Raw genomic sequence first — 144,179 nt, forward strand, 5'->3', positions numbered from 1 at the left:
CAGAAAACTGCACTAAAAACACAAGACGGTGATTTTTACATCATTTTATACATCCATGAAAATATTGACGAAACAGTTTTGCCATTTGCTATCTAAAAAGTAAAACATTTTGCAAATAACACAAACAGAACTCTTTAGACGATCTGTTGGAAGCACAGAGTGCAACCGAACAAAACATCAGTAGACTCGGTTTAACTGAGACGATTAATAAGAGGTTGTGAAATGTGTAACAGATTGCACGTCAACTAGTACCAGGTCAAGCGGGCTCCACTTCAAGCCAAAGCTTGTAGTGTTAAAATTGATTTATTTACTTGTTTACATGTAGTCATACGTAAACCGAAATATTTGTTTTCCTGTAATAACTGCGCAACAATATGACAGTTAAACAAAGCGTAGATTGTTTTAACCGTACAAAAATGCAAAATTGTATATGTAAAGACACAGTTTCAACCTAAACTTCCTCTTTAATATATAAGTTGAAAGCGTAATAGCAAAGTAAGCCTTCTGGTAATTGCATTTGCTTTTAGGATATTTAGTTTCTAGTGATGGATAACAGATTAGTACTATTGCTTGCTGCTGTTGTCACTAATTTTGGTAAGTCATTTCCTTTTGATTCATGCAATAAAATGTATCCTGAATAGTTTTACCTAAAGTAAGCCTGTGTTTAGCAGTACCTAGTTTTTTAAGAGTCCCGATCATAAAGATCTTGTGAAAATATTTGTTCAAAATTAAGAAGCAAATGGGAAACAGCCGTGCTACGTAAAATGTTTTACTTAAGTCTTTGATACTCAAGGATTAAGAGTACGAAAGAAACCATATACGAGAGCCATTGTGCCGAGTCGCGCAATGGTTTTGGTGAAGCTGAACTCAATTTTAGTATGAATTGTAATACATGTACAAGGTAACAGCAGCGGATTTTGATGTAATTTAGCAGTAAAAAACGACAGAAAAAACTGTCCCTTAGAAGATACAAGATTCAGATTCCTGTTTTTCTTTTCATTTTCTGTCAGTCAGTCTGGGATAAATCTTCAATATAATGGAAAGAATTTTACTCTAAAATGGGTCTGTGTGGTTACCCTGTAATAAGAATTCATTTTGTATAGAATATACTATACAGGGAATAATATTTAGGTATAACATCACATAAAAATCTTCTTACAGATTTTATTTATAATGATATGACAATTAAGGAAAAAGCGCCGCAACATGCGCTAATGATTATTATTGCTGATTTGTTTCAGACGTGTTCATCTAATTTGAAAATCTTTATTGAAATCCAGTTACCCATGTTTCACTGTAAAAGAGTCAATATGCTTAGTGACAAAAGTTCAAACTGTGTAACCACATCAATACCATCTGATAGTGTCGCTGTGCTTCAGAAGCAAGACGAACAACACTAATGGTGTAACCCGTCAAGTAAAGAATGCAAGTTAACAAGACACACATAAACATTAAAATCCCTGTTTCTGACACGTTTCTGAACCTTCTCAGGATTTGGCATATAAGTAATTAATGCAATTGATACGTTTGCACTTATATGAATGGCTGTTTTTTTTCCAAATATACCAAAAGATATACATATGTATGACTAATTAGTAAAATGAAATACACACTGAATATTAGTTTCACTTTTTAGGTCATTTATTGGCAAGTCAAAACTTGAATTGCGCTCGAGGGTACTGGGGCGAAGATTGTAAAAGTAGATGTTCCAAAGGATGCACGTACATCGGATGTGACAAAGTAACTGGCTCTTGCTTTGGATGCAACTCAGGATATCACGGGAAACATTGTGACATTTCGTGCCCGGCACATTGCGTATGTAATCGTTTCAATGGAAATTGCACATCCTGTTACAATGGCTGGTATGGTGATTTGTGCAATATGCCATGTCACAACAATTGCTCATCGTGTTCAAAAACTACGGGAGTGTGTTCCACATGTAATTATGGCTGGTATGGCACACACTGTAGCATACCGTGCTCCATGGGATGCAACAGAAATTATTGTACAAAGTCAACTGGATACTGTTCAAGGTGTAAAGTAGGATGGTATGGGTCAAACTGTGAAAAACAATGTCCAACAAACTGTCATGATGGCTGTCATAAAACTTCAGGTGGCTGCACTTACTGCAATTCTGGGTTTTGGGGTTCTAAATGTTCAATTGTTTGCACGACAAATTGTGAAAGTTGTCAAAAATCTGACGGGACATGTTTATTTTGTCCTAATGGTTTTTGGGGAAGTAACTGTTCACAAACGTGCAGTACGAACAATTGCAAAAAATGTGACAAAAATACAGGTAGTTGCAAAACTTGCAACTCTGGTTTTTGGGGACCTAACTGTAAGTACGTATGCAACAAATGCAGAAATGAAAAATGCGACCGTTTCACTGGCGTTTGTGAGACTTGTCCAGTTGGATTTGCAGGAGAACACTGTAATATAACGTGTGATATTTCAAACTGTTCCAGGTGGTCTTGTACTAAAATTCAAGGATTTTCGTGTTCAGATTGCAAGTACGGATTTTGGGGAACACGTTGTGAGAAACAATGTGATACAAATCACAGATGCAGATATTGCAGCAAAAACACTGGTGGTTGTATTTCTTGTTTAAGCGGATATTGGGGGATATCTTGTGAAAAAAACTGTACTAAGTCTTGTAGTTCCTGCAACAAATATACGGGATATTGTTGGAATTGCAAAACTGGGTTGTGGGGAAATTTTTGCGAGAACAATTGCACCGTAAATTGCATTTGCGACAGGACAACCGGAATATGTAGTTCATGCGTACATGGTGATTGGGGAAAAGTTTGTGAGAATAAATGTAATGAAAACTGCTACAGTGGTTGCGATAAAGGTACGGGAAAATGTTCTTCTTGTAAAGCCGGATTCTGGGGAAAGTTTTGTAAGAACAAATGCCTGGCAGGAGACAGATGTCAAGATTGCGACAATTCAAATGGAATATGTAGTAAATGCGTTTTAGGTTTCTGGGGTAGTTCGTGTGAAAAGAATTGCGCAACAAACTGTGCAGAAGGTTGCAATAAAAAGACCGGAACGTGTACATCTTGTGCGCCTGGTTTAAGTGGTTTGAACTGTGATATCAAATGTGAGGATGAAAACTGTGAAACTTGTCATAGGTATCCTGACAGTCATTCCTGTATCATATGCAAAGCCGGGTACTGGGGTCAAAGCTGTGACATTCAGTGTAAATCTGAACGATGCATTGAATGTCATATGAATGAAGGACGATGTACCCTGTGTGATGATGGTTTCTGGGGGACACCCTGCCATTTAAGATGCAACGCAGGCTGTAAATGCTGCAGTGTCACTTCCGGTACTTGTTCTCGACAACATTACTGCTTAGGAACGAATGATATGCGAAACACAACAGGTATCTTGTTTAGCATCGGCTGAATAACAACTTCATCGAAATTACGTATACCAGAATTTCATCAATCTAAATAACATTTTATATATACATATTTCTGATAGAAATTACATTTAAGTAATTAGCACTCACTATGTGTTTATATCGTTATCATTTTTCTTATGTTTACATACATGTATACATGTACTCTATGTTTTTATTTTGATTGTATAGTGGTACTTGAGCAGACAAACAACACCTTGAATACAGTTAGTTTTACATTACTTGGCTGTTCTGTAGCAGTGCTTCTCGTAGCAATTGGGATACCGTGCATGATAAAGCGGTAAGAAAAACGTTTCAATTATTGCATCTAAATATAATGTTAAAAGATAACTAAAACTCTTTTTCGAAAGTAAGACATACCCAACACAAGTATGTGAAAATGATATATTCAGAGTTTTTGTAGATTTGTTAAGTAGATCATAATTTAAAAGTTTGCCTCATGCACTAAATTTCAAACTCTCCCTCGATAGTCTTTTTCATGATTAAACGTACTGGTATAAATTTTTGTACACTTGTAGACAAATATAGATTTACTGATAAGAACATAATAAACATAAAAGCAAATATCTAACATGAACAACTTTACCTTATAATGATGTTGTTTTATGTTCAAAGGACAGATATCATTTGCAAAGAAAACGGAGGTGCAGATACAGGGTCCGTGGTGCCTATATTTTGTGGAGTTCTTGTTTGAGCCAGTCCTCGAAATCAAAAACAAATGAATAAATAAAACTTATTTTGTATTTTCTAAGTTTGTAAGTTACGAATTCATACGCAGTTTCAGGAAAAAACACACAAAATTCGTGCCCAAGAAATGAAGATTTCACAGCATTTTACTGATATGTGGTCCAGATTCAAATAAAATTCTTTTTTCTTCCCCAAAATATAGACAGCTAAATTTCAATTTGTTTCGAAGATATAGAAAGAATTAAACCAAAGTTAGTTTGTTTTTGTCATTATTTCTCCTGAATGGTAACGAAAAATGCTGATTTGTTAATTTTTTAGACATTTCTTGTACTTTTGGCTTTAAAAATTGACTTGAGTTAATAGATTAAATGATGTCGTAACACTACTAGATTGAAAATGTTTCAAGCTGTCAATAATAAATGCGCATTGCACATAGTGTAAATGTATACTTAACAGCAAAAGCAAAAGAAACTATTCAGATGTATAACTGGGATATTTTTAATATAAAAACTTAAATTTATAAGTTTGACTTGTTTTCTTCATACCACATTGTACTTTAAGAATTTAAAAAGTCGAGCAACCCTGAAGTCAGTTGTCCCACAATAGGCGCTTTGCACGAAATTAACGAGGAAACATTGATGACTGACTCACTCGAAAAACAGTCTAAAATTAAAGAAAAATATTGTTGGCTACATGGCACGACTGAATCAAATTCAGCGCAAGCGTGTAATTGGAATGCTACAATGTGACAGACACGTAGAAGATACAGCCAGAATTTCGGGCAATACGGCTATTATGGGACTACTGACTTCACGATTGATCGATTTTTAAAAAAAATAACACGTGAATTTCTTCAAGTGTATTGTTATATATATATTTTTTTAAATACGCAGTTGTACATCTGGATGGTTTCTTCTGCTTTCAGTATATAGTGTTACCAGAAATTGCACTTAAAACATATAATGATGTTCGTAGTTTATTGGCCTTGAGACTGCAAAAGTATTTTTTCTCACGGAATGACACAAACAAAGAAAATATATGTTATTCATTTTTTACGGTCTCAAAGCATCTCTTCGATTTAAAAAAAACAACATCTACTCCCTTTCAAGAAACTACTTTATTGATAATGACTGAAGATTGCATCGTGTTCTTGCATCAATAAGTACTGAATTAATTTTGCTACCCCCATCTAAAAATATGCGTTCTTTTTAACTTCAATTTACATGATAATCTAATAGTAAATCTGGATCTAACATAACACTCATGGTTTTTATTCCATTTAAAACTACGTTCTTTCAAATAAAAGATGACTGCAGATTACATCGTGTTAGTTTTTGTTTTTAACTTGCTATTAAATTACTGAAGTTGTAAAACATAAACACGTAATGTCAACATCCTATTTATTGAATCAATCTTTAAGAAACGGATGTTTTGTTTACTGTTTTTCAAGTTCATAAAAATGGACCACAGGGAAATGGTAAATTTACAGCAAAATCAAACTCTTCAATCATCCCCCAGAAATATCAACATTTCGGCTTGGGTGGTTCCAATACTCCTTATTTTATAGTTTTGATTATTGTTTAAGAAAGCACAATTTCGATACGGTGCTTTCTTTTAATTCAATTTTGTCTGTGGACAATTTGTGCGATGTGCAACTTCAATAACCCAAGAACTCTCTACAAATTCTAATTTGTTTAGTTTTGCCTATCGTTTTCTCGTTTAGGCTTGTCCAGTATTAAAAGTAGGGACAATGCGCCGCTTTCCATGGAATTGAGCGTTGTAAGAATATATCTGCGTTATGTCTGTAAATTTTATTTTTGTATATATAACATGTGTAAATGTTGAGTGCTGCTCAACGCTTGGCTAAAAGGGCGGACAGTAGTAAGTATTTCCACTACCGTCCATGAACAAGCTCAATCAAGCCGACCAAGAAACGGTTTCAATTGTGTTGTGTTGAGCGGCCTGTGGGTGTCCATATTTTCTAATCTCTCTGACGAATATTGAAATAGCTCTTTGGATTAAATCACTTAATATCATAATAAATACTTAAATGTATTTTTCAACGATTCGATAAAGTTATCATGAAACAATTGATTTTTTGTTGTTTTATAGTCGAAGCAAACAAAAGGCTGGTGCAGCTACATCAGAAAATCAAAATGTAGTACAACAGAGTGTTTCATATACAGGTACGGCTAATGACCATTTTTTTTCGCTTCTTTTTAGCTCACCTGAGCACGAAGTGCTCAAGGGTGAGCTTTCCTGGTCAGTGATTGTCCGGCGTCCTTTTTTTGTCGTCCGTCAACACCTCCCTGTCTAAACCACCACTCTAATTTTGATGAAACTTCACAGGAATGTTTTGTGCATGATCCTTATTTAAAATTAGACAAAGAATTGATTTCCATACAGAACTCTGGTTGCCATTGCAACCGAAAGGAAAAACATCAAAAATCTTCTTGACAATGTCCAAAACCACAGGTCCTAGGGCTTTGACATTTTGTATGTGGCATTATCTAATGATCCTCTACCAAGTTTGTTATCCCCCGACGAAAGTCGGAGGGGTATAGTTTTGGCGTTGTTCGTCCATCCGTCCTTCCGTCCGTCTTTCCGTCCGTCCATCCGTCCGTCCGGAGCCATATCTAGGAAATGGTTCGGAATATTTATTTAAAACTTCATATACATGTTCATCACTATGAGTTCTTGCGGCCCGTCAAGTTTCAGTCAGATTGCCCAATTAACACCAGAGTTATGGCCCTTAGAAATTTCTAGTTTTAACTATATAGGGTACTATAAATATGGCAATTTCTTCATCATAATTTTTGATATATTTGACCTAGAACTATGAAACTTAAACAGAATTTAGATCACCATAATGTGGTTGTGTATACACAATTTCGTTCGGATTTATGTGTAAATTAAGAGTTATTGCCCTTTAATTGTATAAAAATCCACATATTTGTACATAACAAACTTACCATTTGGTAGAATTTCATTAAATTTCTTTCATTCTTTTCCATGAAAATTTATTGTAAACATGTGAAGTTGTGTACCAACACCTGGTCACCCCCTTACCTTGATTACATCCCTCCCTATCTCCCGCACCCCCCCCCCCCCCCGCCCTCAAAAAAAAAATTCCTTATTTAAATTTTTTTAAAACTTCAAAAACATGTTCACCACTATGAGGTTATGGGGCCCATCAAGATTCAGACAGATTGCCCAAGTAACGCCAGAGTTATGGCCCTTAGAAGTTTCCAGTGTTAACTATATAGGGTACTATAGATCTATAGATATGGCAATTTCTGCATCATAACTTTTGACATATTTGACCTTGAACTATGAAACTTTAACAGAATTTAGAGCACTATAATAATGTGGTTGTGCACACACAATTTCGAACGGGTTTCTTTTGTAACTTTAGAGTTATTGCCCTTTAATTTTCTAAAAATCCACATATTTGTACATAACAAATTTACCATTTGGCAGAATTTCATTAAATTTCTTTCATTCTTTTCTGTGAACATTTATTATAAACATGTGAAGTTGCGCACCCACACCTGGTCACCAACTAAACGCCTTGAAGGATTTTCATCAAACTTTGGTCAAACGATCAAAAGGTTTACCCTTTCACTATCCATAGCAGTGGCGGATGATTTAACTGTCGTTCAGACTGCCTTGTTCAAAGTATCTCCATAGGGACAAATATGGCCCAACCTTGGGGTCAAATAGTTTACATAGATTTATATAGGGAAATACTTCTTGTCCAAAACCACGTGGCCTAGGGCTTTAATATTTGATATGTAACATCATTTAGTGGTCCTGTATCAAGATTGTTCAAATTAAACCCACAGGGTAAATTATATGTTTTGTATTGACTTGTATAGGAAAAAAAATGAAAACCTTTATGTCAAAAACCACAGGACATAGGGCTTAAGTATGTGACGTGTATAGGAAAAGACTTTAAAAATCTTCTTTTCTTAAACCACTAGATATAGACCTTTGAAATTTGGTATATAGCATTGCATGGTGGTCCTCTATCAAGAGTGTTCAAATTATTACCCTGGGATGAAAGCGGCCCGCCCCGGGAGTCCAATTTTATATAGACTTATATAGAAGAATAAACTTTAAAAATCTTTTTGTCTGAAACCACAAGACCTAGGCCATTGATATTTGGTATGTAGCATTGCTTTATGGTCTTCTACCAAAATTGTTCAAATTAAAACTAAGGGATGAAAAGAGGCCCCATCCCGAGGATCCCAAGTTTCACATAGACTTTTATAGGAAAATCTTTAAAATCTTCTTTTCTGAAACCACAAGACAAAGGCCTTTGATAATTTGTATGTAGCATTGCCTTGTGGTTCTCTGCTAAGTTTGTTCAAATATGTCCCTAGGGTGAAAAGAGGCCTCGCCCTTGGAGACCCAAGCTTTATATACACTAATATAGGAAAAAAACAAGGCCTAAGCTTTTGATATTTGGTATGTTGCATTGCCTAGTGGCCCTTTACCAAGATTATTCAAATAATGCCCCTAAACAATCTTCTTGCCTGAAACTGCAAGGCCTAGGCTTTTCATATGTGGTATGTTACATTGCCTTATAATCTTCTACCATAATTGTTCAAATTAGGCCCCTGGGTGAAAAGAGGCCCTGCCCCGGGGGCTCCAAGTTTTACATAGACTTAAATAGGAAAACAAAAATAAAAGTCTGCTTCTCTGAAAGATCAAGGCTTAAGCCTTTGATATTTGGTGTGTAGCATTGCCTAGTGATTCTCTAACAGGACTGATTAAATTATGGGCTGAAAAGAGGCCACTTCCCTGGGGTCACTTGTTTGTGAATTATAGAGGGAAAAATACTTCAAATATTATTTGATTACATTTCCTATATTGTTTAATTATAATTACCTACTGGCCCCAAGTAATTAGGAGTCACTTGACTGTGACCTTGACCGACTGACCTACTCTTTTGTTTTTTACGATACAGCCTAGAAATTCGGATGACATGTACAGTTTTGCACACCAATCTTAAAACTGACTTTCAGTGACCTTGAGTTTGACTTACTGGCCTACTTTCTTGTTTTTTAAAGATACAGCCTTGAGATTTGGATGACGTGTACAGTTTTACAGACTGATCTTAAAACTGAATTTCAGTGACCATGAATGTGGCCTTCTGACCTACTTTTTGATATTTTAGATACAGTCTTGAAATTTGGATGACATGTACAGTATTGCATACCGATCTTAAAACTGACTTTCAGTGACCTTGAATTTGACTTACTTTTTGTTTTTTTAAAGATACAGCCATGAAATTTGGATGACGTGTACAGTTTTACAGACTGATCTTAAAACTGAATTTCAGTGACCATGAATTTGACCTTCTGACCTACTTTTCGATCTTTCAGATACAGTCTTGAAATTTGGATGACATGTACAGTATTGCATACCGATCTTAAAACTGACTTTCAGTAACCATAAATTTGATCCACTGACCTACTTTCTTAATATTTTAGCATCAGTTTGACCTTTGAAACATATAGCTCACATTACTCATGACATCATGACCCTCTTACTTCATTTGAAAAAGACCAATACTATAATACATTCCATTTTAGATTTTAAGTGTATATTCAACGTCTCTGTATTGACCACAAATACATTTTGATGTCAAGTTTATTTATATTTTAAGCTTGGCTGTATAAGATGGTTATAATATTTATTAAAAAGGATAACTTCAGTATCAATTCTTATCTTAATTTTTAAGTGGATCGTGAGGGAAAGGCTAGAATAGAGATACCATCGTTTCAAGCCGGTGTAGACAATTACACATATGAAACTCCGGAAACAAACAAGGGGTTTGAAGAAGAAGATTATGCTGATCTCCTTGAGGCAGACATGGTTTATGAAAACCGATAGGTTTCTGATGAGGAACTTTTAGCTTCGGTTAATTTCAGGAAATATATTTTGAGAATTCTGTTAAGATAGGCTTTGGCCATATTCCTGCTAGCTAAGAGACTCAAAGTGTACATAATTCATTGTAAATCTATTTACACACATTATAATTTTTCACCTGTTTCTTTCACATAAGCATCTTCGAATATGTTCATTATTTTCGTATTTACAGAAGTGTGCAAAATACATTTGACCAGGGATATTGACATAAATCCAGAGAATATTTACATCCAAAAGTACGAGTCGATGAAACTAAGTACTGCAATCATATATATAATATATTTGATTTTATTAATTAAACTGACACAAAAGACGCTGCACATTTTTATTAATGGCAAGTCAACATCTAAGTGTGTTTTACGGGACATTTTGTTGCTAATTATTTCAAGACCAATCCACAAAAGCAAAGTTTAAATGCTGTCAATAAAATCTAAAATCGCAATATATTTGAAATTGTCGTTTGGTATGGAATACAATTATTTTATTGTCTGTTAAGTACCTCCATAGAAAACGAAGTCAGTAAACACGCCGGTCAGATGTTTTGTTTTGAAATTCACGAAAACGTGTACCCTGTATAATTATTGTAAATATTTTTATGATAAATATATTTCTTTCATCACTTTATAATGTATGATTAATTTTAACATCTGATCTATCACCATTTTCATTGATCTAGTTTTCATTAAACTGTGTATAGTATACATATTTGTGATAACAAAAAATGCTAACCTTTATTGCAGTTATAAATTTATAATATTTTCAATGATTTTTTGTTTGACAAAATAAATGTTTCGGCTCTGGAGTATTGTAATGACCATAGTTTTTGGTTATGTCAGTTTATCTGAAAATGATATAAATATATAAATCGTGTACAATGACTATTGAAATTAATTCATTACCATCTTCTTAAGTGCTAGGAAAAGAAACCAATAAAATGCATAGCCTTTTACTCAGTTAGAGAAAATTGAACACTTGCTAAAATGGCATGATCTTAATTTGATGAAGAAATATCTACAATTTTAAAAACGAATTCTTAATTTTGTACTTTCTTTTTACTGTAGAAAATGTACATATACACAAACATGTATAACACTTTAGCACAGAAAGTCACTGATTTGTTACTGGTTTTATAAGATTGGTCATAATTAATGCTAACTTTTGAGATCTTGTTTATAGTCTGAAATTGTAATATTTTAAGGATTGATGTAATGGCAATATGAGACGCACCATGAGAAAACCAACATAGTGCATGTTCAACCAGCATGGATCCAGACCAGCCTGCGCATCCGCGCCATCTGGTCAGGACCCATGCTGTTCACTTTCAAGGCCAATAGCATTTAGAGAAACCGTTAGCGAACAGCATGGATCCTGACCAGACTGCGCGGCTGCGCAGGCTGGTCTGGATCCATCCTGGTCGCAAATGCACTATCATGTTGATTTTCTAATGGTGCGGCTCATATATTAAGTTACTGTTTATGAATTCGTTTTAAAATTGGCCAAACCTGCTGAGATTAGGCTCCAAATCTCAGTGTTATTGCTTTCCGTCAGTTCAATTTCAACACGCATTTATTTTATGTAAAATTTTTCCCTTCCTTTAATTGTATACTCCAAAACCATGGTCTTCAGGACTACACCACAAACAACAGCAGCGTAAACACGCACATACACACAAGCGCACAGGCACGCAGACGCAGTAACACAGAGGGGCACCACCAACTGACGGGCGATGGCCAAAGATATGATGGGCACCTAATTTCACTCACAGCAAAAGGAGAGGGTCGTTAATTCAAGGGGTGATGGGGGCAGAAAAAAGAAACGCCACCAACAAGCAAGACAATATACAAAACATGAAATACAAAATATAAAAAAAACAAGTTGAAAGCAGGGACACCGCTTAGGAATGGTACATCATCACAGTGATGACATTTATACATTATTAACTTTCCACTCTTAATATGTTTTCGTACATAAAACAGTTCATTTCAAACCATCTATCCACTATCCATCATGCCTCAGTAATCATGTCATGCAATAAGAAAATCATGGCATATCACTTAATGTACAGTAAGTAAGATTTAACTCTAAATGGTACTGGCGACAAAAATACTGTTTGTTTGTTTGTTTTGGGTTTAAAGCCGTTTTTCAACAGTATTTTAGTAAAGTAACGGCGGGCAGTAAACCTAACCAATGTTCCTGGATTTTGTGCCAGTATAAACCTGTTCTCCGTAAGTAACTGCCAACTTCCCCACATAAATCAGAGGTGGAGGACTAATAATTTCAGACACAATGTCGTTTATTAAATAGTCACGGAGAACATATGCCCAGCCCGAGGATCGAACTCACGACCCCGCGATCTGTGGACCGACGCTCTACCTACTGAGCTAAGCGGGCGGGTACAAAGCTACTGAGATTGGTAAATTGTCACGTAGGACAATTGTGCATTGGTTTTATCCCATGTCAGAAACAGAAAATTTACTAGCATCATGGGTAAAACATGTATAATTGTAAATGAAAATTTGTATCTTTTAACCTTATTTGTTATCACTGTTAGAATTAGTGATGTCTAGTCGTATTAAGACAGACTTCCCTCCCTTTGACTATACTTGCTAATGGCCACCAGATTTATTAATTGAAATATGTAATAAGGTATTCAATGATTATTACATACTCGTTTCTGTTCCCCGTTAAGTTACACTGGTACCGGAAACGTCAATATTTTTCCATACACTGACGCCTGAATTTCATATCGGGTGCGTGATGTAAATCAGTGTTTGTTGTTGCACTATTGTTTATTATTTAGTTCACTATTGTTAATCCTATTCAGGCTATTGAACAAATTTATGCTATTTACATTTTATTTATATGTATAGATGCGTATGTAACAAAAAGGTTATTATCTTTGCATCGGGAAATATGCACTCGTTCTTCAGCGGATGAATATTGCGTTCCTAAAATCGCGCAATATTTCCGCTGTAAAACTCGTGCATATTTCCCGATACAAAGCTAATAACCTATAAATATTCTATTGAATCATATTTAATTGTTTTTATTGCTATACATGATATTTATGAAGCCTTTGTATATGTGTTTCTGTTTGAAATTGGTTCAATGATGTGCATTATTACATACTCGTTTCTGTTCCCCGTTAAGTTACACTGGTACCGGAAACGTCAATATTTTTTCATACACTGATGCCTGAATTTCATATCGGGTGCGTGACGTAATTCAGTGTGTGTTGTTGCACTGTATTTTTCTATTTAGTTCGGTATTGTCAATCCTATTCAGGCTGTTGGACATATTTATGATATTTACATAATATTTATACGTGTAGATGCGTATGTAATAAAAAGGTTATTACCTTTGCATCGGGAAATATGCACACGTTCTTCAGCTGAAGAACTCGTGCATGTTTCCTGATACAAAGCTTATAACCTATAATTATGACCTTCTTGACGTTCTACACATAAATAGCTTAGCAAGTAATAAAATATGCGAAACTGCCCTCTGTTTAGTCGTCTATATAAAATGTGTGAACAGTTAACTTTGGGAACACAGAAGTTACCAGATATCACGCCAATATACTCCAGTTACAGAATTATATTGGATGAATGTTGAATAGGCTAGTTAGACGTCTGTAACTTCGTTATGTGTTAACATGAGAAAGACCTTTGCCTATTGAACTTCCCACTGACCTAATTTGGTGAACAGCTATTAAACAATTTCATTAAAAGTTATTTGAAGGTTTTCCTAATTTTTGCTCCTAATACGTAGCAATTGAACAAACTCTAGAAAGGGCCAACCAAATTTGCCACAGACCAGAAAGTGGTTCATGAGAGGAGGATATTGTTTACATTTTCAGCTCTGGTGGTACGTACCTGCAATCAAGCAGAAAAAGGTCGGTCCAAGTATGCTACAAACCAAGTTTAGAAATGGTGTTTCAGTGGGTTAATGATAAGATATTTGTTTAAATATTTGTTTTATGTTTAGCTCTGGGGTCCATAAAAGGGGTTAAGTGAAATCATTTGAATAGAAAAGGATGAGTCCATATTTGGATGCTACAGAACATATTTGGTGAAAATCAATCCAGAAGTTCATGAGAAGAAAATGTTTAAAGATTTTTCCCTAGATTAAGTTCTTTCTTTTGTTTTTGTTGGGTTTAACGTCGCACCGTCACACATTCATAGGTCATATGGCGACTTTCCAGCTTTGATGGTGGTGGAAGATCTCTGGTCCCCCTGCGTACATAATTTCATCACGAGCGGGCACCGACCTTCTGTAAGCCAGCTGGATGGCTTCCTCACATGACGAGGAGGGACACCGCTTAGGAATGGTACATCATCACAGTGATGACATTTATACATTATTAACTTTTCACTCTTAATATGTTTTCGTACATAAAACAGTTCATTTCAAACCATCTATCCACTATCCATCATGCCTCAGTAATCATGTCATGCAATAGGAAAATCATGGCATATCACTTAATGTACAGTAAGTAAGATTTAACTCTAAATGGTACTGGCGACAAAAATACTGTTTGTTTGTTTGTTTTGGGTTTAAAGCCGTTTTTCAACAGTATTTTAGTAAAGTAACGGCGGGCAGTAAACCTAACCAATGTTCCTGGATTTTGTGCCAGTATAAACCTGTTCTCCGTAAGTAACTGCCAACTTCCCCACATAAATCAGAGGTGGAGGACTAATAATTTCAGACACAATGTCGTTTATTAAATAGTCACGGAGAACATATGCCCAGCCCGAGGATCGAACTCACGACCCCGCGATCTGTGGACCGACGCTCTACCTACTGAGCTAAGCGGGCGGGTACAAAGCTACTGAGATTGGTAAATTGTCACGTAGGACAATTGTGCATTGGTTTTATCCCATGTCAGAAACAGAAAATTTACTAGCATCATGGGTAAAACATGTATAATTGTAAATGAAAATTTGTATCTTTTAACCTTATTTGTTATCACTGTTAGAATTAGTGATGTCTAGTCGTATTAAGACAGACTTCCCTCCCTTTGACTATACTTGCTAATGGCCACCAGATTTATTAATTGAAGTATGTAATAAGGTATTCAATGATTATTACATACTCGTTTCTGTTCCCCGTTAAGTTACACTGGTACCGGAAACGTCAATATTTTTCCATACACTGACGCCTGAATTTCATATCGGGTGCGTGATGTAAATCAGTGTTTGTTGTTGCACTATTGTTTATTATTTAGTTCATTATTGTTAGTCCTATTCAGGCTATTGAACAAATTTATGCTATTTACATTTTATTTATATGTATAGATGCGTATGTAATAAAAAGGTTATTATCTTTGCATCGGGAAATATGCACTCGTTCTTCAGTGGATGAATATTGCGTTCCTAAAATCGCGCAATATTTCCGCTGTAAAACTCGTGCATATTTCCCGATACAAAGCTAATAACCTATAAATATTCTATTGAATCATATTTAATTGTTTTTATTGCTATACATGATATTTATGAAGCCTTTGTATATGTGTTTCTGTTTGAAATTGGTTCAATGATGTGCATTATTACATACTCGTTTCTGTTCCCCGTTAAGTTACACTGGTACCGGAAACGTCAATATTTTTTCATACACTGATGCCTGAATTTCATATCGGGTGCGTGACGTAATTCAGTGTGTGTTGTTGCACTCTATTTTTCTATTTAGTTCGGTATTGTCAATCCTATTCAGGCTGTTGAACATATTTATGATATTTACATAATATTTATACGTGTAGATGCGTATGTAATAAAAAGGTTATTACCTTTGCATCGGGAAATATGCACACGTTCTTCAGCTGAAGAACTCGTGCATGTTTCCTGATACAAAGCTTATAACCTATAATTATGACCTTCTTGTCGTTCTACACATAAATGTGTAATAGCTTAGCAAGTAATAAAATATGCGAAACTGTCCTCTGTTTAGTCGTCTATATAAAATGTGTGAACAGTTAACTTTGGGAACACAGAAGTTACCAAATATCACGCCAATATACTCCAGTTACAGAATTATATTGGATGAATGTTGAATAGGCTAGTTAGACGTCTGTAACTTCGTTATGTGTTAACATGAGAAAGACCTTTGCCTATTGAACTTCCCACTGACCTAATTTGGTGAACAGCCATTAAATAATTTCATTAAAAGTTATTTGAAGGTTTTCCTAATTTTTGCTCCTAATACGTAGCAATTGAACAAACTCTAGAAAGGGCCAACCAAATTTGCCACAGACCAGAAAGTGGTTCATGAGAGGAGGATATTGTTTACATTTTCAGCTCTGGTGGTACGTACCTGCAATCAAGCAGAAAAAGGTCGGTCCGAGTATGCTACAAACCAAGTTTAGAAATGGTGTTTCAGTGGGTTAATGATAAGATATTTATTTAAATATTTGTTTTATGTTTAGCTCTGGGGTCCATAAAAGGGGTTAAGTGAAATCATTTGGATAAAAAAGGATGAGTCCATATTTGGATGCTACGGAACATATTTGGTGAAAATCAATCCAGAAGTTCATGAGAAGAAAATGTTTAAAGATTTTTCCCTAGATTAAGTTCTTTCTTTTGTTTTTGTTGGGTTTAACGTCGCACCGTCACACATTCATAGGTCATATGGCGACTTTCCAGCTTTGATGGTGGTGGAAGATCTCAGGTCCCCCTGCGTACATAATTTCATCACGAGCGGGCACCGACCTTCCGTAAGCCAGCTGGATGGCTTCCTCACATGACGAATTCAACGCCCCGAGTGAGACTTGAACCAACATCGATGAGGGGTAAGTGATTTAAAGTCAGACACCATAACCACTCGGCCTGATTAAGTTCCGGTGGTGCAAGAAAGGTTTAAGCGAAACCATGCCAATAACCTAGAGTAAGTTTTGTGAAGGTCCGTCAAGCAGAGCAATGGAGGAAATCGTTTATTTGTTTTTTTATTATTCTTAGCTCTGGATACCCTTAAATAGGAACAAGTTTAGCTTTTAACTTTTAGATTTTACTTTACAAAAACAAACTAAACCATTTTAAACAAATTGAAAGAAGTCCATGCAAGGATGCTACAGGCCAAATTTGGTGGAACTACATAAACTTGATTCAAAGAATAAGTTGTTTAAAGGTGTTATTCTGTTTTTAGCTCTTTTGGCCACATATCAAGTTATATGTAATTCTGACTGATAGCTTCAGAGTAAAAGGTGTTAATAAGTAAAGTTGCTGAGACAGATTGACAGACGATGGTAAAGCTGTTGACGCAGAACGACAGCCGATGGACAGTCGGACTCTGTATCTTCTATCTTTGCTAGGAGTTCGTCCTAAATAAGTTCAGGTGCACTAATATCGGCTATATATTGCAAAAAACACAAGAGTTAACTAACTTGGTTATGTACGGTGCCCCTAAAGTGACATGTTACACACTTTTTTCCACTTAAGTAATGTGAGACTTTTTTTATTTCGTTTAAACGAAATCATTTCGTTTAAACGAAATCATTTCGTTTTAACGAAATAACTACGGAAGCTTATTAGGGCCTCCACTTACCTAAAAGTTTCGCGTCAAGTCAACTTGTGTCTTTTCGTTTAGAACAAAAACATCTGATGGAGGCGTGATAATTAATACTTTATACGTAAATGTTTTTTTATCATTACGCATACTTTTTTATCGAATTGCGTGAAATATTTGTCAATGCGATTAACTTCTACACGTCTAACTAGATCTTTCAGCGAAGTCGTCAAGAAACATAACAAGAAGATAAATGTATTTGGTATTTCAACATAATTTACTCGACTTGTTACATCTTTTTCTCGATAACGTTTACCTTAAGGCGATATAATTATGCATGTCACGTGATATTTAAACACGTCAGGTTCAAAATTGCCTATATTGGTTTTGTCTGCACAGTGATGGTTTCATTATGTCTACACAAGAAATATTCTAGGGAGACATATTGTTTTTCCCCGAGTTGTCTGTCTGTCCGTCTGTCTGTCCCGACGTGCCCACATGTAAATTTGGGGTTAGCGTTTCTGTTGAATTTGACATTCTGAGGTTGTGGTCATTCTGGGGTAAAATTGGTATTGTGGGGTTAAAAAATAGTATTGTGGGGTTAAAAGGATCAAAGGAAGATAATAGGTAATATAAGGGATTACCCCACAAATCCTGTAAGTTCGTCCGTCTGTCCTTCACAAAAAGGATTTTCAAATTACTTGGCACAAATAGTCACAGTAACAAATCATGGAGGCTGGGGGAGACATGTGTTTTTGTTATAAAAACCCTTCTTGTTTGTGAGTTGATTTTAACTAAACATGCACGTAACTTTTACCACCAAAAGATCTTGGTTCCTTTCTTGAACCAGGCATATCCCATGATTGACTCCAGAGTTATATCCCCTAAAAGGGCAAAACTTGTCTAATTTGTGGTCTTGTCTGCACAGAGTTATTGTTTCATTTATGATTTTATTTTTCAGCTATATTTCAATATGAACATGTGAAATTTCATAATAACACAACAACACTTCCCCCTCTTCCACCCCCCCCCCACATCACAACCCCCTCCCCACACTGAGGTGACCCCCTCCCCCCTTAAAAAAATCTATTGTTCAGCTATATTTTCAGTATAAACATGTGAAAATGTGAAATTTCAAAACAACAGTTCCCCGCATCCCGACACCCTGCACCCCCTCCACCAGGGTGACATCCCTCCCTCAGTTATTTTTTGTTTTTATTTTCCAGCCCTATTTCAGTATGAACATGTGAAATTTCAAAAGAGCACTTCCACACGCCCCCGCCCCCTCCCCACCTCCCTCCCATTCAGTTATATATGATTGTCCTTTTAAGCTCGACTAAATATATCAAACACTATCAAAGCTTTGATACTAGCTAGATCAATGTAATTTTGTATGTGAATAGATGGCAATATTGAAATTATGCACAATACTTTGTTAAAATTCATGTTGCTATGGCAACAGAAATAGTCAAAATATAGTTTTCCCATATGGATCATTTGATAACAAAAATTATAGTGGCTAGATTAATGTAATTTGGTATGTGAATACATGGAAATATGGAGATTACTATAGGTTTACCATCCATCTGTCTGTCTGTCCATCCGTCCGTGAGTCAGTTCTTCCGTATCTCCTCTGAAACTACTGAATGAATTTTGATGAAACTTTGCCACAACGATCTCCCAGTGCCTTAGTTGGCCCTAACTGAGAATGAGGTCACTAGGTCAAATGTCATGGTCACGGTGACCTTCAACTTAAATTTTTCTCACAATGTTTTTCTCGAAAATCACGATGTATATTTTTTTCAATTAAATATTTGTCGAAAATAGAAAAACATCGAGCATATTGAGAAAAGTTAAGTCGAAAAGTGAAAAACATCGAGCATATCGAGAAAAGTTAAGTTGAAAAGAGAAAAACATAGAGCATATCGAGAAAGGTTAAGTTGCATTACCTCTATACTTTTAATCTTTGTCAATAAATTTTATTGACATGTGTAAAACATTTTATCTAGGCGAGTAAAGACAAGTCGACTTAGCACAAAACATCTCACCAACTGTAGGCCCTTATAAGCTTCCGTAAATAACTATTTCGTTTAAACGAAATCATTTCGTTAAAACGAAATAACTATTTCGTTTAAACGAAATCATTTCGTTTTAACGAAATAAGTTTAAACGAAATCATTTCGTTTTAACGAAATAGCATTTCGTAAAAACGAAATCATTTCGTTTTAACGAAATAACTATTTCGTTTAAACGAAATCATTTCGAACAGTCGAGCTAAAAAGCTCTGAATTGAAGTTTATGTCTGATATTCATTAAGGTAGTTTTGCAAATTGGGATCAAAATTCTTTTTATAATGTAGAAATTTATTGAACGCAGATTTATCAAAACTTCACAATTTACTTAAAAAAGGTAAAGTTTCTTGTTTAATATGGGAGGTCGACGGAAGTCCTAACCTGGAATGGATGGATCAACGTATTTCCAGGCGTCATATTTACCTCAAAAGCATCTAGTCTAGGTCGACACCGCTAGTAAAAGTATCAATTATGGTAAATCACCCAGCACTGAACACTAGCTGGTTATCGTACTTCTGTGAGATATTATTCCTATAAATATTCTGACCAAGCTTGGTGAATATTGATAAAAAATGTTAGTGTTCGAGAGTGGAAACTCTTCGTGGCTGCCACTCTAATCCAGCCCGCTTTCGATGGCGTATAAAAATACATATAAGATTCCCAATTCATGGACTCTTCCAGTTATCAGCATTTATAATACTGTATGATATTTTATTTCGGGGTGTTTTGTGATTCTTATCATAAATAAAACATTAATAAAATCTGTAAAAATACGACCATGCAAAATAAAAGCACACTCAGTAATAATGAGTCTGTTCATGAGAGTTAATGAAAAGTCCAACACTTTTCGTGCCCCTTGCACCACTTTAAGGATATAGGATCGTTTTCTTCTAACGTTAAGAATCTTTTCTTACTCTGTGAGCCTGGAGAACTAGTTTCTAAGACAAGTAAGAGATTTAGCTTTTAAAAACTATTTTGCAGCTTAAATGAAACGCAAAAAGAAATGCTTCAAAATGGGAAAATATTTGAATCTAAGAGATTTATTTAGAAACAAATGTTAAAAACTGACGATGTTTTTATATTTTCAGTTCTTTTTGTTTTAATTTTTACATTTTCTGGGAAATATAAAATGCTATGTTGAAAACTTTTAGTTCTGTCTTAGCTTATCATTATAAATTATATATATTAGTCAAAAATATATCAGAACCTAACCTGATCCACTTTCAAGTATTTGATAATATAGAGGGACTCGATGTGGGGAAAATCAGATAAGGCGAGCATGAAACATTAACAATGGGGTAAATAGTAACAACTTGATATGGATAAAACCTGACAATTGTACATTAGTTGAGGGACAGCAAAACATCAATATTTGTTCAGTCAATACACGATCAGTGAAAACTAGAATACTCTTCATGAGTGACTTCATTCTTACAAATGAATTCAACATTTGTGCCATAATTGAAACATGCCTCGGTAGGCCCGGTGAGGGAGGACGTTGCGATCATTCACAAGGTAGCCATACAAGTGAATATTGTCACATCAAGCGGAGAAACGAATTTTCCCAGCTTGAATATATAGATTGCAATGTAGTTACAGGCGAACACACCATACGGCTTGCCATTATATACAGCCCACCCCCATCCCATCCAAAGAAAACGGTTTGAACACAAACATTTTCCTAGAGCAAGAATTGCCCTATTTCTTAACTAACTATGCTTCAGTTGACAAGGCCACCACCTTCCGTCTTGATTTACTGCAAAATAGTGACACAAAAATGTTAACAGGCAGTCTAGATGCATGTGGGCATGCGTCAAAATGTACTAGACACATGTTGCTGGGTATACGTTGGATGTAGTGATAACCAGAGATAATGATAACACGATTTCGAACATAGAGGTCATAGATCCTGGACTGAATCTAATGGAAAGGTGTCACGTGATCATTTTGCTGTGATATTCGACGCTAAAGCTCCCAAACCAAACCCAGTACGAAAATATTCCTTTTCATCGATATTGATTCATTCCGAGAAGATATACATGTACGAAGAATGGATTTCTTTAACACTGAATGTATTCCATCTGATTTTGAATAATTTATGGAGGAATATTCAAATCAGTTAATTTCTATAGCAGACAATCTCGTCCATTTGACTACCAAGACTGTTGTGTTAATACCTTCATGTCCTTGGTATACCGAGCAACCCCACGAAGCGATACATCAGAAACGACAATTGGATCGCAAATGGTGTAAAGTAAACTGACAGTCGATCACCAAATTTATCAAACACAGTATGCTGACATGAATAAGGTGCTAAAACAAGCTCGTGTTGAATATTTTCTTATTTTCTTAAGGATATAGTAAGTCTTTTTACGCTGTCGTACTTTGTTTCATGTTTTGATCTGCTTATCTTTAATTTAAAACGCTATGTATCTGATTATCATTATGTAATTTTCATATTACCATTTTTTCTTATTGAACATTATATGAATGTTTTTATGTAAAGCACTTTCGAGCGTATGTTTATATGAAGGGTGCTATATAAATGTGGTATATACAGTACAATCCCTGCAGAGCAACACCCTTAGGGAGATACAAATATTAATCTCTGCTGACAGGTTGTTGCTATATAGCGGTTAAATTGAAAGTAAATTTCAGCTATGGGAAATATTGATCATGTTGTTGTGAAGAGGTTTTTGCTGTAAAGAGGACCGCTCTGGAGAGGTTGCACTGTATTATTATTAATAATAATGATGATAGTAATTATAGTCACTAGATTATATTATGGTATTTGTTATATGTATAAATGTTGAGTTCTGCTCAATCTGGGGCTAGAGGGCATGGGCGGTAGAATGCATTCGCACAACCGTCCACGAACAGGCTCAATCAAATCGAGCCTGCAACATTTTTATTTATGTCGTATTTCTTGACTAACCTATGGTTTCCCAGTTGATCTATTTTATAAGGCATTCCCAATAAATAGTTGTTTTTATGATTTACATAACAAATATCTTTTTATATCTATATCAATCAGTTAAATATATTTTACATTAACAGAGAAAAATATCTATTGAAAAATAATATTCTGACACATCAACAGCTATTACATTTTCCAGTAAGAAATGTAGTTTTTTGTTGATTTTTATTTTCATTATTATATTGTTTGAATAAAACTGATTATGACAAGTCTAAAGCTGTCGTCGCGCGGAATGTCTACCCTTTCATTAATCCGATGACAAGAATACCAAATACAAAGCGAAGTAAAAGTTTTAGATTTAGTACATGTGTTGCAAGTGCATTAGTCTTCATAGATATGTCTTCGCTAAATTATTTTCAAAATTTTAGGCTTTCCTCTATGGTTTGATAGATAAATAGGATTTGGTTATAGAGTACCCTCTGTTGGTTGGTTGGTTGGGTTTAACGTCGCACCGACACATTTTTGGTCATATGGCGACTTTCCAGCTTTGATGGTGGAGGAAGACCCCAGGTGCCCCTCCTTGCATTATTTCATCACGAGCAGGCACCTGGGTAGAACCACCGACCTTCCGTAAGCCAGATGGATGGCTTCCTCACATGAAGAATTCAACGCCCTGAGTGAGGCTCGAACCCACATCGATGAGGGACAAGAAATTTGAAGTCAGCGACCTTAACCACTCGGCCACGGAGGCCTCTACCCTCTGTTGGGATGTCGCCAAGCTTAGCAATATATCTAATATAATTAAATATTTTGATGTTTATATATATTATTTAATATTTTGATGTTTATTCATTAGTGCATGACAAAATAAATATCCTTGTCGAAAAGGTTCATATTTAAAAGGGTTATATTAGCGTAATAAACAGCAAGTTTTCTTCTGTCAGTGACGTGATGAAAATTGAAAACGGATTGATTTTTGTAATTGTTGCTGTTTGCCTGAGCTGTGGTATGTTTTACTTTGTATCTATATTACAATACTCTTAAGAGTGTTCCTTTTGTTTGGTTTTACATCACAATGACACAATTACGTGTCCTATGGCGACTATCCAGCTTTTCATAGTACAATAAGAACCAGCTTTTCATAGTGCAATAAGAACCACATTGCTCCTACAAGCATAATCATAACAGGCATGGGCGGGAATCTGGGCTGAACCACAAACCTTCCACAGTGCAGTTTGATCGATAATTATGCTAGATAAAATATTATTTTATGAAAAGCTATATTGCATCCTAACAAACTGTCTAACACATTAAATTTCTTGAATTGTCGCAGGATGAAATAAATGTGCAGTCAGTAAGGGGCTCGAACTCGGGAACCCAAGTGCTCTAACGACTGAGCTAACCGACTGCCTGTCACCAGCTTTCCCCTAAAATGACCAAGCTCGTACTACTACATTCACCCCACAATGTAGCCCCAAAATGTACAAAGTATCACAAGCATACCACGGACGAACGTTAGGCGCAAAATTTCGCAGGACGACAAAAAGTACAGTCAGTCTGGGGCTCGAAATTAGAAACCTTCGCTTACAAGGCGAGTACTCAACCGACTGAGCTAACCGGCTGCCTGGATCTAATTCTACCATAACGTGAAAAATTCGTATCGCAACATATCAAGCTTACTTGAGTGATTGTAACGGATAATTCCATATAATCGGTAAAAATTGTACAAACGTCAGCAGCTGAAAATGCATGTTCATTTAACGAGTGACTAATACTTTTGAATATTGTAATAACTGCACTAAAATATCACATTTCAAAAAGCGCAGATCGTTTTACCCATGCAAAAACGCAAAATTGTCAGCGTAAGGACAAAGTTGCATACTTTCCTATCCATATTAATAAATTTGTTGAACGCATAAAAAAAACAAACAAAGTAAACATTATGTTAATTGCATATATACCCTAATAATATATAGTTTCTAGTGGTGGATTACATATTAATGCTTTTGCTTGCTGCTGTTGCCAATAATTTGGTAAGTCATTTCCTTTTTGGTGCATATCATAAAAGTATCTTCAATAGTTTTACCTGAAGTATGATTGCGTTTAGCAATGCCGTAGCTTTTTTTAAAAAAAAACACCGATCATAAAGATTTTGTAAAAATATTTGTGGAAACAAATGGAAAATGGCCATGCTACGCAAAATGATTTACCTTAGTCTTTGATACTAAAGGATTTAAGAGCCGTAAAGGAACCATCTGGGTAACCATCGTGTCGAGACGCGTAATGGCATATCTGTAGAAACAAAAATAGACAAAAAGTTGTACTTTATGACGTTAAACTCAATTTTAGTATGTATGAGTGGTAATAGATCTACCAGGTAGCAGCAGTGATAATTATTTTGAGGTAATTATGCAGATAACAAATGTGATAGAAAAAAAACTACCTCTAAGAAGATACAAGACCCTTACTTTTCCTCTTTATTTTATGTCAATTTGGGATAATTGTTCAAAATGACAGAAGGACGTATACTCTGAAATAGGTCTAGCTATGTCTGGAAGCTCCGTGAAAAGTATCCATTTTGTATAGAATATATGGGGAGTAAGATTTAACATGAAGAATTGATTTAGTCAAAAACATAATGTATCACTTAAAATCTAAAAGGCTGAACACACTGAAGTAATTATTGTGTTTGTCAGAAATAATATTTTGAGGATGAGAAGTAGACACATACAGTCGATCCCCGTCCTCGAGGTGGAACACAGCGCCAAGGACGCTTGTACTTTCAGAAACATCTGACGCCATTTCACACTGGGATTTTGCATCTTCAAGTATTACTCCCTCCGCCCCTTTGTTTCTGATTAAATGCACGTAATGTCTAAAGATGCTGTCTAAAGTTTCATCTGTATCATTCGCTTCCGCAATTCTTGTTTTCAATTGTGACGATATGTAATAATGACCAGTCTTTTCTACATATATTGTTCCATCATCTTTTGAATGCCTCAACCCTGAATTTGCATAAGACGGTGGGTCAGTATTCCATAGTAACTTTGATGACATCCCCACTGAAACTGAAAGAAACATTTATCTAATATAGACCTATATTTGAAAAATATAATTGAATAGGAGCCTCCGTGGCCGAGTGGTTAAGTTCGCAAAATGCAGCCCAATGCGCAATAACCCGAATAATATAACAAACCTGATTTAATATGCATTGCATCAATAATGGACAAATGGTAGGCTAAGGTGTGTTGCACATTTCATTTTTTCCTGAACAGAAAGGGGCCTCCGTAGCCGAGTGGTTAAGGTCGCTGACTTCAAATCACTTGCCCCTCATCGATGTGGGTTCGAGCCTCACTCGGGGCGTTGAATTCTTCATGTGAGGAAGGTCGGTGGTTCTACCCAGGTGCCCGCTCGTGATAAAATAATGTACGGAGGGGTACCTGGGGTATTCTTCCAGCATCAAAGCTGAAATGTCACCATATGACCTAAAATTATGTCGGTGCGACGTAAAACCCAGCCAAAAAAAAGAAGACAAGAATAAATAACAATAATATATTGAAGTTTATAAAGCCTACGCGAATAACGTATCTTTGAATGACAAAGAACAGTGCTTTTATTCCGGACAAAATATAATGCAATTATTCATGACAAAGAACAGTGCAGTTATTTATTCCTTGTTATAACATAGCTATCAGCAAATATTTAGAAATATAAGCATATAGAATATGTTAAATAAATAGTAGCATTAACTTAAACAGGCTCTTAAATGTTAGTTATAAAACATGGTGTTAGTCAAGTTGCAGTTATGTGTGATGATGATATACAACGGCCGTTTAGAGATTAAGTAAAATGAAGTACATCACTGAAACCGGTATACACCATTCTTAATGTATGCCCTAAAATTGTTAGTATATATTTACAAGATATGCTTATACTTTGTCCGCAATCAAGAATTTAGAAATCAATCTGCAAATGAAGAAAAACTAAATCATTATAGTGCTCTACATCAGAATCACATAAAAAAGTGACAAGATCTTCTAAGTAACATACCTGGCTTTTTATCTTCTGAAATATCCACAAGATGTGCCTTTGGTTGCTTCTTGTTGGTTGCCTCGCATTTATAATTCGTCAGGTTCAGTGAACTCATTTCTGGCGATAAGGAAAAAAGAAATGTCTATTAGAATTTCCAGTCATATGGTGATTTATGTAATATGTTTGAAGGAGATTTTCGAAAACACCGTGTGATTCTCCTAAAATCATTGTCAGACTTTCACATTACAGCCAGTAATATCATTGGCAATGTATTATCGTGAAGTGGTGCTGGTTGATATTTTTAACTGATTAAGAAAACAATCAGTCATTTACAAATTTCAGAGGGTTTATGATGCATTTGATGTATTTATAGAATACCAGACGGGATCATCAGCATTATTTTCTTTACGCTGATGTTGGTTGTCAACTGGCGATATAATCTTACGTTTTATCTTTTGCCAGAATATGAGTTCAAAGATGAATAGTGTGTTAGTTATATAGCACACAACCGATTAATAAATTACTTGTGATTTAAAGTAGAAAAAAAATAAAGCAATAAAGTATCACACGTCTATACTAATTAGATATCAGACAAATTAAGACATAATTATATAAATCTTTACACTAACCAGGATTTGCGTCACTATTATATTTTTCCATGACAACCTGAAATTAGAAGTGAATACATGTCGTTAATACCTAGAATCTGGATGCATGTAAAGTTCAGCGATTTAAAAGTAACATTTCATCTTAGATCTAGAATCTATAGGCGTAGTGTCAAATTACCTTTGTAGAAAGTTTGTCAAACACATCACTCCAAGTCCCACAGCAAATGTTTGAATTTTTCTTCTTACTGAGCTTCTTTTTAAGTCTACCAGGACATTGTTTGTTTGCCTCTTCATCATCTGCCAAAGTGAATCTGTGCAATGGCAGACACATCTGTTGCTGCCTAGGGCTCATAATGTCCTCTCGTAGCACCCTCCAGTATCCAACTAGTGTCAACAGGGCAACCATTTCGCCGATGGTTGTAGAAATCAATATGAACAGAAAACATCTTTTTACCTGAAATTTACAAATCATACTACTATAATTTTAACATTAATCATATAGAGCGTGGCGCACTTCACCCACCAAACACGTGAGGCACTGTTAGCCATATATAGATGTAGTAATTAGGAATATTTTGTAGTTTTATAAAACAATAACTTTGATATATAAAGCTAGATTCTATTGTACATATAACAAGAGCTGTCTCCATAGGATGACACATGCCCCCGATGGCACTTTGAATTAATAGTTATGGCCGATGTTAGAGTTTAGGACCTTTGACCTACGGACGTGGGTCTTGTGCGCGACACGTCGTCTTACTGTGGTACACATTCATGCCCAATAATTTTAAAATCCATGCATGAATGACAAAGATATGGACCGGACACGCCCATCAATGCACTATCATGAAATATGACCTTTAACGTCTAAGTGTGACCTTGACCTTTGAGCTACGGACCTGGGTCTTGCGCGCGACACGTCGTCTTACTGTGGTACACATTCATGCCCAATAATTTTAAAATCCATGCATGAATGACAAAGATATGGACCGGACACGCCCATCAATGCACTATCATAAAATATGACCTTTAACGTCTAAGTGTGACCTTGACCTTTGAGCTACGGACTGGGTCTTGCGCGCGACACGTCGTCTTACTGTGGTACACATTCATGCTAAGTTATTTGAAAATCCATCCATGGATGACAAAGATATGGACCGGACACGAATGCACTATCATGAAAAATGACCTTTAACGTCTAAGTGTGACCTTGACCTTTGAGCTACGGACCTGGGTCTTGCACGCGACACGTAGTCTTACTGTGGTACACATTCATGCCAAGTTATTTGAAAATCCATCCATCGATGACAAAGATATGGACCGGACACGAATGCACTGTCATGAAAAATGACTTTTAACGTCAAAGTGTGACCTTGACCTTTGAGCTACGGACATGGGTCTTGCGCGCGACACGTCGTCTTACTGTGGTACACATTCATGCCAAGTTATTTGAAAATCCATCCATCGATGACAAAGATATGGACCGGACACGAAAATTGCGGACAGACCGACAGACTGACAGACCGACATACAGACGGTTCAAAAACTAAATGCCTCCCTTCGGGGGCATAAAAATCTGTGTGCTCAAACAGAAGTGAAAAGGGGTTTTAATTAGCGTAAATTGCTATTAGACAAAGTGTTTTTGACTATCATGTTCAAGCATTGTTTAAAGGCAAAATAATAAATAAGTGTATAATAGTAGCAATTATAAGCCCAAATCTTCTCAGATTATTGATAAAAATCTGTGCCCTTTGACTTGAAGGACAATCTACTGACCGCAGACAATCATCATTTGATGTCTGACAACTACAACTTGAAACGTTTTGTCAGCTATTAATAAGGAACTGCTTTAGTGTCAATGTCAAAGCGATCTTAACCTTTGATCTACTCACTACAAAACAATAAGAGGTCATCTGCTGACCACAAGCAATCATTCTGTGAAGTGTGAGTACTTAAGGGGCTATCATATTCAGTTATTGTGCGGTAACAGTGACTTCGACCTTTTGCCTACTGAATCCAAAAACATAGACAAACATCTGCAAAATTTAATAATAGGCCCAAGCCTTACATAGTTTTAAGTCTGGAGGTCACTGGTATCTTGACGTCTGATACATACTGTCCCCAAAAAACCGTAGGGATTGTTTACTGACTAAAGGCATTAATCTGGTGAAGTTTGATAACTGTAAGCTTTAGCCCTAACCACTTACTGAGCGAAGACCTTTTTCAAGTCTTAAAGTCACTGAAACCTTGACCTTTGAACTACTGGCCCTAAACTCAATAAAGGTCTCATCTTTTCTTGTAACAAATCGCTATGACTTTAAAGAAGTAAGTCCAAGGTTACCCAAGTAACACTGCTATAAATTATTTCGAAATCAGATCAACGTTTTCAGAGCTGTTTATTTTTCACAAGTAGCTATAGCTATATAAAGATTCATAGCCGACCTCCATGACCACCACGTCTTTGAAACAAGTCTACATGTCTTGGAGAAATTAGGTAGAGGGTAAATCAAAGTAACTGTTACTGTAAACTTATTTTGAAATTGCAGTTGCTGTTTCTGAGAAGAAGGACCTTTTGGTTGACATGCCAACCAGAATTCTGCATAGATGATCTATATTTGAATCAAGACATAATGGAAAAACCCAAAGAACATTTCTGTATAGTTTCACGGACTTTGGCAAAGTGGTTCAGTAAAAGATTGACGGCGAATGGATGATGGGTGGACGGATAGGCATCTAACGACCATAATACGACCATAAAACACAACAAAAACGACTTTGTGCATAGGTGAGCAAAACTGGCTTTCAATGTAATATGAGTGTGCGTTAGTTTGTGGTTAACACCTGGCCGAACAATAAAGTTCTGTTCTAAAAACGAGAGAAATATAAAAACTGATACAGGAAATCGCTAGATAATAAAGATTTAATTTCAATCAGTCTAAATATTTTAAGAAGATTTTCTCGTTTTCATTTCAGTCATATGTAGATTGGCCACAAGATTAATCGTTAGAGTGAAAGCAACTCTCATGCTTTCAAAACTGTTAATACTATTAAGGGAAGTATTAAACAAAGATATCAGAAGAGGCTTAAGGGCTGTGACCAGTCTATGACATATGCACTAGTATTACGTGTAGGATATAGCTATATGTGAATGATGTGACAATTTGTATGTAGATTTTCACAAGTAACTTAATGCAAAAGAGCACATACTTCTAAAATATATTACCTAAAGTATTACTGGTGTATTTAGTTTTAACTAATGACAGATAAATTTAATTTTCTGACACAATGAAGTCACTGGAAAAAACAATGAGTTTATTATGACATAAACATTTGTCATCTCTGATAAAAAAACCTACTGGTACTAGCCAACAAATTTTGAAAGAGAATACATGACATTGTATATTTTAACTTGAATTAGACAGATAGATAAGTTTATTTCTGTGTATAATGTACATATTCATGGCAAATACGAATACAGTGTTTTAATGCAAAACATTGTAATCTGATAAGATTGTAACGCAAATCAACTTACGTATTATACAAACACTTTTTAAGTAAATGGATGATATATATACAGTGCATTTGTCGCGTACGCTCTTCCTGATTGATAATGTTTTAAATATATATTATGTTCACTTGTTCTTTACCTTAAACACATGTACACACTTTCATCAATATAGGTCCAGGTAGATATATATGATAGCTGGAGTCTGTAACAACTGAAAGATTCATGCTGGCATGCGAATATTTGGCTTGAAAAATGACAGAACATGAAATGAATGTTACCGTGAAAAACTCTGCCGCATTGTTTACCTTCAATTATACCCCTCTTCAGTTTATGTAAAGTGAATGGGTGCTGGATTTACTTTTGGATACTGGACTGTCTATAAATATTTTTTAAGATATAGCATTATCAATGACCAAACAAATGAACCGAATGTCTATAGTTTTGGTGTGTTGGCGCGATTGAAGTGCGACAACACTCCAGAACGCCAAGTAAGGGCGCCGATACGAAAAATAGTGTATTTGGTGTCTCGTTTATTTAAGAAATAATATATCTCATACAGTGATTTGTCGTTGAATAAATCATTGTTTAGAGTTCAGATGCGAAGGAATTATATAATAATAAGCATCTGAACGACAAACAATGATTTATTCAAGAGCAAGTCACGTTACCAAGGATTTTTAAGTACATCCTTGACGACATTAATTAAATATTTGCCCTTTTTCAATCGGTTTCTTTTCCAGCGCGCCGCTTAGCCGTTGTGACGCCATGAAGTAATAACTGTGACGTCAGAACAGTGATTTGTTGTATAATAATTCACTGTTTTCTGCCTTCTTTGTTTAATAGGAAAATGAGTCGGATCGTGTTAGAATATATAACTAATGGCACCCTCCAATGCGTCAACAGCGCCAGAACGAATAATTAGTAAGGTATTTACAGGGGCTCGCTTTGTGAATGGAGAGTGAATGGAGAAAAGTATTTGTTACTGTAGCACGTTAATCTGTGGTATATGTACCTATAAATTATGAATGAACGTTTTATATGACTAATATTTATGTGTATTCTTTATTGAAATATTTAGAGAGAACTCAAAGTTAATAACATTGATTGCAAATAAATTTAAAGCTCTCTTCTTTTTTTATTCTTTCTCTCTGAGGCTAAATCATGTTCAAATATATATGTTTCCATTGTCAATAAATCTTGGGTTTCGTATCTTTTAAGCCTGCCAAATCTGTTTGAACAAAGTCAAATCGTTTCTGTATCTGATATCTTTTTAACATAATGGACGGTATCTTGCAAACTTTAAGCTAATGACGTAAATTAATACATAAGATAATGATTTTGGTCAAGGTCAGTATATAAGTACCTTATGTTGTTCGTTGCGCAGTAACCGAAATAATATGAGCCGCACCATGAGAAAACCGACATAGTGGCTTTGCGACCAGCATAGATCTTGACCAGCCTGCGCATCGGCGCAGTCTGGTCAGGAGCCATGCTGTTCGCTTTCAAAGCGTATTGCAATTAGAGAAACCGTTGGCGAAAAGCATGGATCCTGACCAGACTGCACGGGTGCGCAGGCTGGTCTAGATCCATGCTGGTCGCAAAGCCACTATGTTGGTTTTCTCATGGTGCGGCTCATATTATTTCAGTAACTGCGCAATGAACAGCATAAGCTCATATATTAAACCTGATTATGTGCATCTATAAAAATTAAATAATGACTTCTACTGCATTTCATCGTTATATTATTACAATGTCATTATTTACATTGCTCGTTTGTTTTGCAATGTAAGTGTGCTTCAATATCCTGTCTAAACAATTCAGCTGGTTTGCGGAAAGTATGTCTTTCGATCAAAACCCCCGTTTATAAATAACATTGGTAATCAGTAGTAATGCACAAACAGATAAAGTAAGACTGCACAATCCCATTCAAGTCTTAATTCAAACTTAATATAAGGAAAATAATGATTTTTTACGAATATAACGTATAGATTTAAGCAAGCTTAATTGAGTCAACGTTTGAACAAAATCCTAATTTTAAATAACAAGTATTTTGTGAAATTTGATAATAATGATAACTCATAACAATAGGTCTTTCATCAATATCAATAAACTTAACTTGAACCCTATATAAACAAAACAAAAAGATATCTAAAAGCAGAAATCAGTTACCTTAAATAGTTTGTTGTATTTTTGACCTGATTGAACATTTGAGTTAACGGCTGTAGTATCCATAATTATATTTAAAAATACCTGATGTTTAAAGCTTATCATGTACTGTGCGCTAAATGTTTAACCGTCAAAACGATTTTCAAAATTTATTTAAATCTTGAATTCGACAGGTAATTTTACACTGAAGCGGGAAGTACACTCGGTAATAAAATCTTACACAGGATTAGCTTTCAGCGAATCGTGAAAGATCTGTGAAGTACATAATACTGGTATACCATCGAGCAGTTACATAAAATGGAAACAAATTAAACATTGGGTTTATATATTGCTAAAGTTGGTTCTCGGCTTGCCAAATGCAATATCAATTAATTAATCCCCCGCCGCGGCGGAGGGATTATAGGAATGGTCTGCGTCCGTCCTTCCGTCCTTCCGTCTTTCCGTCCTTCCGTCCGTAACAAAATCGTGTCCGGTCCATATCTCCTAAACCCCTTGAAGGATTTTCATGAAACTTGGGTCAAATGATCACCTCATCAAGACGATGTGCAGAACCCATGAGTCAGCCTTGTCGGTTCAAGGTCAAGGTCACAACTCAAGGTCAAACGTTTGAGCCTGCCATTTTGTGTCCGCTCTATATCTCCTAAACCCCTTGAAGGAATTTTATAAAACTTGGGTCAAATGATCACCTCATCAAGACGATATGCAGAACCCATGAGTCAGTCATGCCGGCTCAAGGTCAAGGTCATAACTTAGGGTCAAAGGTTTGAACCTTCCATTTTGTGTCCGCTCTATATCTCCTAATCCCCTTGAAGGATTTTCATCAAACTTGGGTCAAACGATCACCTCATCAAGGCGATGTGCAGAACCTATGAGTCAGCCATGTCGGCTCAAGGTCAAGGTCACAACTGAAGGTCAAAGGTTTGAGCCTTCCATTTCGTGTCTGCTCTATATCTCCTTAACCCCTTGAAGGAGTTTTATAAAACTTGGGTCAAATGATTACCTCATCAGAACGATGTGCAGAAATTATGAGTCAACAATGCCAGCTCAAGGTCAAGGTCACAACTAAGGGTCGAAGGTTTGAGCCTTCCATTTGGTGCCTACTCTGTATCTCCTTAACCCCTTGAAGGATTTTCATCAAACTTGGGTCAAATGATCACCTCATCAAGAACTCATGAGTCAGCCATGTCAACTCAAGGTCAAGGTCACAACTGAAGGTCAAAGGTTTCAGCTCTGTATCTCCTAAACCCCTTGAAGGATTTTCATGAAACTTTGGTCAAATGATCACCTCATCAAGACGTTGTGCAGAATTCATGAGTCAGCCATGTCAGTTCAAGGTCAAGGTCACAGCTAAAATCAAAGGTTTTACCCTTTCACTATCCATAGCAGTGGCGGGGGATTTAGCTGTCTTTCAGACTGCCTTGTTATTTAGGCAATTTTCATAAAAAACGGCTTATTATTGAGAACTAAACTTGTTCTGCCTTTACGATCAAGTAGATCTCATTTTGTTTCGTCTCCTCTGATTAGCCAACGGGATTATCTAGTTTAAATTTATTGGTCATGACGTATAGGGTTTTGATAACTTTATTTCTGTTATTCCAGTTTAAATCTAGTCAGATTTTCTTTGGTTAGATTGCGTCGTTTTACACCAAACAGGAAGTGACTTCTTGGTGTTACATGTGAAGTTATCAAACAAATTGTTGCAATATGGTATTATCCTTAGGACGGCCAGCACATATTTATGCATATGTATGTTTTTGACAACACAGAAAATGACGTCACTCGACCTTCAGCTTTGTCCGGAAGTAAATAGAATGAAAGTAGAAATGATAAACTTGAAAACGAAAGCCGCATTTTGATTCGTAGATAGTCAGGGGTCACGCGCAGGGGTCATCCCGTCTAAATGTATGCGCGTGGACTGCGGAAAGGTTATGAGGCATATAAGGATGTGGCAGTTTTATTTTTTTGGCTTAGTTTTATTACTTACAGTATTGTAAAAAAAAGATCTGGACCATTTTTATTGTAAATTTGCTGGTTTTAATTTTATTCAATGAGAAAATGTCTACATACGCGTAATTGCTATACAGCAACTTTCATAAGAGCATTATCGAGGGTATTGGGTATTGTTTTTCAGAACCGATTATTTTTCTTATATGCAACATTAAATTTCAATATATGAGGGAATTTTCGGAAACATTTTACACGTTTTCATGACTTAAATTTCCGTATTATTGTACAAACTTTACAATGTCTTCATCAGAAAATAAAAATACCAAGTCAACAGATTGTAAAACATAGTCATAAACGGACTCGGAAGTCGCAAATAGAAGAAAGTCATTTCGGCAGCTCAAAACGATACTGGTCCTAACCGTGCCAAGGTAAACACTAACTCAATGGGATTCGATGGCTTTTGACGTATTCATTGTTTTCAAATAACAATCCTATCGTAAGACGGATTGGAATTAATTCACAATGTTTTAATGTCATTTGTTAGGGACTTCTGGCGAAATTATTTTGCCCAATAATTCGAATACATCATCCGGATTTTTTTGTAAATTTCATTATATTACATGGTCAGATTTTCTTTTATTACGAAAGATAATTTCGTAGGAAGGTAAGTCGTTTTCCAAAAGTTCCAATTTCAAGATATTTGTTATTGGTTGTCCGATTTTAAGAATTACTTCAGTGATATGAATGGTTGCTCATTGCCTGATAATAGTAACTCCTTTTTCGTTACCCATAAACATGTTTCTATAATAAATTAAGCTGATCCGCGCCTTTTAACTAGATTTTATAGTTAAGACGTTTGTCTGTATAAATAGAAATTTATAGAAAAGGGTTACGGCCTAGCTGGCGAGAACATAGAACATGTAGTTCAAAGACTATCATGGTATCATATAATTACGCGTATAAGTGATTTCTAATGTCAACATTTACAAAGTTCAAAAAGCTATTTTTATAGATATGGCTTGAATTATTCCTATAAGAAGCGATTATACATTTTTGCGTAATCGTTAACAAATACGATTGAATGTCTTCATCCAAATTTTGCATAACTTATAAGAAAGAAACTTTAAAATATGTTTGCACATTTTTGCCTTAGTTTACCGTCAATGTCCTTTATTTATCCACCAAGACTCAGTGTTTTTGTTTCTGATCCTTGTGAATTATGGGGCTTATACTTCCCGTGTTTATGGCGTGAGGATGTTGCACGTATCATTACTTCTCATCAATAGACTCAAAATCTCCTTGGTTACCTTCTTTGTTTCATAAGGATCTTCTATAATGCCAGGGGTAGAAATCGATATAAGTAAGTAAAACTCTTTTAATATCGTTTGGCATTTCTTTACAAACAAATCTGTTGACGCTGATATTTCTGACCTCGTTACAAGACGAGGCGTGGATACCAAACATTTAATTATTTCATTGAAGACACAAAACGATCAAATTAATGAACGACAATTTACATTTCTTTCTTTCACTGGGTTAATCGTAGCTTGAAAATGCTTTAGTTACGTGCATTGGCCAATTTCCACCCAAGTGTTAACTTAACTGATCTTCAGCAATGTAGAGCACAGAAGGTTTTGGATAACTGCCCTTAGCTAACTGACTGAGAGGTGGAGACTGAATGACATAAGAAGCAATGTATTCAGTTAATTACCATGAAGAATATATGCATTACCACGGATTTGACCTCAAGATAAAAAAGTTGTGTGCCATACAGATATAGCTTATCCTGCGAACTGGCTTGGCTAAGTTATACTAAATGAACTACGCAATTGTATGCGGAACACACACTAAGAAAGATTTAGGGAGGACATTATCTACGTTATTTAAATATTCTTACCACATATATACAAAAGCAAACAGTCCTCTATTTATATACAAATAAGTTTTTTTTTGCATTCTTTTGAAATCATTTATTTACAAATACATTTTATGCAAATTAAGTTTCTATCAGCATATATCTAATTGATTAATTTCCGAATCTACTTTCGTGATGTTTGATATCCTGGACTGCAAATTAGTGCTAATTCACGGACCAGGAAGTATATTTTGAAACAGAAACTTGTTAATAATGAAAAAAAGTACTGACATACATTTGCTTTCCATCACCATAGTTTATATGTAAATGATACGTGATTAAGACACAGAGACCGTCGTATCTAAGAAAACATAAACATAACCTACATTCAAAATAATTGTGTAAACATAACCTATATTTAAAACTAAATATCGATATAAACTAAAAATAGAAATTGGAATAATTACCTTAAATGTTTGCATATCTGTTGCATATTCGGTTACTTTCATTTTGTTTCACTTTCTCAATGGATATAACTCTGATCATCCTGAATAAAATTCTAAACAAAGCCCACGGCAGGTGTACAACAGTCCTATGTTTCATGACTTGAGGTCAAATAGCTTTTACAATACACACGACACAAATGTTCAGGCTCTTCAAATATATAGTAAGGACCATATCTCTGGTCTAGTTGATTTAAATCAGAAACAAAATTCCAGGTACTAAACTTCACATACTGGAAAACAAATGATTCATGACTTTTGGTCAAATCCCTTTTTAGATGCGACACAAATTCGGACCGACAAATGTTTGACTGACAAGCAGAATACCTCAAGCCTAACTGACTCGAATTCAAAAAACAACCTTAGGAACACAATAGTTGCCTTTAATTTCTACCTATCTCTCTGTCCGTCCACCCACATTTAGCTTGTTCATACAATGAGCATTGTAAATGGGTCCGTCATATTTATGAGAATACATTTCATCAAATTTATAAATATCAAATGATTTTGTTCTTTTTTCATTAAATGCCGATAGTGATCAGATCTTTGTCAGTATTAAGTATCAACATAGTTTCTCAAATTAGCAGAAAGTCACCCTAAAATCATTTCAAAATGTTAAGTTAATTTTATTTATACATTTTTGATATTCGCAAACATCTAGAGCTCGAGACTTTAGAAGGCATTCCCGAATTAAACGGAACCTAACAGTACCTTCATAATGCCCGCTTTTCTTCTTAGGAATATGTTACTTAGGGGACAGGTGTCTGAAATCTAAATGAAAATAGCCTCAATTTAAACAAAAACTATCTTTAAAAAGGTGATCGGCGCATTTAGTGTGTATACTACCATGATAAATACAATCCTTTTGAGCAAAAATAAATCTGAGCGGAGGTCAAAATGGACTTAGATTGCTCACTTGAGTTAGGCTTCTTGCATATTTACAGTTTTAGTAGATGGTAATTCAAGGACAATATCTGTGAAACTATATTGAAGTAGTACCAGTGATTTCTGACAAGAATATTTTAACAGTTTCTTCTCAATGAATATAAGCAGATAGTGCGTGCGTGCGTGCGTGCGCGCGCGTGTGTGTGTGTCTATGATAGGGGCGGGAATAAGCAGAGGACCGTTCCATGTACATTCAACGGTCAACACAAAGTACTTTGCTCTTTTCATGAAATATAGAATTAGTAACTTGCGGAAACGCTTCAAACCTAGATATTTAAAATCATTCAAAGTCTTATAAAATAGACTTAATATCAATAAAAACTCATAAACCATATTTTGATACTAAATAAACTATGTATTATGTGTCAGTAAACTAAATAACTTCCGCTTCTAGATAATGGGGTGTGAGTTGAACTGCATAACCGATATCGCGCGAAAAGTTGCAATTTTGCACTTTAAGGTAAAAAAAACTTGTTTGTAGTGTCAAAATGTAACTTTTTTTTATATATAGTCCAACATCTTCTCGATGGGCTTAAGTATGTGAAAAAGCATTTGTAATTCATTCCTGAGGTCATGCTGTAAAATACTTATTTAACGGTTTGTCGAACAATAGTCAAAACTATTTACCTTCGGACCATGAACAATTGTGTTAACTATTGACAGGCAATAAAATCTGTAAAAAGATCCTATGGAAGCACAGAATGCCACCAAAAAGAATAATAGCAGACACGGTTTAATCGATTCTGTTCATGAGAGGTAATAAAATGTGAAAGACTCCTAACGACCCCTGGCACCGGCTTCTTCGTCTTCTTTTTAATTACTCATTCTTAAGTGGAACTCTATTACAGATCTATTGAATGGACTCCATTATCCCAAAGGACCAGAAAAAATAATAACACTGAATCCAAGTACGGGGGACTTTTACTGGCTGGCTTTTTCATATGAGGGAATTTTGAACCTCAAACTAGGTTTTGAACCCACCCGCAGAGTGAGGAATCCTCCTAGTGTAAATTTAGATTGTCCTTTTTCAATTTCATTTTCAGTTGGGTCGATTTTGGCCAAGGTCATAGGTATTTTATTTTTTTCCATATTTACCTACATTTGTCTCGTCTTCTTTTTAATTACTCATTCTTAAGTGGAACTCTATTACAGATCTATTGAATGGACTCCATTATCCCAAAAGACCAGAAAAAAACAATAACACTGAATCCAAGTACGGGGGGACTTTTACTGTCTCCACAAGGCACTTAAAGATTGCTATATATTGTATATATTGTGTTTTTCTCTTGTAAGAAATGAAAGATAAGACTCCATTATCCCAAAGGACCAGAAAAAAACAATAACACTGAATCCAAGTACGGGGGGACTTTTACCGTCTCCACAAGGCACTTAAAGATTGCTATATATTGTATATATTGTGTTTTTCTCTTGTAAGAAATGAAAGATAAGACAGAAAGTGTAGAAAATATTTATTGTTAACTAAACGTTGACTCCTTTTTAAATTTTAATCAATATATAGCCACACCTGTGATAATTCGGAGTATTCAAAGACATGCTAGGCTCCAAAGGTAAAAGGTGTTTGTTGTGTTGAAGATCGCATCGATACAAAACTATGTTATTTGGCCACGTTTTAGCTTTCCATGGTGGAGAAAACCCACAGATGACCCTCCGGGCATAATTCAAAACAGATGACATGGACATGGATAGAACCGGAGATCTTCCGTAGCCCAACTGGATGGCTGGCTTTTTCATATGAGGGAATTTTGAACCTCAAACTAGGTTCTGAACCCACCCGCACAGGTGAAAGGCAAGTGATTCAAAGTGAGTTACCTTAACTACTGAGTGACGGAATCCTCCTAGTGTAAACTTAGATTGTCCTTTTTCAATTTCATTTTCAGTTGGGTCGATTTTGGCAAAGGTCATATGTATTTATTATATATTTATTTCCATATTTACCTACATTTGTCTCGTCTTCTTCTTACTCATTCAGAGTTGTAAAAAACGAAAAACTTTAAATTAAACGATGAAAACAATTCTGCTACAATGTGGTGGCATATATCTCCTTCACTGCATAGGAGATTGACCGCATCAATTAGGTTATGTGTAACAAAGTATACACATGCAATATTATACGTTGGTAATTTTACACTTTTACAAAAATAAGAAACAAATCAACTAAAATATGATTGTTCAGTTAGTGTCCCTTACTGGAACCCGAGGTGTCCATATAAACAGAGTTTTCTGTTCTAACATCAACAAATAGCAGTGGATGTTACTGTGTAAAATAAAATCAAATAAACAAGCATTCTTGAGATTTACAAAGCATGTAATTGCATCACATAGGAGACCATTCGGACCACAATTAAACTTTAGAGTGCAAATTAAGAATATCAAATGATTCTATTAAATGAAAACCTCGTTTGCATACTTTACAATAAGAAGGCACGTATTTATAGTAGGCGAAAGTTTTTAAGTTTAAGACCGACTCTCTTATTACTCTTGTTTGCTTCTAAAGGATCCTTTACAGATTTTATCTTAGTACTTAAAACTCAAGTGTAAAGACGTTGCACTGACAAATACTATTTTAAATTCATTATTTTCAATTTTTGTTTATCGTTTGAAATGGCTTCTTAACACGTCAACATACTGGTTGGCCTGAGAAAGCCTAGTTGTGCCAAAAATGTAAACATAATTATAATAACTTCCTGAAAGTGCTTGCTAAAATCATGCAAAGTACAAGTGTACATGTATTAACGATTTGAATGCATATGTTGAAATATCACCTATTATTGGCAGACAACGATTTAGTGAACCTTACACAGAAACCATGTTGTGTAAAAACAGTAAAAAATAATAGGTAAGGGAAGATTTCTCGGAAGCACAGAGCACCAAAAACACAACCGAGAGCCACGCAGTTGCAAAGTGGGCCCTCAAAAAAAAGAAGCTGTAATGGAAAAATATTACAGACGGTTTGCTTCAAAAATTTAACACGTAAATATTAATTTATTATATTAACTTGGAGTACTTACCAAATGTACATTGAGACTTTCCGGCTCCAAAACCATTTTAACTTTTAATTAAACATTTAATATGTGAATTTTTATATGTAAATAAAGTCAAATTGTAGATAAAGACCAGTTTTATATCTTCCAAAGACAGTCTTATTGATAATATTGTTTGTAACTTGATGAAATAAGGAATCAATAATAATAGTTAAAACATACTTAGCAATAAGTACATCAAAATATGCATAATAAGTATAAAGTTATCAAAAATGTACGAAAACAATATGTCTACTTAAAGTCGAGACAGAATGCTTCTTTTCTGATAACTAGAAGATATCAGCTGCATGTAGTTCGATACAACGTTAGAATATTTAACAGATTTGTACGCGTGTTATCTGTTCCATGGTGACAATAAGGTTTCTTTGAGGTAATTATTGTGACTGATTTGGTTTTCAAGTCAGTCAACGGCTTGTACAGAAAGCAAGTCCATTATATTAAAATGTTATAGTCGTTTACGTTGCTTTCAAACAAAACTCCTACTGAAATTCGGACAGATAGTGACAGAGCGAAGTCAGTTTGAAGAATTATCAGAAAGGTTGATATACATTAAAATAGAAAATATTTATAGAATAACAAACGAAAATTAAAAACAAATAGTAGAAAATGCACAAATGGAAACTCTAAGAAATCTGATTAAAATTGAAAACCCAACATTTACAAATGACCCTCATTTTAATATACTGAACAGCAAAAGAAACTATCCAGATGTATAACTGGTATATTTTGAAATCAAAAATTAATTTTTCAAATTTGAATTGTTTCTTCATACCAAAATTAAACTTGAAGATCTTCACGTGATAAATTTTTAAAAATCAATCAACCGTGAAGTCAGAAGTCCCACAATAGCCGTTTGAAAGGCTATATCTTCTGCGCATCAGTTGCATTGTAATATCCCAACTGGGCACTCGCGCTAAACTTGATCCAGTCGTGCGGTGCAACCAAAAACATTTTTTAAACTTGATGCTGTTTTCCGAGTTAGCCAAATATCAACGTTTCCAATGACAATAAAATTTCACAAAAAACTATTAATTACAGGTGCACGTGAATTTCGCGCAAAACGGCTATTGCGGAACTACTGACTTCACGGTCGATCGATTGTTTAAAATTTTACACGTGAAGTTCTTTAAATGTATTGTGATATGAAAAACACAAGTGATTTATAAATTACAGTTTTTGAATAAAAAATATCTAAGTTATAAAACTGGATAGTTTCTTTTGCTGTTCAGTATAGTTGTGATTGATGCTTACCTTAAATAGCAAGTATTACTGCTAGGTTAGTGTTTTAATATTGATTTTAATAGGTATATTTTTATACTTTTAGACAGGTAAAGTTGTATTTTCTTTAAAACTTAATGCCAGTTAAAACTTACCTGTTTTGCTATATATCATGGTTATTTCAAACGCTTGTAACGTCAAATCTATCATCTAATATGTGACAGTATGGACATTTTCTGTTGACAAAAGGGGTAGTGTTCCATGTAGCAACTTCAACTTGTAGTCTGTAACAATTTAAAAAGAACAAGAGAAAAATATAACAGCAACTGACTAAAATGTATGACATGTAAACACTCAACAGAAATATTAGTAATCATATATTGTGTATAAACTTTCCCCAGATTTGTTTGACAGAAAAATAACAACTTTAAATCAAAACAAGAAATGTTTTTTTTTCTAATATGAGTGAAATTTCATTGCAGTGTATATCATGGTATATACAGCGAAGACTCTATAGCTTATATTATGCTATAATAAAATGTTGATGCTTAGTTGCAACGTAGGTTCGAGCCTTCGCTTTAATTTTAAAGACAGCACCTACATGTATGTTGTTTGACTGCTCTGACTGTTCGGCAGTCATCTCGCATGCTGATATTGCATTTTCAAGTAAAATGTGTTCTATTCCTTCATTAGCTGCGATGCGATATACCAGATGTTTCACTGTGGTCATTACTGTATGTAGTAGCATTTTTCCCTTCTTGTAGTCAGCTGTGTGGATCTGTAGTATATACCACATTTCTTAGATGTCTTAATCCACCCGCTGAATGTACTATTGTTTTCCAAATTTAAATCCGTTAGCCATGACATCGGGAGTTAAACAGGTTCTAAAGACCTTCTTAGAGCAAGCTTTTTTGGAACTATGTCAAACCTCTTATGAAAGAAATTATAAACTATGACTAGAAGAAAGATATGTCGGGAAACACTAAAACTATCTTGCAATTTAAGGGTATGGGTGACGTAATTTAGTATTTAGAGAAAGAAAATCCGATGACCCCATAGTTGTTGCAATGCTGCCATCGTCATCTTAGTGTTTTCTAATTATGTAGCTTGGGATTTACTTGATACCTGATAAATGGAAATTGTATTTCAAAACTTTAATATTGTCATATTGACATCTAACATCATTTTAACGACAATATCGACTTTTACATTACAATATTCCTAAATATTATACCACATAAATATCATTCATTTGTCGGGAATATGCTGAAATTTACATTGATCTAATTGAAGAAAATGAACCATATGACTATCTTATATGAATACTGAGTCGAAAGGAATTGATCGAGTGTAAACCACAGGGCGTCCAAGTAAAATTCGCCTAAATTAAACTTAAATTGTTCAATATATCAATAATCATTTACATACAAACAAATAAACACAACGAAACACTTTTTCTTGTTTGTAGAATAACTAAAACAAATCAAGAGTTTGTTCAAACCAAATAACGTTTTAGTCAACACATAGCAATATGTCTAATAAAATAAACACATGTCACAAATGCATATTTCTAGCGAACATAGAATTTGATATAAAAGTTTTGTATTGTTCACCTAAAACTTTTGCTACATTGACACGAAAACTACAAAAACCAAAACGCACAAAACATTTTGAAAACATTTGAATAATATATCATAGTATAGTGGACGCAACTTGACCCCGATGGTTGACCTTTGCATTATAATACATAATGAGGCACAACCTATTATTGAAAAGGAGTGTATGTAAAATACGATCTGCATGAGAAAAAGGAAATATACAATTGTGTAAATATAAATTAGTGTATCCGAAAGTTTAAACTGATCAAATGAAAGTATATATACTTTGATACTGCACTGTTTACAAATTAATTCCATATAAATATACACGGATACTATAAGCACCCTTGATTTCTACAATGAAATAGTCGATATGAATAATCAGCCTAAGGTCAACCATCGCGGTCAAGTTGCGACTACTACACACACACATACACACACAAACACACACACACACACACACACTAACGTCAAAACAGATAAGACGAATTCTATCTCTGGATTTTTATTTTAGAATATTTTCTCTTTTTAACTTTACTTTATTGGAATTTATAATTACATCTGTTTGAATGTCCCCCAAAAAATGTCCGCAAAGCTTTACAAAACTTCATCAATTTTATTTACTTTTCATTTTGGTATAATGACTGCCTCACTGAATTTAAAAAGAATTATAAAATTTAAATTATCACGAAATGTCAACTTCACTGTACAAATTCTTTAATATACAGAAACAAGAAGAAATATATCATAATTTATACACTACTGAAAGTCTATTTAAACGCAGCAATGTTAATAAAATACGAACACTAAGACGTGTTCAAAAAAGTGAACATCCGAGTTCGAAACCGACTCCACACGTCAGTTAACTCGAACGTCTGAGGCTGATCACTACCAAATAGAATGTAAGCCTCCGCTGGTGTAGTCACAAGTAGTCCAAATATAAATAGTACTAATCCTTTTTCCTTTCCTAGTGCATTTCCCCGACAGCAACGTGCTTACTTTTACCCTACCGTGTTTCAGTATGTATCACTTTGCATTCTATTGAAATCGGCATGCTCCTATCGCATGCTGGGTAAAAATGGCGGCGTAAGAATTAATGACTCGAAAAGAGAAATTGAAAGAAGCGAAAAGTAGTAAAATTCAGCGGGTTGTATTTACCGAACTGTAGTTTTCTTATATAAAAGTTAACCATACTGAAGAATTGGGTAAAAATCGATTCTATTATCATTCCTTGTTTATCGAGATCAACGCTATACATAGTTGTCTCTCTTAGATCGTCTAGCTAGTTATCGATCACTATCAGATATTTTTAGCGAGTGTTGCAAACCGTTATGGTTCGGCAATCTCCGCTTTTCATATCACGGGAGGTGCCGATCATAAATAACTAGGATCTTAGAGATCTACTGTAAAAACGTGGGAAGGGGGAATTTATTTTACACCAATTTTAAGTACGGGTAAAACAACAACAACAAATATAGTCATCTTTATATTTACAAGGTTGCGCACAATCTAACGATTTGGTTTAATTCTGTTTTTCATTAATGTAAAATACAGAAGGGAAAAATAGAAGACATTACGTTATTTTATTCTTTTATTTTGCATCAAATATTATCATTCACTTTCAGTTATAATAAATAGATGTGAAATACGCTTTTTTTTTGTTACATTCAATGGAATTTTAATTGAAATGAAAATTTAACTAATTAATCAATTATTTGTATTAAATCATAATTAATTTGTCAAAACTAATTTTGCTATGTAATGAACATTTGAAAAACATATTGTCACACACTAATAAACAAGAAATATCTTTAAAAATGATGGTCGGCGAATTGTAATAAGAAAAGAAGTTTATGATTTTTCGCAAAGGTTTCGTAGGGTTGCAATTTTGTTTCGTTTATCCTTAGACGAATAATTACAGCAGTAGTTTGATGAAGCGGTTCATGAGAAGAGGTCATTAAACGTGTTTATATTTTTAGCTAAATTGGTCCCTATCCCCATTTGTAACAAAATAGCAGGAGACCTTATGATATTGTTACACATCGAGTTTGATAAAAATCCATAAAATTTTAGTGGTTAATGCGAAGAAAGGCATATCTACTTTTAGCTATAGTGGTCCTTAATAGGGCCCAAGTTCCTATATAAATAAATTTGGAAGAGGACCTTGTAATGATGCTCCAGTCCAAGTATGACAAAGATCCACCAAGCTGTTCATGAGACGCTGTATAAAGGCATTTCTAGTATTTCTAGCAGCCCCTAAAAGGGGTCAAATGTCCCAGCTGATCAAAGTTGGCTGCGGGCCTAATAAAGATGCTACAAATCAAGTTTGATTAGAACACATGAGAAAAAATCAAAGGATTTTTTTTATTTATTATTTTTATTTATTTCTAAAACAGCTGATCCCGCTTTAACAAATGCATATTCGCTATTCATGAATCTTTGGACAATGACGTCACACCTATAAAAAAGTGAAGGTCAAGCAAAACATACAATTGTAATTATTTTAATATTTCTGTTTCATAAGCAAAGTTTGACCTTAGTCATATCACATAGATAAACTGTATGCAGCGTACCTTCATTACAGTGTAATGAGATTCAGTCATTATATAGCATATATATAATGAAACAGATTTCAACTGAGTTCAATATTTGCATACCATACTAAAGAAAAATATTCATATATAATAAATCAGTTAAATAATTTATAACAAATATATCAAAGCAAACAAGTACTCATTTTAATATGCAATCTGAATAAGTCACAAAAGCAAGAAACCTTTTCTTATACAGACGACAATTGTAACAAGGAAAATCTTTTAAAAAGCACTTCTCTACATAAAAGACTCTTATCACACCCTTATTCATGTGATACGCAGACCGTATTCAGCTCTTTCTTTAATTTGATATATGTTGGTATTTGAACAGGTTTTTATCATATTTATTAAACTTACTTATCATTTTGAGATATATCAATATTCTTGCTAAATATACTGAGTCAAAGTTACCTTTAAAACTGTGAACAGCGTCGTTTAAGATAAACGCTTTGTCTACATTTCACTCAGCGTAGCACAATCAACAGAGTGAAAGAAATTGACACTCCCGTCCAATCAGGCAGAGTGTTGCATAAATCTTCCATTTTGATAAATTATCTATAATGCGTTATCAAGCAGTTTGATTTGCAGTTTGAAGTCACGTGGCATAGGTAACGAAAACGAATTTAGACGGCGTCGCCGAAAAAAATCAGAAAAAAGGTATCTATTTATGACACCAGGACCTGTATAATAGGAAGTGTGACCTATTTGTCCCCGAGCCAGTCATTACGTAATAAAGTATGTGCGAATTGTGACTTCCCAAAGTTTCTCAAAGGTTACTGACTGACTGATTTAATAAATGTCAGATTTTTAAAGTCTTTTAAGAAAGATTTAAGATAATGTGACACTAATGTAGTAGCAAGGTTATTCATAATAATTATCACGTATATTATTACTATATGAACTAGGAATTACATATTTTTCATTTCAAAATTAGCGCGTGCTATATCTGTTTGAGATTATCTGTCCGTACATTCAATTCTATTCAATTTCGATTTATTGCATAAAGCTTATAAATGCAATACCTACAGCAAGTGAAAGCATTATATAAATGGAGCACAAAGAGTACATAATAATTTTCAGAAGAGACAATAAACTTATATATCAATAAACGACAATTTTTCGCAATGCGGTCGGAAAACTTACAATATAATATTTTCACTCTAAAGTTCTATGTTTGTATACTTTAGTATCGAACAATTAACCTGTATTCAGGAAAAAAATACTGTAAATCAAATACAAGTAAATACTAAATCACTGTCACATTATCCTATATATCTTTCATCATTTGTTGTTGATTAGAAAATGATTTTTTTATATATATTTATAGTGTATTAAAGTGTCGTTCATTAAACATGTTACAATTTTTAAAATGCTGTTGAATAGACGCAATCACCCAGAAGATTATTATCTGTGTAATAAAAAGATTTGATCACCACTAGTCCCCTAATAAGAAGGTTTAAAATTATTGACACGCAATAAACTTGCAAAAAGCTGTTAACTGGTAATAAACAACTATCAAATAGTGCGTTAATATGGCTGTTTCAAAGGTTCCGAAAACAATTTACTCAAAATGTTGCATTATATAAAAATTATTTATAACATATATATGGTTAAAACTTAAACTAAGGGGTATAAATATAATTATGCGAATCTTTAAAATACGAGACAGTGGCTATATCCTTTTTAGAAAGAAATATATATAGTTGCAAAGTGCATATTGTCTTATGAATTTTTAGCAAGCAGTAAAATATAGACCATTTATATACTCTAGCTTCTTTTCTAATTGTGTAAATTTCACTCATGAAATTGTTATGACTTTCCTTTCTTCTCTCTCTATATTTCTTTCTTTTTTTTCTTTTATATTGATGCATGCAGTAAGAATTACCAATACAACAATACAATATTTCCTTATTTCGTCAATGGATACATGTCAGTAACTACAGAGTATATTATAAATATAACACCTATCAATAATAATACTCTTTTGTAACCATCAGCTCTCTGCATCATAGACAGCTTAACTTCGGTCGAGTTCGTGAGTTTCCGTGCGCGTTCGGAAATACTACGGACACGAGCAATAAAGAAATTTTACAAAAATCACCAACATTTAAACGTCGAGGGAAGCAAGAAGACATTAAAATAATTTCAAAATAAAAAAATATATAAAAAATTTATTGTTTGTAGAATACTTCAAGAGGATAATAAATATTCTCAATTTATGAATAAAGTGGCTACATGGGAAAGAATAAGATACGTATCACAGGTTTTTGCTTATTTTATTCAGTAACTATATGCCGTAAACTGACGCTGATAGTGGTGTTTTTTAATCGCCAAGGGAAGCTTTAATTCTTCTTTTTAGATATATAATTTTTATATCTTTGTAAAGAGAAAAGAATGAAGAACACTTCAATAGGATAATAAATATTGTGTGTTCATTCGTATAAAAACAATATTTGTTCAAACATTTTTCCTTCTTTGTTTCTATTGGAAAATATCAACCAGATAAAAATCGATATCGACCAGCCAGGTGATTTCAAGGGGGATAATTTTACCGATAAAGCGGCAAATTTTACCGAATTGTTGATCATGATCCCCTTTTCTTTTTGTTTTTGTAAAGTAGCGATCTAGTTCTTTATGTGAATATAAGTCTCTGAAAATCAGATATGCTAGAAAATGTCGAAAAGCCGTTACGAAGTAGGCTAAGTAAATTTTGTATGAAATAAAGAAGAGCTGGATTTAGTGGTGTTCAGCCTATAAAGAAACTAGAGAATTACTGACCAAAACCACATTATTATGGGAAGCGTGAATGATCTGTCTCTCGAACTGAATATATCGCTTCTTTAAACACGTTGAACTTCCACGAAAATAAGTAGTCTTTCTTACCTCATCATGCAGAATGTTGACAAAATCAACAGGAAACGCATGTAATGGAACATACAATGTACTGCGTATTTATTCAATTTATGCATAGTAGCTTCATAAAAACTAAACCTTTGGAAAGCCAAGTAAGTTTACAACCTGCAAGCGTGAAGACTAGTTACTAACAAAAGAACGACCCTCTAATCCAGTAAATAACGGAGTCACCCGCAAAAACTACATGCATTCTAAAAGTATATGAAAGCATGATTACCTGTTTTCTAAAAGCTTGATTGTTATTGTTGCTAAATATAACTACTATATGTTTTAATGAGTAAAACCTGATCATTGATCGCTCTAATGCAATTATCAGTATTAAGAAGTGCAAGTAGACAGGTTCTCTAACAAAAATAATTTATTAGATATTAACGAAGATATGCTTAAAATTTGCATGGGAAATCTAACTAACGTTATGTTTTCATTCCTTGATTTGAACAAATTATAGAAATTTAATTTGAACACATATAGCAGTAATAAAGCGTCATACTAATATATATGGACACGATGGACAAACGTTGCAACTTACAAAAATGTAGATTGACTCTCCGTTCCTTTCGTTACATACGTCGAATGAAATTTTGACATTTTATTTCCACATAATTATGCCATTATGATGCGATGGGGGATGCAGATTTAGGCGTCGGTCTGTCCATCAAAAGAAAATTTGTAATACACATATCGCAATAAGCTTTGAACGACCGTTATTCAGACAGATTTGACAGCGCATTCGAGATTTTAGCATATCAGAGTACAAAGTGCTGAAAGTGGGTTATTGTGGTTGCACTTTTCGCGTCCTCCACCTTCATTCCTCCTCATCCAAAGCTACCAATAACATTGTTACAGTATAGATTACAGCATTAGTTTAGTCCTAATGAAAGTCAGAATGTTGTTTTGCGAAAATCTCGACAGAGTTTTATACAAGGTCATCAATGCTCAAATATTACGTGATAAGGTCACGATTCATTTTCGGTGTTAGAATGTTTGACTTTATAAAATCTAGATCTAGTTTGGAATTTGATTTTCTGGGATTAAAGAAATGAGGGCACGGGGCTGTATCACAGACAAAGAATCAATATATTTCTGCTGGATATAATGAAACCGAGTCAAAAATTTACCATTCCGAAACGTAGGTTAACTTAAACAGGGTGAAAAAGGACTTCGGACACTATCATATGCTTTTAGCCTACATTTTGAATGCAAAATTCTCATTAAGTATTTAAACAATACCTAAATCGTTTCAAGTCATTGATAAACCAATGTGTTAGTTAACTTATTACAGCAGAAACTGGTTTGTATCTGTTCCTATGAAGATGTATTTCTTATTTCAGGGTATATTGTCTTGAAAAAATAAAATGTCTAATTTCCGCAAAAATATAATGTCATCACTTTACGGAAGTTTTAAATATATGAATTCCAGTCGAAAAAAGTGACAAAATCTGTTAATTTAAGGAAAACAAATAACATTTTAAGATTAAAATACTATAAATAAATAAAAAAGAGAACGATATTTTTGCAAACAACCTGTACTTGATTTATCTATACACTGTTCGTAATGTAAAGCTATTGATGCATTACATGTGTGAATAGGTATACATGTATAAGTGACCGGTCAGTTTTATTACAGTGGTTCAGGTAGTTATTTAAGTACATGTACATGTCTGTATAGCTCTGTTATAAGTGATGGATATTTGTGTGCTGTATAACATTAATACTAAGAAAAGGCAGTAATCTTATCAAGGCCGTAGGGTGGGCTCTTGCTTGGGATAAGTACCAGTGGCACAGATAATATCTGAGCCGCGCCATGAGAAAACCAACATAATGCAATTGCGATCAGCATGGATCCAGACCAGCCTGGGCATCTGCGCAGTCTAGTCAGGATCCATGCTGTTCTTTAATGGTTTGCCTAATTCCAATAGGCTTTGAAACCGAACAGCATGGATCCTGACCAGACTGCGCAGATGTGCAGGCTGGTCTGGATCAATGCTGGTCGCAAAGCCACCATTTTGGTTTTCTCATGGCACGGCTCAATTCGCTTAAACATGCAGTAAAAATGTATCCGAAATGATAGTTCTTTGTGGGGCTTGCCTAAGGAAGCTGTATCGGAAAAAGTTAAATCGGGATAAGTCTGACAACAACACATCTATAGATAATGTTGTCTAATCGGGGCGGAAGTTGTGGGCAAAACACATTCGAAATGTTTCATTTGTAGGGCTAAAGTAGAAGCAGGTCGCTGCATAAAAATTCCACCTGAAACTCCGCTTAACCTTTTAGTTCGTTTTCGCATCTAGCCGTATTTGTATATGCCATCTGCATGGAAACCGACTTGACACATCACTTTCGTGGCATCACACTGAATGTGAAACCGTCACAGATATGACCTGCCAAGAAGCTACTGTTCTTTACCTATGCATCACAGGCATATCAATGTCAAGCATTGTTTCTATTGGATAGACTATAGTCAGGATCAGATTAACTGCTGTGCACATATTGCCTCTTTTTTGTGGTGTTTAGGCCTAGTCAGCCGCAAAGAACAATCTTCAATTCAATTTTGACAGAAGGAAGAACATGAAGTAATGAATGCGTGTGACATTTAGTATGTGTCTAAAAGAAATAAATATAAACGCAAAGAAGAAGATGAAGAAATAAAGAAACGAAAAATATATAAAAAAATACAAAAAATAATAAAAACAAAATGGAAAACAAATTGCATCCTCATCGCTAGTGGCGTGCGCGTCGCGAGGAGGGCATGCAGAAGATTACCTGGTGTGTTGCTAGTATTTTACAGCACACATTTGCCAATCTACTGCAACAACCAGGATAAGCCAATGGAAATTTAACCCAACGAATAATAATGAATTCACAGTATTTGCTTCTCTCACTACTATACATGTATAACATGACTATGAGTACCCTTTCAAACATTTGTATAGTATTTGAGTTACAGATGTAAAAATATGTGACTATCAAATTATTAAAAATGAATATAAAAAGTATTGGTTACTTTACATTTGGGAACACCCTGTAGTTATATTTTTTGTTTAAAAGTACTGTTCCACCCCTTGCATCAACACAATAGTCACAGAAAATGTGTATTATTAATATCTACATATGCTGGCCAAATATGGTTTTGATGCACGGGGGGAACAATGTTGTATAAAGCAAAATAGCTTTTATATGTATATAACAGGGTACGCAATTCTATTTAGAGCAAAAATCACCGTTTTATGAAACAAATATTGAAAATTTGACTTTAAGAAATAATCTCAAATATGTATTTTGATGGTATATGTAATTAAATACTTATTTCTTAGTGGTTTATTTTTCACTCTTGGAGTAGGCAAATTCATATAGAAAGTGTCCGAAGTCCTTATGCCACTAAGCCGAATAAAAGAAACGATTTGTGAACACTCTAGAGTCTAAACTGTTTACCTGATCAATATGAAAAATGGTCGTACTGTCGGTCTTGTTCATTTATAGTTAAAAATTAAAACTTGATTAACATCAAAGGTAAAGCAGTAAATTAAATCATAGAAACATTCTCTAAACTCTAGATGCTATATTTTTACATTGTAACATCGTCGTAACATTTCTCTGTAAATTGTAGAACAAAAATTAAAAAGGCCATCTGGTATATAGAACTAAGACACTAGGTCATCATATGAAGGAAATCTTCTTAACACCCCTCAATCGTACTTTCTACCTGAAATGTAGAAGTGTCTGTCGTTTATAATATCGTGTTCAAGCTAAACAGTCGATATATACTGGTTCAATAACTATAGGTCGCAAGGTTAATGACTCAATGGGTAATACCAGTTTTAGCGCTTTGTGGTAATACTACCTGTTAATATACTACCGTTTTTTTTATTATTTGATTAGACTAAGTCAGTACATTGTCTGTATCATTTTTCAACGTTGGGATTACGATAGGCCAACTGCTTTTTTATCTAGTAGCGTAAATATTTAGCTTTTTGTCTGATCTGACATTGATAAAACAAACTGGTATGAAATGTCACCCAATACGGTTATGTGTTGTGTTGTGTAATTTGAACCTAATAGTGAGTTGACAGAATCGAAGCTAAAATACCATTCCTATCTTTACCATCGCTACAAAGATCAACAAAATTCTGAACGATACAAGAATTTTTGGTCATTCTGTAACGGTATCTTTAAGTAAGGAGTTCGTAATTGTCGCTTACCATGTTCGTCTGTGAAACAATTTAATAAACATTTACAATTATATTTCGGAAAAAGTAATTATAGTTACTTTTGATTTTAAACTTGTCTTGATACTGGTATTTTACTTACATCGCTGCGTTTCAATAGACTTTAGAAGAATCAGTATTGGATATGATATATTTCATCTTGTTTTTAGAACTAACTTTATTGAGAGATTACCGCAGAGGCAGCCATACTGAATAAAAAAGGTATTAAAGTAAATCGTTAAATGTTGTAAAGTTTCGCAAACGTTTAAAAAATAGGTAAAGAGAATAATGTTTATAAAGAGACTCCAGATATAGAATATGTCATGTCTGTTTTGACTTAGTCTATATATTATATATTATTCAATTATTTTCAAAATGTAAGGGGGGCGTTTTGACTTTAGAACTACTCGTCTCGATATAGTAAACAGATTAGGTGAACAATAAACATTATTTTCATCACATTATATGAAGTCCGCAAATATGCATTTATGACATGTATGTATTGTATTAGACATATGGCTCTCCCATTTTACGAAACATCCGTCCAGCGAGTTTACATCATTTGTTTTGCACAAAATCAGGAACTTACTGGGGTTATTCTACAAACTAGACAAGGTAAGCCGTTGTGTTTATTTCTTATAAGGATATTGATTTTCAAGTTTAATTCAGCATAGTTACGATTTAATGCATGACCTACATTTTTAATATTTAAGTGGCATGAAACGTGAGGAGACAATTTTAACGTATTAAATGATGACAAAGTTAAAATATGACATTTAGTTTTGAAAACAAAATTGCCATTTATTTTGTCTCATATAAAACACAAACTAGTGCATGTTTTAATTCTTAATGTCATGGCGAACGGATGTGCTACAACGCGACAGGTTTGCATAAAATACATCACTGATCATGCTATTTTATATCGCCATTGAAAGCATTTTTCTGTATAATAATATCTTTTTGCATTTTTATTCAATATAACAATAAACAAGTTTTCCAATGTAAGACACTGCTAATGTATACAGTCAAACCTGTATTAAGTATCCATCCAAGGGAGCATTACTGACTGCTTACGACAAAAAGTCAATATAGGAAGTTAGTTTAGTTTAGAGGCTGTTCCAGGAAAACAGCAGCTTTATGCACGTGTCCGCTATGTTTTTTTTGTACCATAAACGCAAAAACAAGCACGGATAATTTTTTTCAAGATGTCTGAACTAAGTCCGAAATAGATATGTTAATTACTTTTTCTCAATTAGTATTAATCTTTGACAGGAGGATCGGACTAACAAAATTAAAACACACGACCTTAACATTCTTATTGGCTGCGTTCTATATATATGCCGCTTCGAAAAATATGTTTTAATACGAATCTACCTTGTATTACGATATCTGTATCAATAATATTGGAGTGATACATATCTAAACGATTTTCTTGTTTACAGTTACTCTTCTCATCCTTATCCTACTGATCTTCTTTGTGCTTCTTATCACAACGTACAGCGTGATCAGTCGCTTATGGTAGAGGACTTCGATAAAAGTTAGGTATTGGAATCAATCTATAATACGATCATTGCGAGACATGAAAGCGAAACAATGAAGTTTAAAGCAGATTCGGTTTGACTTTAGTGAAATAATGTTATATCTCATCATTTATTCGTACATTCTTTCCGTTGTTTTATCTAGTTGAATTTAAACGTAGCTATTTGAATGTTACATTTTTGGATATATATATATATATATATATATATATAGATAGATAAATTTATTTAAGTAATAAGCTACATGGATACTTAAAACATACCGCCTAAACATTTATGCTGATCTGCAAAATGCTCTATAATATTTTGAAAGAAAATAAAAACATTATTTTCTTGTCTGTAATACCAACTACTGTGTAAAGTAATGTTTTCTGTTTCAACAGATGATGAATGCAAAGAGGGTAGAGCTGTCATCGTGATATGTGTATATGCATGTATGTTTGTCTACCGGCATCGATTGAACAATGACTATCTAGTTTTTTACCAAGTGAAATCGTGTCACCAGTCGAAGATATTTGTCACTGCAAACGAAACAGGGTGTACAATACAATTCCCAGTGAAAACAAAAGAAAATGCAGCGGTTGCCTTCGACACATTAGTATCAAAGGTATTGTTTATTGTTTATTCATCTAGTGCATATTATACTTTATACTTATACCAACTACTGTCAACCAAAGTCATGTAGATTTAATCTGGGTTTGTCGTTAAAGCGTCGTGGTGTCAGCAGTGAGATTTGTAGTAAGTCCTACGTTTGACCTATTAAATCTTGCATGTACTATCGACATCCTACCTCCAACCTGTCATACTAACTCCTACGTGGACCTTATTAACTCATTAAGGTATATAAAATATATTAAATAGTTCGCTAAAATGATAAATGTTCTCAACCACAAAGCGCAAACCTTTTATCTGAAATGCAATTACTTTAAACCTATCTTCATTTGATAAGGAAAGACAAAAAGCAGAGCCTTATAAACATAAACAAAAAAATGTTTCCGGTTTACAGCTATGCATAGCCTTGAAAATAATGGCGCGTGACTATTGATTTACCACACCGACCAATTATAGGGAGATAACGTTACATTTTGTCCTTAGTTTACAATTATTGAACCTAACTAGTTTTGAGGTATGTCCGTTTCGTTTGTTTCTTTTGGATGGGATGGAGTGGAACAAGCATTCTAAACATGCTTCATGTACAAACAGCTGAACAAAAAAACCCATACATTTTTGTATGCTTAGAAGAAAACATTTAACTGTAACGGGACACAGCGCATGGAGCAACGTATAGAAACGAAATAGAATGATATCCTGATATCATTTTTATCAAGAATGAATTTGAGTCCCTCATTCGTCTATTTTTTGCTGTCGTACAAATCAATCACATAAAGTTTTCTTGCTGAAATTAGTGACACAGAGAATAAGTTATGTATACATTGAGAAATCGAGATCTGTTATCCGTCGAAGTTAGTAACCACACTCCTGAATGTTATACCTAGCTTAAAACTTAGACACTAGTGGTAATATATTTTTTACTTCTGCTACTTTTAACCTATTGAATGGCATTTGCTTTAAAGGTTTACATACTTTCCAAACATGCTAAAAATAAACAGACATAAACACATTTTTCGGTCATACTTTTTTCATAAAGTTCTTTTACGTCATCTTAATCTTTTTTCCGCAGGCTCGTCAACGGATATCAACGTTTCCGGGCGGCTTAAAATTTTCCGAAATGATACCATTACATATGCTGCCTGTGGACTTGTGTGTAATTAGAAGAGACTCAGCTGAAGCGATCTTCTGTTATTTTGTATATGAGCTCAGACATGCCAATGGAAATCCAGATTTACTAAAGCAGCTAATAGCAAAAAATGACATAAACACAAAACGAAAACAGTATTGTGGTAACGCTAGCGATGTATTACACAAAATGGTTGCAAAGGTATTTTAATATTTTACAGTTGATCTTTCGTCGCATTCTATTACAAACAGGTATCAAAACAAAGTCTTATGAGAAAAACAACAAAAATGTCACAATTACATTGTATATACATGATAAATAATATTTTTATCATGTGATTTATATGGTTTATATAAAGAACAGTTTTTAAGCTACTACAGTTCTTACTGTTTTGATAATAAATCCATTTTACTGACTATTACATGATCTTATTCTATTTCAGATGGCATCTGAAAAATACAACTGCAATGCTGAAGAAGGTATTTGTCTTTAAAATATTAAGTTTTTTCAAACTTATCCTAATACAGATTTAAACTTAGTTTTTTTAATATACATTTGAATTTGCTATCTCCGAATACCTTTTTGGTGTTTGTATTAGGTTGTTTCTTTCACGTAACTACAAACATGATGCAATTTAAGGTATAAGATCCATCATTAACAATATAAATTAAATAAGAATCTATTTTCATCGACAATAAACGCAATTTTATGAGCATTTTAATACAACGTATATTACAACGAACATATGCTATATGCAGCATATTTAAATAACAAATCTTATGCTTGCCTTTTAAGGAATCCAATCAGACATTGCAATAATGTTCATCCTTTTTCTCCTTTATATGTTCAAAATCCACATCAATTTGTAATACCAAAATTATTAAAGACTTAAATGATTTTCTTTTTATCGTTTATTATGTTATTTTCATTTTTGTTTTACTTTTCAAGCGAAGGTAAAATGGATCCAATGAAAATCGTTGACCGGTAATTTCACGGTCTGCATTTATTATTGTTTTCCTTTGTTTCATTTGTTTAAGAGTATATCATAACTTGCAATTTTGTGTTTGGTATACATTTGTTTTAGCTCCAGGTAAGCTAACAAAAATATTTTGGGGAGTCATCAATTTAGCGGGCGGACTAAGCCGTCTGGAAAAAGAAGTGACTATTTACATACAAAAATCTGATAGATACTACATATACACACAGCTGACTGGAAGAAGGAAAAACGCAATTACCCAAACAGTGAAATATCTGATATATCGTATCTCAGCTAATGTAGGGAGAGAACATATATTACTTGAAAATGCAATATCAGCATGTGAGATGACCGTCGAGAAATCAGAGAAATCAAGCAACATAGGTACGGACTTTGAACTTGAAAAGAAGGATCAAATCTACGTCGTCTCCGGCCGCGGAAAAGATCATTTTAGACTTTACAAGCCGTAAAATATAGTCTATATCTAGACTGCACGGGAAATCATGCATACCAGACAATTATCTTTTCGTGTTTTTGATATTGTCGTAAATATTTTGTTTCGTCAGGCAAATCTGTGATAGATTTTTACACTTTATACAATTGTTAATATTTCTGTTGAGTGTTTCCATGTCGTATACATTAGTCAGTTCTTTTATATTTTCTCTTGTACGTATAATATTCTGCGTTTGCCATCAGTCAATAAGTCATATAATCTCTCTTTTATTACCGTACCAGAGTTTTGTTAGAAGTCTGAAACAAGCGTGTGAAATCATCATGAGTATCAGCATTATTTACTTTTAGGTAAACATCAAGTCAAAACTATTAAATTAAGATCATTTGTAAATGTTGGCGTTTTCGTCTTTACCTACATTTTTATTGTTTCTATTTATGCCTTCTTTAACATTTTTCTTATTTCTTTTATCAAAATTAAGGTCTTTTCATTTTTATCTTTTTGCACCTCTGCTACAAACATAAAGTAGCATTTTAGAATCATCTATACCGATCTCAATCCGTCTCGATGTGTCGGTTGGCAGGAGTGTTTTGAAAATCATAGAAAATAACCGAAGCGTTCTAATTTTGCGGGTACTTCTGTTTAACTTGCTAGCTGTGTAAAACTTAAGACAGGCCTGAAATTACATTAACAATCTCAAGTAGACAAAAGAAATTTACCATTTAGGAACTCGTTAAAGTATCCAGATACATGAAATTCTATTTGAATGTTCTAAAAATTGTATCCAACTAAACTGGTCACTATATCTTTGTCATAAGAAAGAAAACATTAAAATTCTACTTTTTGTCATCACATTTTTTTTTCATCAAATAAATCTGTGATATATATATATTCTATACTATTGTTAAATAAGGCTGTCTAGGAGACTGTCTTTGTGAATTAATAAATCCTGTGTTGATCTAAAGTTGGTCTTTATCTATATCAAAATTCACTAAACGGTATAAATCGAAAAAAAAAAAAAAACCGCCAGGTGGTCTCTTCTCACAGTAGGCACGTAGCACAGATTTAACTGTACATGCAAAATGTGCTTTCTGTTTCAGGTCAGTGCTATCTTTGGTAGCAAATGAACATGTCTTTAAACAGGTGCATTCAATTATTTGTATACATGTAAATTCCTATATTTGTACAAGCATGTATTGCAACACACGTTCTGGACTCCGCAAAATATATCTACCCGCAGCGCACATGCTATGCTGATTAACCGAAACTAAATTCGTCAAATATAAGTAAAGATAAAATAGTTGACCGTTGAAGTTTGCTTCTTCTAACAATGTCACAAATAAAAATTGTAAGAAAGTCCCTTGAAGAAAAAAATGCAACCAAGCAAAATATCAGTTGTTATTAATGACATCATAATTATGAAAAGTGCAAATAAAATATGATAAAACGAAATGAAAGCGGTGTTCTGCATGTCATATGAATATATCAGACATATGCGATAATACTTCAAAAGGGTGAAATAAGCAGAGCAAATACAATTTTTACGAACAAATGCTCTGCGTCAGACGAACGGTCACAAATACAGTTTCTCCCTTCAACACATATAGTGTGAACTTGATACCGATTACTGTAAGAACGCTTTGCCATGTCCAATTATTACATTCTAATATTCTGGACACCTGATATACATATGGTTTGCTCATTCACCCTATAGATATGCAACCATCTTGACATTGTATATTGCTCGACAGTTCAAATGAATCATGCTTGTGAAAATACACGTTAAAACCAAAATAACACTCAACCTTGTTAGAATTATAGAACCAATAAAACAAATTCATAAATTAAAACACAAGGTTTGTTTCCAAGCCTTCATATCAGATTTTTGGTAAATGAGCCTTTTTCTCTTGCTTAACAAGAAAGCCGATGAGAACACTTGGCAGGACGGACTATAACCTTTTACGGGATTACGTTGTGGTAAAAGTGTCAGATAATCAAGATTAGACTTTTAACACTGATATTATAATTTTCAGTTTGTCCTTTCAAAAGAACCAACTTACTTTTTAACATTTTGTGTTGCCTCTCTGTATCGTTCTTTCTATCTAATTATCTTATTGTTTCTATCTAATTAAAGATATCAAATGACTATCTATCAGGAAAAATATTTTTGATTCAAATAATTAAAATCCTGATCAAATGTTTTAACTTTACTTATTATATACTATGATTAATTAGTAAGGAAAACCCTGTTTAAAACGGACATTAAAGCTTTTGTTGACGAGGTCATGATGGCGCAGTGCGCCTAACCTGCGATAATCATAATGGGTATTCATAAACCGAAACATCGGCGCGTTTTGAAGTACTTGGGTACAAGAGTGCTGATTCAGAATCATTTTCAGATCGATTATCAAATATTGAAGCCATTTTGATAAAAAGATAAATAATTTCAAATGATGTTTAGGCCCCTTATGTTGTAGAAAAACATAAAACAAAAGCTTTCAGATGACAGCACGCTCGACTATTCGAAGAATTGATTGAAGAATGGGGTCAAAATATTACCACAGATATGCAGACAAAAGAAAAACATAGATTTGACAAACAATGTTCCTGTATCTGTGGATTTCGATAAGTCTTGCATTAAATGTGTGAACCAATTTCAAAGTCCAAAAAGGGCCATAATTCAACCAAAATAGTTGTCAGAGTTATGTACTCTTGCCTACAGATGGAAATCATGATGATAAACAAGTGTTCAAAGTTTGAAAGCAATATATTAAAAAGTTTTAACAAAACGTAGACTTGTATGAAAACAGAACAAATTTCCAAGACCAAAAAGGGCCATAATTCAGCAATAATAGATGACAGAGTTATGTTCTCTTCCCTACAGATAAGACTATTATACTGAACAAGTGATAAAAGTTTCAAAGCCATATGTAAAATACAACATAAAATACACAAAATATTGACTGTTACGAAAAACGTAACCAAGATTTCTAAGTCAAAAGGGGCCATAATTCAGTCAAAATCCTTGATGAAGTTATGTACTCTTGTCTTTAACTGGACATGGTAATGGTAAACAGGAGTTGAAAGTTTCAAAGCTTTATCTCAAAAGACTTTGTCAAAATATGAACTGGTACGAAATATTTAACCAAGATTTCTAAGTCAAAAAGGCCATAATTCAGCCAAAATCATTGATGATGTTATGTGCTCTTGTCTATAACTGGCCAACATGATGGTTAACAAGTGTTGAAAGTTTCAAAGCTTTATCTCAGAAGACTTTGTCAAAATATGAACTGGTACGAAAAACTTAACCAAGATTTCTAAGTCGAAAGGGGCCATTATCAGTCAAAATCCTGGATGGAGTTATCTACCCTTGTCTATAACTGGACATGGTGATGGTAAACAAGTGTTGAAAGTTTCAAAGCTTTATCTCAAAAGACTTTGTCAAAATGTAGACTCGTACGAAAAACTTCACCAAGATGTGACGCCGACGCCGTGGTGAGTATGATAGCTCTACTTATTCTTCGAATAGTTGAGCTAAAATGAATATGAAGCGAAGGTGTATACGAAGTATCGATGTTTTAACTCCAGACCGCCCGGCAAATTGGACACATTTGCTTAACTAAGTCATATCCAGAGCATAGGTTTCAGGTACAAATTAACCATGTTTTTCGTACGTGATACCATCTAATTCATGACAGCTACAGAATGTCCTTCAGCGTAAATTGCTAATATGAACAGTGGTTTCGTTTGCCTATATTGCATGTACGTTATTTATTACAAATTCAGAGTGCCTTAATCTGGCATGAGAATAAGTAACTGTATGCCTCATCAGCATATGAAATGCATTGTGAATAAATGATTTTTTTGTAGATTTGATCAAGGGCAAACATTTATCAAAACACATTAGTGTACGCTTATGAAAGAATATGCGTGAACAATCTATTAAAGTTCACGTGTTAAAATATACCGCCAATTATTGGCAAACAAAGATTTTATTTAAAAACCCAAACCTATTGGCTCTAAAGCCACTTTAACTTCCGATTTATACATTTAAGTGAATTCTGATATGTGAATAAAGACTAATTGTAAATGAAGATCAGTTTTATTATCCTCAAAAGGAATTCTTATTGACAACATTGTTTGTAGCATAATATAGAATAATAGATATGTAAAAGAACTGGATATATACGATGGTATGTTTAGGACATGCATTTATTCTTTTAGATTTAATAATCTCGTGCGCACGACATCTTATCTCAAACGCTCGACATCTTATCTCAAGTGCACGACAGCTGATCTCAAGCTCTCGAAATCTTAGCTCGAACGCTCAAAATTTTATCTCGTGCACCCGAAGTCACGACATCATATCTAGTGTGCACGACTTCTTATCATCTCGAACGCTCGACCTTCTATTTCGATCGCATGACATCTAATCTCGATAACACAACATCTCATCTTGAGCGCAAGACATCTTATTTCGAGCGCGCGACATTTTATTTCGATCGCTCGACATCTCATCTCGATCGTTTGACATTTTATCTCGAGCGCAGGACATCTTTTCACGAGTGCAAGACATCATATTATTATATATTAAGGCTTTTGTGTGTATTTAGGACACCAGTAAAGTAAAATGATGAATACATTGTGCTGGAACGTACAAACAGGTTATAAGAAATACAAGACACACCAGGTTCGAGAACCTTTCAAATTTTACACATCTTTCAGTATTTAAAAATCAGTGAACACACACTTTTCAAAACAGCTTAAATTCATTTTAGAAACTGCCACAACAAAACCCACACTTCTCAGTATCTCCTAGGATGTAGAAAATATGGCAAAATCATTGATTTTTCTAAATAACTCTCAAACCAATTAATTGATTATATACTAAGTAAACAATTAACGACGGCTAGATATTTTATAGACGTCGGATCTCGACATCGGAATAACGCCGGACTTTAATTGAATTTGTAAACCGTTTATACGTTAAATCTAGACGTTTGCTAGACGTCGGAGACCAAATTTTCAACGTAAAAAACAAACCAAACAAGTAATAACAGATGTATTTCTCATCTTTATTTCATATTGTAGTGATCAAATAATTGACACTTTCGAGTAAGATCACCCTTGCACGATTCTTCAACTCCGCTAAAACATCGACCTGAAATGTATAAAATTCGAGAGTTTCATCCATTTAATCATTTTCTCGAAATCGAAAACTTATACATATAACTTTGCTAGTGCTATTACTAAAGAACATAAGAATTGCGTGCTAAACAATCATGTAACACTTTAAATTCTGTTCAAAATCTTCCATAAGTTTGTTAAACGTAATGAAGTTTTGTTTAAGGCAATTAATTGCTATTTTTTACATTTACAAACATCATGGGTCAATTAGTGAAATAAAAGTATGCAAAGAAAATGTAACATATATTTGGCATAATCATTCAAGTAAATGTAATTTTTAAAATCTGTTACGTTGCGAAATCCTTTGTGTAAAATACTTATAATTTAGCCCAATCTAACCTCCAACTTTAATCAAATAACTTGAAGTTGGTGTTAACCAATGCCTGTCTGTCTGCGAATGTATGACTTATAGGCAAGATGTGTGGAAGAAGGCATTTAAGTGAATCACAGAGTAAATTTACATGTACAGAATTTATTTTTTCCCTGAACAGTTTAGCATTGATGAGATAATATCCGAGTCTGAACACAGAAAATCATATGCATTTTGATATGATGGATCAATTTTTAAGAGGCGAAAGAAATGTTATTTATAAGCTCAAGTTCAGGTCTTTGAGAAAAACAAATAAATATCTTTAGACTATACTAATTTTGCTAAACCATACCAGTAAGTTCTATAACAAAAAGGCTTTCAACAGAATTCATATCCAGCCTAATTTGAACGTCTTCCTGACGTCTAAGTCTGACATCTATTAGACTTTGTGTCATTGACGTCGGTTAGATGTTGTATTTTAGGTCACCGACGTCGAGACCAAAGTCACACCAAGATATAATGTCACGACGTCAGGTGTTTACTATGGAAAATAAAGGTGTTGTAATTGGAAACTGGCTTAGTATAGAAACAAGCATGCTACTCACACCAAAGTAACTAGACTCACTCTTTATTTTCAAAAGTCACAAGAATACATATAAAAATTTTAGTTTCAGAAATAAAGGTTGATTACCACTTTCAAGAATATGATTTTGATTTTACTAGAAAAAGCTAGATATTTTAATAAAAATGTTAAATAATCACCTTTAACAAAGTTATTATATTTTTATTATCACTATTTAAAAGGAGTCGAGGTCTTGAAATGAGTAAGTTTATATACTGTCAAAGTTTCATTTTGTTGATCTTTTTATATCTACAACCAATAGTTCTGAGGATATGCGGAAGTTCATTTTAATGCTTTTAGTAATGATATTGCACATTTATCAAAAGATGGATCAGTTGTTTTGATCGGTATATTATCTGGAGATACAAATAAAGTTTAGAACTGAAATAGAGGGAACCTTCAAACATAGACACACAGTTTGTGAAACTGTTGTTGAGAAAAAAAATGAATTAGTCAAATAATACATCTGAAACAATGAAACAATGAAATACACTTAAACAGAAATATAAAGATTAGTCACGATATATAAAGATTAATTACGATTTTTCTGTCTAAAATACAACGTGAATTTCACAAAGAAGTGCAACAACCTGTATTTAAATCCCAACTGATAATAAAAACGATCGATCGATAGTGTACTTCTAAGTGAATCTTTTCCAGAACTACAATCATTCATATAGAGCAAATTGAATATGATTAAAGTGTCTGTTTTTCTTATGTTTTGACTGAAAGTATTCAGACACATTTCTATAAATAGTAACCGTCTTTGCAGACGTAATCATACATGAATTAAAACAGGTATTTTAAGAGTTTTGATTGCGACTGTGTTTAAATGCAACATCTACAAGCTATAGTTGGCTGGCCCATTTATTTCCATTGCTTACAACTCTGTTCTTTAACAATATGTCTCGAAAACAAGGTTTCTCTCCAATATATAGAAAATATTCTCCACAAGACTGCTGATGTATATAAGTTGTGTGGACTTTGTAGTGTAGAGTCGTTTTTGTAAAAGTTTTCACTTGAATACACATACTGTCGCCTACACATATACATAATACTTATTTAATAGTGTACACTGTGATACACGATGTTTCGGAATCACACGCAAAATGTGAGAAATTCTAGTTTTATAGACATCAGGGGAACCCTTCATTTATGGTAGGAAAACGGTTATAAATAATCTTAAGACACGATTGCCTCGGAGTAGAAAGCAGTCATGATTGCCTCACTATAGAGAGCAGTCTCTTATTCTATACTTTGTGGATACTAAAATGATTACTTCCCGAACCAGAGACAAGATTGTATGGATGTGATGTTTTCACATAAATTCGATCATTTTTCTCAAGGTGAAAAATTGCTCCCACATAACTTGTCATTTCTGCATGTTCATTGGCTATTTCACACACAGATCTGACGTGTTCAAGCAGAAATTTCTCGGTGCCTTCTTTGAATGAAATCATGTGTACAACATGCCTAACTGTTTGGTCATTCTGGTCGAAAGGCATGGTGCTATTTTCAACTCCTATTGTCAGCTGGTATGATATGTAATACTTGCCCGATTTCTGTATATAAATTGAATCGTCTTCATGTACATGTTTAACTATATTTCCTGAGTTGGAAGTTAACTTCCAGAATACTTTTGTTGTCTGTCCTCGAGCTGCGAGAGAAATAAATCTGAATTAGACATAGTATTAATCTCTTACTTTCACAATATGAACTCAGACTGATCAAAGAGTAATACAGCATTCGTATTTCGATGCAGGTTTAATCAAAGTAGGATGGCTCAAGACGTTTGTGGTTCGAGCCAAGAAATGTGAGAGCGACCGATTCAAAAATTAAATCCTCAACGATTCAGAAAGTACTTTTTAAGTTAACTTGCATTTAGCAAATATGCATCACTTAACAGTTTTTTATTAATAGAGGCTATTACATGAATGTCTTTTCATACAGAGTTTATTCAACGAGTTTAATAGATTCAATGTTGTAAGGCACAAATGTAACATTCTTATAATCACATGTTAGCTTTTTCTCCCGAGCAATCAAAATATCATTTTTTTGACCTCTTAATTTGATATGTGATATTTTTTATGAATGCTGTAAATTTACCAGGCTTTGCATAAGATGAAACTTGTTTGAGATGTATCTTATCGTCTTCTCTGCGAGTTTTGCTACAGTTGCACTTTTCAAGACTGAGAGGAATGTATTCTGAAATGTAAAATTTCTAACTTTGATCTTTACAATAAATATATAAATATAAATGTACAAAACAGATACAATTTTAAGTTTTGTTTAGCTTGACACTTGATTCACAACCATACGTTTATTTATTATTTAATTAAATATTTCAAGGACCGACAATTGAATTTCTAAATGATCTCTTTTCAATTAACAAAATACTGCTTTATCCATATATTAATATAACTAACATCACAAACGATTATCACATTTGTAATCGAGTGCAATACGATATCCTTTCGTTATTTAATTGTAAAGAATATGAACTATTTTATCTTTAGAATATAAAATAAAACATTAAGTCTGATATCTAACGATATAAACAAAGATATTCAAAATACTAAATACCTGGAAATGCATTACTATTGTATTTATTGGCAGTTATCTGAAATTAATAGAAACAACCGATTTATAGGAATATGATATGTAAAACATGATTCATACAAGCATACAAAGTAATTCAAGTACATTGTATTTCACAATATAAGTTTACTTCCTTATTATTCCACTGCTACTATTTATAAAACGAAGTCGTAGTGATTTATGAGTTGAACCACTCAACTGAATTGATTGGACCAACAAAAGAATTTCCCTTTATCATTATGCAAATATTTACTTTACAAAATAGTATTAATCTGTGTAAGGTATACCTGAGTTACGAATTTGTTAAGTACGTCACTAAGTTTGCTGCAGTATTTGTTTCGATCTGTGTTCTTGTCGTTCAGTTCAATTAGCTGTTTCAGCAAATCAGGATTGCCGTTAGCTGAGCTCAAATCATCTTCAGAATAACAGAAGGTCGGTTCAACTTTGACTGCCCTGAGGGTACGCCAGTATATGACCAATGCCGGAAGTATTGTTTTATTGATTGTTGTTGAACAAATCAATACGCGAGGTACGTAAATATGTAACTGTAACTAAAAAGAAACGTAAAATATTCATTGAAATGGGCCTTAATGTATGTGTACATCAAATTTATTCCTGATTTTTAATTGGTTCATTATATCTCCACAGCCTAATGGCGAGCTTCTCGCTATTTTAATACACCAGTAAGCTTGTACAATGTAAAAAAAGTCCGTGAACACTAGTTTTAAGTCTAATCTTCTGACAATGTTTTCAGTCAAGTACTGTCAACTTCTTTGTAGTTTAAGGGAACCTCCTTAAATGGAAAGGTTATTTTTGTTTTGTTTTGTTTTGGGTTTAACGCCATTTTTCAACAATATTTCAGTCATGTAACGGCGGGCAGTTAACCTAACCAGTGTTCCTGAATTCTGTACCAGTACAAACCTGTTCTCTGTTAGTAACTGCCAACTTCTCCACATGAATTACCTGAGGTGGAGAACGAATAATGTCAGACACAATGTCTTATACCAAATCGTCACGGAGAACGTACCCCCGCCCATGGTTCATTTATGTGCAATCGGATAGTATTAGAGGTAAATTTGGCAATATACTGATTAATTCAAACCAAAAGGAAAACATTATGCAAATCCAGACCAGCGAAACATCCCTGTCTCAAGAAAGTTCAAAGCGGTAACTGGATAATAATTTTGAATCTATACATCCTTGGAATGCTGCCAGAAAAAAAACATGTAAGAAAAATGTTTTGAATCCCTCCAAATAATTACTGATTAAACAAGAGCCGTCCGTAAGACAGCCAATGCTCGACTTTTCGAAATATTGTCCCAGGAGCAGGAAAATATTACCCTAAATGTTAAGATATCTATAGAGTTTCAATCCAGTATCTGCATTAGTTTTGGAGATAGTAACTTGCAATTAAAACTTTAATCAGAAGTTTTAAGTTCAAAAGGGGACACAATTTGACCAAAATGCATGTCAGAGTTATGGTTGATGCAATCAACTAGTTTTATAACGCCGAAGGCACATGTGAAGTTTTAATTTAATATCTGCATTTGTTATGAAGATAATAGCTTGCGCGCAATACTTTAACAAGAACTTTTAAGTCCAAAAGGGGACATAATTTGCCCAAAATCATGTCAGAGTTATGGAACTTGATCTACTGAGGTTGGTAATTGACCTAGAAATAAAAACAAGTTCCAAAGCTATATGCCTTTAAATGAAAGCCATATGTACTTGCACGCAAAACTTTAACCAAGTTGTGACGCCGACGCCGAAGCCAGGGTGAGTAGAATAGCAAAACTATTCCTCGAATAGTCCAGCTAAAAACTAATACCTTTCATATGATGTAGAGAAAATATATGCTTTTTTTCTAATACGAGACACCCATATACGAGCCTGAGAATACAAATTTACAAGATTATTCCAACTGTTAAACTCTGGAGAGGATGTTATTTCCATTTAAGTAATTACTCCTTTCGGTTCCCCGTCTTGGTGTATCATAAAATTTAAATTTTCAGGTTTTGAACAGGTAGATACTTTTAAGTTAAACTCATGTGTCCTTGCCAACAAGTGTCTTATTATTAATTTCTTATTTAAAAAAGATGCAAGTAACCTCCCATCAAACTTTTCTGAGTTTTTCATCAGCAGAAGATGATGTCTGAACAAAAAGACAGACCGGGTTCGTTTAGATATGTTTATTTTAACCTCAAAATAAGTATAAAATTTCGCAAAGTATTCTGATACTATTTCGAATAATGATTATTATCACATGTCCTTACATGATTATAAAACGACATATCATTAAACTTTTGTATTTGGACCGTCTTTATAGTTTTCCTAAGTAAATAGGCACATGCCTTATTAAATACATAAAAATAAGGACAAAAGTCCATTTGAAAAAAAAACAAAAAAAAAAAAAACAAAAAAAAAAAAAACACACACACACACACACACATTAAAATAACGCAGCCGTACATACAGCAGTCCACATTGTAATATGAGTATGTGAAACTTTATATACATGTACACTGAGCACATGTATGCACTAACACAAAAGAACGCAATAATAATAAAGAAGTTATAGTTTTCTCTTTTAACATGTTAATTTACTTCGAAACTAAAAATAAAAAGTAAATGTAAAAGTTATATCGTCATACTGAGTTTCCACGAAGTGTAGCCCCAGTAGTTCCTGACCAATTAGTTTTTAAACCTAGCTATCTCAAACGTTTATAGCTGAAAGATTTGAATTATTCAAGCGATCACTGGTATGGGTTATTCAGGAGTTGTGTAATTGTCATAATAAGGATTAATGAATAATGTAAGAACATAAGAATAGTATGTAATCATGTTCTGGTCATTAACAATTACATTTGGTACAGGTTTAACACCAGGTTATTGATCTTTTATATAATACTAGTTTGTTTATGAAGAAAACACCCCTAAGGGAAGGTAATATGAATTTTACTTCCTGACATACTACTTTCTCTATATTTAAATACAGCTAAATTTTGTATACAGTGTATGATCGTTACCAAATTAGCCGGAAGTTTACGAATTTTAACGGACATGCAACTCAATTTCTAGATCAAAACATGGATCGAAAGTGGAAGGTGTTCCTTTTGCTAGAGAAAACCTATTAGTAAAAGGAAAAATTAAAATCAACATAAGTTATTGTTCACGGAAACCAGGACTGATATAATATAAAGCCTACAATAATGTACAGTAGTAACATGCCGTCATTATCGCTTGCATGTAGCTTTAGCTGAATAGGTGCGGACTTGTTTTTATTATTGACGAAAATGTATTGCATTTCATATTTCTTTGTACAAGATTGCCTTAGTATTGTACCAATTGTACCGATAAAATGAATACGTTCATTTCTCTTATTGATGAAAATATTAACGCTTTTAAAGTTGTCATAGACGACGGTTGTTAAAAAATAACATACTTCAGACAATAACGTAGAACTCTAATTTAGATGCTTTGTCCACTAACTTTCGTAAAATTCCGGCTAATTTGGTAACGATCATACACGATATTATAGTTTTAATAGTGATTTTAGGAACAATGGTACATTAAGTGCACCCCTGACTCAGATGGTGTATGCACAATATTATATATGTGTATAAGTATACTTAGGTGTAGGAGGGTGGGGGAGACTTCTCGAGGGGGAACCCAATCCTGCAATATTTTTGTATTTTAAACATCCTGCATACTACTCTGTTTTAAAGAAACAGTTCATTTCTGTCATTAACTGAAGTTCACAAGATTATTGTTTCACTGAAGAAAGGTTTGTATTTTAAGTGATTTTTTTTTTATTATAAAGAGTTAACATTATAGATATTGTAATTCACAATTTTAGTCTTTGTGTTTCTGAGATAGGGGCCTCCGTGTCCGAGTGGTTAAGGTCGCTGGCTTCAAATCACTAGCCCTTATCGATATGGGTTCGAGCCTCACTCGGGGCGTTGAATTCTTCATGTGAGAAAGCCATGCAGGTGGCTGACAGAAGGTCGGTGGTTCTACCCAGGTGCCTGTTCGTGATGAAATAATGCACGGAGGGGCACCTGGGGACATACTACACCTTCAAAACTGGGAAGTCGCCAAATGAATTATAATTGTGTCGGTGCGAAGTTAAACCCAACAAAATAAAATAAAAATGTGTTTTTAAGAGCTATTCGTAATAAATTGTTTATTTTTTGAGAAAGGGTTGTATTATTTCTGTATGAGTGGGTACGACGGTCCTACAAACCCCCCGCCCCGAACACACACATACACACGTAAAATTTTGCATGCCAATTTCTGATTTCTAAGGGTATTTCAGTACCGATTATGGTTGTCGATTACTTTTGGTTTACATTTCATACTGTCAACAAAACTTGAAAAACGTGTATGTCTATTTTAAGTAGAACTCTTTATTAGGGTGCTAGATCCATGTAGGAAGTATTACTGCAGACGGTTTTAAATGACCCAAATGAGATTTTAGGATGTACTTATCATTCTAATATGCTTGTTTCTGTTACTGTTAAAACACGCTTACGCTAAAATGACCTCACGTTAACGTGCGATGACGTCAGTCAACATATTATCTCCTGCGTTCGACATCTTATCTCGAGCGCTCGACATCTTATCTCGTGTGCACGGAATCTTATCTGGAACGCTGGACATATTATCTCGTGCGCATGACATCTTATCTCGAGTGCACGACATCTTATCTCGAGCGCTTATCTTATGCGCACGACATCTTATCTATAAATATTACGGCCCATTGTGTAATTCATATCATCAGTAAAAACAGTCGACCGCTACCGTTTTTGCTTTTGTTTCGTTTATACTTATATCCTTTCACAGTAATTTTAAAATACTATCTAACAAAAATATATATTCAATGATGACGCTAAGGAATAAATTTAAGTCCCTGACAAAATAAAGATTTAGTATGTAGCCTTCGTCCATATATCAAAGAATTTCCCAGTTTCCCCTGAATGCATGCATGCATTTTTTCTTTTTCTGACAATGTGCGAATTGATACTATCAGTTGAACTGCGATTTGTTGCTATTCTACCATGCAGTAAGCATCATTTGTCATAATTGTTTAACTTTGAAGATAGGATGACCAGTTATTTGGGTACACTACACGGACACAACAATAATGATAAGAGGCAATACTTCTTCTTCTTCTCGTTCGCGACTACAGATCAGTAGCCTCGATGAAACGTGTGGTTTGCCGCAGATCCTCAATGCATCCATACAGTTTCTGGTGGATTGAGGTATCTTTCGACCAAGTCGCAGCTCGCTCCTGGTCATACCTTTTACATCTCTGAAGTATATGCTCCACAGTCTGACCTTCCTCACCACATGGTCAAGTTTCTGTATTTCTTGTACATGTGAGCATTGAGCTTGTTGTGCCTTGAGCGGAGCCTGACCATCATCACTTGTTCAGAACGATCAAGGAGATGAAAAGCATATTCCTCCATCCTTGGTCTCGTTAGTGCCTTGATGATGGTGACTTTCTCCTTGTAACTTACAGGTTCTGTTGGTTCTTCTGACTGAGCTCCTAGCTTAGCCTGTTTGTCTGCCTCTTCATTGCCTGCACGTCCACAATGGCATGGAATCCACTGAAGTGCTACTTTGCAGGTTATGCTCAGGCTCTGCATTCTCCCGGCTAGCTGCGGAGCTTTATTGTTGATCAGAGCTTCCATGACAGACAGTGCATCTGTGAGAAAGACGACTGAGAAGCTTTCTTCTGCCGAGTCTTCAACCATTGAGACGGCCTTCATGAGTGTTTCAGTCTCTGTCTTGTAATTGCTGCAGTGTTTTCCTGTGGCTGCATGTAGTATTTCTCTCTTTCCAGATGGGTATTGAATGAAAACTCATGCTCCTCCATCTTTGATGGCGCATGTGGCTGATCCGTCTGAATAGACATGAGTCTATGATTCCGGAGGATAGTCTTCATTGATCATAGCAAGTTGAGGCTCTTTTCATCCTCTTGTTTCCCACGGTCAAGACGAGGAACAGCAAGTCTCACAGTCACTGAGGACAGATCATTCGCTAGTGGGTTTATAATGTATTCACTACCTAGGGGAGTCGTTGGTATGTTCAGCTCAAATTTGAACTCTCGGTTGAGTTTTTTTTGCCTCATGAACGAAGCTGCTACGTTTGAGCCGATTTTTTGGTATAGCCGTCTAGCTTGGCTTTCATAGGATGGTCTTGAAAAGACCTAAACTTCTCTGCTTGAAGCAGGACCTTTGCATGTTTCCTGTCTTGTAACGGCTGTGTGCCTGTTAGCTTCTCCTTGAAAGAGATTGGTGTAGACTTTGTAGCACCTGTCATGATTCGCAATGCTTGGTTCTGAACCTTGTCTAGAGCCTGTTGGTTAGTTTTGGCTGTTGTTGACCAGGCAGTTGAGCTATACTCTAAATGGGGTATCACTGTTCCTTGATATACTGTCTTGAGTATTTGCTCATTTGCTCCCAACGTTGTTCCAGCACGTTTGCGCATCATGGCAAGCTTCCTACGGGCCTTCCCTTCTGCTTGACTAATGTGGGGTTTCCAGGTTAGCCGTTTGTCAAAGGTCACTCCAAGGTATTTTGCCTCGTCTGCTTCAATCAGCGAAGTATTTCCCATCTTGATTTTTCCCGCCCTCTGCTTTGGCGACATGTAGAATAGTGTGGTGGACGATTTCTCTTTATTGATCGATACGCACCACACCTTATCCCAAGCTGAAAGCTTGTTGATGGCTTCTTGCCTTGTGAGACACCATGACGCAACAGGAACTACTGCTGGCATGTTCTTAAATGACTCTTGCTCTCCTGCTGTAGAGGTATGATTTAATCCACCTCAGCATGTGAACTCCTACTCCACTCCTCATCAGTTTGACGAGATGTCCATCAGTCCAGACTTTGTCAAACGCTCTCTGCAGATCAATCCACGCTGTAAGCACGACTATCTGCCCTTGGAAGACGTCCTCCATCTCTTGCGATAGATAAGTGGTCTGGTCCTCAGTGGTGCGGAATTGTCTGAAGCCAGCTTGTTGCGTTGCGAATAGGTTGTTAGTCTCCATGTACCACTTCAGGCGTGCATTCACAATCCTCTCCATGGTCTTTCCAACACAGCTGGTTAGGCGGATTGGGCGATAGCTTGCAGCCTTCTTTGGATCCTTCTCTTTCTTGTGGATGGGGATCATGACTGCTTCTTTCCATATCTGTGGAAGCAATACTTGTGTCCAGCTGTAGTTGTAAGTTTCCAGGAGTGTGCAAATTGCTGCAGTGTCTAGATGGGTCAGCATTTCATTTGTGACTCCATCTTGTCCAGGAGACTTCTTTGTCTTCAACTGTCTAAGAGCTGTCTGTAGCTCATGCAGTTTAAGACTCTGCTTCATGCATTCTAGTGTCACTTGGCTTGTCTGCCTTTCCCTTTTTTCTCTTCGGGCTTCTCTTTGCCGTTCCCTGTTGATGGAGATGTTTGAAACATCTTTGTAGTTAGAGGCAAAAGTGTTTGCGGCTTGTTTACCCGTCAACAGTTCACCATTCTCTTCCAAAGTTAATGAGTCTCTTCCTGTGTCTTCATCGTTCAGCTGTCTCGTCAATCTTCACAACTTTTGACCATCTCTCTCTGGGTTGAGCGAGGCTGTTTTGTTTCTCCAGCTCTTCCTCTGTAGTTCCTGTTCGTGCCTAAGGAATTTGGCCTTGGCTCGCTGTAGAGAGAGGTTACTTTCTTGTGAGGGACTGATTCTGCTTCCTCCCTGGCTTCTGATAACCTTGCCTGTAGATTCTCCGCCCGCCCGCTTAGCTCAGTAGGGAGAGCGTTGGTCTACGAATCGCGGGGTCGCGAGTTCGATCCCCGGGCGGGGCGTATGTTCTCCGAGACGATTTGATAAAAGACATTGTGTCTGAAATCATTCTTCTTCCACCTCTGATAATTCATGTGGGGAAGTTGGCAGTTACTTGCGGAGAACAGGTTTGTACTGGTACAGAATCCAGGAACACTGGTTAGGTTAACTGCCTGAAATACTGTTGAAAAACGGCGTTAAACCCAAAACAAACAAACAAACTGTAGATTCTCCAGCTCATCACTCCAGTAGGGCTTATAGTCCTTTCTTGCTTCCCTTGGAATGGCGCTGTAAGCAGCCTTTAGTATCTGGCGTTGAAGTCCACCCGGCTGATGTCTCTACTTTCCACTTTGGTGTCTTTACAGAGCTCATCACTCAGACTTTTGTAAAAGGTCCATCTGGCCTTCTTGTGGTTCCATCTGGGGATGGTAGGTGAAGTAGAGGCTATACGGTCCATAGTAAGATGGACTGGGCGATGGTCGCTACCACCTAGTTGTTCATCGACTTCCCGTTTGACATGTCCATGTATGTCATCAGTACATAAAGCAAGATCAGAGGTTGATGTTGTTCGCCAGCTTCTGGAGTAAAAAGTTAGGGGATCATCTGGCTTGTTGATGAGGTTCAGCTTGTTATCATCTTGCCAGGTCTCCACTTCCTCCCCACGTTTATCCAGGTGGTCATATCCCCAGCTTTGTAAGTGACTGTTAAAGTCTCCTACAATGATGAACCTGATTTCATCAGTTGTAAATTTGTGAAGGGACAGAGCTTTGTCACTTGGAGAGTATATATTCACAAGTTTCAAGTTGAACTAGTTCTTTCTTAGGCTCAGAACTTGGAACTCGGAGCCATCTGTATGCGTGGTGGCCTGGACAGCACTGATGTTGTTCCTGACCAATGTCATGATGCCTCCTTTTCGTCTGCCAATTCTGTCTCAGCGAAAACAGTGGTATCATGGTATCCTCTTGGAAGGATTTCTCTGGCTGTATGTGAATTTCCTAAATGCAACATACATTGATGTCTTTCTCATGGAGAATATGCTCAAGTTCAGCTTTCTTGTTGAAGACACCCTCCGCATTCCAATGCATCAACCTGAAAGGCTGATGCAGAATGGTTCTTCTCCTTGGTATGTTCCTCCTTCTTATCTTTGCATGTTTTGGATTGAAGGAGGGACCCCCGGAGGGACCCCCAATGGCACAGCACCTCTTTCTTCAACTCTCTAGGTTTCTGTCGGAGTTCATACACTACCCTGGGAACACAGGGGCTTTGTCCCATAGCTGGGGATCTGTTCATAGGCATCAGGGCGTGTCCACACACCGGTGGGCCTGGCATGCCACATGTCTGGGGGCAGACCTTCTCCGAGTCCCCTGCAGTTTTGCCTGAGGCCGCAAGGTGCTCTGTTATCGTGTGGCGCCAACTGGTAGGCACTGCAAAAGGGCTTGTCTGCAGAGAGGCTATGTACTGGCAGGGAAGACTTACGCACTCGGTTCCTTGTTCACCAGAAGGCTAGCTCGCGGTGGAGGCTAAAAGCGGAAGGTGACAAGCACACAACACACGGCACACCACGCTTGACGCATCAGCAGACCAATGTACCATATAAGAGGCAATACAAAATAAAGATATGTTCCTTATATTAAAAGCACGTAGATTGGTGCAGTTTAAAGCCGTTTTAGCTTTTATTTGACAATATATTCTGGATAAAATTTTGTCTTCTTTGTTTCACATCAGTACTAATTAATGCCCTGCCTCTCACTATTTTTTTCCATTCTGAAATAAAGGGCTAAGTTTAATATAATATCTATTTTCTTAATTATCCGTATCTCGATTAATACTGTAAGATGTAATCTTTGGAATCCTTTACTCTAATGGCAATACACGCATTGTTTTGAAACACACTGTATAAAACTAACAATAAAATTATTCTAACCTAAAATGTACTAGTAGGAATGTTAGAGTTCATATTTCAGCGTTTCGTTGTTGTCATTAAGAAGGTAAGACGGTTCATATAACAAACTAATACTTAATATAAGATAATATTACATTATCGCTTTGTGTAGGTGTTATATTAAATATATAAATACATTGTAATTGGAAATATATATTGATTAAATATATGTTATTCAAAACACACAATACATTTAAACTACTGCTTATGAGTTTTAGAAAAGGGCCAATGACATGTTTCTGAATAATCATTGATTTCTTTTATGATCTTGACATATCAAATTTAAGCACATATTTTTTAACAATAAACGTTAAGCAATTACTTAAGATTTCGCGATCCATATCTTCACCACACGATTAAATTTAATTTATAAAAGCATTGAAAAACGTCATTTAAGAGAGCATGAAAGGAAATGAGAACGAAGTTTCATATAGCTTTTCTGTTTGGATAACAGGATAGTTGACACGAGAAGACATTGCAGTAAAGTGTAATTAATATAATAAAAGTGAAGTAAAGTGTTTGTTTATTATAGTGACACCCCTACTGAAAGGGCCAGCGAAGTTGGCTGATGAGACACCTACATTAAACAGCATTACTTCCCGATTCCTATTTCTTATGCCAGACACCAGGCAAGTAGGTAGGCAGCTGGTAACCATCATTTTACTAGCTTGCGGCTCAACAACCAACAAGACCCGCCCCTGACAGGGCATGCACGTTCTGCCTCCCGATTTCTGGACAGGTGCCTTATCCATTAGGCCTCCGCAGCTCGGTAATATAACTAGGGATATTAATCAACATTTAAAAAAAAAACAAAAAAAAAACTATGCTTATCTTTCATTAAATTAAATCACAAATTTTTGTTTCCAGGAAAGGCTAACAGAAGCCATTGTTTTCTGGTTTTACTGTGTAGTGCCACATACGAAAATTTGGCTTGCGAAATTTATTATGTTAATGATAAATATTTAGCATATTTCCATTTGCTTTTAAAGGATTAATCTAAAATAATGTTTCTGAAGGTCCTTCTCACTTCGTAAGGGATTAAACAAATTAAAAAAAATTCTTCAGCACCAGATGATTTTGCACAAATCAGCATTAAGCACATACCATTTCAATTTGAGCAATATATGGTGAAAGAAAAAAGAAGATACAATCTTAAATAATACTGTTTAATAATCATAAAAATATAACTATGATTGCATAATAACGGTTACACTGTTTTGCTGTTTTCTGAAACCAGATTAAAGTAGGTTTAGTTTTCTTGCATAAATGTACATGTTTTAAAAAACGATATTTCAAATGTATTTATGCTCCCCACAGAGCAACTTTTTTATGACCATAGGATCTGTATTTTTCCAAGATAATTGCAAACTTCAAATAAAATGTATACATTTTAGTATTACGAAAATATATATACTTTACATAAAAATGGTTATGTTGCTTATTTCTAAATTAACGTAAGTAGATGGTAGAGCAATTATATTTACACAAAAATAAATCAGAAACGTATTTACGGTACATTTTTTCATGCACAAAAATGTTAGTTTCGAACATGGCACATTAATTCTATAGATTAAGCGTGTCTTCTCATAACTATTCCATTATGTGTTCAATTTTTCTAAAGGATCTTCTTGTAGATTGTACAAGGTTGTACTGGTACTTACAATGTATAAACTTAATTAAGATTTTACTATTGAATGTTTCACCTTTTGTTCAGAAATGAAAAGAACGTATTTAAACTAGACTAGGATTCCATTTATACATAATTTTACATTCTTCAGTACTGAAAATCTGACAGTTTATAGCATGTTTTAAGGCGCAGAACGAGAAAATTGGTATCAGTTTTCAAAATTTCCATTTCTGAATCAGCTTTATTTTTTTTCTAAATTCTTGTTCGTAAAGGTAATATTTTTATGGTTTTATTTAACACTTAAATAACTTTGTTGCAATGGAAATAATAATATTAAATCAAAATACCAGAATGGAATGTATATTAGAACTGTTCTAAAGATAAAAGGACTGATCTGAATCAGGAAAGCGTTGCATTAAAGGATGGGAGTTAATAAAAATATTATTAATTACCAGTTCTAAAATAATTTGCATATAAACGACAAATTTAATACAATTAAAGTAATAAAGCGTAAAGAGTTTACTAAACCTTTTAATTATCTATCACAACAGCAATCTTCTAGTTGCGACAGCCAAAAGCAACCCAATAGTTTGTTTCTTTTCTTTTATTTTGATCTAAGTTGATACAATGCTCTTTTTTTTCTCAGTTTTAAACATAGCATTTTTCATAATATGGTGGTTCGATTAAAGATAATTCCAACATCTCAGGTGTCCACTCCTGATGAAATAATGGACGGGGTTAACTTTTGTCTTTCTCCACCATCAAAGATGGAAAGTCATCTTATGGCCTATAATTGTGTTAGTGCGACGTTAAACCAAACATAAAAAATAATATTTTCAAGCCAAGTCAAATAAAACGAAAACGACAAACACATTTTGTTTATTCAAGTCAGATATCACTTAAACTATATTTCTACATTTAAAGTTAACATAAAGTTAATCATAATAAAATATTAGTGAAAGATGTGCATAGGAAATTTTAATATTAAAACATAAACATATACATGTACTGCGTTTCTTAAGTTCTTAAGTCTCAAACTGTTATATTGGCACATACATTCTGCTGTAAATTATGGAAGCCCTAGAGGGACGCTTGACTTCCGTACTTCCAAGTTTTGACGAAGTAAGAAGTCAAGAAGATGGAAGTGAAAAGTGTAAAAAGTTTAAAGGCAAAAGTTGGAAGTACATGGTTTCCAAAAGCAAACCGTTACAATGCTGAAAATCTGCATTCTAACACTTATTTTCACCCACTTTACTTTTTTCCTCGCCATAAGTACATTCTATGCCAAATTTGGTGGAAATTAACATGAAGAAACCATTCACCTTAAATGTTGGCGAGCAGCTATAATGACCTAAAATTTTGTTAAATCGTTGCGTTAAACAAAAATGGAAATCTGCTATGTAAAGTAATGAATTGATTCACATTTTGAACATTTAAATCATTAATTTGTAACCTTTAGTACACGTCCGCTACATAGCAATGTGTGTTTAATTCATACCCTTATATGACTGAGAGGTAAGTGTCAAATAAAATGTGTATTACGCACGCTGCTTAAAAAGTGAGCATCGTTTTCATTTTTCATAATCTGTCAGTTTTATTTACACTCTTGACTTTAACCATTCTTTCAAAAACAGTATGCATTCTTCGCAAAATTACTATTATCCGCAAATAATATGAAGTAGAATGGTCATCTTGTGGTCGGTCAACTATTATAGATGAATATCTCAAAGAATAAATTTAAGCGTTAGGAACTCCGTTTAAAGCAGTTAAATATTGCAAATTTAAATATATACATAGTTCTTGATACAATGCTATTAATTTTTAGATATGTTATAAATAAACATGATATGAGAGCACTTAAAATTTTACACTCTAGATTATTGCGCATGAAGTGTTATATGCAAATCATAAAAAAACTTGTAAAGAGATAAAAATTACTATAAGTACAATGATTACGTAACATTTTAAAAATCCCCCTTAAGTTTCAAAACTAAATTTAGTAACACAATCAAAGCTCCGCAGTTTTTGACTCTTTAAAATTCATACTTCACCTTTATTCAACATTGCGATCAGCATTTCGAATTACATTGTGTAATTCTATATCATAGTATGTAACGCAGATATGTTATTTGATTTAAACAAGCTTGAAAGCCTGTTCGAAATCAATCAGAAAATATTTATACTTCTATCATTGAAAACATACAGAATGACTAGGAAATACATAGAGGGTCGACCAGATCTGAATGTATGTATTGTTATAAGTTTAACGCAATGTTCAGAAATAAAACAAGAGCTGTCGGAGGACAGCAACGCTCGACTATTCAACAGCCTTGTCGACTGAATGAATACGAAAGTCATGTGAAGTTTCAATCCATTCCCACAAGTGGTTGCTGAGATACCAGCTTACATACAAAAACTTAACCAAATCGGGACGCGGACGCGGACGCCGACGCAGACGCGGACGCCTACGCATGGGCGAGTCCAATAGCTCTACTATTCTATGAATAGTCGAGCTAAAAAAATACCTCTGCGAGTTTAATACCATTAATGCTTACATAATAGGTCTTCTTTGCTATGAAAAATTATCAGGATTTAAATGAAATGAATAAAAAATGCATAGTAAACACATTCGGTTAATATTTACATTCACTGTAGCTTAAACTATGTAATGTTCTCTTATCTAGGGCATTTAACTCCGTTGGCTTTAGTTTATAGCTTTTGATATTCGTGATTAAAGTTGTCTTTCTTGTGTTATTTGTACCCGTTATTTGTTCAAACAAAATAATCTTAGACGAACGCTCGAAAAAACTGAGGCATTTGACGAGAAACTGTGTGTGTGTTTTTTTTCAGATTACAATGGAAAATATTTTCCCAACATTTTCATTTAAAAACTCATTATATATTTTTAAACACAAATGCCCCACTTTAATATCTCAGTTACATGTGTTAGGTGGCATAATTCATTTTCAGGTTTATGCATTAAAGAACACACCCGTAATTAATTTCCAACCAGTTTGTGTATTTTAGTGTTGGTTCACATGACATAAAATACATCACGTGCAACATTTGAGTGTACGCAAATGTGATCCTACTAAAAACAAAATGTTTATCATACGGAAATATTGCACGAGGTGTTCTTTATTTGTTCACAAGACGAAAGATTTGTTTTGTGCAAGCGTAAATTTTTCATCCGGATGCAAATCGTGCAAATCTGAAAGGCTCTTAGGAAAATTTCTTTCGTTCATGATAAAGGAGATAACAGCTTAAATAAATTTCTAAAATTAGATTGAATCCTCTATTTTGATATACGTTGAAAAAAAAATTGCTACCATTCTAAAGAAATATGTTCATAACGTTTTTAAAAATTTCGTAATTCATGAACACCTAGTGGACAGAATGAACATTTTACCACTGCCGCATTTCCCTTAAAATATGGAATATGCAACAAACAGTGAAGACTGAGAAACTAAACTTTGAAATTTACACAACATAAGCGTGTAGTCTAGGAAGGAAAATAAAAAATGCCACGAAAAAGAGGACTAGTGTACTTACACATCATATACTTTCTGATCAATGCAAACAATACCGGCTAGTCAACTTTTTAAAGCTGAGAATTTTAAGATAAGTAAGTACTTTATTAATTTATATCTTTTCTTCAACCTAGTAAATTGTAAGGGGAATTTGATACTCTACATGCCACTAAACTGATATTAGGGTTATATAGTATGTTGATGAGAAATAGCCACATAAAGTTTATCACCAAGTCCAAATCTAAACACAGTTCCAATGAAACTTATACTTTCTGAAGCTGCTGGTGTCATTTTCATCATCAAGAAGTATAACTCATGTACCAGTGCTAGATGTTTTAAACAAAATGCTCAATGTTTCTACGTGTGCTGTCTGTGGCATCATTAATTTTGTATTTATTGTCTACCCAGTATTTGTTTTCAGTAGCTAACGGATATAGTAATAGCCAGTATTGTATACATATATATGTTTCCATCATATGTTACGACCTTGCATAACATGTTGCATTATCGTTCCGCAACAATTTTGATGACAATACTATCTTAACTTCAAACCGCACAACATTTAATACTAAGTGATGTCTTAATATTGATGTGATGGAGACTCCATACAACCCATATCGTAATTTGTACAGAATAAATTCAGCCAAGGAAATCATTATTTGGAAAACAATTTTGTACATACAGTGACTTTCACTACAAATGACATACACGGAATTACATATGCTGGTTCTTACTGTGATAACTTTTATCTCTTACTCTGCTAAATTTCTATAATGAGCTAGTCCATCTGTCAATTTTAACAGTACCATTAACTGCTAAAAGGGGTGCTTACCAAAAAGATGCTGACTGAATATTTCAAATACTACTATGAGTAGCATCTTGTTATAAATAAGCATTGTTGGGCACATGTTTTACCTAGAGCAATATTTTCGCCTTGTTTCGTAGGAATTTGCTGAATACTGGCTTTCTCCCATTTCCCTTTTAAGTTCTTTTTAACAACGCTTTTTTATTAGTTTTAACATATTTTATTCCCAGTAATACATGTAAAAATTAAATATATACATCACAGTTTGAAAAAGATAAGTAAGAAAGGAATGAAAGACTCATAGTCTTATAGAATTCCTCTCCTTTGCAGACAAAATAATTTGTGCAAATACTTGAGCTCTTAATTGTATCGGGATAATGAATATAGTCTTTAAAACAATTTAATTGAATATAATTGTAAAGACAAGTCTGATGGATAATTTACACTTCATGTTATTTAACAATAAGACAAAAAGCAGACGAAAGGATAGAAAGAAAGTTGAGCTGTCTTATAAAACTTAAGGAATCTCTTGCTATCGGATATGTAGGTTAGTACGTGTGAAAATATGGTATTCTCCTGATCAGAAAGGTATAAGGGTTACCAAATAAAACCGTTTTCAAGTCAATGTCAAATTTCTGCAGACTATTTAATAGATTGTTACGACTGACAGAAAGAAGTGGACGTTCAAAGAAGTAGCGGAAATTAGATTCGATACTTCCACATCGGCATAATGGGAGTAGGAGAAATGTTTTTTAGGAAAAGGTGGTAATTGAGTGAGCTACATTTAGTGCGAAGTCTTGAATGAAGCACTTGGGGTTTCCTGTCGCCAAAATAATAATATGCCAGAGTGTGTCTTTTGTTTTTATTTAGGTTGGTCATTTTTAAACGATGATAATGTTTTGGAGTTGCGTATTGCAGGTGAAAATAGGTTCCACTCTCGGACAACAGTGGGTAGAAAACAATTGTAGTATAAGGTTGTTCTAGCTGGAACGACATGAATATCTTCAGAATTTCTTAAATTGTAGCATGAATCACCCTGCTCAGGGACAAGAGAAGATAGGTAAGCTAGTGTAAGATTAGACTTCATTTTAAAGAACATAATTAGTCTTTTTTTGTATCGTCTGTCTGAGAGGGTTTCCCAAGCAGCTTTCCGATATAATCCTTCCAAGGAAACAAGTCTGGTAGTACTCGAGGCAATGCGTGCACATTCGTTTTGTATTTTGTGAAGTTGGTCAAATTCGTATTTTGCACAGTTACTCCATACAACGTTAGCATATTCAAGGATGGGTGTTATAAAAGAGGTATATATTGTTTCAAGAGATCTACGATCCAAAAGTTTAGTTTGCGCATGATGTTGACCCTCTTCCATGTTTTTTCTACAATAAAACCGATATGACAGTGCCAACAGCAGTCGCTTGACAGGAAGATGAAAAGGTGTTTATGTTGGAGTACCTCAGGTATATACTGATTGAACATTTGGAGGGGTCGGTGAGGTTAACAGTTCTTTTTTCTTGAGACTAGCAGTGATTCGGATTTGGAGGGATTGAAATTCACTAGCCACTTTTCAGCCCATGAAGAAATTGTTTGAATGTCAGACAGCAGAAGCTCGCCCGCTGTGTCAGGCTGCTCAACATTTACATAAGGACTTGTGTCGTCCGCAAACAGATTAATACAAGATATGATTTCTTCAACGATGTCGGTTACAAAGATAAGAAAGAGTAAGAGGCCAAGGATTGATCCTTGGGGAAATACTGTAATAACACCACCTGTATTAAAACATATTGGTTAATCAAATTTACGACTTTTTTCTATTCTAACACGATGGATTTATGTTCCTATCAAACAAAGAAAACTGAAAATGTGTATTATCATACAATGAAATGACAGTTTGAACGTCAAAAGTCGTGTCTTCAAACGTCGTAGTGACGAGATCACACAAAAAAGACAAACACCTGTGGAAGTTGTCAAAGATGTAGATAATGATCCTAATATCGTGGTACAATCGAAATAATACGATATCTCAAACGTTGATTTTCTCTTGAATAAAATCATTGTTTGTCGTTCAAATGCGTATTATTATATGACTCGGGCTACACACACAAGAAGTAATTCTTTCGTATCTGAAATCCAAACAATGATTTCATTCAGGGACAAATCACTGTTTGGAATATATTATTTCTTAGATATATCTCAAAGTTTGCATTCACTTATTGTTTTACAAAGAAAATAACAAGCGCTACTTTTCGTATAAACAACATTGGTGCAATAATATCTCAGCAAGATTTCACTAGCGACCTTACTTACTAAACTAGCAATGGCGTGGTTTGAAAAATAAACAATAAAAATTGACAACAAAATAAAAAAACAACAACATTAAATTACAGCTAAAACTACTTTTGCTTACGGTAAAGAAAAAAATCAACACGACTATATGATTTTGTCAGGACCTAAGGATATCAAATAAAAATCCACCGAAACTGTTTTTTATCATAGGCGAATTACAATTTAACATTGGCGGATCTTTTTCGACGTTCTATTTGAATATTTAGACGTTGAAAGGATTGATATCCTGATATTTATTTTAATTTTCTGAGAATCAAGAAACCTATATTTTTCAGAACGAGTCTCAAACTAGGATTTTGTTACCATTGTACCTCTGGTTTGTTTATCAAATTATTTCCATGTTGTTCAATTATTTTTAACCTCTACTAAAATGAGAAAATATTGAAGGGCATACTGAATGTATTGAAATGGTAGTTCTATTGAATATCTACAAAGATGAGACCATTATATATTACACTCAATAGGCCCCATTATGATTATTATCAAACCAGCATAAACACTATATACAACGTTGTAATGAGTCCTTTCTCGCGAAAACAGTTCAAATACCGTCACTCTGCTTTCTACCGACACAAGACTCAACTAAGATGTCAGTATGAGAGCTAACGCTAGAATGTTCCGTACACGAAACTGTATTTGTGTTGACATGATTAAGTTCAACAACTTTAAACATACATGTAATTATGTCATAAAAAATTCAATTAACATGTATATTCACACTGGCTCGCAGCATCGACACATCGTTTCTATCACAGGGCCATTATGAAGAGATATAGATACATGCATCTGTCATAATAATCGTGCAACATTTCAAACTAAACACTGTGTATGCTAAAATAATTGTTCTGTGGACCAGAAACAATATTTTGAGGATGAGAAGTGGCCACATACAGTCGATCCCCGTCCTCGAGATGGAACACAGCGCCAAGGACACTTGTACTTTCTGAAGCATCTGACGCCCTTTCACACTGGGAATTTGCACCCTCAAGTATTACGACTCCTTCCGTCCCTTTGCTTGAGATCAAATACACGTAGTGTCTAAATGTGCTGTCTGCAGTTTCGTCTGTATCATTCCTTTTTGCAATTTTTGTTTTTACTTGTGACGATATGTAATAATGATCAGTCTTTTCTACATATATTGTTCCTTCTTCTTTTCAATGCTTCAACCCAGAATTTGCATAAGATGGTGGGTTATTATTCCATAGTAACTTTGATGACATCCCAAAATGAACTAAAATAAGAACATTCATCGATTATAGACCTATGTTTGAAATAACATTTGATCAAATTGAGGTGAGAGTGTTTCCAATACTCTCGCTTGTCGACACTCAAGAAAGAATTAAGAAATGGTGAAGAAAGAAAAACTAAATTATTACAGTAATGTAATGTCTTTAATAAAAAGCGGTATTGATTCTGAAATCTGAATTACAATAAACACTGACAAGATCTTAATATCTGTAATATACCTGGCTTTTTATCATGTGATAAGTCCACAAGATTTGCCTTTGGTTGCTTCTGATCGGATTCCTTGCATTTGTAATCCGTCAGATTCAGCGAACTCATTTCTGTATATTTGAAAAAAATCTATTAGAATTTCTATTCATATAATAATTTATGTAATTTGTTTGCAGAAAATTTTCCTGAGTTTTGATACAATCTTATTAAAGAATAAATATATTCCCATGAACAAACTATTATGAAATCTTATTTCGAATGTTTGGTTACTTTATCTGTAAATTCGGACAATTGGGAAAGGATCACAGCTCTGCCAGTAATGTTATTGTTAATGTATTTAAAGTGAAAGTGGTTGTGGTTGATATTTAGGAAGGTTAAAGACAGATTTGATGTGTATGATATGAGTGCCAGACGGGAGCACCAGCGTTCTATTTCTTTATGCTGATAAGCCTTTCTGGTTGTCAACTGGCGATATAATCTAACAGTAATTTTTATCTTTTGTCATAATAATAATAGTATGTGTTTATCGGAAAGATGAATAGTTGTAACACTTTCATTTCAAAAGTATTATATAGCACACAACCGGTTAATAAATCAATTTAAAGTAGAAAAAGATAAAGCAATAAAGTATCATACGTCTATCCCACTTAATTATCAAACAAATAAGACACAATTATATAAACCTTTACACTAACCAGGATTTGCATCACTATTATATTTTTCCATGACAACCTGAAATTAGAAGGGTATACATGTCATGAATATCTAAAATCAATATGCATGTAAATGTCAGCGCTAAAAGAAAAAATTCACTTTAGATTTAGAATACATAAATACAGAACTGTATAAGTTACCTTGTTAGAAAGTTTGTCAAGCACATCACTCAAAGTCCCGCAGCAAATGCTTGACTTTTTCGTTTTGTCTAACCTCTTTTTAAGTTTACCGGGACATTGTTCGTTTGCTTCATCACCATCTATCAAAGCGATCTTGCGCAATGCAAAACACGTCTGTTGCTGTCTAGGGCTCATAATGTCCTCCCGTAATACCCGCCAGTGTCCAACCAGTCCAAGCAGAGTAACCATTTCGCCGATGATTGTACAAATGAGAATAAAAAGAAGACATCTCTTTTCCTGAAATTTACAGTTCAAACTGTTATTGTAATAAAGTATCTTGTCCACAGGTCAATATTAAAAAACTCTGTTCTGTGTCCGACTTATTTCATGTAAGTAGCAGTATGATTATGGCAGAACTTGCACAAAAACCAAAAACTGGATTGTGTCCCATTTCCAAGCCCATGCGTATGTTAGTGTCCATATGCTCATATAAATGCAGTGTAAGTATCATTATGTGTGTATACACTCAATAAAATATCTGTAAAGTTAATTTATTTTACCCTTATATATTTCCGTGTTTGTTGGTAGAACAAACTGATAGCACTAATTAGAGTCTAAACACAGTACATGATGGAGAATGGTCGTGGTAGAAAATGCAAAATGAAAGCAAGAATGATGCCTGTCCAAAAATGATTGTTGAATTATCTTCCGTTTTTGTTTAGGTTTTCGCATCTTTTTATTGGACCAATACTTAAAGGAAAGTAAGGAAACTTTTTTTTACATTGACAGACTGTAAAACGCTAGAGTGCAACATGAACAACTGCAATTCTACATCTGAAATAGGATATGGCGCTTTCGCTGTGAAATTGTAAGAAATTATGTCATTTAAGCTGAAACTGTTAGGTGTCCATTTTTGACCAATGACAGGAAAGTTCAAGATAATAATTACGAAAGAACTCATTTAAAAGTAAAACAATGACTTGAATGTGAATTAAACTTTCGTTATTTGATATTTCAGTAAACAATGAAATGGTATGAACTCAACTAAAATCGTGTACGTTACAAAGAGAAAGATCTTAGTTTGACAATTGTACAACACGTTTATGTACATACAAAATCTTTATCGTTTGCAAGTAAAAGTGAACGGAAAATAAATAATACAGTTTGTTGTATGAAGGTCTTGATCGATATCCTTTTAGATGCAGTTATTTAAACGTCTTCTGTATTTGCAGAATACACATTCATAAAAAAGACGAAATAAAAATTTGAATAAAAAAGTAATTGATACAACAGTACATTCATCTGTAATAAACCTACCTACCTATAAAACGTACATAAACATTTAATACTCTGATATACATGAATATTTCTTTAAGTTGCATTAAGTTTTGCAGCATACGTTCTTCTCACTTTTTTTTTGCATAATGCATTTCTCAAAGATAAAGATATTGACGTGAATTAAGGCATAAATTAACTGATTTTGATTACGGCTAGTAATTCAATGTGCAGTAATCAAAATACTATCTCGAACCTGATATGGGTTGTATTATTGTTAAAATATTGTTAAACAATAACTTTAGTGTGATGTAAACATTCATTAATATCTGATAAATATATCGGTATTTTAGTAAACAATACAAGCAGGGAAAGAAATTAAATCGTGTCGTTTTCAGAAAATTTAAAAACAGCGCTACAAAGTCTGATAACGGTAAAACACATTTATGTACATAATGATACAGTATTTTGGTTGTAAGTAGGTCTTGATCGATTTCCATCTGGATGCTGTAAACGTCTTCTGTATGTTCAGTATATACTTTCATAATAAATACGAAATTTGGATATAACTTTAAAAGTAATTGATACAATAGCAAACTCATCTGTAGTATACCTACCTATAAACCATGCATAAAAGTTTCGTATACTGATAAACATGAATATTCTTTTAAGTTTTATCGTTTTATATATGCTATTTCGCACTATAGATAATTATACTATTCTTCTCACTTCCATATCTTTTTGGTCGCTAAAACTATTTCTCTAAACAAGTAAATATTTTGCAAAGTTAATTTTGCGCGTACAAATTGAATTTGATCTCTCTCAATGAATAAATATTAACACAAATTCTAACACGACCAGCAAATAACCTACATATATGTAGAACAAAATCTATCTCGGGTTATTCTGCAATAAACCACTCGCGTGCAATGACGTCATCTGATCAAGGTGCGTAGCGCGGTCGTAAAAATTAGTTACCATTTTTTCTAACATTGTTGATACTAGTATGTCGTGTTAGAATCGAAATAATAAGTTCCCAAGTGTGATTTATCGTAGAATAACCCGATTTGTTCGTTCTTATGCGAAACAATATATCACTCAGGCCTTCGTGATATATTCTTACGCATAAGAACTCAAAACTCGGGTTATTCTACGACAAACCACGTTTGGGAACTTATTATTTCTAAATAATCTAGGGCTCCGTATCTTTAAAGATTTTATAGAATCTATTGAAACAGAAAAACTTTGTTAGTTCTAATTTGCATAATGGATTTCTAAAGGAGAAAGCTATTTACGTGTATAAATGCATAAGTTAACTGATTTTGATTAGGCTGTCAAACTTTTCTTAGTAAATCATCAATAATGCTTCCAGTCCAACGTATCAAATATATTAGCCTTACTTATTTGGCTTATTGGGATGATTTATTTTATGATCTGCTTTTTTATAGTGACGGTACAGCGACAGTCAAAAGTTATCACGCTGTCCCAAAACGTCCTATCATTTGGACTACATACTGCCAATTTCAGAAAAGCTCGCCGAATGGGCGTTTACATCAAACGCATGTAGTAAATGACGTAGCTGTCACTCTAGTTATCAGTGAGAGGATCACGCGTGTAGTTTGCTCCGCCCAAAAGTGTATTTCTATCGATCGCAGTGGTTTAAAATGTACAAAAAACGATGTAAAGGGTTAGGTATAGCCTGGCTCCCTGGCTGCATGGTTATTTTTTTATATAAATACTGCAAGCAAAATAAGAAAATCTTTAGCCTCTAAAATAGCACATTTTATCTGATGGCTGAACCATATACCTATGTTCGGAGCCAGGGGCAATAAAAAAAGTCAATGTAGAAACAACCTGCTGGAGTTACTTCCCTCTTAATGAATAAACATATATATGTAGAACAAACATAGGGACGAGAGCCAGTCTAGGTTAGGTACAAAAGTAAAATATTGCGGGAATTTATTTCAAGATAATCCTGCATAATGCGTACATACTTGTGCATGACACGTCCGCAGCATATACACATAAATTATTTAGATTAAAGATTTGAACTGTCTGAGGATTGACACTGATGTACTCTAAACGAAATACAACAAAACTTATTATTTCTTAGTTCGATTCTTTCAAACCAAATCATTCGGAGAAGTAACAACAAACACTGTGATGTATTGAGTAGGTACAGTCTCGTATTGTGTATTATACTTTAACAATATTTCTTTACAATTATACCTGTAGCAGTGTCACTATATCGTTAAAAAACAAAGTTTTGTGTAAAAAGTTTTCAGTCTGTTAAAAACTAGATCTATGTGTCTTTCAATCTAATCATGTGTCAACATTTTCAATGTTCATTCCAAATGTATTACATAATGATAAGCACAGTTCAAGTATCGAAATTGTAGAGTGACAACTCTCCTTATATAGTCCAACATAAACAATTCATCATTTGTTTTCCTAGTTCTTGTAAACGATCACTTCAATCATTTGTAAATTTAATGACTATTAATAAACTTTGATAATGTAGCAGTTGACATCTTTACAATCGACACCATTTACTTTCAAATACAGGTTGCAATATAGCCCCAAGGTAATTTTATGACGGATATCTTTCAACACCCCTGGGCTTATCAAGGATACATACAATACTCCAACACCACTCATTGAGTACACTCAAATAAATTGCCTAACGGTCACGTCTTTACTCAGGAAAGATTCCATTTGTATTCATAAAGGTGAGTGACAGTCGAGCCAACTCTCAAGAGTGAGTGACTGTTGAGGGAGGTCCTGTGGACCCTTGAGTGTTTCTCAAGGTCTCATAATGTTAGTTTAGATGATAAATTTTCAATATCTAATTAATTTGAACGTAAGATAACAGTGTCATGTTAAAGCGGAAGTTCATATTTGTGCAAGGTATTTTGGAAAAATATAATATGTTCTTTTTTAATACATGCTGTTGAGAACGATGAAAACACAAAAAGGCCCAGCAAATCAAAAGACTGTTTGAATATACAATTACGAAACCTAGCCTAACGGGGCTCATCAGTCACTCCCAGAAACACACGACGTAGTAATAAATATTTACATTTCACAAGCTTAGATATCCGTTAATTTATATTGAAATATATACAATCCGTCAAATTAAATGTCATGAAGAACCTATCATTATTAAATCTCATTGTTTAAATGACAACGGAAACATTTACTTATACAAAAAAATATGAGCCGCGACATGAGAAAACCAACATAGTGCGTCTGTAGTCTGGTCAGGATCTATGCTGTTCGCTTTCAACGCCAATTGCAATTAGAGTAACTATTAGCGAACAGTAAGAATCATGAGCAGAGTGCACCGATGCGCAAGTTGATCTGGATTCATGCTGGTCGCAAACGCACTATTTTGGTTTTCTCATGGTGCGGCTCAATTATGTTTTAACTAATACGTATTTCCTTTCCTACATGGTAAAAAGCTACATATGATGAGATGTAATCCGATTGTCGGTAAAATACAATGTGATTAGGTCACTACTAGTATAATTATGCGTCTATCTGGGTCTGGTGTCTAAATGCTACATGTATTTCGATTTTTCAAAGTTCGACGCCCAGAATTGTCGAAGTTGGACAAGATATGATAGGAAAACTATAGTTATGATTTTAAACTTTCAAAAGCACATGTGGCTATATTGTCAAATGGTACCGTCGTTAAATATAGTATTTGTGACAGGCAATTTAACGGTGAATAAAGTCTATGCAAGATCGCCTTTTACAATTCAAATTCTACTATCACAGTTTTAAATGAAATTAAAGATAAAATACTTTTACCGATATTTTCTCTCAAACGAGTCCACTTTTGAGACACGTAAGTTCTGTATATATACGCGTGATGTGTAAAATATTAAAACAAAGGATTGTCATCGATTGAAATTTCGTTGGAAAAGTCTTCCATATCAAAAATTATAAATTTTTCATAGAAATCCGTCAAATTATTACTGCATACAGAAACCATGTAGTATGTGATGTCATGAACATTTTAGTCAAACGGAAAAAATAGATGTAAAAATAAGCTGTTAGTCTAACTCGTCGCCCTAAGTCAATGCTGACTTCTGCTTTATTGCAATAATGTGCACGTGTGATTTCTAAACTAGGAATTGTAGTATCCATCCATCATGTGACTATCCCCGTAGTCAAGTGGTTAGTCGCTAACTTGAAATCACTGTAATCTCTGATTTGGTCAATTGGGTGGGTGGGGAGGGCACGGGTTTGAGCCTTGCTACCGATCACATCTCTTTATCTGAGAAATTTGGACGTTTCTTGCAGGGGTTCTTCCCATGTACCACGGCTATATTTCAGTTAATTCGAGCCAATATTTGGTAGAATCTCAAACTCACAGAACTGTTTATTACCTTTATAGCTTGAGTAACGTATTTAAACAGGGTTTATGTTTAAATTAAATATTTTACATTTTTGACATGAAAAGTGATGCCAATCGGGCTATGATTTACTATTGTAAACTTAGATCTCTGACCAAGTGGTAAAAACACATGTGTAATTTTACATGTATAAACTTTATGCGCTGACTTTATTTGCATTTTGTAGTGAGGCTATAATGGATTAATGATTTTTATCATCGCTGACAGAAAAATTAAGTACTTTTAGATAATCATGATAATGCGACACTAATCGGGACAGTTTTACGTAATTGTAATCAGTCACAGGTTGTAAAAAATGTTTGATTTGAAACTGATTCTGAGATACGACTTAAACTGTAATATCATCAAGTTTTAAAACCATAAATACATTGTATGACTGGCAATTTATGTGTTGTTAAGACAAATTATTGGGAAAAACCCACATAACTTGACTCGCGACCTGGGCGGAGTTAATGTAAATGACGGTTACAAAATTAGCCACTCACGATAAGAAAATCGATATCAGTCAGTGACTACAAGTGTATGATGCAAACACTGAAACGGCGAGCTATTCTGAAATTGGCAGTATATATTGTTGTTCTGCTAGAATAAAAACATAACTGCTGTTTGAGTTGCAATGCTACTTTGAATATATAAAATCCCAGACGAAAACTCAAACGATAAGGCCTGAAAAAACAATTCTTTGTTTTCGGTAACATGCTAAAAAAATTAAGGTAGGTAGGTCGGATTTTTTTTTTATTTATTTTTTATTAAGGGAGACTTTTCAGAAATTATTTTTGTGTCAAAAAATGAATACAAACAAGGGAGTTATGACTTTAGAGCATCAATTAGTTGATTACTAACATCACTGATCATGTTTAAAGTACAAAAGGTGCAGTTTTGCAACTTGTATTTTACGACTAACATGTTTGATAATTACAATTTCTCTTCATTAAAACGTTCAAATACAGAAAATAATTTTGTATAACATTACAGTATATACTTAACTTCTATTATTGACATCCTTTTTGAGTTCAACGATACATACGAAACCATAACAATCAAACAACAATATAAACATGCTGTCACGGAAGTAAATATTATGCATTGTTTTTGCTCGGCTGCATTCATGACCGGGGAATTCCCGCGTTCCTAAAAATAAAACAGGATGTGCAGAAACTGTATAACCCCATTTAAATTTTCAAACTGATAATCATAAAGAAAATAACAACGGGTTATTAAATGTAACGAGGACGTTTATGCAAAGTGGAATGTTTACATGTATAAACAAATCGAATACCTTTAGTCAATGTAATATGACCCTTAAACTGATCATAGACCATAATTCAGGTATACCAATAAAATGAAGTCTGTCTTAAAGTAGAAAACAGTTACAATATACCTGAAATAGTTTTGTAGATTTTCGACCGATCTTTATGTTATCTCCTGTCATTTTTGTAAGTATATTAAAATATTGCTGAAATGTCTCACAACTGTTTAAAACGTACCACTAGTGACGTGTAGTGTATTGTATAAGAAGAGGAAGATAAATGTTTAAACTATATTTGATTTTTAAATTTGACGGGTTCTACTTTTAAACTTTAAACCAATGGAAAACTTTGTTTTCGCATTTAATCTTATACATTAATTCTTTCAGTTTGTACTTTCATATTGGATTTTACTACAACGGTATATTATAAAAGCGAGGGAGTCTTGATAAAGGTCGTGTGGAATGCCAGTTGGTTGAAACAATAACTTTATTCTTTTTATCAGGGGCACTGTATGAAACTTTGAAGTCGTATGTTTTGGGAAAATCTCTTGAAGGAAACAAAGAAAATTAAACGGTCCTTCCCGATTTGAAATTAATCTATTCTCCTCTTATGTTACTCAAAGCCGATCTGATAAATCTGTCACTTGTAAGTTATGCAGCTGGAAACGACAACTTTCGATCTTTTTCCGACTTCCCGTTTTCCAATTCCCACTGTCTTTTATTTGATTTCTTGCCAGAGAATAATTTGATAATATAAAAAACGACTTTGTATAATATGACATTATGTATATCATTTCTAAAAAGTATACAACGTTAAAAGAACAGCACAGATAAGGTCGACTCATATAAAGTTGAAAGGAACACATAAACATTTGAAACGACTGTAGTTAGATTTAAATATACCACACAATCAAATGAAAGGATCGCGTTTAAAGTGAAAAACGCCGCACATACTGAAGAAAGCATTTGTTATACACTGTTCAGTACTAGTCTAGTCCAGATTTCAATAAATGTGAGAGGTACAGGCATTTTGTTAGTATTTGGTCCCATATACCTTTTTAGTATAATTTGGGTATGCTGAATTCAAAAATATATGTTGGCCATCTGACAAATGATTTTTTGTAGGTCAAAATGGCGGAAAACAAAATGGCCGCCAAATTAAGATATTTCTAATATAAATATGTAATAGTATTACAATTATCCAAACATATGTGGGTTTTTTTTATCACAGTTATGTGTAACATAGTAAAAGATTAAATTAACAACACTTTTTTCAAAAATAAATAACTTTTAATCCAAATGTATGCTCCGTTAGGAGAAAAACGCAATTAAAAACCCACTCTAACTTCACTATTTCGCCGAAAAGATGGTTATTAAATAATTCACGTCGGTTATAATTGCAAAACTATTGCTGAATACAGTACACTAATTTATATTTGGAATTACTTTACAGGACAGAAGCTAAATATATAAACTGTTTATCATATAATTATTTGTTTCAAAATAATATAGATTGAAATATTTGCTTTATTTCATGTTAATTTACTGCCTCGATTTCATACAGCTGGTAATTCTTTTATCGCGTATACATTATCTATATCTGATCATAAGAGCCCAGTCTTTTTACATTCACATCTGAGGGTCCTACATCCAGATGTACACTTGCAAGCAATGAACTTAATACAGACTTGAGGAATTGGATTACGGGTAATAAGAACTGGCTTAAGTGTGTCATCTGCCACTTTCCATCCCATGTCGGAAGGTGCAGGCAGGTCTGAATTGAGAACAGTTGATTGGTTCCATACCAGGGCTTGATAATCAGCTCTTCTAATGTGAAATGAGCAAGCATCACTGGCTGGGGTATGTGTTCAGGACTTGTAGACCTGCCAGACATAACATTTTGAGCACTGTCAGTACTTACAACATCTTGGCCATACATTTTGCAAATGAGATATTCACAGTTTTTCATTACTTCATCAGACAGTTGTCCATATCCAAGACCTTCTATCAGTTTTTCACTGGCTGTAAACACTTTAAATACAGATCTTTAGAGATTCTCCAGAAATTTGATGTTGTGTCACAGCCAGTGAATGCATGAAAGGCAAGTAGATTTCTACGCAACTCTTATTGAGGATTTATTTAACACTATGTACACTTGGATGTATTTTCGTTTTTTCACTGTTCCAGCCATCATCCATACTGTTGCATTTATTTCCTGCAAGTGGCAAAGTAAGAGAAATACGTCATTATCTCTGGCAGAAACAACAACAGTGACACAATTTGATCGTTTACTGCTGTGAACAGCATGGAGAATGATTCTTGTGTCAGCTTTCTCGCGTTTAGCCTTTAATTCATCCAAATAAGTTCAATGACAGTGTTTTCAACAGTTTCTTCATCCTAAAAGCCGACGCCAACAACCAACATCTTTTCTGTAGGCGATTGCATGATCAGCTTCTGATAAAATCTACTACGTCAATTTTGTTTGCAGGGAGTGCCAAAAAGTTACACCAGATTTTAAAAAATTCATTGATATTTGCAAACCACCCATTCTGGGGCATTGCCCGTTTCAAATCCACATGCTTAAAGTAAAGAGCCTGATCAACAGTTATAACTGAATGTGACTGTCCCAGTCTTTCTGAACAATAGTGTTAAATGTCTCGATATCTCATTCTCAATAAGATTCAGTGGAATAACATGACCAATTTCAGGATCCATTGATTCCAGGTTTTGTTTTTCAGTTAAAGATGTGTCTACTATTAGTATGTCTCTGTAGCTCAATCTGTGTCCTGCGCTATGAAATAGGTTAACTAAATGTTTTAACCTAGTCATCTAGTGCTATGTACTTGCAAGTCCTATGTGTTTAGGGGTCCATTTTTTACCATCACTCACTCCATAAACAATATCTTGTGCTACACTTAATAATTTTGTTTGCCTATCAGATTCGGGATCTTTATGGTCAAATTCTTCATCTTGAAGCTCTTGGCCACCATATGTTGAATTCAGAAACATGAAAAGACACTCCGGAACACAATTTACTGAATCATTTTCAGTCACACTCAGTCCAGAATGTCCTTCCAGAGAGAACATATCAGACCTTAATTTAAGTGCTACATATACAGTTGTCAAGAAGTCGTCACTCGAATTATATTTCTATATTGTCAGCCGTTCATCACTAATACCAGTAGTATTATAATGGGCATCTTTAAAGGTCCAATACTAAGGAAAGTGAACATTTTAATTTCTTTTAAAAAGCACAGAAACTATTTCATTTTATTGGAAAATGAAAGTTGGTATGTAGAAATTCGAAATAAATCGCAGTATATGTACAATTATTTTTCTATGAAGTATGAAGAAAGTTAAAAAGACCTGGGGGGTCATTCTGTCGATTCATTGAAATTTCAACATAATACACATACATTTCTTTGAGTTCCAAAGACCTTCTGTAAATTTTGACCTGCCATTCTTCATTATTTAGTGTCTTGCAGAAGTCTATGCACTGGCTATGAAAAAAATTGCCGACTCACTTTCTCTTAGTAATGGACCTTTAAGCATTGACACAGCACACTCGTATAAAACAAGAAGTGTATTCCTTTCATCAGGAGATATATGTAGTGGAGTTACAAACTAAAACTGGTTTCTCAGTTTACGTTGTAGGGCTTCTTTGAAAGATGATATTCTAGAATTAAATGAATGACAAAGAATTGTTGAAGAAGTCTCTTCAGTACGTATGCGGTATCTGTTTCAACTGTCTGAAAGCTGCAGTATTTGCGATTTCATTGCAGCATACCCATGTTCATGTAAAAGAAAGATCATGGCAAGATCTGTATTTGAGTTGTCCGACTTGGTTTTGCGAACTCTGTATCTAAAAGAAGTTAAACATTTTATGATATTTGCCCTCTGTTGACATCAGAGAGTCATAATCGCATTGTGTTGTCATGTTTAGCATCCTTTAAAATACTATCACTGACTAGTTATGTTAAAGTTTTTTGTTTTTTTTTTGTTTTTTTTGTTTTTTTTGTCTTGACAGAACATACACATTTCTTAATTTAATAGGAGTATATGATAAGTTTGCTGAGGATGCAACTTAATCTGATGTTTGTTCTATATTAAGCTTAACTTTGACTGAATAGCATAAATTAGTTCTTTGTGGACAAAATTAGAATAACACGTTCTATGGCAACGTATTTTGTCATTTTCATCTATTTTTTCAGTTCTACTAATGGCTTCATATTTAGAAAAAATCTCTAAACAATTCTTGATTCAGCACACTCTTTTAGAGATGTTATGCGTTGAGGCTGTTTAGTCTAAAGTTTTGTCAGATTTTGCCTCCTGACAAATGATGCACTTTTCTGTGCTATCTTGAAATGGTCTCTTGAGATGCAAAGTCTTGTCCATTCTTACTTTGGAATATTTTAACACCTATTAAACAAAATAATATTCATTACTTATCATTCACAAGCAATTATAGTATATAAAAATCTAGCATTAACAGATTCTTATAATTGAATTTATCGCAGATACTGAAACTTAAAATAAATACAATTTCACCAAATCTTAAAATAAAATGAAGTATATAAAGCGAAGCATCTCTAAAAATGTTTAGAAATAAAATATACATGTAGATTTGGCCTACCTGTAAAAAAACTTCGAAAAGTCCTGATTCCATGAAGTATTCTTGACACCTCTGAAACCTTAATGATCATGAAAGATGGTGTTCTTGTCAGAGTTAATGTACATTAAATAACAGGTAAAACACTCCAAAGAGTTTAGATAAGGACTTTAAAAAACATGATTTGACTCAGATTGTTATTGTGATAGAGACCTGGGCCGTATTCATAAAGCATCTTAAGTATAAGTATAAGAAATTGATTATTTACTTAAGTATTACTTAGGTAAGAAATTTATTTTACTTAAGTACATTTGTTATTCATAAAACAACTTAATAAGTAATTCTTGGCTTTTATTGTGGACGAAAACATTAAAAAAAAACACACATTAGTTTCAGACAGATACAACATGCACAATTATGTTTAAAGTGCTTTTATCTGAAAAAACAACACTTTAATCGGACTCACGATGCCATTTTGTTTTCTGACTTAAGTCATTTCTTACGTATCTTAAGTTAAAGCTGTTTTATGAATAGGACATAAGTTTTTTTTACTTAGACTGAAACTGAAATCACCACAAACTTAAGTAAAATCTTCAACTTAAGTCAAAATCAATACTTATGATGCTTTATGAATATGGCCCCTGGATTGTTTATACTAATTAAGTTCACATTAGCCTTGATCTTAATCCCTGTCACACTTAATTTTCATCAATTATTATGATGCTAAGGTATTAAAAGTTGATTATTAAATAAAATGATCTTACCAGGATAAAATACGTTCTACATGGTATTCTGTTCATTACAAACAATGTCATGTTTAATCAAGTTTTAACTTCCCCATTGTTTATTTTTTCTTAAATGATTATTTTAAAACTGCAAAACCATTTCATCAAAATATCGTTTTCTTTTTTGACATTAAATTCCTGGGAAGTTTTCAATCTAATACTTAGTCTCATTTTTCTATTCTATAAATGATGTTGGATATTTGTTTTAAAAATTGTCTTCAAATTCCCCTTTTTGAACCCCTTAAAGTTCACATTATTAACTTGTGATATATTTTATTGATAAATATTTACTCAATTATACTAATAACATGAAATATTTTGTTGAAACATATTTAAAGATAAAGATTTGTATTATAAAGTAATATCGATGGAAAAGTTTTTGTTAAAAACAGTGGTCATTTTTGCCCCCATTTTAAACCCTTTCAGAGGCATTTGCCAGATGGCCAACATATATTTTTGGATTCAGCATACCCAAAATATGTTAAAAAAGTATGTTGGACCAAATACTAACAAAATGCTTGTAACTTCTTAAATAAGCTGATATCTGCAAAATCGGACTAGACTACAGTTACTTCCCATACTTAATCACCGATCAAGGTCATGCGCACTACACATGAATCGAAGTTCAGAAAAAGATAAAAAAATTGTATATTTGTAAAGTGGATGTTATATTAAAAAGAAGGTGAAACAATATGAAATTCACTGAATATGCAACAGATAGGCAAACCTTTAAGGTAATTATTCCATTTTCTATTTTTGGTTTATATCGATTTCGAATTTATATTTAGTTTAAATGCAGGTTATGTTTACATATTTTAAATGTGGGTTATGTTTATGTTTTCTTAGATACAACGTACGGTTTTACGTCTTAATCTGGTAGCTATGATGACAGAAAGCAAATGTATGTCAGTTTCTCATTGCATAAAAAACAAGTTTCTATTTTAATTATACTTCCTGGTTCATGAATTAACACTAATTTGCAGTCCAGGCTTGATTGCAAATAAATAATTTTACATGACTACAAATAACTTATTTGCAAGTACATGTAAGTAGTTTTAGAGGTCTGTTTACTTCTGTATACATGCGATAAAACATTAAAATAACGCTAAACTTAGATTTTTTTTTCGTTCTCCCCAACAAACCAGATGGTACCATCTTTCTTAGTATGTGTTACGCTTACAACAGCTAGTGTAGTTCTTATCGAACAACTTAGCCATGCCAGTTCGCATGATTAGCTTGATCTTTATGGCACACAACTTTATCTTGAGATCAAATCCGTGGCAATGCATATATTCTTCATGATAATTAACTGAATACATTGCTTCGAATGCCATTTTGTTTCCACCTCTTAGTTAATTAGGGTAGTTATCCAAAACCTCCTGAGTTCTACATTGCTGAAGATTCAGTTAAGTTAACACTTGGGTAGAAATTTGCCAATGCACGTAACTAAAATATTTTCAAGCAACGTTAAATCCAGTGAAAAAAAAAAGAAATGTAAATTATCTTTCATTAATGTGATCGTTTTGTGTCTTTGATAAAATAATTATATGTTTGGTTTCCACACCTCGTCTTGTAACTAGGTCAGAAATATAAGCGTCAACAATTTTGTTCGTAAAGAAATGCCAAACGGTATTAACAGAGTTTTACATACTAATACCGAGTTCTGCCCTCCACCCCCGGCATGATAGAAGTGTCTTATGAAACAAAGAAGGCAACCAAGGAGATTCATAGTCTCTTATGATATGTACAACATACTCGTGCCAGAAGCACGGGAATTATAAGCCCCATAATTATCAAGGATCAGAAACAAAAACACTGATCTTGGTGGATAAATGTAGGAGATTGACGGTGAACTAAGGCAAATAGGTGCAAACATGTTTGAAAGTTTCTTTCTAATAAGTGATGCAAAATTTGGATGAAGACATTCAATCGTATTTGTTAACGATTACGCAAAAAGGTATAATCGTTTCTTATATGAATAATGCAAGCCATATCTATGAAGATAACTTTTTGAACTTTGTAAATGTTGACATTAGAAATCATTTATACGCGTAATTATATGATACGATGATAGTCTATGTACTACATGTTCTAAGTTCTCGCCACCTTGGCCGTAACCCTTTTCTATAAATTTCTATTTATACAGACAAACGTCTTAGCTATAAAATGTAGTTAAAAGGCGCGGATCAGCTTAATTTATTATAGAAATATGTTTATGGTTAAAGAAAAAGGAGTTACTATTATTAGACAATGAGCACCATTCATAACACTGAAGTAATTCTTAAAATCGGACAACCGTTAACAAATATCTTGAAATTGGGACTTTTGGAAAATGACACCTTCCTACGAAATTATCTGTCGTAATAAAAGAAAATCTGACTATGTAATATAATGAAATTTACAAAAAATCCGTATGATGTATTCGAATTATTAGGCAAAATAATTTCGCCAGAAGTCCCTAACAAATGACATTAAAACAGTGTGAATCAATTCCAATCCGTCTTACGATAGGACTGTTATTTGAAAACAATGAAAACGTCAAAAGACATCGAATCCCATTGAGTTAGTGTTTACCTTGGCACGGTTAGGACCAGTATCGTTTTGAGCTGCCGAAATGACTTTCTTCTATTTGGGACTTCCGAATCCGTCTATGACTATGTTTTACAGTCTTTTGACTTGATATTTTTTTTTTCTGATGAAGGGACATTGTAAATTTTATACAATAATACGGAATTTTAAGTCACTGAAAATGTGTAATATGTTCCGAAATTCACTCCGATTTCTACATAATTTCAGTGACTTTCAGTGACTACAACTACATAATGTAATTTGAACGAACACTTTTTTTCCGTATATAAAGGTTACAATTACACTAATTTTGTTCCTTCTTTATTTCATATAAACAATTCTTAAAATATTTAGACCTCATTTTCATTACTTGTGAGCATTTCAATGATATGAAAACCATATATAGCCATTTAAAATAACGTATCGTCTTATATAAAATGAATAAAAAATGTATTGAGATTTTATGTTGATATAAGAAAAATAATACTCTCGATAATGCTGCCATGAAAGCTGCTGTTTAGCAATTACGCGTATGCAGACATTTTTGCATTAAATAAAAGTAAAACCAGAGTGGTCTAGGTCTTTTCTCGATACAGTAAGTAGTGAAACTAAGCAAACAAAAATAAAACTGCCACTTCCTTATATATACCTCATAATACCATATTCATAAACAACTTTTTTAACAACTGCACACAAAACACCGATAAGTCACTTCCCATTTGGCGTAAATCTTTATTTAGAAGAAGGAAAAATACAGAGTAACATTAAAATTATAATGATCAAAATCCAATATATCACGGCCAATAGATTTGAACTAAATAAGACCGTTGGCCAATCAGAGGAGGCGAAACAGAACAAGATCTACTTGATTAGGTTAAGTTCTCAATAGCTAGCCGATTTTAAATAAACTATAAAATTGCCTAAATTGAAATTGCATTGGAAGGTGATAACTAACTATTATAAACCATTTGTGTACAATGCAACTATCGATGGTATACTTCACAAAACAAATCTTTCATGAGCATAACAAACGGTTTACAAAAAGCTATTAACCTTGCACAAGATTTTATCACCGAATGTACTCCCCGGTGGTTTCAATGTAAAATACCCGCCGAATTCAAGATTTAAATCAAATGTTTAACCGTCATTTTAACACACAGTACACACATGTTTTAAACAGCTGCCGTCTTTAAATATACTTATGGATATAGTAGCCGATAACTCGAAGGTTCAATCAGATCAAAAGTACAATGAACAGTTTAAGGTAAAAGATTTCTGTTTTCAATTGATTAGATAGCGTTGGATTTATTGTTATTGATATGAATGATAAATGTATTAATAAAGATGTATAGGTAACTTTGTTATATGTTCTCACTGACATAAATATTTTCAAATTTTACTCATTAAAAATGGCAAAGATTTGGTATTTCAATTAAAGGTTTTACATGAACATTGAATCTGTTTACCTTGCTTAAACTTACACATTGCATATATTGAACATTCGTAATTTTCCTTTTACTATACTTCCTCTTTAAGAATTTAAAGATTTAAATGGTAAAATCTTACCTTAACCGTTTGTGTTTTACCACTGACTCATAGTACTTGTTTGTAAACGGGTGATTCGGTTGGAAGTCTTACTTTACGCAAATGAGCTGAACTGCTTCGGACAAAATATCTGGCAAAAACTGGCAATGTAAATAATGATATGGTAATAATATGTCAGTGAAATGCAATAGAATCCATTCTAATATTTTAATACAAAAATATGTGAAAAGATCCTTTTAAAATATAAAACGCAAGCAAGCAACATGACAGGAGAATCGGGTTGATTGGGGTCTGTTCACGAGAGTTAATGAAATGTGCAACACCTCTCATGCTCTCTATCACCGGTACGGCTTAAGCGGAATTCTTTTACATTTAAAATGAATGTACTACATGATCCCAAAAGACCAGAAAATATTACAACACTGATTCCAAGTACGGGGAGCCTTTTACAGCCACCACAAGACACTTCAAGATGCTGTTTTGACAGTAAAAAAAATTTCTTGGAAAAGATAGGCCTACTTTGGAAGCAGAAAGAGCGAGAACGTTACAACGCAACGAGCTAGCAGACTGGGTTTGAATGTGTCTGTTCATGAGAGCTAATAAAATGGAAAACACACCTTAGACCTACTATTTGGTCCATTATTGATTCAATGCATAATCAGCTTTGTTATATTATTTGGGTTATTGCGCATTGAACTACTTTTGAACCTATTTGTTAATAAAAGTATTTAACCGGACCCAAATTATTATCTTATGTATTAGTTCTATTCACGTCAATAGCTTTACTTATGAGAGATCACATCCATTATGTTAATAAAAAATGAGATCGAAAGAAGTTGATTTAGTTCTGACTGATTTTGCAGACTTAAAAGATACGAAACCCAAGATTTATTGATAATAGAAACTTATATATTTGAACATGTCTGGCATTATTTAGCCTCAGAGAGAAAGAATTAAAAGGAAGAGAGCTTTAAATTTATTTATACTTAATGTACTTAATTTTGGGTTCTCTCAAAATATTTCAATAAAGAATACACATGAATATAGCCATATGAAACATTTATACACGAGTTATAGGTACATATACCACAGATTAATGTGCTATATACGTACCAAATACTTTTCTCCGTTCATTCTGGCGTATTTGCGCGTTTTACGAAGGCCATTACGCCAATTCACTAAAACAACAAACGTGTGCTCCAATACGACAAATACATTATAAAAGCTTGATCGAAATGGCAGACATTTCTTTACCCATTTGCGAATGGCTTATATCGCATTTATGGAACGCCGTTTTAGCAGTAAATCTGGCGCTCTATACGTATACGATATATACAGAAATGTTTGCGACCTGAATTCCTCATTCATTATTGTATACAATTTCTTCAAACTTTCAGCAATGATCAATATTGATACCTAGTGGTGCATAAGATTTTTTTTTGTTATTGCACTCTAATTTCCTGGATTATGGTCTTGTGTTGTTTTGCTCTATATGTCAACGAAGTCAACGTGAAGGCATAAATCACATTTGCGATAGCTCTAGTAAAGTATTTCAATAGTCAAGGCATATGACCAGTTAAACTAAAAGTTGTGTTATACATGAAAGGGAAATATAGTTATTTTTGCTCAAAACAATAACTTTCAGAATTAAGAAATACATATTTCATAGATCTACCTGTAAAACATGTAGAATGGAGTAATATTTCCTACATTAACGCTTAGCCTTACGTTTTGAGAGAAAAAAAATCAAACATCACCAAATCATAGAAAGAAAGAGTTGTTTCACATGAAAATTGAACAGCATGTAAAACATATATATTACTCTATGAAACAAGGGTCAGTATACTGATATAAACATTGAATTCATGAAAAGGACTCCATAAAGGGGCCCCACTACCGGACAGTCAAACGTCATTAAAAACTCACCATTTTCAAAGAACTGTTATATATGTTCGTTTTGATGCATTTGCAATAGGTGCGAGTGTTGAAACTTCACATAACTAGGTGGAACACAGTTTTCTGCAATTGTTTATTTTTATTTCTTTACAAATGACAACTTTTTCAGAATATTTTAAGTATTCGTCGTACGGGACAGTACGACAGAACATGTAATGGTCAGGTAAAATATTGGTAAAGATGTTGTTCATTTATCAAGTATTTCTATGTTTTGATGATATACCCCTATACCTTAAAGCGTAATGGTATGATAAAAAAACAAGCACGCTATTCATGCAAAAGTTTTTGTTTTTTTGGCCGAGTGATCACACATACATCTATAACAATTTCTGTTCTGTATAACTTCTGTTCGCAGTAAATCTTTCGAAACTGGTCATTGACAAGGTAACCAGTATCAGAACAGAACAAAACAGATAATATATATATGGAAATTGGAAGTGTGTACATGTATACATGAACAAGTGAACATAACCTATATTTAGAACTTTATCAATCAGGAAGAGCTTATGTCACTCATTTCCTTTAAAAGTGTTTGTATAAACGTAATTTGAGTATTACAATCTGTGTTTGCTTTGTAACGATGTATTCTAATCTAATGAAATCTAAATAATTTACTGTATATTGACATTACTTTTTTAACATGCATACTTGCTCATTGTTGTTACATAATTACATTGCCATGAATAAATGCATTGTACACAGAAATCTAATCTAATCTAATCTAATTAATCTCATCTAAATTAAATGTAATCTAATCTAATCTAATCTATCCATCTATATATTTAATTTATATAAGTTAAAATATACGATGTTATGTATTTTCTTCCCAGATTTGTTGACTAATGCCAGTAGATTTTATCAGTGATATCATAATAAAATCTTTGTTTTATTTTCCAATGACTTCATTGTGTCAAAAAATTGACTTATCTGACATTGGTTAAAAGCACTTTAGAGTAAATATCTTTTTAAGAATGCGCCCTGTTTCATTGCTTGTGAAAAACTACATACTAATTGTCACATCATTCACATATAGCTATATCCTACACGTAACACTACTGCATCTATCATAGACTGGTCATAGTCTTTTCTTATATCATTGTTCAATACTTCCCTTAATAGAAATAACATGGTTCAGTTTTGACCTACTTGTTGCGGTAACAAGTAACAGATGCTAAGATTTCATCCTTCAAAATAATGAGATTTTTTTTTTGAGAATTTTTGTCATCTTATTATTTATCATTTGAAGGTGTCACATTTAATCTTTTTAACTGCATGATACATTGTTATCTGAAGTGTTGTGACTGAAATTGTGTTTAAACAAACATGTCAAAAATATTGAAGTATAATAATATATTCAGCAGAAGAAATATCCATTGGCTTCACAAAATGAAAATAGAATAGCACAAACTAAACATTAAGGTGGAAGGGCCATAGGACCACATTGTTATGTACTGTGTTATGGGCTCTTCTTAACATTCAAACTCAAGATCTATTTTTCTTGAAAGTGCTCGGCTGGTAAAACATGTACCGGTATCTTTATCAGCCAGTATTCATCATTCCACATTATTTTAAATAGTAATCATAAGTTATTTTTTTTTATGAAATAAGATAATTTTCAAACACATTCAACATATTATACTACACCAACGGGAGAAGACCACTTTACATGGAAAATACATACCGCAGAATTCTCTGTATATAACAAATCAAAAGCTACGTGGGTTGCTTCGCTCTGACCGTTAATCTAGTGGCTAGTCTACATATGAGGGATTGAAATTAAAACTTCATTATCTAGCGGTTTCCTGTATCAGTTTCACTTCCCTCTAGTATTTCTAGTATAGAGCTTTAATGTTCGGCCAGGTGTAAATCTAAAACTAAAGCACGCTCATATTACATTTGAAAGCCAGTTTTGCTCACCTATGGACAAAGTGCTTTTTTGTTGAACCTTATAGTTGTCAGATGCTTATCTGTCCACCCGTCGTCCATTCGCCGTCAATCCTTTTATTGAACCACTTGGTCAAATTCCATCAAATCAACAGAAATGTTCCTAGGGTTGTTCCGTTTTATGTTTTCATTCAAATATAGATCATCTATGCAGAAGTCTGGTTGTCATGGTAACCAAAATCCTAAAGTCCTTGCGATTTGTTACAAGAAAACATGGCTGCCAGGGTGCCGACTAATTTTCTCTGTATGGCTTACGGTAAACGTTAAAAATCTCCACTGCAATCTGTAAAATTTAAAAATCTTGTCAGAAGATATTGTCCGAGTTTCAAAATAACTTCACAGATATTTTCCTTTAGTGACTCTTAATCTAAACTGTTACTTTGAAACGTGTGAACTTTACTCAATATTCTTGTTATTTTAAATTTTCAAAACGCATGAAAAAAACCCAGATAAAAATGGTCCCATGCTGAAAACCTTTCCTGACTGTAAGGGCGTTGTCTGAAAGACAGCTTTATCTTGCGTCTCCGTTATTTTCTTCAGTAGTTGAATGAAATCATTAAGGCTCGTCCTCCTTTTTCATCCCATCAGTGTTTCAAGTTCATAACATTCTTCCAGTAGTTCTAGTTCCAAAATTACTATTCTGAAATAAAACATGTAATAGTCAAGGAGTATAATCGGTAGACGATTTAATAATAGTCTTAGATAGATTGTCAATTCCACTGATTATCATTTAACATCATGTAATTGTTGTTTGCTTTATCAAAATTCTTAATATTCAATTTCGCAAACCGACAAATTAATTCCAGTACTTATGCACCACCTTACTGCAGTAGGTTGAAAAGTATTCGAAACTAAATTGAAAAAGAAAATGTGAAAATGGATATAGTGTACATCAATCATAAATCTCCTATCAAGTTGTCAAGTAACGTCAATTATTCTGTTGAACTATGAACAAGACATTGTCCTAACTTAGGGTCCTCTTAATGGAACATTGCGTAAAAGTGATTTTTTTCGACCTTGTGCATTGATTCCTCATGTCTGTCGCTCAGTACATCCGTGCAAACGAAAGGACTGAAGTCGCTTGATAGCTTATTATGTACTTCCTGTTGCTTGTTGGGTACTTTGTAACAAAAAAGATACCCAGTACCGTCAGTTCATAAGAATGTCCGTCCGCCCTTCGGTCGATTGGTACACACTTCAGTGTCCGACAAAACGAGAGAAGGTTTCGGCCTATAGCGGTCAAGCCGTTTGTCAGTAAATGACCTTTATTGAGTTTAGGGCCAGTAGGTCAAAGGTCAAGGTTTCAATGACATTAAGACTTGAAAAAGGTCTTCGCTCAGTAAATGGTTAGGGCTTAAGCTTACAGTTATCAAACTTCACCTGATGAATGCCCTTTGTCAGTAAACAATCCCTACGGGTTTTGGGGACAGTAGGTCAAATGTCAAGATACCAGTGACCTTCAGACTTAAAAATGTAATTAGGCTATAGAAGGCTTGGGCTTATAATTGAGCCGTGCCATGAGAAAACCAACATAGTGGGTTTGCGACCAGCATGGATCCAGACCAGCCTGCGCATCCGCGCAGTCTGGTCAGGATACATGCTGTTCGCTAATAGTTTCTCTAATTGCAATAGGCTTTGAAAGCGAACAGTATGTATCGTTGGTTTTCTCATAGCACGGCTCAATTTTTAAATTTTTAAGGGTGATTGTCTGTGTTTTTGGAGTCAGTAGGCAAAAGGTCACTGATACCTCAAAATCGAAAACAGTTTCCGCACAATAAGTGAAAATAATAGCCTCTACAGTACTCACACTTCACAGAATGATGCGTGTGGTAGGCAGATGACCCCTTTTATTGCTTTTTAGTAAGTAGGTCAAAGGTTAAGCTCACTTTGACCTTGAAACTAAAACAGTTTCTTATTAATAGCTGACAAATATAGATCATCTTTGCAGAAGTCTGGTTGTCATGGTAACCAAAATTGATTGCCTGTGGTCAAAAGATGGTCCATCAGGTCAAGAGTCACAGTTTTAATCAATATCTGAGTAGACTTGGGCTTATAGTTGCCGCTATTATACAGTTATTTACCTTAGACAGGCCAATATATGAGTCAGATGTGTTTCACAAGCTGTTCTTTTATAAAAAAAGTATGTTGTCTTTTTCATACTTTTGGACTTTTGTCTTTGAACAACGCTTGAACATGTTAGTCAAAAAGACTGTGTCTAATAGCAATTTATGCTATAAGTAATTAAAACCATTTTTCACTTCTCTTCGAGCTTGGGCACAAAGCTTTTTTTATATATCTACAGTAGAATCTAGCTTTTTGTATCTAAGTTATTGTTTAATAAAACTGCAACAGATTCCTAATTACTATATTTATATATGGCTACCAGTGCCTCACGTTTGTTGTTTGGTGGGTGAAATGCAACACACTTAATATGATTAGTCTTATTATTATAATAGTTACTTGTAAATTTCAGGTAAAAGGATGTTTTCTTCTCATTCTCATTTCTACAACCGTCGGCGAAATGGTTGCCCTGTTGGCACTAGTTGGGCACTGGCGGGTGCTACGGGAGGACATTATGAGCCCTACACAGCAACAGATGTGTCTGCCATTGCACAGATTCGCTTTGGCAGATGATGAGGAAGCAAACAAACAATGTCCTAGTAGACTTAACAAGAAGAAAAATTCAAACATCTGTTGTGGGACTTTGAGTGATGTGCTTGATAAAGTTTCTGTCAAGGTAAATTATACAGTTTTGTATTCTAAATCTAAACTGAAACGTTGTTTTTATCGCTGAACTTTACATGCATCCTGATTCTAGGTACTAATGACATGTATACCCTTCTAATTTCAGGTTGTCATGGAAAAATATAATAGTGACGCAAATCCTGGTTAGTGTAAAGATTTATTTAATTGTGTCTAATTTGATTGATATTTAGTTAAGATATACGTGTGATACTTCATTGCTTTATTTTGTCTACTTTAAATTGATTTATTAATCGGTAGTGTGCAATATAACACATTTGAAATTAAAGGGTTACAACTATTCATCTTTCCGATAAAATTCTGACAAAAGATAAAATGCTGGATTATATCGCCAGTTGACAACCAGAGAGGCTTGTCAGCATAAAGAAATAGAACGCTGATGGTCCCGTCTGGCACTTTATAAACTTCTCAAATGTATCTTTTACCTTCCTAAATTAGTATTTGATTGGTTGTTTTTTTTAATCAGTTTAAAATATCAACTACAACCACTTTCACTGTAAATACATTGCCAATAACATTACTGGCAATACCTTTTTCCTATTGTCCGAATTTACAAATAAATTAACAAAACATTTGAGATCAGATTTCGCAATAGTTTGTTGATGGAAATCTATCTGTTCTTTAATAAGAGTCTGTCCAAACTCAGCAAATTTGGGCAACGATTTCAGGAGAATGATTGTGTTTTCGAAAGTCTTCTTCAAACAAATTACATAAATTATTATATGAATAGAAATTCTAATAGATATTTCTTTTTTTTTCCAAATGAACAGAAATGAGTTCGCTGAACCTGACGAATTACAAATGCAAGGAATCCGATAAGAAGCCACCAAAGGCACATCTTGTGGACTTATCACATGATAAAAAGCCAGGTATATTACAAAGATCTCGTCAGTGTTTTATGTATTTCGGATTTCTATACAATCAATACAGCTTTCTATAAGAGACATTATTATAATATTTTAGTGTTTCTTCCTCCACCATTTCTTAATTTTTTCTTGAGTGTCGACAAAGTACAAGCATTTCTTTTAAATAAATATTGATATTTTTACATCGTTAATCATGTTACTGTACAAACATTAATTATAAAAGTATAATTATGCAATGCAAAGTTTTAAGTTTTTAAAATTTTTAAAATTCGTAGGTTATAAACATTACAAAAGATGGTGCACGCCGCTTTAGATGATGTTCATAATTTTACTTCCACTTACTCCTTATTTCAACGACCTCTGTATACCACTATGACACGTAATTGTAACATGACTATTACCACTATTTTAGAGTAACATTTCGGAGCCCGGTTCAGTTGTTGTTCCGTCAATTTAGATATAGTTAAAATAATAGGTTTGCCTGCAACGGGAAAACGATAGGCTGAACTGAACAAACCGGAATTTAGAAAGGGGATTTGAGGTTACAAAGCCTGCATATCAAGGAAACTGCCAAAATACAAAGTTAAAAAGCAGACACCATATCCAAATACCCAAAGTTATGAAAGCGGGAGTATTGGAAGCATCCGTACCTCAATTTAATCAAGTGTTATTTGCATACATAGGTCTATATTCGATAAATGTTCTTTTTTTAGTTCCTTTGGGGATGTCATCAAAGTTACTATGGAATACTGACCCACCATCTTATGCAAATTCTGGGTTGAAGCATTTAAAAGAAGAAGGAACAATATATGTAGAAAAGCCTGGTCATTATTACATATCGTCACAACTAAAAACAAAAATTGCGAAAACGAATGATACAGACGCAGCTTCAGACAGCACATTTAGACACTACGTGCATTTGATCTCAAGCAAAGGGACGGAGGGAGTAGTAATACTTGAGAGTGCACAATCCCAGTGTGAAATGGCGTCAGATGTTTCAGAAAGTACAAGTGTCCTTGGTTCTGTGTTCCGACTGGAGCACGGGGATCGGTTGTATGTGGCTACTTCTCATCCACAAAATATTGTTTCTGGTCCACAAAATAATTATTTTAGCATACACAGTATTTAGGTTGAAATGTTGCAAGATTATTATGACAGTATTTGCACGGGTTTTGCGTGAAAGAACTCGTTACAACCCTGTAAGTTGTATTTATGCTGATCTTATAATATACATTTGGGTAATCATAATAGGGCCTTTTGAATATAATATTATAATGATCTCATCATTTTTATAAATAAGCATGTAATAAAACAACTATTTTATCATTTTTTTAAAATAAAAAAATATATAAAACATAAAAATTAAAAAAACAAAACAAAAAAAAAAACACTACTATTTTAATATATCAAGTTCGCCTTCCGATAGCAGTACAGTTCAGATTTTTATTATATGCTTGATCCTGGAAAAAGAATCACACGTCACGTCGGTTCAAATTTTGATCTTTTCCTAAGTAAAAAAAATGTTTAGCTATTTTAATGTTCTTTTTTAACTTTTGGTGTAATTTTGTGAATGATTTTTTCGAACGACACCATTTTTGTCTAATATGTCAGATCGCTCGTGAGATCTTGCGGAAATAGCCATCCTTTATATTATTGAACGAAAATAACGCTTTTTGCTATCTATCTAAAAAGCAAAAAATGAATGTAAATATGTATTTAAGAAATAATACATCCCAAACACTGATTTATCGCGGAATAAAATTATTGTTGGAGTTCGGATTCGAAATAATTATTTCGTGAAGGTGTAGACCGAATAATACGATGATACAAGTTAAGGCATAGCAAAAGTTCCTTCTAGGCCACATCTATATAAATATATAATGATCATCTTGTAAAATTTTGGTTGCAATGTCTGTTGGTCATCAGTGTGTAGAACCCCAGGATCAAACACAAGGACAAAACCATTCTACCTTATTGACATTCCGTATCCTGTTCATTCAGGGAGTCAGTGGCACAGTGTTTAGCAGTTGGACTACAACGACAGCGATCCGGGTTCGATTCCCGGACCCGGATCGATTCCCGGTTGAGGCTAATATCCCGACTAGTGTACAGTACCGGTCTACTGTAGACTGGATTCTGGGGAGGGAAATATGACGCCAGCTGTGGGCTCGGCTGGAAATAAGTTGTTCCATCCATTCCAGGTGGGGACTTTCGTTGACAACCCATGTTAGATAGCGCCCCTGGGGGCGTTACATTTTGCACCAAGGGTGCGTTTATTTCTGTACCAAAATACAAAAAAAAAAATTGAAAAAAGGGCTATATCGTTTTATACTGACAAAAATGTCAAGTAAGTATTTACGATAGTTATTTAACATAAATTGTTAAATCCAAAAACAAATTAAATCTGTTACCACCTTTCAGTTGAGTAAATACGGTAATAAGACATTGACCCGGTCAATCCATTTCCACATGTAGTGAACGATTCGATTCGTTAATTTGTTGGGGATCACAATGGGGTTTGTTTTTACGTATTAACCATGCATTCGAAGGTAACGATAATATTTAGTTGTTTACATGTAAATTTACTGATATATGTCTATCTGTTTGTACATATGTTATGCTCTTCAAGAATGGAGGAAATAAAAGGATAAATCGAGTGCGTTCAGTCAGAGTCGCCTCAATTAGGAAAGAATCATTCTAACGTCGGAGGTTATTTCGTTTGATTGGCCAGCTTGTAATGACAACAGCTTTCAAGGTCAGTTGCTCAGTCAAGTGTGACTTGCCGAATCAAAGTGTTCCTTCTCAAGAGAGGAACAACAAACATGTTAACTACAAGTCGAAAGATTTTCTGCGGCCAGAACTTACACAGACCAGAAATTGATGTTTGTGTGACCTTATTGTCTAAAAAGTAACTTATGGGTGAATAGCGAGCTTGTTTTTTATCATACCATTACGCTTTAATGTAGGAGATATTACTCCATTCTACATGTTTTACAAGTAAATCTATGAAATATGTATTTCCAAAGAAGTATGAAATACACAGAATCTTAACAGGAGATAATCTATTTTTAATCTAATCTAAATTTATTTTTATAGCTCTTTGGTATTTCTTAATTCTGGAAGTCATTGTTTTGAGCAAAAATAACTATATTTCCCTTTCATGTATAACATAGCTTTTAGCTCAACTGGTCACATTCCTTGACTATTGAAACACTTATAGAGCTATCACAAATGTGACTCATGCCTTCACCTGGACGTGGTTGACATATAGAGCAAAACAACACAACCATAATCTAGGAAATTAAAGAGCATTTAAAAAATCTCATATGTACAACTAAGTATCAGTATTGATCATTGCTGAAAGTTTGAATAAATTATATGAAATAATGAATAAGGAATTCAGATCACAAGCATTTCTCTATACATCATATAGCTTGCCAGCTATATTGCGAAAACGGCGTTCCATAAATGCGATAAACCAATCACATATCGGTAAAAAATCACGTGATATCACCCATTCCCCATGTGCTACACTACTTGTTGCATTCCAATATACCTGCGGCCTTCAGGCCGCAGGTAATAAACATGGATTTTATTGAAGAGAAAATTACCGTATGTGATTAATTATTTTGCTTCTAACACGATATCAAAGGTCTTTATCTACATCCTTGACGAGCTACACAATTTACATGTATATACACGTTTTGTGTTACTTTTTCCACGCGCCGCTATGACGTTTGACGTACATATAATATTTATGACGTACAAACCGATTTTTTGCATTCCAGTTTTTTGTTTGAAAAGTAAATAAATCTAACGTGTTGGAACAGAATGTAAATGTGACATATCAATTTCAGTACATGACGACTGGTCGTAATTTGTTTTGAGGTATTAGGCCCGTAATAGAGTACCTCATTTTTGAAGAGTATTCAATTCTTACAATAAACCTACTTTGACTGAAATTTTTCATGGGGCGTAGGTTCAAGCCCCACTGGGACCATTTTCCCCCTATTTTCCTTCTTTCCTGGTAAGATTTTACTTTTCTCAAAACTTATTGATATATTGTACAAAAGTGGAAATTTTTCATTTGATAAGCAATTTCTTACTGTTCAAAGTGAATTTACCTCTGAAACAGAAGGGGGCAGAGTTAGACATCTTTAAGAATACTGAGTTACATGCGGTAAAAGTTCTCTATTTTGCCTTTACTCTTTAGATTACATATTTTGAAAAAACTGTAGGTAGGTTTTACTTTTGCCCCAAGTTTTTTTTTGAATGAAGTGAGCAAAATTTAAAACAGCCCTACAGGACTAGACCATATTTTTTCAATGTTGGAGTTAGAAGTCTGTCTCATTAAATCCGTTTACTTGAGGCACCCTAGAAAAAAAATGATATTGACTGTTTTATTTTGTGTTTTCTTATTGTTTACCAATAGTTTGATGTTTCTTTTATTAAAATTTATGGTATAATGCATTTTCTGCAAACGTTTTGGACAGTGGCCATCACTTTGAAATTTGTCTCTACTTGATCATGAGCTTGAGAAAATACCATAAATTATGCAAAATTGATAAAAAAACGGAACGGTAAAAGTTGTTTAAAATTTGCAATACAATGCAAAACATAGTCAACCTTAAGAATATACTAGAGCAAATACAATTTTTAAACATTACTATTGGGGTCCAATACCTTAAAAAACAAATGGTGTTGTCACAGTATTTACTGAAATAAAACTTAAATAGAAAATACCTTCTAAGTTTTATTCTAACACAGTTTGAGTTTATACAAATATTTACTGGTATTTCAGATATCAGCGCATAATCGCCCAACACATTTACCCCTGTCAAACAAGGGTTTACACTTAAATAATAAAAAGTATGAAACAAGTGAATGAAGTGTTGCCATGCAATACAAAGTCCCCTACTTGAAGGCATATAATTTTCTCTACTGCAGTATAACATAATTATTTGATATCTGTCAAGGACGTATAAACAATATTGTACTATATATACAATATGTTAAAACACAACACTTGGATTAAAATATGCATATACAAAAGTCTACAGTTGTTGATTGTTTTATAATATCTATAGATATAAAAAAAAGTATTTAATTTCAATTTTGAAATTGGAGGGAACATAAGAGAAAAATGTAACAAATCATCACATCAAAGGGACCTAATTCTGAAGAAAAAACACCAACATTGTTTTGGTCCTTATGACACATGAGGTAATATAAGAATATTTTACAGACTGGACAGGAAAATATTTTTTTGACCTTCAGGAGTGACATTGACCTTTGCTCTAGGCGTCTAGGTGTCGCACATTACACAATGTCTCATTATGGGAAACACTTGTGTCAAGTTATATTAAAATCCCTTAATTGATGACAGAGTTATGGACCAGAAAGGAAAAGAAATCCTATTTACCTTTGTGATCTTGACCTTTGAGCTAGGGGTCCGGGTTTTGCGCATGACACGTCGACTGGCCATTGGGAACATTTGTGCCTTGCAATGTTAAAATTCCTTAATGAATGGCAGAGTTATGGATCGGATACGAAACGGACCCCGTTTCTGGCACGTTAACATTTGCCTGCCAAGTGTGACCTTGACCTTTAAGCTAGGGGTCTGAAAGTTGTGCATGGCACATTGTCTTACTATGGGGTATATTTGTGCCAAGTAAAATTAAGATCCTTGAGTTCATAGATTACAGAGTTATGGACCGGACAGGAAAAAAACCCTGTTGACATTTGACCGCCAATTGTGACCTTGACCTTTAAGCTAGGGGTACGCATTTTGTGCACGACACGTTTTCTCATCATAGGGAACATTTGTGCCAAGTACTATTAAAATCCCTTGATGAATGACAGAGTTATGGACCGGACACGAAAATTGTAGACGGACGGAATGACGAACGGATGGAAAAGCGCATAATCCCCGAAACTGGTTTTGAACCAGTAGGGGACTAATAACATAATGATTTGTTCGCACCAAAAGTAAATATAAATATCATTAAAAAATAAAACAAATCGCCATGAATTTAATAGAAGAGAAAAATAGTAAAAACCCATATACTAAGTTAGTAGCTATGAAGTAAAATGGGTGCTCAAAATAAACTAAATGGACTTTCAACAGCCGTTTGATATTGTAGCAATATCATTCATATTACTCATGTACATTTATGAAATATTAAAGTGAAAGTGTTTGAGGATGCAGTTATGGAGCGGGCTCTCTTTTAAGTCAAAGCACCTAAATTCTGTGAGTAAACTTAGGATCGGATTGATTAGGAAATGGCTTAAAATATTCTATGGTCTAAAGTACCCGAATGTATCTTCAGTTAACAGTGACGTTTACATTTTACAAGAAGCATCTTTAGCCTTTTAAATTTCTAAACCGGACTGATCCATCATTCAATTTGGGCAGTGCCAGTTTCATTGAAGGGATGTTCACTGACAATTTACTGATGAATAGCGACAGTGCATGCACGGATGTGCAGGTGATCTTTGGGCTGCACTGGTCGCAAAGGCAGAATCACTTGCTGGCAGCAGGCTAAAGAGTAATTTAAGAGAGTATTCGTGCACAATGCACTTCATGGAAACACTTCTCCATCCACCACACCCTATTATATCGCATTAAATGAGTTTTACTGCATTCTCTCTGTTCTTGGATTCAGTGTTGTTATATTTTCCTGTCCTTGGAGTTCATTCAGGGGGCATGAGAGGTGTTGCACTTTCCATAACCTCTCATGAACAGACACAATCAAACCGAGTCAGATTTTATTACCTATCACAACAGAAATCTTTAAGTGCCGTGTGGCGGTCGTAAAAAGTCTCCCCGTACTTGGATTCAGTATATTTTCTGGTCCTTTGGGATCATGGAGTTCATTCAATATTTATGCAACAGAATTCCGCTATAGCCGGTGCTAGGGGGCGTGAGAAGGTCGCACTTTCCATTACCTCTCATGGACAGACTCGATCGAACCGAGTCTGCTATTCTTTTGTTTGGTTGCATTTTATGCTTCCAAATGATCTTTTTACAGATTTTATTAACAACCGTTGTTATGTAGCAGCTTGGGGGCTTTGCTGTGTAGTGGTCCAGAACAGCAGAGAGGACATTTACTTTGAAAAATGTACCAGTAACACTATTGTGTTCAGGGACAGGGACTCGAGCCATAATTCCATCGGAGTCAAAGAACAGGGCATACATAACCCGCCTGACGCTTCTGCTCCGCCGAGCAATAACGCGCCTCTCGTTATTTTCACCTACCCACATTCTATTATTTTCTTTATTGTCAAGCTCAAAAAAGTACAGGCACGTCTCATCACCTGTAACGATTTCTTTGATACGCCTAGATTCTTTGTTTTTATATTTGTCGAGCAGGGCGGAAGCTTTTTCTAACCTCTCCCTCTTTTGCGGTATCCAGCGTGCACAAACCTTACGCAAGTTTCGCCTTTCTTTTAAAAGCAGAAAAACCGCTGACGTATTAAGGCCCGACTTTTCCCCTATCTTATCCACTGTGCATCTTCCAACTGCGCTGCGCGTTTCCAAGCGGCGTCCCCTTAAGCATGATTTAATTTATGGGTTCAACCAAAAGTCACAAGGGGAGAGATCAGGGCTATCTGATGGGTGTGGTAAACCTCAATATAATTCTCCTTTAGGTATACCTGTATTACGGCTGTACGATAGGCCAGTCGGGACGTTGTTATGTAGCAGCTTGGGGGCTTTGCTGTGTAGTGGTCGAGAACAGCAGAGAGGACATTTTCTTTGAAAAATGTACCAGTAACACTACTGTGTTCAGGGACAGGGACTCGAGCCATAATTCCATCGGAGTCAAAGAACAGGGCATACATAACCCGCCTGACGCTTCTGCTCCGCCGAGCAATAACGCGCCTCTCGTTATTTTCACCTACCCACATTCAATTATTTTCTTTACTGTCAAGCTCAAAAAAGTACAGGCACGTCTCATCATCTGTAACAATTTCTTTGATACGCCTAGATTCTTTGTTTTTTTTATATTTGTCGAGCAGGGCGGAAGCTTTTTCTAACCTCTCCCTCTTTTGCGGTATCCAGCGTGCACAAACCTTACGCAAGTTTCGCCTTTCTTTTAAAAGCAGAAAAACCGCTGACGTATTAAGGCCCGACTTTCCCCCTATCTGCTCCACTGTGCATCTTGCACGTTTCTCGATTATTATCTTCAATATTCAGCATCAATGTCTTTGTCAGACACAGCAGTCAGAGGGCGCCCAGGACGGGCCTCATCTTTGGTGCTGATTCTCCCCTCTTTAAGAGAGATACCCTTCGGGTAATAGTACGGTATGACAGCGTACTGTCCCCGTACACTTTGTCAAAGTCGGCTTTAATATCTGATGCGCCGGTGCCAAGCTGTCCGCGTATCTTACAATACGCCCTCTGCTCTTCGCGAAAATTGCATCTAGATTCAGTCATTTTTTCAGCCGGTATTATATACTACATGTATTTCAACTGCTAATTAATTGTGCTATTGCACGTGATTTTAGTGCCATTTCCGGTCACGTGCAAATGATGAAAATACTGGACTGATGCGCAGGCTGGTCTGAATCCATGCTGGTCGCAAACCCACTATGTTGGTTTTCTCATGGCGCGGCTCAAATTGCTTAATCAAATAGGGTAAAATACCGTCTAACTTTTTTAAGTTTTCGATATACATAAGAACCACAGTTTTTTTTCTATGCAATATTTTCAAAGAAAACGAAATAATTTACTAATGCTTAAATTTACCTGTTTGGTTTGAAATATTGAAAAATCAGGTCCTTCCGAAAGGCAGTAATGTTATCATGGCATGTGGTTCGCTGGAATGTGTCTAATGTGCTTTAGAACATTGATTTTCTGTTATGACATGCCTTAACGTATCACTGTAACCTGTCAACTTAGATAAATATTATGACACTGTAAATATTATGATAATGTCCATGTTAGAAATAGTTTATATATAAGTTAAACGTAAATTCTAATATCGAGGGTTCAACGCAATAAGGGCGTATCTACATATAATAATCATATGTAGATACGTCCTTATTGCGTTGAACCCTCGATATGCTTGTCTCTGTTAAACGTTAACTTGTGGTGGCGTCATGTTTTTGTTGCGACCAAGAAAGAGCACTATTGTATTTTATCTACTGTTTTAGATTAAGGGCACATTACAATACCAAAACCGTGTTTTAACACTATTTATACACTCGTGCGGTAATACGGCGTACAAATAAATCCACTCGGGCTAAACCCTCGTAAAATTATTGTGCCCGACGTATAACCGCCCGTCGTGCATAAACAAACATTCTTTTACTATAATATATTATTTCTTAATTCGAACGTTAAATTTTTCATGCCATATGAACATTCAATAATTGTATTATTAATATGCATGATCTGACACAGCTCTATAGATAGTGCACATAAAATCTATTTTCACTTAGGTCCATTTTAATATCGATAAACATATGTAGATTTCATTAATTACCAAAAAAAAAAAAAAGAGGTAGAGGTATGTAACATAAGGGTCATTCTAACAGTAGCTTGATCTGGGATTTTGTATTTGGCTTGCGCGCCTCGTGAGATCCAATCTGGCATAAATCCGTTCGAACCAAATACAGCATCTTAGATCGAGCTACTATTATAATAACCCTGTTGTCTTTACTTGTAACCTCAGAATTAACTGATTATGATTCTGCGCTAAGAATAACAACTTTTGGTGCTTTTATGTTTTTAATCAGTACTAAGTTCGAAATGTGTTTCGCCATTTTACTTTTGTACATGATTTCTTGTTTTTGTCGCCTTGTGTTACTTCTTGCTTCTGAAACAAAACAGAATAATATCATTCCTAAGTTCCGTCATTTAATGCATCCTCCCTGCTCGTTGCAACAGATACTTTAGAATAAGTGAACACTTCTTCTTGAACATATATTTTTACTTTCTTTAACTTAGAAAATACATAGGGAAAGTGCGCGTACCTTGCTTTAACTCCTATCCATTTTCTTTAGATGATATACAACTTTTAATTTAAAGCAATAACAACTGAGGTACGTTTTGATTTTATAGAAAAATACATAGCTACATATCAATCCCTCTGAAATTTAAAATATCAAAATAAGAAATGAATTTGCGACACTACAAACAAAGAAGCATCGACAGCAGGCAGAGGTGCAGTTTCGAACTATGGCTGTGGTCGATTTATAAAACTTTGTTCAAAGTGTATATTTATATAAATGTTTTAATTACTTAAACGTTTTTCTCGTGCACATGTAACTCTAAATAGCAGGTGTGAATGTCTGATGCACCTTAATAAATAAACTATATGAGTCAGTAGTGTGATTTCTGTAGCAAAACGACAGTCTTTGACGTGCTTTTTTCTCGCAAACCCTCAGTGTTAATCTTTATGAAAACATGGACAAATTGAAATTGTATAAGGTATAGAAAATGAATTTGAATTACGAAAATCCCGCTACAATACTACCTAATGTGGAGACCGTACCATAGCTCTTTGCATACTTTGATTTTTCAAACTAAAGTGATTTTTACAAGTGCACCGGTTACGATAAAAAAATGTAAACAACAGACTCTGTCTATGAAACTTTGAAATGAATGAATGACAGTCGATCTTAGTCATAATACTGATTGACAGTGAATGCTAATGACTCAATGTGTTGCAGAAAGGTATTTAGTTTGTAACTGTAATTTCCCATCAATTGAAATCCTCTCAAAACTGGTAAAATAATTACTTATATTTGGCAAAAACTCACCGTCTTTGCCGTTCGACAGCTGCAAAAAGGGCAAATATAAAAGATTCAGTGTAAGTAATATTTCACTGGTACTACCAGTTAGTAAGTTCATACTCTGAACAAGACGTCAGAGAAATTTGGGCAGATTTGACCGATTATGGCGTTAGCAGCATTAGATTATATTTTTTCTTTACACAAAAATTGCCGTTAGGTAACAAAGCGAATACGCCGATAATCCGGAGTTCACCGATTATTGTTCCAGTTCACGCAATGTAATCCAGCAATTAAACTGCATAGCTATTAGCTACTGCTGTTATAGGGAAGTGGTAGAGTGTCTGCCTTAGGTGTGAGAGGTCCTGGGTTCGAGTCCCAGTTAGAGCTTAACTATTTAGATTCTGCTAAAGCATTGTTTTGCTGTTAATAGACTGTTCCAGATGTTCTAAATTTTTAGCACACAGTATCATGGATCATTATTTAGCAATCCAGATCAAAGTTGAATGTTAAATCAAATGCACCCAGTTAGAAAATATTGACTATATTATGTCCCTTTGATGTTTATGCTCTCCATGTTCAAGAAGAGTTACATTTCCTTGATCACAAATTTTTCTTTAACATGAAAATATTAAATGCTCTTAACTCCACACTTCTGGTTAAAATATAGTCTATATTTCTGTTTTTGAGAAATATATGGACCTTTGTCTTCATTTCAAAGCTTTTTAACTTCAAACCTGTGATTTGAAAAACTTAGGTACTATCTCTACCTAATGTTTTGCTTGGAGGCGGATGTAGGTCATATTATTATGCGTGCGCACAAATCAATGTACAGAACAGATAAACATAACCTTTCGTTTTCAGAAAATTTAGCTTAAAACGGGCAACGTTTAAAGTGCAAAAATGAAACGCACTACAGAAGTGAAAGACCGACAGAAATTCCAGGTAACCAATTTTGTTTTCTAATTTTCGTTACCGTTAAAATCAATATTGTATTTCGTTTCAGTACGTTTAATGTTTACACAATTCAAATTTAGGTTATGTTTATTTATTCTGAATATAGGTTATGTTTACATATCAAAAGTATAGATAAGAAGGTTTATATATCTTATTCTCGTATTTTGACTTAAACATGTACAGTACTATCATGATCTCAGTCTTAAATGTGGCAAATATATTCATAAAGTTGATCTTATATTACTTCCTGGTTTATGCACTGACATTTATTTAAAGTTCAACGATACATTTGATAACAATGTTTAAGAGTTTAATGGATATTTAAAGGGACTTGTTGATAAAATGTTATCTTAAGAAAGGTTAACGTGTTTCAAAGTAAATGAATAAATCCAGATAGGAGTCCATCTACTCTTCTATATATGTGAAAACAACATAGTATTAAAGTAAATAATTCCTCTCGAAAACACAACAAATATACCCATATGTCTGAGTATATATGTCTCTTACAACTATGTAAACTTATTTTTCTGGTTCTTTGTGGTCATGTATTCATTTTTACAATAATAGCATTCCGTTTAAGCCTGAGGAGTGTTGCACATTTCATAACCTCTCATGAACAGACTTGATGAAACCGAATCTGCTATCATGTTGTTTGTTTGCAAAGTATCTTTTCACAAATTTTATTAATCAAAACTCAGCTAGCTGGTGTATATGAATAGGTAGGACACATGACTCCCTATGTGGAGGTTTCATGTTCCCAGCCCGGACGCTGAATGGTTTTCTTCATGATACTTAATTGAAGACATTGCGTCTAGTTTAATTCTTCCTCCACGTCTAATGAGGGACTTTTGGCGAGTTTCAGTTTGTCTACCTTATTGGATTATGTCCAAGAATATAAAGTTGTAAGTAGGTCCCATCATTCGGAATCCTCTGACTGTATCGCTGTTTTACCTATGAGATATCTCAGTTCTAGGGTATGATATCTAGCATTGTTGTTAAATTAAATGTTAAATGTCTGGAATGTCAAAATTAGACACTTGAGTGTTTCTGAAATATGTAGTTGAAGGCATTTTAAATCAACAGTCATGATGATCAATAACTTAGCTTCATTTACATCATATTGTTACAAATAACATAGCGATAACAACAGAGTAATCCAAATGAAAGGACCTACTTACTTTAATAGAGTATGAAAGGGAGATAACTGACCAAGGTTTCCCATTCATCAATTACTTGCGCACTGGTAAAGAATCTAGTTCAATGGACCGGTAATCATAACTGAAATACTCTATAAAACTTCTTTTTAACATGATTTATGTTAAAGATCGTTAATTGTCTTCCGCAAACTTTTTTTTATTGATTTGATATCCATATATCTTTTCATACATATAAAAAATATCAGCGTGAACAGTTTTGCCTGTAATGATATCGATATGAAAAAGGCATCTAGCCAGACTTCCACTTGCTTGTCTCATTGTATGGATTCATAAAATATTTAAGAAAGATCTAACGGTAACAGGAAAAGCAAACATTGAACGAGACTTCCGACTCTCTGTACACGAACTAATAAATTATGCAAGAAAGAGATAACGGTAATAAGAGAGTGACTTCTAACAAGACTATCGCTACCTAAAATCTTTTGCCACTCTCAGGACATGAACTTATAAGATATATAAAAAAGACACTAAGTATTTAATGATACATTGAATCGATTGTTAATTGACAAAACGTTTTGGAATTTCATTCCGATAAATGGTGCAAAATTTAAATGGACTCACTGAAGTTTATACAAAAATATATAGTCGCTTCATATTTGAATAATTCATGTAATATTTATGAACTTCAGATAACTTATAAATAAACATGTGTTTAAGACCAACTCTGAACAGAGACCACCTGGCTCTAAAGACCACATGTTTTGTTTCCAATTTTAACATTTATAGTGTATTTTAACCTGTGAATAAACTCCCAATAAAGACCACATTTTAGCTCTCCCAAGGATGACAGGTTTGACGCGCCTTTTCACAAGAGTTTGTCCTCAAGTTGTCAGTCTTAACAAAAAAGGGATAAAAGCAAGGCTGGCGAGAACAACGAACATTTTAGATTTTATATATAGTACATAGACTAGCATTGAATCAGGTAATTACACCTTAAAACGATTTTTAATGTCAATATTGGCAAAGATCTATAACAATTAAGTAAATCTATTTTAAAAAATAGTTTTTCAGCGTTATGAATTGCTGTTTGATGTAGATACATGCTTATATGCAAATCATGAAAAGTAGATATTACAAAGAGGACAGAATATCTAACCATATTAATATCCATTTTATATGAAAGCCATCAAACAGCAATTCATAACGCGGAAAAACTTTTTTAAAATCGTTCGACTATTGATAAATAGATGGTTAAGTTCAAATTTAGAAAATGATTGACCTTACTACAATAATATCTTTCAAAATTAAAAACTAAGTAATATTACCATAATGACTTTACAAAACTTCTGGACTACAATGTATTTATTCTTTTAAATTGGTGAATACTTGTAAAATTCAGAAATCCTTTAAGAAATGCTATTAGAAACTTCACATTCGTAATGTAAAGAGAACGAATGAACTTCCTCCTAAGTTTCAGTGTAAAATACCCGTTTAAATTTGAAATTTAAACTGAGCTTTAAGTTAACAGTTACAACGAGTTTCTGGTTTAACGAATATACACGCGTTACAAATGAAATGCTTTAAGTAGATGTAAATCGTTTCAGAAATTATACTCGAAATATAATTATGGATATAGTCACTGATAACGCAAAGATTCAGTCAGTAACAGACAAAAAATGCACTGAACTATTTCAGGTATCAAATTTCTATTTTTAGATATCTTTTTGCTTTGTTTAGATAGAGTTAGCCTATTGTAACTAGAGTTGGCCTATTGTAACACCTGTAGCTGTTTATGGGTCAATTTGTTATATCTGCTATATTTGTATTATTGACATATATATTTTCAATTTTTTTCTCATTCAATAAAAGGAAATATTTGTTATTTAAGTTAGGATTTTTTCATATTTTGATTGAATTAACCTTGCTTAAATTTACACATTATATTCATAAAGCATTCATATTTTCCCTTATACTTCCTTTTTAAAAGTTTGAAGACTTGGGTGGGATTATTCAGTCTTATTTTATCCGTTTGTGCATTACTACAGATGAACCCCTGTATTTGGTTGGAAGACTTACTTTCCTCAAATCAACTGAATTGTTTAAGCAAGACAAGGTATTGAATGACACTTACATTTGAAAAACAAATGGGCAATGTAAATAATGATATGGAAATGATATGTTGATGAAATGCAATGTAAGACACTTTTTTAAACACGCACATAATCATGTTTGATACATTATTTCGGTTACTGCGCATTGAACTACATTTTGTATCTAATGTATGGCTAAATATATGAGAGATCTGATTTGGCAGACTAAAAAGATACAAAACAAGAGGTTTAATAAACATCTTACAACCGATACAATGATTGTCATATACATAAGTATATCTAAACTATATCGATCAGGAACAAATTGTGACAAGTACACTGTATTATTCATTTTCATTTTGTTTTCATTTACAAAGTATTTATGTATAAATAATTTATGTGTATAATACACTTGTATCAGATAACGATATTTTGCTTTGTAACGTTGTATAATGTATTTGATTTTCTGAAAACGAAATGAGATATGTCAAGATTTTCATTGTTTAACTGAAATGTTAGTAGTTTTTAATCAGATATAACACAGTCATGTTTATATCAAAATAAACTCATTGTTTCATTTTCCGTTGATTTCATCGTGGCAGAAATAATGGGGTAATACATAAGTAGATGTAGCTTGCATAATTTAGAAGTAGGCCTATATATTCCTTCGAGACACTTACATATTTTATATTTTGCAACATAAAAAGATACACCATGTTATTGCGGATAAGTAAGATATGGTTTACAAACCACGTAAATTCATTCAAAATAGTTATAAATTAGTGGAAAAAAAATAGTAAATTGTAAAACGGTTTCACATAATAGTAATATTACAAGCTTACAAGCGTAATACTGGTCACAGTCCACACGTTGCCAGTCTTTGTCTCTTACAAATATGTTCCCTTCATAGTTAACAGTGTTAAGTATAGAGTAACTTGTTGCGACAGCCATTAAAATACTATAAGACCTTATCCCTCCAAATTAAATTAACGTGTATTGGAATTCTTTGTTGTCTTATTTTTGTTCACTTTAAGATCTTAAGTTTAATCTATTTACTGAATGAACATTATGATAGAGTATGGTGTATGATTTTCTACTTAAAACAAAATATAGTTAAATAGTTAAAATGTCTGACCCGAGAGCAAATTACAGGTTTTATCAGCTAGCCTGTTTAAAAAAATTATTCTTACTTTGTGCAATAAAAATTTACTTACTGATATAGCAACAGTTTCTCTTCTACAGCCAGATATTCTACAGATATCTATCTACAGAATGGAGATTATTGACTACACAAAATGAAAATAAAATAGCAAAGTCTTAATGTCCATCTAGCAGTTAGTCTTCATCTGGATGTTTCAGTCTCCAGAATGAAACCGAACAAATATTCTTAACATATTGAGATTGATTGAAAATATTACTTTATTATCTAGATATTTCTTGTATCAGTTACACGCTTGCCTCGTTCTAGTGCAGAAATTTAATGTTTGGCCAGGAGTAGACCTAAGACCAAATATGATAATAATTACTTTTGAAAGGTAATTTTAGCTCTCCTGAGCGCGATATGCTGCCCATCAATCCGCCGTCAATTTTTTTACTAAACCACTATTCCACCAAACTATAGCTTTCTCTAATGGCTATACAGAAATTAAAAGAAATATCCTGTTAAACCGCTTGCCTGTTTTCAAAACGATTGCACAGCAAAATATCTTGGATGACCATACCAACTCCTTCAGAATTTTGCTATATCAAAAAGCATGGCTGTATAGTGTCAATTTGTAGATACTAGTTTTCATAAACTATTCCACTTTGTTAAAAACGTTGTCAACAAGGTTGGGGGCAGGCTTTTTCTATATATGTAAATGACTGTATAGTGCAAACGCTGAGTCTTCTTCGCGGGAACTACGGAGTGGATTGCAATTATAATATTTCTGTAATATATCTTGAAGTGACCTCTACCAACACCCACATTTCGCGACCCCCGATCAAAATTGTTCAAGCAAGTTTTGTAAATGTTTGACTTTACTGGAATGTAATTATGAAAACCTCACGATCTGCAGACAGTCTCCTTTTTCACTTATTCTGTGTTTCAATACGATTGTAGCAATTCGCCGGATATGCCTCCGTGGTCCACTTGACGTCCATATCGGTATATAGTGTCATTTTGCTATCTTTTCATGCCAAATATATGATTTACTGATGCTTGATTGTAACGAAGAGTGTTAGCGGTTGATTTTAAGCTATGCTATATGCTTCCATGTTTGTATCGAAGCTGCTGAATAAAATAAAAGTGAAAATAGGTATTCCCTGATATTGTCTGCCTAGATCTTAAAAAAGTCAGTCCATCCGTCCGCCAGTTGGTAGACACTTTAGTTTCCGATCAGTAACTAGAGAAGGTTTTTACCTATTTCAGTCATACCCTTTGTCAGTAAACGACCATTACTGGGTTTATGGTTATCAGGACAAAAGTAAAGGTCACAGACCTCAGACTTGAAAACGGTCTACCCTCAGTAAGTAGTATGAGCTCAGGTTTACAGTTATCTAACTTCCCTTTATGAATGCCTTTGTCAGTTAACAATCCTTACTATTTGTGAGGCTGTAGATCAAAGGTCATGGTCACATTGACCTCCAGATTGAAACCTGCTTACACTCAATAACGATTCGGCATATAATCGTTAAATTTCATAGAATGATTTCTGTGTCGAGATCAATTTGCCCTCAAGGTTGAGTATAGTTTCTACTCAATAACTAAAAATGTTGGACCAATAGTGGTCAAACTTCCAAGAATGATTACTTGTGGTCTGTAGATGACCCTTATTGTTTCTGAGGTTAGTAGGTATAAGACGAGAGACTAAAACAGTTTTTGATCAATAGCTGGAAATGTTTGGATCTGCTGTCTCAAACATCCTAGGTTGATAAGCTGTAGTCATTGACCAGGTAGGTCACAGTTTTCAATCAATAAGTAGAAAAAGTTTGTGCTTATGGTCTGTTTACACAATATATGAAGTGACTACACAGTGTTTTTGTGAAGTAATCCAAAATGGAGTTCCATGTTGTTGATAAAATATGGTATAATGGGGCTGCTGAAATATGGTATAATGGGGCTGCTGAAATTTGGTATAATGGGGCTGAAATATGGTATAATGGGGCTGCTGAAATATGGTATAATGGGGCTGAAATATGGTATAATGGGGCATATAAGGATGTGGCAGTTTTATTTCAGCTTTTTATTGCTTGTTGTTTAGGAAAAATTAAGATCACTTTCGTTGTATATTTCCAGAATTTAGTCTGATTTATTGAGAAAATCTCTATGTACGCGTAATTGCTGAACCGCAATTTCATGGGAGCATGATCTGGGGGTTGGGGGCGAGGGAGCGGGGCGTGGGGGGTTAAACCGATTATTTTTCTTATATCTTACATAGCATCTCAATATTTTTTTTTTTTGGTAAGAAGTCATGTATACAATTATATGGAAATAGTTGCTACCTTTAAAACAGAGCTACCTTGTAGAATCAACACTGCCAAATAAAAATCAAAACAAATGGTGTTTAAGTTATCGCAATAGCAATATCTGGTGTTAAGGATCCGTTTAAGGAAATTTATGTTGTATTAACACACTTATTTCAATTAATTATATTTCGTTACTCTTGAATGTAATATAAGTTTGTTGTGAATATTAGATTGTATAAGAATTATGTAAATCTCGACATGCGAAAACTTGGCATATATTCTAAAAAAGGAAGTATAGCACCAAATGAGGAAATAAACGTAATTGAATAATTTCCGTTAAGGCTAAATAATATTAAAAATGTTGTTTTGACAAGTAGGCATAAAGTCTAATCATGCACATATAGAGGCCAGTCACTAAATTTAAAAGCTTATCGTGTAAGATGATTCAGTCAAACAGAATATCATTTAATTTAGGCCTTTAATAGAGTGCTTCTTTCCGGGTGAATGTTTCGAAATACAGAGTTGATGTACATATTTTATGTTCTGTTGATAGACTTTTGTTATGTAAGTGAAAATTATGTCATTCTAGGGCCCTAGACACTAACTATTTAAATTCATTTTAACTTCATTTTTGTTTAAATTTCAGCAGAAAAAAACACTGCTATGGTAGACCTCTTGAACACAATGCATTATTATATAGCCAAATATTGTTTCCAAGTGTAAAGTTCTTAATGATTTTAAGACAGTAGATGCAGTATATGTGAATATAAGTGTAGAGGAAAGGGGAGAAGAGCAACATGCCTTTCAGTTTGGACCCGAAAACTTGTATTTAAATGTTAGAATAAGATTTACAATTTGGAACCTGACATCAAAACAAAACACTGGTTAAATTTACACATTTATCCCTTCTTTGCAAATGATTTTTGTTACAGTATTCGCAAAATTCAAAATTAAATACAATAAAAAAGTAATAGAACTGATGGAAAAAAAACAACGAAACACCAAAAAAACCCAAAAAACAAACAAAAAACAAAAACAAAAACTTTTTACTTCTCTTTGTGCTCATAGCTTTTTCATATGTACAAGAGAATCTAGCATTTTATGTCTCATATTTCTGTTATATTAAGCTACAATTATAGAACTTGGCTTTTTATATCTAAAATATTCTGTATAGATTCTTAGTTACTACATTTACATATGTCTATCACTGCCTCTCGTGTTTGGTTAATGAAGTAAACGACACTTGGTATGATTAATCTTATTATTAAATCACTATGAATTGTAATTTTCAGGTCAAAAGATATTTTCTTTTTATTCTCATTTGCACAACCATCGGCGAAATGGTTACTCTACTTGGACTGGTTGGACACTGGCGGGTATTACGGGAGGACATTATGAGCCCTAGACAGCAACAGATGTGTCTGCCATTGCACAGATTCACTTTGGTAGATGATGAGGAAGCAAACGATCAATGTCCCGGTAGACTTAAAAAGAGGTTAGATAAAAAGAAAAAATTAATCATTTGCTGCGGGACTTTGAGTGATGTGCTTGACAAACTTTCTAACAAGGTAACTTATACAGTTCTGTATTTATGTATTTTAAATCTAAAATGAACGTTTTCTATCGCTGAAATTTACATGCGTATTGATTTTAGATATTCATAACATATATACCCTTCTAATTTCAGGTTGTCATGGAAAAATATAATAGTGACGCAAATCCTGGTTAGTGTAAAGATTTATATAATTGTGTCTTATTTGTTTGATATTTAATTAGGATAGACGTATGATACTTTATTGCTTTATTTGTGTCTTCTTTAATTTGATTTATTAATCGGTTGTGTGCAATGTAACAAACTATTCATCTTTCCAATTAAACTCCTATTCTGGCATAAGATAAAATGTAAGGCTATATCGCCAGTTGGCAACCAACATCAGCATAAAGAAAATAACGCTGATGATCCCGTCTGGCACTCTATAAACACATCATATGCATCATATACCTTCTTAAATTAGTAAATGATTAATTGTTTTCTTAATCAGTTTAAAATATCAACCACAACCACTTTCACGATAAATACATTGCCAATAATATTACAAGCAGTAGTGTGAAATGTTTCCAAATTGGCCGATTTCGCAAATAAAATAACTGAACATTTGATATCAGATTGCACAAAAGTTTTGTTAGGGGAATGCATACAACAGGAATCTATCTATTTTTATATAATAAAAGTCTGTCCGAAAGTTGACAATGATTTTTAGGAGAATCACACGGTGTTTTCGGAAAAATCTTCTTTAAACATGTCATATAAATCACCATATGACTGGAAATTGTAATAGACATTTCTGTTTTTCCTTATCGCCAGAAATGAGTTTACTGAACCTGACGAATTATAAATGCGAAGCAACCAACAAGAAGCAACCAAAGGCACATCTTGTGGATATTTCAGAAGATAAAAAGCCAGGTATGTTACTTAGAAGATTTTGTCACTTTTTATGTGATTCTTATGTAGAGCATTATAATGATTCAGTTTTTCGTCAGTTGCAGATTGATTTCTAAATTCTTTATTGCGGACATAGTATAAGCATATCTTGTAAATAGATATTAACAATTTTATGGCATAAATTACAGTTACTGTAGGCAATGTTTTAATGATGAGTATTTCAGTCCACAGTTCATAAGTTATAAACATTACAAAAAATACACAAGCAACAAATGGTGTATACCGCTTTCAGTGATGTACTTCATCTTACTTACCTAAACGGCTGTTGTATATCATCATCACACATAATTGCAACTTGACTAACACAATGTTTTATAACTAACATTTAAGAACCTGTTTAAGTTAATGCTACCATTTATTTAACATATTTTATATGCTTATATTTCTAAATCTTTGCTGATAGCTATGTTATATCAAGGATTAAATCAGTGCACTGTACTTTGTCATGAATGATTGCATTATATTTTGTCCGTAATAAAAGCACTGTTCTTTGTCATTCAAAGATATGTTATTCGCGTAGGCTTCATAAACTTTAATTTATTATTGCTATTCATTCTTTTCTTTTTTGGTTTGGTTTAAATTCACATCGACACAATTTTAGGTCATATGGCGACATTCCAGCTTTGATGGTGGAGGAAGACCCCAGATGCCCCTCTGTGCATTATTTTATCACGAGCAGGCACCTGGGTAGAACCACCGACCTTCCGTATGTCAGCTGGATGGCTTCCTCACATGAAGAATTCAACGCCCCGTGTAAGGCTCGAATCCACATCGATGAGGGGCAAGTGATTTGAAGTCAGCGACCTTAACCACTCGGCCACGGAGGCCCCTTTCTGTTCAGTAAAAATGAAATGTGCAACACACCTTAGCCTACCATTTGTCCATTATTGATGCAATGCATATTAAATCAGGTTTGTTGTATTATTTGGGCTATGGCCACGGAGGTTCCTGTTCAATAATATTTTTCAAACATAGGTCTATATTAGATAAATATTTCTTTCAGTTTCAGTGGGGATGTCATCAAAGTTACTATGGAATACTGACCCACCGTCTTATGCAAATTTAGGGTTGAGGTATTCAAAAGATGATGGAACAATATATATAGAAAAGACTGGTCATTATTACATATCGTCACAACTGAAAACAAAAATTGCGAAAGCGAATGATACAGATGAAACTTTAGACAGCATCTTTAGACATTACGTGTATTTAATCAAAAGCGAAGGGACGGTGGGAGTCATACTTGAAGATGCGAAATCCCAGTGTGAAATGGTATCAGATGTTTCTGAAAGTACAAGCGTCCTTGGCGCTGTGTTCCACCTCGAGGACGGGGATCGACTGTATGTGTCTACTTCTCATCCTCAAAATATTATTTCTGACAAACACAATAATTACTTCAGTGTGTTCAGCCTTTTAGATTTAAAGTGATACATTATGTTTTTGACTAAATCAATTCTTCATGTGGTCTCATCATCGTAAATGTTACTACTGACAATTTCTTATATACTTCGGTACATTCACAACTGTCAGTCAGAGAACAGAAAATAAAATGTTTCAAATACTCACGATCGATACAAATAGTTTACATACAAGTGATTTAGGTTCAATTACATGGCTAAGGAATACATGAAATACCTTTGCAAATTGTAAATTTTTCCATTACATTATCATTACGGTAACCAAGGTATATGTTTATTCAATTTTCATTACACATGTCATAATTTCATTGTACATTACATTACACATTACATTCAATCAACCGCCTCGGTAGCCTAGTGGTAGAGCGTCCGCTTTGAGTGCGGGAGGTCGTGCGTTCGATTCCCGGGGAAAATGGTACTAGTTGCTTCCGCGTTTGGCGCTCAGCATTAAGAGGTAGTGCTAGGACTAGTCAGCCCGGTCTCAATGTAATGTGGCTTGGAGGGGTATCAAATCACTTGCCCCTCATCGATGTGGGTTCGAGCCTCACACAGGGCGTTGAATTCTTCATGTGAGGAAGCCATCCAGCTGGAAGGTCGTTGGTTCTACCCAGGTGCCCGCTCGTGATGAAATAATGCACGGAGGGGCACCTGGGGTCTTCGTCCACCATTAAAGCTGGAAAGTCGCCATATGACCTATCATGTGTCGGTGCGACGTTAAATCCAACAAAAAAATGTCACGTGTCCGCTTTGAGTGCGGGAGGCCGTGGGATCTATGCACGGTGAAAATGGTACAATTAGCTTCCTCGCTTGGCGCTCAACATTAAGAGGTTCAATTTTGAAACGCCGCTGGTTGTGTGTTTCTAATTACCTACTTTTTACTCTAGATAACTTAATGCACACACTATCTACATTTATTTTAACAAACATGCTTCATTAAGATCAGTTACAAGATTGTTAACACGGTTTTTCTACAACTTTACCTAGTGAAATAGTTCTTAAATGTGTAAAGTTGCCTCTGCAGTTTTAGCAATATATGTTACGATTTGGCATAGTGACTTAGTTGTTACATATAACTGATGCAGTTTGAACCTCACTTTAATTTTACAAAGTAAGGCATTCTGATTAATGTGGCATCTGAGGTATTAATTGCAAATTTAATGAGAGACTTTCAAATAAGGTTACAGCTTCCTACTCAATCCTGTATGACATTGTGATATATGTACATCTTGTAAATGAATTATGATTAATAAAGTGTTGTTTAAACCAACAGCAAGTTTTTTACGATTTGATCTAGCGATCTACTTTAAGACCCAAGATAAACAAATTACGAGGGTCCTGCAAAAGGTTCTATCACTAATTGGCTTCCGTAATTTTATCCCATGTACTTTTTAAAAGCTTCATTGCACTTGAATGGCGTGTCCAATAGCTAACGATATCCGTTTATATTTTGCCAATTGTTTCTCAAATGACCAAGCTATTTCAAATTGAAATGCATGCAGTCATATACACTGACCAGTTTACTTGTCACATTGTAAAATGGACGAAAAGACTGAAATTCGTAGCTATTTCAATGCGCACAGCTTTTAGGTTGGTTAAAGCATTTAAAGCTGGAAAATTATCTGCCGAAGATGATACTCGTTCTGCTAGGCTCAAAACCCTCTGTTACTAAGGCAAACACCGCTGCTGTAAAAGCTGTGGTCGAACAGGATGCGCGGTTGTCGGTGAAAAATATAACCAGTCGTACTGGCATATCAGAAGGTAGTGTGCAAACAATTCTGAAAAAGCGTTTGGACTAGAGAAAGGTTTGCGCTAGGTGGGTACCTCGTTTGCTCATTGAGGACCAAAAGTAACAACGCCTTAAATGTGACCGGAAACTTTTGAAAACATAGGAAGGCTGTGATAGTCAGGTTATTTCTAACTTACTAGGTGACAACAACTGGGTGCACTTGTCTGAACCACAGATGAGGGCTGATAATAAGCAATAGAAGCGAAAAGATAAAATACGTCCCTGCATTGCCAGGAGAACTAAAGTTCAAGAAGGATATTGTAAGCCAGGCGCTCACATAACTTGTCTATCTGGTCATACAGTCACTGGACGATTCTATTAGAACTCTTTTAAATTAATGAAGAAAGTGAAAAAGTTCTACATTAAGAAACTTCTAAGGAAAGTATGGTCACCAGTCAATCTTATGTACACGACAACGCCTCCTCTCATAAGTGCGAGGTTGTTAAGTCTTTGTTTGGCTTCTGAAAAGATGGAGGTTGTAAACCATCCGCCTTAATCTCCTGAACTAAGTCCCTGTGACATTTTTTATTTCCAAGGCTTAAGAAAATCTCTTCTGGTAATAAAAATAAGTCCAGAAGTTCTTGGCAGCGCCATTTATCAGTGTCTTTAACAGATACCAAAAAAGACTATTTACCTGCTTCTCGTGATTGTATAAAAAGGTTACAAAAATTTCGTCCGGTAAAGTGGGGGGGGGGGGGGGGGGGGGGATACTTTGAAGGTTTGTAATTAAAATTAATTTTGAAAAAAAAAAAAAACGTAGCACTAAGGAAATAAGAACCAAATGACAGAACTTTTGCAGGACCCTCGTACAGCCTTGGCTTAAATTTGTAATTAAACACATAATATTTTGACCATTTGTCTTATATATGTTACAGTTTTTACCTTGTGTTTTACTAGCGCCCTAGGTTTCAACATACAGTAAGCAAATTTCAAAATTTTCCTAAATTTTATATAAGCATTCAGACAAAGTAACACGATGATCAAATGAAATATGTGGCCTCATGAATATTAAGAAATGTTTGTTATATTTAATACAGTTCTAAGCATAATCAATTGCCCCTGTAATTATTTTAGAGTTCTTTATCGACAGAAATTTATGTATGGACTTCTAGATCTTCAAAGTATGTTTTATACACAATATAGTTTCAATAGAATATGATATGTAGCATCTTTATGAACCCTAATTAACTTTTTATATGATTCATCTTTAATTTGAATATAATTCTCATGCCTAGTTAACTTGAAACAAGATATGTCATTCACATGTGACAGTACTTTATAGAAAGTTTCGTTCGTTGTGTACAAAAATGTGACTGACAACCAAAAGATGCATTAAAGAGACTAATCCACGACATTTTAGGCGAAATATAATTTCTCTCAAAAATAAAAAAGTGAATAGTCTGAAAGTCACTTGTGGTATAAACTTATTAGCATAAGATTATTGCAAGATATTCTTATAAATAACCAAATATTGTGCAGAAGATAGTAAACCGTTTCAACACTTTTGGAATAATGCAGAAAAGATGCACAATCTCCTTGAATTTTTACCAATATCTAACTTTTATTTTCACCCCCTTTATCATTTTTCAGTGTCATAGATACATTCTGTGCCAAACTTGATGGAAAGGAACATATTGAAATATTTCACCCAAACTGTTGGAGAGTAGCTTTAAATGATAATACGTTGCACATGTGTATACTTTTTCCTTTTAAAAAAAAATGAAAGATGAGAGTTGAATCACTGGAGGCACAGAGCCGGTGCCACACAGAAACTGTAGTGGGAAGATATGCAGACGGGTTGCTTTAAGTACCAAACAACAAACACGAAAACAAGTGGTGAGGGATGATAGAGAAGGAGAAATGGTAAGTTAAAAAGGGGACATGAAAATGTCGTATGAGATATAAAAGGTGGAGGTGAAGGAAAGTGACACCAAAATACAAGATAGTATTAAAAAAAACAATTAAAAGTAATCGGACGAAGAAGCAGGCATCACCTTGGAAAGGTCAGTAACTTATACAGAAAAATAAATGGGATTTCACACGCGTTCGGGGCATATTAATCTCACACTTCGACGCTATGCTTATTTACATACATGAATATACATTGTATACCTTGTATATCGTGGGGACTGAGTATAAAGACGGAGGTTATTTCTTACAGCTTCTGTTTTATTAGCAAACAACATATGGTTACTACCTATATAACTACCGTATTTTACTCTCATAATTTTCCGGTTTCAACTCGACTCTGGTAGTCCTCATTTTAGCGACCATCGCCAATTTGGTTTCTTTTTTTGGGCATTTTACGGGCAACGTTGTCTTACGGAAAAGAAAGAAAATGATGACAACTAAACAACAATAGACACGTTTCTGATGGGACAAATTCATCTCAGTCGTAAATAAAGATGCAAAGAAGCATTTTCAAAACTAAATTAAAAGGGGATACAACAAAGAAGAGAACTCAACAACTTGCTGATGAACTGTAAGTGATTTGTTGTCTATCAAATAATACCGCGAAAAGTTCTAGATCAAAAGAGTGGAAGATTCACATTCATATAGGAATATATCATATCGTCTCAACGTGCGATAAATAAAATCGGATAGGCCTTCATATTCAGTGTGGTATTTGTAAAAGCATTATGGGTTACTTGACCTTTAAAATTAATGTGAATTGAAATTTTATTGACATCAGTAACACGTAAAACATTTTAAATTTGTAATTTGCAACACCTTTATAAACCATTTGTTTTAGTTTCAATAAGTATTTTCCTTTGAAAACTAATACATTAGCAATGTGGTCGAACAAGATCACTACTTAAGATGCGCATGTCATGCGTTAATGTTTTATTTGTCTGTTTGTTTTTGTTTCAGAGCACTTTTGGTCATAACGATCTCCGATGTGCAGTAGTAATAGCTCGGCGACACTTGCTACCCTAAACTCCAGGTAATACAACCGATTTGATCTCTTTATTGCCATAAAGTGAAATGTAACATTTTGAAAAAATGGACTCAACTAAAGCTAAGAAATAGATCTTAACGTCCTTAATGACTAAGAGAATTTTACAAACTGACGTTTTATAACAATTTTCGTTAAATTAAATGTAGTATTTATTTTAGGTATTGATCGCAGAATAAAACGACACATTTTCCCTCAAGTATGTCTGATACAGCTTACAGTACAATGGAGGCTACAACTGAATAAATTGAAAACTGTTCTTACTATAGAATATATTCGTTTGATTATTAGTTACATTTGTACCACTGACGCAGATGAAAACCATTCAGTATTTAAGAATGTCACATTGCTGATGTGAACAAAATGTCACGTTAAAGCGAAACTTGTGTTTTTATTTTGTTGTTGTTTTTTTTTTTTGTTTTTTTTTGTTTGTTTTATATTCATAATCATTTTCAAATACAGTAACTATACATCATAGAAAATTTGTTCATGACTTATTCTAAATGGATCACAAAACCAGTAATGCTTACTGTCAGAAATGCTCATGTATATTTACCAAACCGATCTGGAAACGAAGGATCCCGCATATAATAAATTTTATAAATGGTAATTGGACAGTTGTTGTAAGATTAAAGATTTAGTAACATTTTCAGTAAGAGTTAATCTAATATTTTACAATTTATCTGAAATCAAATAGCAGTTGATAAATTGCACATTATGATATAACATTTGAACTTAAAGTTTTCTTTGCTTATCATTTATTTCAGCTTACAGAAATTATATTTCTTTCTTTTGTTAACAAGATAAAACACTGCTTTATGTGAATTGTCTTATTTGATAATTTCCATTACAAGATAAATAAGGTTATTGCTTACAGCTTCTGTTTTATTAGCAAACAAAATATGGTTACTACCTATATATCTACCGTATTTTACTTTCATAATTTTCCGGTTTCAATTCGATTCTGGTAGTCCTCATTTTAACGACCATCGCCAATTTGGTTTCTCTTTTGGCATTCTACGGGCAATGGTGTCTTACGTAAAAGAAAGGCAACTAAACAACATTAGACACGTTTCTAACGGGACAAATTCATCTCAGTCGTAAATAAAGATGCAAAGAAGCATTTTCAAAACTAAATTAAAAGGGATAACAGCAATGAAGAGAACTCAACAACTTGCTGATGTAAGTGATTTGTTGTCTATCAAATAATGCCGCGAAAAGTTCTAGATCAAAAGAGTGGAATATTCACAATCATATACTAGGGCTATACCATATCGTCTCAACGTGTGATGAAATAAAATCGGATAGGCCTTCATATTCAGTGTGGTATTTGTAAAAGCATTATGGGTTACTTGACCTTCAAAATTGATGTGAATTGAAATTTGATTGACATCTGAAACACGTAGAAATTTTTTAATTTGTAATTTGCAACACCTTTATAAACCATTTGTTTTAGTTTCAATAAGTATTTTCCTTTGAAAACTAATACAATATAACAATATGGTCGAACAAGATAATTACCTAAAATGCGCATGACATGCGTTAAATTTTTATTTGTCTGTTTGTTTTTGTTTCAGAGCACTTTTGGTCATAACGATCTCCGATGTGCAGTAGTAATAGCTCGGCGACACTTGCTACCCTAAACCTCCAGGTAATACAACCGATGTGTTCTCTTTAATGCCATAAAGTGAAATGTAACATTTTGAAAAAAGGACTGAACTAAACATGCTAAAGCTAAGAAATAGATCTTAAAGTTCTTAATTACTAAAAGTATTTTACAAACTGACGTTTTATGACAATTTTCGTTAAATTAGATATAGTTTTTATTTCAGGTATTGATCGCAGAATAAAACGACACATTTTCATCAAGTATATACAGTACAAGGGAGGCTACAACTGAATAAATTGAAAACTGTTCTTACAATAGAATATATTTGTTTGATTATTAGTTACATTTGTACCACTGATAGATACATATATAGAAAATTTGTACATGACCTTTTGTAAATGGATCTCAAAACCAGTAATGCTTACTGTCAGAAATGCTCGTGTATATTTACCAAACTTTACAGAGGGTCCCGCATATAATCATTTGTATAAATGGTAATTGGACAACTGTTTGTAAGATTAAAGATTTAGTAACATTTTCAGTAAGAGGTAATCTAATATTTTACAATTTATCTGAAACCAATTTGCACATTATGATATAACATTTGACCATAAATTTTTCTTTGCTTATCATTTATTATGGTGTTCCTTCAGCATAAAGAAATTACATTTCTTTCTTTTGTAAACAAGATAAAACACTGCTTTATATGAATTGTCTGATTTGGTAATAATTATTTACCTTCACAAGATAAATAACTTCGTCAAACGAAATATGAAATTTTATTCAACATTCAGAACGATGTAATGGGGATTTTCCATTGCCATTTAATTTGACAATCAGTTTTTGTTTCGATTACTCCCCTTTGGTCATGGGCTGAAAACTGCCTAATACTTGCATTGGGTGTTAAAATTGTAATAAATTAAAGATAAGGTCTTCATGCTCAATCTTTGTATTTGCAGATTTACATGAAGGTCTGTGTAAAGAAGGAAGTTTTATTTCACGATAGGTTAGAGGGAATAATTAATTGATAGTAAGATACTAATGTGCAGCATATCTGTCATCTAAAACTTATCCAAGATCACAAGTAATATCAAACCATAAACCTACGGCCGAAAATCTACTGATATTTTTATCTAATGTTCACTATATCTTAATCTTTACTTTATCTTAACTTTAAACCTATATTTTTGAGCAGAATTAACTGTTGTTATCTTGGACCGTAAAATCTTTAATTCGAACACTTTGCAAATGTAATTATGCAGATATAGAGGTTGATATTGAACAGAAGAAATAACAAGAAAAGATATGTCAGGAAAACTGTGAATCAAACTTTTATTATGTGCTGATTTAACACTATGATATATTTCATGATATTTCCATTAATGATTGTACAAATCGTGCTTTAAATATTCAGTTCAATTATTCTACATAAACCAATCTCTATTCTGTAAGCAAATTAGTTTGAAGTTTATATGAAATAATAAAACGTTTCATGCACCGTGGGTATATCATTTTTTGGACCTGTAATAAAACTTGCCAGTTGCCGCTTAATAACGAAATGTTAAAACAACAGACATAATACAAAACAGATAAGGCTATAAATGTGTGTCAGTTACGAGTAGTATTTGGTAATTGCAATATAATTTTAATGTCATTTTGCATCTTTCGCAGCATTTTATTACTACAAAAAAAGGAAAAGGTGTAAGTCAAGTCAAGTTAAGGCAACGGCTTGTTATACACTCGGTTACTAAACAGTCTATGTCTCAAGAAATATATGAAATATGTAAAACTATGTAGTTGCAAACACAAAAATCGTATATTAATAAACCGGCATTAACACAATTTACAGGGTTGTATATTTTCACTTTGGCTCTACGATCATGGCCAAAATAAAAACATGAATAAAAACATGCATTAGTCATAATTACAGTGTAACATTTCAAACTAAATACTGTGTATGCTAAAGTAATTGATTTCATCAAAAAACAATATTTTGAGGTTGGGAAGTGGCCCCGACCTCGAGGTTGAACACAGCGCCAAGGACACTTGTACTTTCTGAAACATCTGACGCCATTTCACACTGGGATTGTGTACACTCAAGTATTACTACTACCCCCGTCCCTTTGTTAACGTAGTGCCTAAATGTGCTGTCGGGAGTTTCGTCTTTATCATTCATTTTCGCAATTCTTGTTTTCAATTGTGCCGATATGTAATAATAGCCAGGTCTTTCTACATATTGTGTTCCATAATCTTTTAAATGCCTTAGCCGAGAACTTGCATAAGACGGTGGGTCAGTATTCCAAACAAAATTTGATGACACTCTAGCTTGAACTGAAAAAGACATATTTATCGAAATTCACTATAGAGCTATTTATAGAAATACATCTGAATAATTTACAATAACCATTTGAGTTATTTTAATTAAGCCTACACGAACATCATATTGTTAAATGACAATGAACACTAAAAATACAGTGCCGTCATACAGGACAAAGAACAGTTACTCAGACCTTGATATGATATAGCTAGACAACAACGATCTAGAATTATAATTGTCTTGTATAAGCATACTTCTATCTAATCTGGCTCCCTCGCTGCACGTTTTGTTTTTAAAAGACACTGCAAATATTTTATAAGTTAATTAATTAAGCCTCTAAAATAACGCATTTTTATCTGATGGCTAAACCATGTTCGGAGTGAGGGACAAAAAAAAATGTCCATATAGAAAGAACCTGCTGGAGTTACTTCGACTGTTAATGAAAACGAAATATATAAATGAAAAATATGACAGAACAAACATAGGGACGGGAGCAATTTTAAAGCATATCGTGTATGTAAAAGAAAATGAGGAGGCATGTAAATTAAGCCATTTAAAAGGGCTTGTACAATCTGTAATATGTGTATTTTTGTAATGTATATAACTTATACGATCTTTAAAATTTTATACCCGACACATAACTTCGGAGTATACAAGGGCTATTCTAGAATAACGTAGACTTTTGTCATCAATAGCCGAATAATGTGTATAGAGAAATGTGAAATATATTGTTCTAATTTGCAATCTTTCTCTTATTTGCCATACACTTGTGGTAGTGTTTTTGCTGATAGGCGTAGCGCGTAGAACGTTTTAATTACAATAGCTTTGCCTTATTGGCCCAGTCGCTGTTTCAACTGTCATGTTTTGACCATAACATTAAATGTGTCAAATGCAGTGTAGTTAGTAGAAAAATTGCGAATCACTATGATATATGTATTGTTTGTTTCGATGAAGTTTGTAAAAGTTAAATAAAAAGTCTACGTTATTTTTAACAGCCCTCGTATAAATTAAGTGTAAGTTCTGTACAGTTACATTTATTTATTAACGCTGTTTTCTATATTTCAATATTTATTCGTTATAACGATCTCTCTAACAGAAAGCAGTATTGATTCTGATATTCATATTACATAAAAAATTGACAAGACGCTATAACCAAAATACCTGGCTTTTTATAATGTGATAAGTCTACAAGAGTTGCATTCGGTTGTTTGTGGTTGGTTGCCTTGCATTTGCAATTCTTCAGATCCATTGAACTCATTTCTTTTTATTTGAAAAAAAAATAGAAATGTGTATTAGAATTTTATTCATATAATGATTTATGTAATATATTTAAAAAAGACTTTTACAAAGATCCTGCAATTCTCCTAAGAGTCTTTGTCAGAGGCTTGCTGAGTTTGGACAAAAGTTTTATGAAAGAACAAAGAGAAGGCGATTTCGAAAACAAACTAATGTGCAGCTTGATATCAATTTTTATCACTTTATTAGAAAATTCGGCAAATTGGGAAACATAATCACAACATTGTCAGTTATGTTACTGCTGATATGTTATTCGTGAAAGTGTCGGTTTATATTCTTAACTGATTTAGAAAACAACTGATAGATGGTCTAATCTCTAATATAGAAAGGTATTTGATACATTTAATATATTTGTAGATTTTTTACATAGCTTTTTTTATTATCAGGTCATATATAATCGTACCTTTCATTTTTGGTCAGAATTTGTATTTTCGGATTAATCATTTTAAAGAAAAATGCA

At 34.1% G+C, this 144,179-nt stretch overlaps 5 protein-coding genes and 2 long non-coding RNA genes across 11 annotated transcripts in view; 5 read left to right on the plus strand and 2 right to left on the minus strand.

Annotated features, from left to right (window-relative positions):
• The first annotated feature begins 444 nt into the window (after positions 1–444).
• Positions 445–13,548, plus strand: LOC123554667 (multiple epidermal growth factor-like domains protein 10). The gene is made up of 5 exons (XM_045344936.2): positions 445–594; positions 1,637–3,385; positions 3,596–3,704; positions 6,224–6,297; positions 9,861–13,548. Exons 1-5 carry the CDS (start codon positions 546–548, stop codon positions 10,010–10,012), a joined length of 2,133 nt encoding a protein of 710 aa, XP_045200871.2. The 5' UTR covers positions 445–545; the 3' UTR covers positions 10,013–13,548.
• Positions 13,549–25,148: 11,600 nt separating this feature from the next.
• Positions 25,149–87,785, minus strand: LOC123554707 (tumor necrosis factor ligand superfamily member 6-like). 3 transcript variants are annotated; one of them, XM_053547847.1, is made up of 4 exons: positions 87,487–87,785; positions 87,328–87,364; positions 26,585–26,683; positions 25,149–25,602 (listed from the first exon to the last, which is right to left on the minus strand). In XM_053547847.1, exons 1-4 carry the CDS (start codon positions 87,712–87,714, stop codon positions 25,178–25,180), a joined length of 789 nt encoding a protein of 262 aa, XP_053403822.1. In that variant the 5' UTR covers positions 87,715–87,785; the 3' UTR covers positions 25,149–25,177. The 3 variants fall into 3 exon arrangements, with proteins under 3 accessions (XP_053403822.1, XP_053403821.1, XP_053403820.1); XM_053547846.1 differs by lacking the exon at positions 87,328–87,364 and adding an exon at positions 27,196–27,232 and having other exon boundaries at positions 87,487–87,784; XM_053547845.1 differs by lacking the exons at positions 87,328–87,364; positions 87,487–87,785 and adding exons at positions 27,196–27,232; positions 27,353–27,631.
• Positions 55,671–57,443, plus strand: LOC128558469 (uncharacterized). The gene is made up of 3 exons (XR_008371649.1): positions 55,671–55,833; positions 56,908–57,165; positions 57,407–57,443. It is a non-coding gene; the product is annotated as an uncharacterized LOC128558469 (long non-coding RNA).
• A 12,601-nt stretch (positions 87,786–100,386) lies between the features above and the next one.
• Positions 100,387–112,834, plus strand: LOC123554716 (uncharacterized). 2 transcript variants are annotated; one of them, XM_053547849.1, is made up of 5 exons: positions 100,387–100,538; positions 110,291–110,554; positions 110,669–110,705; positions 111,351–111,449; positions 112,160–112,834. In XM_053547849.1, the coding sequence occupies exons 1-5, from the start codon at positions 100,497–100,499 to the stop codon at positions 112,573–112,575; spliced, it is 858 nt and encodes a 285-aa protein (XP_053403824.1). In that variant the 5' UTR covers positions 100,387–100,496; the 3' UTR covers positions 112,576–112,834. The 2 variants fall into 2 exon arrangements, with proteins under 2 accessions (XP_053403824.1, XP_053403823.1); XM_053547848.1 differs by lacking the exon at positions 100,387–100,538 and adding an exon at positions 103,492–103,636.
• A 12,995-nt stretch (positions 112,835–125,829) lies between these two features.
• Positions 125,830–135,022, plus strand: LOC123554710 (tumor necrosis factor ligand superfamily member 6-like). Its single transcript, XM_045345010.2, has 5 exons — positions 125,830–125,992; positions 131,127–131,402; positions 131,522–131,558; positions 132,200–132,298; positions 133,341–135,022. Exons 1-5 carry the CDS (start codon positions 125,924–125,926, stop codon positions 133,763–133,765), a joined length of 906 nt encoding a protein of 301 aa, XP_045200945.2. The 5' UTR covers positions 125,830–125,923; the 3' UTR covers positions 133,766–135,022.
• A 1,256-nt stretch (positions 135,023–136,278) lies between these two features.
• Positions 136,279–141,276, plus strand: LOC123554717 (uncharacterized). Of its 2 annotated transcripts, XR_008371651.1 has the most exons (5): positions 136,279–137,404; positions 137,797–138,023; positions 138,413–139,679; positions 140,075–140,148; positions 140,330–141,276. It is a non-coding gene; the product is annotated as an uncharacterized LOC123554717 (long non-coding RNA). The 2 variants fall into 2 exon arrangements; XR_008371650.1 differs by having other exon boundaries at positions 136,279–138,023.
• Positions 141,277–141,414: 138 nt separating this feature from the next.
• LOC123554713 (uncharacterized) overlaps positions 141,415–144,179 on the minus strand; it is a 9,531-nt gene continuing 6,766 nt past the window's right edge. The window contains exons 7-8 of the mRNA XM_045345014.2: positions 143,585–143,683; positions 141,415–142,437 (exon numbers count right to left, since the gene is read on the minus strand). Coding sequence (XP_045200949.1) covers positions 142,085–142,437; positions 143,585–143,683 — 452 coding nt within the window. The 3' untranslated portion in view covers positions 141,415–142,084. The remainder of the gene's footprint in view (positions 142,438–143,584; positions 143,684–144,179) is intronic.

Source organism: Mercenaria mercenaria, chromosome 7, assembly GCF_021730395.1.
Source record: "Mercenaria mercenaria strain notata chromosome 7, MADL_Memer_1, whole genome shotgun sequence".
Lineage (NCBI taxonomy): Eukaryota > Metazoa > Mollusca > Bivalvia > Venerida > Veneridae > Mercenaria > Mercenaria mercenaria.

Excerpts from the sequence above, each read along its gene's own strand:
- LOC123554667 (XM_045344936.2), top strand. The coding sequence starts at position 546 with ATGGATAACAGATTAGTACTATTGCTTGCTGCTGTTGTCACTAATTTT. Across the intron at positions 595-1,636 it reads TGCTGTTGTCACTAATTTTG|GTCATTTATTGGCAAGTCAA; the intron begins GTAAGTCATTTC and ends TTCACTTTTTAG. Across the intron at positions 3,705-6,223 it reads ATACCGTGCATGATAAAGCG|TCGAAGCAAACAAAAGGCTG; the intron begins GTAAGAAAAACG and ends GTTGTTTTATAG.
- LOC123554707 (XM_053547847.1), bottom strand. The coding sequence starts at position 87,714 with ATGGTTACTCTGCTTGGACTGGTTGGACACTGGCGGGTATTACGGGAG. Across the intron at positions 26,684-87,327 it reads TAATAGTGATGCAAATCCTG|AAATGAGTTCACTGAACCTG; the intron begins GTTAGTGTAAAG and ends CCTTATCGCCAG. Across the intron at positions 25,603-26,584 it reads TTCAGAAGATAAAAAGCCAG|TTTCAGTGGGGATGTCATCA; the intron begins GTATGTTACTTA and ends TGTTTCTTTCAG.
- LOC123554716 (XM_053547848.1), top strand. The coding sequence starts at position 103,574 with ATGGATATAGTAGCCGATAACTCGAAGGTTCAATCAGATCAAAAGTAC. Across the intron at positions 110,555-110,668 it reads TTGATAAAGTTTCTGTCAAG|GTTGTCATGGAAAAATATAA; the intron begins GTAAATTATACA and ends TTCTAATTTCAG. Across the intron at positions 110,706-111,350 it reads TAATAGTGACGCAAATCCTG|AAATGAGTTCGCTGAACCTG; the intron begins GTTAGTGTAAAG and ends CCAAATGAACAG.
- LOC123554710 (XM_045345010.2), top strand. The coding sequence starts at position 125,924 with ATGGATATAGTCACTGATAACGCAAAGATTCAGTCAGTAACAGACAAA. Across the intron at positions 131,559-132,199 it reads TAATAGTGACGCAAATCCTG|AAATGAGTTTACTGAACCTG; the intron begins GTTAGTGTAAAG and ends CCTTATCGCCAG. Across the intron at positions 132,299-133,340 it reads TTCAGAAGATAAAAAGCCAG|TTTCAGTGGGGATGTCATCA; the intron begins GTATGTTACTTA and ends TATTTCTTTCAG.